The 144,179-nt window shown below is 45.2% G+C and overlaps 3 protein-coding genes across 3 annotated transcripts; 2 read left to right on the top strand and 1 right to left on the bottom strand.

Annotated features, from left to right (window-relative positions):
- Positions 1–69,794: 69,794 nt before the first annotated feature.
- On the top strand, positions 69,795–83,959 carry FAM180A (family with sequence similarity 180 member A). Its single transcript, XM_081243976.1, has 4 exons — positions 69,795–69,912; positions 70,017–70,092; positions 81,052–81,152; positions 82,697–83,959. The coding sequence occupies exons 2-4, from the start codon at positions 70,017–70,019 to the stop codon at positions 83,039–83,041; spliced, it is 522 nt and encodes a 173-aa protein (XP_081100102.1). The 5' UTR covers positions 69,795–69,912; the 3' UTR covers positions 83,042–83,959.
- A 4,805-nt stretch (positions 83,960–88,764) lies between these two features.
- Positions 88,765–133,530, top strand: SLC13A4 (solute carrier family 13 member 4; the record flags this gene model as incomplete). Its single annotated transcript, XM_081244455.1, has 16 exons — positions 88,765–88,863; positions 94,357–94,485; positions 107,250–107,386; positions 109,265–109,437; positions 109,883–109,937; positions 112,557–112,596; positions 113,369–113,446; positions 115,166–115,350; positions 117,149–117,268; positions 118,557–118,658; positions 119,000–119,101; positions 119,821–119,918; positions 120,126–120,250; positions 123,470–123,631; positions 124,897–125,034; positions 128,493–133,530. 16 exons carry the CDS (start codon positions 88,765–88,767, stop codon positions 128,628–128,630), a joined length of 1,881 nt encoding a protein of 626 aa, XP_081100581.1. The 3' UTR covers positions 128,631–133,530.
- On the bottom strand, positions 133,031–142,349 carry STMP1 (short transmembrane mitochondrial protein 1). Its single transcript, XM_081244456.1, is given in 4 exon segments — positions 133,031–133,497; positions 133,499–133,567; positions 134,501–134,554; positions 142,186–142,349. Coding segments are annotated over 4 exon segments (177 nt in total). The 5' UTR covers positions 142,201–142,349; the 3' UTR covers positions 133,031–133,458.
- Positions 142,350–144,179: the final 1,830 nt, after the last annotated feature.

Below are 144,179 nucleotides of genomic sequence, written 5' to 3'. Positions count from 1 at the left end.
ATACCACTCCTACATACATCTCGCTCAAAGAGCCATGATCTTCTGTGTTCTTTTATATGAAAATATGTCACCAGAATCTCTCAGCCCTTTCCCAGTCTACTCCCAGAAGCCGAGAGTGACAGAGAGATGAGGGAAGATGCAGCCCCATCACTCCCAGAATCTCCAGGCGAGAATACCTCTGATGATACTCACATTCCACGCCAGTACAGCTTTCTATTGCCACAGTGTTGTTGCATAAAAACAACCACAAAACCTCAGTGGAGGACAAAAACAGACTTTTCTTTTTGCTCCTGAGCCAATGGATTGCTGGGCCATCCTGCAGATCTGAGCAGGCTCACTCATGTCTGGCAAGTCGGCTGAGGGCCAGCTGGTTTAAGAGGGCCTCGGCTGGCATGACTCAGCTCCATAGCCTCTCATCCCCCAGGAGGCTAGTCCAGGTTTGCTCACAGAAGGTGGCAGGAGCTGAAGATGGAGAAGAAAGCAGACAAGTGTTCTGCAGGTCTGTACTTTCATCTAGTTTGTTCCCGTCCCATTGGCCACAGCAAGCTCTGTGTCCCAGAATCAGAGTGGGTTGAGACTGCACAGCTACACAGCAAAGGGCTTAGATACAGAGAGATCGCTCATGGGGGCTAGTAATGACATCAGTCTGTCCCAGTGCCCGAAAGGAAAAAGGCCCAAAGAGATTGGAATCAAGGGCAGACTGAGATCTGGATTGAGGAAGGCAATCTCCACAGTCATGTTAGGAAGGGAATGACAGGACTGGTCACCAGGGGACAGGAGCCTTTCATGTTAGGAAGGGAATGACAGGACTGGTCACCAGGGGACAGGAGCCTTTCATGTTAGGAAGGCTGATGATCCTCAGACTGGCCCCAGAGCTCATTCTTACCTTCTCTACACCTGTGAACCGTGAGAGCTTGGGTGAAGGATGGCTGTTTTGCTCTTCACTGCAGGCAATCGCAAATACTTTTGCTTTCCCTACCAACTGGCTCCTTCCCTTCAGCCTTCAGATATGATCTCTCCACCTTAAATAAACTCTCACTTGATTTCCTATGCCTCTCCAGCTACTGGCAGTCTTGAAATGGAAGGAATAGAAGGAATAGATGGGAAGCAAGGAATACTGACGACCTTACACGGTGGTTCCCTTCAAACCAGCACAGTGAGACTTGACTTGGGAATGGAAGGACTTCGTCATGACCAGGCAGGGAGAGGCAGGGTGAGATCTTGGTCTACCTACGTCATTGGCAAAGGCTGCAAGGGTTGAAATATGAGGCCGTTGTGTGTTTTTCACTCTTGACTCTGACATGTGGCATAATCCGACATGCACAGGGTGTCTGCAGCCTCCCCACAACTTAACATGGAGATGAGAGATTCATTTCATGAAATTCCCAAGACTCTGCTTCCGCAGGCTGATTCCTGCTGAACGGGCGATGCTGAGAGCAGAGCGTGACGTTTCGGAAGGCTCTTCGTCTCCGGGTGAGGCAGAGGAACAACCTGAGAGGAGCTGATCTGAAGCAAAGGGCTTGGGGAACAGGACAAGGCATGCCCAACGGGCAGACGGGAAAGTGGGAGCCAAGAGATGGACAAGGCCTCTGGGAAGGACGGCAGGAGCAGGGCTTGGCCCAGAGAAGCGAGGAAGAGACTGAGGGGCCATAGTCGGCAGACAGTGCTGGAGGTGACGGCCGGAGGGAACACAGCCAGGCCAGTGGGACAAGCGGCCTCCAGCAGAGCTGGTGCAGCCTGGGTCAGGGAGCGAGGGTGGGCGTCTGTGAGCAGAATGGGCCAAAGGTAAAAGCCTGGCCTCAGGCTGGGGGTTCAGGCACAGTGGGCTGCCAGAGAGAGGGGGAATTCCAGGGCCTGCAAGTTAGTTACAGCGAGGGAACCGCTGACGGGAGACCTCAAGTGGATGGGTCAGTGCCCGCATCTGCGCTGAGCTAGATCTGCACCATAATTTATCTCATCTGAGCAGCATTGCTTCCTGCGAATCCCTGCAACTTACAGCAGGATTTCATTGTGGCTGTGAATTGGTGATGTGCAAAGGGTGGGAGAATGGACAGCAGAGACCAGAGGAACAGGAGAGAACCATGAATTCAGAAGCACAGTCTACAGAGAGATGTCTGACACCTCTTTACCTTCCATTTGGAGACAGAGGAACCCTTTGGTTACTTATGGGAAGTTAAGGATCAGTTATAATTTCCTCTCCTTCGTCTATGAACATAATACTCACAAGCTACTGGGCCTGCAGTAGGGCTGGGGGTTTTCTACTTCCCTTCCCCCAGGAGCAGAAAGAATTAATGCTGACTCACATGATCACAGAGATGGATTTATAAGGCAGCAGGCCAGTGACTTTGACCTTAATGTTGCTCAGCTCAAGCCAATCGCCCTAATGTGATAGATGACAACGAGCAGACGAGCCCAATTCCCCCCGACTGGTCGGCAGTCAGCATTTTTCTGACAGTCCCCTTCTCCTAAGAAGAGAGCGCCATCTTGTGTAGAAACACTGAAGTTCAGGATGTGCCGACCCATTCTTTTCTTCTACTTCACTAACTTTCTACAAGGTCTGCGCCCTCCTGTTTCATTTCCAGAGTCCACTGAGAGCTCGCGTTATAAGAAATGAAAGGTGTCCCTGAGCATGTTAAGCTGTTTCCAGGTACAAAAGGCTAAACACTAAAACGCTAAAGATGTACCTGGTCCCCGGAGGGTACCTTTCAAGTGTAGTTTTCAAGTGAAGACCTGTTGTTACTTGTCTTCCTCAATTTGGAGCTTAATAGAAGTGGAAAATCTGCCTACCTGAAATTCTCCATTTAGCGCATGTCTGTGAATTAAAGGTTTCCTACGAACACCTCCATTCAAGTCTGGAACATTCTGTTGAGTTTTCTCCAGCCACAGTGTTGCTGTGAGCAAGCCAGTGGTGGGGCTGGTCCCGATTTATAGCACCTGCTGTTTTCCCTGCTGCGAATACTTCTGCAACGGCTGATCTCAAGGACCAGACTGACGTCACTGGTGCCCAGCTGGGAGGAGATGCAGACCATGGGCTCCAGCACACCACCGGCTCGCAGACCTGGGGCTTGTGCTCATCTATGGAGTCCCATTCACTGCTCAAATGTGATTAACTGTCAAAAGGACAGAAGGGCTGACGTAAAAAGACCAGGTTTGGGACCCAAAGATCTGCAAAAGCACCAGGCAAGGCCAGAAGGGGCTTGGGAAGCAAAGAAAAGTTTTTTCTCACCCTTTTACAAAGACACAGAATTCTGGGGACAGGGTCTGGGATGCTGTGTCCCAGAAGCATCGATTTTCACCAGAGCAATAATCCGTGGAGGTGCTTCAAAGAGTACCTAACATACGGGATGTGCTCAATACATTGTCGTGTCTTTTGTTAAGACTGCAACGTTCTGGAACGTCCCAAGAACCCTCATATCTTAATTTCTTATTTTCTTCAATTGAGCTCCAAGGGGAATAAGTGTATCTTTTTCAGCCTCCAACAGATATACCCCCAACATCTCTGGAAGGCACTATTTATTTTCACTTGAAAAGGGCCGGTAGTGAGGCTGGCAAACACTCCTTCAACCAGACAACCCTCCTGAGGAAATAGCATCTATTGAGCACCTAATACATGCCATCCGATTAATATCAGGTCTCATTTCTTTCTCGCAGCAACTCTGTAAAGGAGGTGCGATCATTTTCCTTTCACAAATAAGGAAACTGGAGTCTGACGTTACGAGAGGTGTCCAGGGCCATTTAATGAGGCGGTGACAGAAATGGGGTTATTCAAACTGGGATCTTTTGGGCTCAAAGCACATCACCCTCTCCATGCGTCCATACTGCCCATGAATGAGAGAAGGCAGAGCTCAGAAAGCATTTTCATAAGGTTGCAAACCCCATTTTGCATATCACATCACAGTCCGTATGAATGGGACCCTGGATTTGTGCAGTGCACAGCCTGTGCACCCTGATGTGGCTGTGTGTGTATTTCCCTTTCCTCCTCTTTTTTACTCGTACCACAGGGCCATTTTCTCTTCCCCAGGTTACACCAAAGTGGAAACAAAAGTCCAAAGAAAACGGACTTCCACTTAAGTGAAAGACAATGATTTCCTCCTCAGAGGCCTGAGGAAGGGGAGAGAATAGACGGTGGCCACTGAAAACAGGCGTGGAGAGTGGTCTGGACTCCAGAGGGATGAGGAGCACTCCAAAGGGGAGAAAGGAGGCCTTTCTGCGAGAGAGGTCCAGAGGGGAAGACGAGCTGCCCCAAGCAGAAGGACCCAGCTAAGCTCTCCTGGAATAACATCCTAGACATAGGTAAGTCCCCCGGATCTGCAGGCGGGGAACTGGGGTAAGGGACCCTTTCTGTGGGGTCAGAGAGGGACAACCAGCTCCCTGACCAAGGGCTCTCGGAACAGAATCAGTCGGGGCAATTCCCTGTGAGCAGGGGCAGCACAGAACCCCCAGCTACCTCCTGAAGGGCCACAGACCCCACCACTGTGGACAGGAGTTACACCACACAAACAGTATAATCGATGCTGGGGGTAAAGTTATCATCTTAAAGGCTGTCACCACATCTCGCTTCAAGCAGAAACTCCTTGTCTGGAAGAGTAAGCTGGGGAGGTCTAGGGCTGCAAGGTGAGCCCTTGAGGGTTGTGGTTACAGTGGGTACAAGGGCTTCCAAGGAGGGGAGCCGGGGCGTCTGCTGGGGAGGAGGCAGGCGGGGTGTGGGGATGGAGGGGAGGAGGGAGAGGTCAAAGGAAAGACAAGAAAGGAGACAGCGAGAGGTCAGAAGATGACGGACGGCTGCGTGGAGAGGGACGATGCCCCCTCTCTGCAAGCACCCGGCTCTAGGAAACATATTCAACTGGTCTGAATGGGCCTTTCTGGCCGCTAAAGCAGCAGCTGTTGTTACATCTGGGCAGCTGAGCACATCCAAAGAATTGGGGCCCTGGAGGCTGCAGTGAGCCCGGCTACATCAGCCTCTCTCCACCCTGGAATTTGAACAGGGGATTCCAGCCAAGTGTAGCTCTAGGGTGTGACACCGGGGGGGGGCAGCTGGCATCCGGCTTATAGAGGGTTCGGTGTTGGAAGGAAAAATGTAAATTCCACGTGGGAAGCTGCGAGGTTGTGTCCTGGAGCAAGCATTGACACAGCATTTGACCTTCGTTAGCCAAGAAGCCACTTCAGGACATATACTCAGAGACCCTTCTCCCCACCTCACCAGCTGGATGTCACCCTGTCCCATTCCTGTGGAGAAGGTCAGGTGCGAGAGGGAGAGAAAGGCAGGCTCCTCTCTGGTCCTTCAGAAAGTGTGGAAGAGCTCAGGGGGAAACATGGGGTGGACAGTTGAGAGAGATTGTCCCCCGCTCTAAAAGGAAGCCTGGCAGGGTATGTTTGCCCTTAATCAAATGACTTCTACATATGCAGAGGGCTAGAGGGCTGTTTATTTTACCATTTGCAAATAATTGGACATTTTCTTTATTTAAATTTTGAAGGCTCGGGAATTGAGAATGTACCCCCATGCTATTGGAAATCTAACGATTTTGGCAATGTCCACATGTAAGTGCTTTAAGACACCCCTCTGCCTAAGGCTAATAAAATCATTGTGGTATAACTAACACTGGATCCATTCATTCGGAAATGCAACTCCAACCAGTTGGCTGTGTGCAAGGATAGCACATGGTTGGCACACACCAAATATTTGTGGAAAGAAGGAGGGAGTCCCCATGAGCTGAGGTAGACAGCAATCATGAACTTGGAACCGTGAAAGAAAAGTCAAGGGTTTTGAATGCAGAGGTCACTGTACCCTAGGAGATGGAAGATGACACTTGAACAGAGAGCATCTCTACTTTGCTGAAACTGCCAAATCAGGACTAAAGGGCTCAGACCCAAGCCTTCCTAGGCAACCCAGATCTTCCCAGCCCGCACAATGGGTTTCTTTGGATCCCTTGTTTGCTTTCTTTTGATTCTGCTCTTCAAAGGAAATAGGATGTGTTGATGTTTTGGATAAAGAGTGTGCCTTCTGGGTGATCTAATTCATCTTGCAGAAGAATGAAAAGGAAACAAAAGGGCAGAAGGAGGCAAGACTCAAGGAATAGCTCAATAGAATGAAAACATTTTACTGAGATGAATGAATTTTTTATATACTGTGAACAAAGAACAGTTTATGTTCTGTGAACAGAGACAGGTCATGCTGCTGTGCTGTGTTCTCCATCTTTTACCCCTAAACCATGGACAACAAGATACAACTGGTGTGAAGACTAACTTTTACATGGGGTCGGGATGAGTGGTGGGCGCATGGGGAACTAACGTGCTTGACACAGAAAAGAACTATCTACACACCCTATCTCATTTAATCCTCACAACAGCCCAAAGGTAACTGGTATATAAGCAAATAAAAACAAAACATACCAAAACAGGCCCATGAAGAAAAGTCACACAACTGGGAAGTGTTAGGCTCAAGACTTGGGGATCAATTCGGTCTAATGCCAAAGTCCCTTCTCTTTCCACCGCCTCCCAAAGACAAGGAGGACTCTGAAAATTACAAAGAGCACTGCTGCGTGTGGAAGCCCCTTGTCTATTCCAAAAGTACTTACTCCTGGAAATCACCAGCGCAATAGAGGTCTCAGTTTTTTAGAAGATGCGGTATGGATGAGATATTTTCAGCTAGCTACTTCTATCAATCTATCAGGCTATATTCTTTCCAGTTTAGTGATGGACGGGGTGAGTCACGGGATTTTGTTTTTAAGAAGTTAAATTTCCACATCTAAGTAGCTGTGGTATGTCGGGATAAGGGAATTATTTTACCCTCTTAACGCCAGAGCTGAGAAAGCCGGTTACTGAGGCTGTGCAAGTCAGGACATGCCCCTGAGTCCAGAAGCTGGAAGCAGTGGCCAGAGAAGTGCGCCCGACAAGCAGGTGTTGGACTCTGCCCCGTTCCCCACCCACCCCATTCTCATTTCATTCAACTTGGATTGGTCTTTAGTCAGAGTCTGCATTGATACAAGAAATAAAGAGGGTCTGTACTCTACCAAGCCTAAAACAGCTTGAAGAAGTCAGCCAGTCCACTTTCTATCTGCAGATGCCGGTGGTCTCTGTATTTGCTGAGTTTTTCATCTTCGTCTAACTGTCTGCACCTCTGTATGTTTAATGCACACAGGTGCTAGTGTTCCCTTAGGGCCAAACATTTGGATTGTAAACCACTGAGGGCATACACACAGTTGGCTTTTCATTCAGATATTTGGCATCGTGGAAAGACAGTTAAGCGTGTTCCAGTCTTCTTAGTGTAAGAAGGGAACTGCTCCACTCAAAAGTGCTAGAAGTTTCCTCAAAAAGCTAAACATAGAATTACCATGTCACCCAGCAATTCCATACCTACGTATATACCCAAAAGAATTGAAAACTGGTATACAAACAAATACTTGTACACAAACGTCCATAGCAGCACTATTCACAACAGCCAAGTAGCCACTAGCAAAGGAATGCATAAAGAAAATATGGTGTCTCCACACAATGGAATATGATTCAGCCATAAAAAGGAATGAAGTGCTGATACGTGCTACAACATAGATGAGCTTTGAAAACAGGCTAAGCGACAGAAGCCAGACACAAAAGGCCATGTATTGTATGATCTGATTTATATGAGATGTCCAAAATAAGCAAACCTATAGAGACAGAAAGCAGATCAGTGGCTACCAGGGACTGGGGGGCCAGGGAAAGGGAAGTGATTGCTTAATAAATACAGGGTGTCCTTTGGGGGTGATGAAAATGTTCTGGGACTAAATAGAGGTGATGGTTGCACAACACTGTGAATATACCAAGTGCCACTGAATTGTACACATTAAAATGGTTATCTATTTATTTTTGGCTGAGTCGGGTCTTAGTTGCTGCACGTGGGATCTTTCGTTGTGGCGCACACGCTCCAGAGAGCGTGGGCTTTGTAGTTGTAGCACTCAGTCTCTCTAGTTGTGGCGTGCAGGCTTAGTAGTTGCAGCACATGGGTTTAGTTGCCCCGTGGCATGTGGGATCTTAGTTCCCCGACCAGGGGCCAAACCTGCGTCGCCTGCATTGGAAGGCGGATTCTTAACCACTAGACCACCAGTGGTGGTGGTGACGGGAAGTCCCGTCAAAATGGTTAATTTTATGTTATGTGCATTTTGCCTCAATTTTTCTTCGAAGTGCTGGGAGCATGGAGTAGGGAATAAAGAATAAATGGGCAGAAGGCATCTGAGGAAGCAGCACAGTGGTGAGAGGAGCAAGAGACCAAGATACAGAGGATGTAACTCTGCTACGAGCTCTGTGACAGCAGGTGAATCACCCACCCTCTCAGGGCCTCCGTTCTCTCCTCTGTGAGACGGAAGAGACTCAGAACAGCCAGCTGTGAGTACATATTGTGTCGATGTCAGCTGTGGTTGCAAATGTATTGTTGTTAATTTTATAGATACATACGTTCTTCTCTAACGACCTTCTCCTAGATGCATCCTGGTTTTTAAATCAGTTCACTAGTTCAATCTTCGCCAACTTCCAAGAGAAAACTCAGTATTCAGGAAGCCAGAAGAGCCTGCTGTTCTGATAAATATTCTGTGTTGAACAAGGGGAAGTGAAAGGCAGAGCAGAGCCTGCAAGTAGCGAGTTAAGGGAGCGGATGACATCATTGCTTCTGGCCAAGGTTGTCAAAGAAATATGCGTTTTCACTTCACCACCCTGCAAAGCTAATAAACAACCCACTGTGTGTGATTTAATATGACACTGTATGTAAACTCGAAGGCTGTCTATGCCAAGGGAAGATCTGATTTGTAACCAGGGGAGCATCACGGCTGAGCACATTGGCCGTCCGGTGCTCCACCCCTACTGGGTGCACCCAAGGTGACGGCCATGCTGGCCAGAAGGCTGTGGGGCTGTTTTCTCCATGGCTGCTGTTCAGACAAGAAGGGCTGCAGGCAGTGGGGGGCCCCACAGGACGCAGCCCCAGACACATCTGCAAGGCTGTAATCTCCAGGGCATCTAGAGCGGTGGCGTCACACCCTGCTCCACCTTCCAGAGAACAAAGCACCAGTCTCCCCTCCTGCTTCTCTGGACCACCCAGCAAGGAAGGACTCCAGCTGCCCTGAGCAACGCTGGCGTCAGCAATCCTTCAGGGTAGGGCAGACCATCACTGAATGCAAGGATTCCCTGCAATGACGGATTCTGCTCCAGGGTTTCACCCTCTCTTGCCTGCCAACAGCTGACTAGCTCTGGGACCTCTGTGCACAGGGAAGAGAAAGGCACAGATTCATCTAGGTGTATTCTCCTAGACGTGCTGCATTCTGATGCTGCCTACACAGGCTTTGCCTTGACCAAAAAACTCTCCTATAAGGAAAAAAACCCAAGCATTGTCGCCTGGGGTCCACAATGCATTCAGCCTTCTCAATATGCCAACTCCTATACTAACAAAAATGATCCACACATGTCTATTTCACACTCAAACACTTATTAGTATCAACTGTGTTAGCACACTTCTGCTTGGCACAGTGAGAGGTTCACAGTAAACAGAAGGCCTGTTCTCTGCCTTAGGGACTTAATTTGTTCATTCCTTGATTCATTCTGTTTTTGAGCCATCTATCATGTGCCAGACACTGATGCCAGCAGTTCAAAGTCAACAGGGAGGAAAAGTCCTCACACCTAAAACAGCTAGAGAATAATCTGAAACAGACATAGCATGGAGGAAAACCATGACAACTGCTGACACTATAAGTTTAGCCATTTGAATTTATCGTTATATATGTATTCAGGCACTTACGAGCTAGAAGGAGCCCAAGTCATCCCTGAGTCCAATGGAATGGTGCCTACCCAGGGACTGACTACAACAGGACCTCCTGGACAGCTTCTTAAGCATACAGAGTGTCACACCCATCAGGATTGGCAAGGATGTGGAGAATCTGGGACCCTAAGGCACTGTTGGTGGGAATGTAAAACACTGCAGCTGCTGGAGAAAACCATATGATGGTTCCTCAGAAAATTAAAATAAATTACACATGATCCAGCAATTTCACTTCTGAGTGTATGTCCAAAAGAACTGAAAGTAGGGTCTCAGAGATATGTGTACACCCATCTTCATAGCAGCACTATTCACAATAACCAAAAGGTAGAAGCAACCCAAGTACCCACCAACAGATGAATGAATAAACAAAATGTGTTCTATACACATAGAGGAATATTACTGAGCCTTAAAAAGGAAGGAAATTCTGATACCTGCTACAACATGGAAAAACCTTGAAGACATTATGCTAAGTGAAATAAGCCCATCACAAAATGACAAATACTGTATGATTCCAGTTATTATGAGAGTAGTCAAATTCACAGAGACAGGAAGCAGAATGGTGGTTGCCAGGCGCTGGGGGAGGAAAGAATGGGGAATTGTTGTTTAACAGATACAGAGTTTCAGTTTTGCAAGATGAAAAAGTTCTGGGGATTGGTTGCACAACAATATGAATATACTTAACATGACTGAACTGAGCTATTAAAAATAGTCAAGATGGTAAAATGTGTCGTGTGTATTTTACCACAATTTTTTTAACCTCTCTATTGGAGTATAATTGCTTTACAATGGTGTGTTAGTTTCTGCTGTATAACAAAGTGAATCAGCTATACATATACATATATCCCCATATCTCCTCCCTCTTGCGTCTCCCTCCCACCCTCCCTATCCCACCCCTCTAGGTGGTCACAAAGCACCGAGCTGATCTCCCTGTGCTATGTGGCTGCTTCCCACTAGCTATCTATTTTACATTTGGTAGTGTATATATATCCATGCCACTCTCTCACTTCATCCCAGCTTACCCTTCCTCCTCCCCGTGTCCTCAGGTTCATTCTCTATGTCTACGTCTTTATCCCTGTCCTGCCCTTAGGTTCTTCAGCACGATTTTTTTTTAGATTCCATGTATAAGTGTTAGCATACAGTCCTTGTTTTCCTCTTTCTGACTTACTTCACTCTGTATGACAGATTCTAGGTCCATCCACCTCACTACAAATAACTCAGTTTCATTTCTTTTTATGGCTGAGTAACGTTCCATTGTGTATATGTGCCACATCTTCTTTATCCATTCATCTGTTGATGGACACTTAGGTGGCTTCCATGTCCTGGCTATTGTAAATAGAGCTGCAATGGACATTATGGTACAGGACTCTTTTTGAATTATGGTTTTCTCAGGGTATATGCCCAGTAGTGGCATTGCTGGGTCGTATTGTAGTTCTACTTTTAGTTTTTTAAGGAACCTCCATACTGTTCTCCATAGTGGCTGTATCCATTTACATTCCCAACAACAGGGCAAGAGGGCTCCCTTTTCTCCACACCTTCTCCAGCATTTATTGTTTGTAGATTTTTTGATGATGGCCATCCTGACTGCTATGAGGTGATACCTCATTGTAGTTTTGATTTGCATTTCCCTAATGATTAGTGATGTTGAGCATTCTTTCATACGTTTGTTGGCAATCTGTATATCTTCTTTGGAGAGATGTCTGTTTAGATCTTCTGCCCATTTTTGGATTGGGTTGTTTGTTTTTTTGATATTGAGCTGCATGAGCTGCTTGTAAATTTTGGAGATTAATCCTTTGTCAGTTGCTTCATTTGCAAATATTTTCTCCCATTCTGAGGGTTGTCTTTTTGTCTTGTTTATGTTTTCCTTTGCTGTGCAAAAGCTTTTAAGTTTCAGTAGGTCCTATTTGTTTATTTTTGTTTTTATTTCCATTTCTCTAGGAGGTGGTTTAACACAATTTTTTAAAATACAGGTTCCTGGGCCCTGGTCCCAAAGATTCAGACTCAGTAGGTCTGGTGCAGGACTCTGGAATCTGTGTTTCTAAAGCTTCCTGGGAGTTGCTGATTTGCAGCCAGTTTGGACACTTCCAATCCAAGTACTTAGTTTAGAGAGAAGGAAACTGAAGTCCAGGGAAGTAAAGTGATTTGTCAAAGGTCACTCAGCTCCCTAGTGACTGCATTTGGACAAGCCTAGACTGGTGGTTTCTAACCCTGGCTGGACATCTGAGTCACTCACTGGGCCCTAACCCAGACCCACTGAATGAGGATTTCTGGGAGAAGAGGCCTGAGCAACTTGAATTTGTAAACACTCCTTGAACTCTTAGAAGTCTGATGTGTGGCCAGAATTGAAGACTCCTAACCAAGTCTTCTGGTTCTTTTCACTCTTAAATGCTGGATACCAGATTTTGGCTGGGAAGTAGGGATCATGTGTCTGCTGTTTGAGTGGGCTGTTACCAGCAGAGCTTCCAGCCAAATTTGGTGGTTTAGCAACAGTAGTTCCTTACTACTGCATATTTTGCATATTTCAGGGTCTAGTACACTGCCTCTGTTTCCTCAGTGCAAAGGAGAAAACAGCCCCCGGAGAAATGCACATTGAAGAAAGGGCACAATGTAACCACTATGCTCCACTTCACTAGCCAGGGATGCAAAAGAAAATCACATTTCTTTTTTTTTTTTTAAGGAAACAGTAAAATTGTATTTATTCTCAGAGAGTATAGAAAAGGAGCCAGGCAGTATATACTTTTTTTTTTAATAGATCCTTACTGGAGTATAATTGCTTCACAGTACTGTGTTAGTTTCTGTTGCACAACAAAGCGAATCAGCTATATGCATACACATGTCCCCATATCCCCTCCCTCTTGAGCCTCCCTCCCACCCTCCCTATCCCACCCCTCTAGGTCATCACAGAGCACGGAGCCGATCTCCCTGTGCTGTGCTGCTGCTTCCCACCAGCCAACTCTTGTACATCCGGTCGTGTATGTATGTCCAGGCCACTCTCACTTCGCCCCAGCTTCCCCCTCCCACCCCGTGTCCTCAAGTGCATTCTCTATGTCTACCTCTTTATTCCTGCCCTATAACTAGGTTCATCAGTACCATTTAAAATTTTTTTTAGATTCCATGTATATGCGTTAACATATGGTATTTGTTTTTCTCTTTCTGACTTACTTCACTCTGTATGACAGACTCTAGGTCCATCCACCTCACTACAAATAACTCAATTTCATTTCATTTTATGGCTGAGTAATATTCCACTGGGTATGTGCACCACATCTTCTTTATCCATTCATCTGTCGATAGACATTTAGGTTGCTTCCATGTCCTGGCTATTGTAAATAGAGCTGCAATTGAACACTGTGGTACATGTCTCTTTTTGAATTATGGCTTTTCTCAGGTACATGCCCAGTAGTGTGATTGCTGGGTCATATGGTAGTTCTATTTTTAGTTTTTTAAGGAAACTCCATACTGTTCTCCATAGTGGTTGTATCAATTTACATTCTCACCAACAGTACAGGAGGGTTCCCTTTTCACTACACCCTTTTCAGCATTTATTGTTTCTAGGTTTTTTGATAATGGCCATTCTGACCAGTGTGAGGTGATAATTCGTTGTAGTTTTGATTTGCATTTCTCTAATAATTAGTGATGTTGAGCATCTTTTCATGTGCCTCTTTGCCATTTGTATGTCTTCCTTGGTGAAATGTCTATTTAGATCTCCACCCATTTTTTAACTGGACTGTTTATTTTTTTGATATTGAGCTGCATGAGCTGTTTGTATATTTTGGAGATTAATCCTTTGTCTGTTGTTTCATTTGCAAATATTTTCTCCCATTCTGAGGGTTGTCTTTTTGTCTTTTTCATGATTTCCTTGGCTCTGCAAAAGCTTTTAAGTTTAATTAAGTCCCATTTGTTTATTTTTGTTTTTATTTTCGTTACTCTAGGAGGTGGGTCAAAAAAGATCTTGCTGTGGTTTATGTCAAAGAGTGTTTTTGCTATGTTTTCCTCTAAGAGTTTTATAGTGTCTGGTCTTACATTTAAATCTTTCATCCATTTTGAGTTTATTTTTGTGTATGGTGTTATGTAGTGTTCTAATTTCATTCTTTTACATGTAGCTGTCCAGTTTTCCCAGCACCACTTATTTAAGAGGCTGTCTTTTCTCTATTGTATTTTCTTGCCTCCTTTGTTGTAAATTAGGTGCCCATATGTGTGTGGGTTTATCTCTGGGCATTCTATCTTGTACCATTGATCTATATTTCTGTTTTTGTGCCAGTACCATACTGTCTTGATTACTGTAGCTTTGTGGTATAGTTTGAAGTCAGGGAGCCTGATTCCTCCAACTCCATTTTTCTTTCTTAAGATTGTTTTGGCTATTCGGGGTCTTCTGTGTTTCCATATGAATTGTATAATTTGGGGTTCTAATTCTGTGAAGAATGCCATTGGTAGTTTGATAGGGATTGCACTGAATCTGTAGATTGCTTTGGGTAGTATAGTCATTTTCACAATATTCATTCTTCCAATCCAAGAACATGGTATATTTCTCCATCTGTTTATGTCATCTTTGATTTCTTTCATCAGTGTTTTATAGTATTCTGAGTACAAGTCTTTCACCTCCTTAGGCAGGTTTATTCCTAGGCATTTTATTCTTTTTGTTGCAATGGTAAATGGGAGTGTTTCCTTAATTTCTCTTTGTGATTTTTTGTTGCTGGTGTATAGGAATGCCAGATATTTCTGTGCATTAATTTTGTATCCTGCAACCTTACCAAATTCATTGATTAGTTCTAGTAGTTTTCTGGTGGTGTCTTTAGGATTTTCTATGTATAGTATCATGTCATCTGCAACCAGTGACAGTTTTACTTCTTCTTTTCCAATTTGTATTCCTTTTATTTCTTTTTCTTCTCTGATTGCCATGGCTAGGACTTCCAAAACTATGTTGATAAGAGTGGTGAGAGTGGGCATCCTTGTCTTGTTCCTGATCTTAGTGGAAATGCTTTCAGATTTTCACCATTCAGTATGATGCTTTCTGTGGTTTTGTCATATATGACCTTTATTACATTGAGGTAGGTTCCCTCTTTGACCATTTTCTGGAGAGTTTTTATCATAAATGAGTGTTGAATTTTGCCAAAAGATTTTTCTGCATCTATTGAGATGATCATATGGTTTTTATTCCTTAATTTGTTAATGTGGTGTATCACATTGATTGATTTGCATGTATTGAAGAATTCTTCCATCCCTGGGATAAATCCCACTTGATCATGCTATATGATCCTTTTAATGTGCTGTTGGATTCCATTTGCTAGTATTTTGTTCAGGATTTTTGCATCTATGTTCATCAGTGATATTGGTCTATAATTTTCTTTGTGATATCTTTTTCTGGTTTTGGTATCAGGGTGATGGTGGCTTCATAGAACGAATTTGGGGGTGTTTCTCCCTCTGTAATTTTTTGGAAGAGTTTGAGAAGGATCAGTGTTAGCTCTTCTCTAAATGTTTGATAGAATTCACCTGTGAAGCCAGCTGGTCTTGGACTTTCGTTTGTTGGAAGACTTTTTATTATGGTTTCAATTTCATTATTTGTGATATGTCTGTTTATATTTTCTAATTCTTCACAGTTCAGTCTTGGAAAATTGTACCTTTCCAAGAATTTGTCCATTTCTTCATGGTTGTCCATGGTATTGGCATATAGTTGTTTGTAATAGTCTCTTATAACCCTTTGTATTTCTGCAGTATCTGTTGTGATTTCTCCTTTTTCATTTCTAATTTTATTGATTTGCGTCTTCTCACTTTTTTTCTTGATGAGTCTGGCTAAGGGTTTATCAATTTTGTTCATCTTCTCAAAGAGCCAGCTTTTAGTTTTATTGATCTTTGCTATTGTTTTCTTCATTTCTATTTCATTTATTTCTGCTCTGATCTTTATGATTTCTTTCCTTCTACTGACTTTGGGTTTTCTTTGTTCTTCTTTCTCTAGTTGTTTTAAGTGTAGGGTTAGATTTTTCATTTGAGATTTTTCTTGTTTCTTGAGGTAGGATTGTATTGCTATAAACTTCCCTCTTAGAACTGCTTTTGCTGTGTCTCATAAGTTTTGGATCATTGTTTTCATTGTCATTTGTTTTATGTATTTTTTAATTTCTTCTTTGAGTTCTTCAGTGATCTCTTGGTTATTTAGTAGCATACTGTTTAGCCTCCATGTATTTGTGTTTTTACAGTTTTTTCCTGTAATTGATTTCCAATCTCATAGCGTTGGGGTCAGAAAAGATGTTTGATACGATTTCAATTTTCTTAAATTTTCCAAGCCTTGACTTGTGACCCAAAATGTGATCTATCCTGGAAAATGTTCCATGTGCACTTGAGAAGAAAGCGTATTCTGCCACTTTTGGGTGGAATGTTCTATAAATATCAATTAGATCTATCTGGTCTATTTTGTTATTTAAAGCTTGTGTTTCCTTATTTATTTTCTGTTTGGATGATCTGTCCATTGGTGTAAGTGGGGTGTTAAAGTCCCTTATTATTATTGTGTTACTGTCAATTTCTCCTTTCATGGTTGTTAGCATTTGCCTTATGTTTTGAGTTGCTCCTATATTGGGTGCATAGACATTTATAATTGTTATATCTTCTTCTTGGATTGATCCTTTGATCATTATGTAGTATCCCACCTTATCTCTTGTAACAGCCTTTATTTTAAAGTCTATTTTATCTGATACGAGTATTGCTACTCCAGCTTTCTTTTGATTTCCATTTGCATGGAATATCTTTTTCCATGCCTTCACTTTCAGTCTGTACATGTCCCTAGGTCTGAAGTGGGTCTCTTATAGACAGCATATATATGGGTCTTGTTTTTGTATCCATTCAGCCAGTCTGTGTCTTTTGGTTGGGGCATTTAATCCATTTACATTCAAGTTATTATCGATATATATGTTCCTATTACCATTTTCTTAATTGTTTTGGGTTTGTTTTTGTGGGTCTTTTTCTTCTCTTGTGTTTCCCGCTTAGAGAAGTTTCCTTGGCATTTGTTGTAAAGCTGGTTTGGTGGTACTGAATTCTCTTAGCCTTTGCTTGCCTGAAAAGCTTTTGACTTCTCCGTTGAATCTGAATGAGATCCTTGCTGGGTAGAGTAATCTTGGTTGTAGGTTTTTCTCTTTCATCACTTTAAGTATAACCTGCCACTCCCTTCTGGCCTGCATTTTCTGCTGAAAAATCAGCTAATAATCTTATGGGGATTTCTTTGTATGTTATTTTTTTTCCCTTGCTGCTTTTAATATATTTTGTTTGAATATAATTTTTGTTAGTTTGATTAATATGTGTCTTGGTGTGTTCTTCCTAGGGTTTATCCTGTATGGGACTCTCTGTGCTTCCTGGACTTGGGTGGCTATTTCCTTTCCCATGTTAGGGAAGTTTTCAACTATAATATCTTCAAATATTTTCTCAGACCCTTTCTTTTTCTCTCCTTCTTCTGGGACCCCTATAATTCGAATGTTGGTGCATTTAGTGTTGTCCCAGAGGTCTCTGAGATTGTCTTCAATTCTTTTCATTCTTTTTTCTTAATTCTGCTCCTCGGCAGTTATTTTCACCATTTTGTCTTACAGCTCACTTACTCATTCTTCTGCCTCAGTTATTCTCTTATTGATTCCTTCCAGTGTATTTTTCATTTCAGTTATTGTGTTGTTCATCTCTGTTTGTTTGTTCTTTGGTTCTTCTAGATCTTTGTTAAACATTTCTTGTATTTTCTCAATCCGTGCCTCCATTCTAGTTCCGAGATTCTGGATCATCTTTACTATCATTACTCTGAATTGTTTTTCAGGTAGATTGCCTACTTCCTCTTCATTTATTTGGTCTTGTAGGTTTTTACCTTGCTCCTTCATCTGTGACATATTTTTCTGCCATCTCATTTTTTTCTTTTTTTTTTTTTAATGAATGGGATTGTGTTCCTGTCTTACTGGTTGTTTGGCCTGAGGCTTCTAACACTGGGGTTTGTAGGTTATTGGGTAGAGTTGGGTCTTGGTGCTGAGATAAGGAACTCCATGATACCTCACTCTGATGAATATTCCCTGGGGTCTGCCTGGGCTCGTGAACCAAGATCCTGTAAGCCACCTGGAGTGGCAAAAACAAAACAAAATACAACAATAACAAAGTAAAAAATAAAATTAGACTAGGAAACTAACAGATATGTTAGGAAGAATATAAAAATAAAAATATAGATGAATCAACAACCAGAAGGTACATCAGTATCACAATAGTAAAAAGAGGGGGAGGGAAAAGAAAAAACAAAGGGTGGGAAAAGGCCTTGGCTGTGGAGGGTGGGGCCTAAGCAAGGTTTGGGTGGTGGGTGGGGCCAATGCTTGGGACCCACAGGGCTGGAAAAGGCCCTGGAGGCTGTCGGGGGTGGAGCTTAGGCTCAAGGAACAGAAGGGGCCCAGGCGTCCCCCCCCACCCCTGGTCTCAGAGGGCAAGGGACCTCACCTGTGAGCCCAGCAGCCTTCCTGGACTCAAGTGGGTGGGGCAAATACCCTCCTGTCCTCTCCTGCTCCTCCAGTCTGGGAGGGCCCCTCCCAGGAGGACCCCTCCCGCCCCTCTCTCCTGATCTCCCAGCTTCCCTCCTATGCCCCCAAGGACCCATGTGGCCTGGAGGGGGCTTTGGAGGGCAGGGGACTGGCCTGGGAGCTCAGCAGGCTCCCCAGGCCCGAGTGGGCAAGGCAATCGCCCTCCACTCCTCTCCCGCTCCTCCTGGAGAGTCCCTCCCACCTGCCTCTCCTGATCTCCCCAGCCTCAGGGCCACTGATCCTGTCTGACCTCCACTTTTCCTGCCCCCTCAGCCCCCACTATGTCCTACTGGTTCACTTTGGGGTTCCTTCCGTCTCCTTGGGCATCAGAGTCCTCCACCAGCTGCTGGCAGATGCCCTAGTTGTGGGGAGATGCTAACTCTACACGGCCATCTTGACCCCCAACTCCCACATTTCTTATAAAGCCTCTAAGCCCCTAGCTGCCTAATTTAGTAAGAAATCAAGACATACTTCCAGAACTTCCTTCCAAAAACCATTCCAAAACATCCCAGGCTTGCCTATGCACACCAAAGGGCAGTCCCCCCTACTCTCAGCACATAGCAGCTAAGGACACAGCTTTCCTACTTAAAGCAGATCTGGTTCCAAAGGGTTATTAGTCTAAAGTTAAGAAGCCACCTCTGGATTCACTGCCATCAATAGGACTGTGATTCAACCACGTGAAGCTTTCACACCACTTGTGGATGATATGTGTCCTTTGGGGCAGTCTTCTCTAGAAGAAGCCAATGTGGTCATCATCAAAAAGACAAGAGGTAACAAGTGTTGGGGAGACTGTGGAGAAAAGGGAACCCTCGTGCACCTCTGGTAGGAATGTAAATGGTGCAGCCACCATGGAAAACAGTATGGAGTTTCCTCAAAAAATTAAAAATAGAACTACCATACAATCCAGCAATCTCACTTCTGGGTATATATCTAAAGGAAGTGAAAATAGGATCTCAAAGAGATCTGTACTCCTATGTTCACTACAGCATTATGTACAATAACCAATACATGAAATCCACCTAAATGTCCATCAGCAGATGAATAGATAAAGAAGATGTGGTACATATACATAATGGAATATTGTTAGGCCATGGAAACAAAGAAATCCTGCTGTATGCTACAACTTGGATGAAACTTGAGGGCATTATGCTAAGTGAAATAAGTCAGGCAGAGAAAGACAAATACTATATGATCTCACTTATCTGTAGAATCTAAAAAAGTTGAACTTAGAGAAACAGAAAGAGGAATGGTGGTTACCAGAGGTTGGGGTATTTGGGGGAAATGGGAAGGTATTGGTCAAAGAGCACAAACTTCCAGTTATATAAGTAACAAATTCTAGGGATCTAATGCACAGCACGGTGATTATACTAATACTGTAACATATATTGAATATTGCTGAGAGAGTAGATTTAACTTCTTCTTATTATTATTATTGGCTGCATTGGGTCTCCATTGCTGCACGAGGGCTTTCTCTAGTTGTGGCGAGCAGGGGCTACTCTTCATTGCGGTGCGCAGGCTTCTCATTGCAGTGGCTTCTCTTGTTGCAGAACACAGGCTCTAGGTGCGTGGGGTTCAGTAGTTGTGGCATGCGGGCTCAGTAGTTGTGGCTCACGGGCTCTAGAGCACAGGCTCAGTAGTTGTGGTGCACGGGCTTAGTTGCTCCGCAGCATGTGGGATCTTCCCAGACCAGGGCTTGAACCTGTGTCCCCTGCATTGGCAGGCAGATTCTTAACCACTGCGCCACCAGGTAAGCCCAAGAGTAGATTTAAATGTTCTCATCACTAAAAAGAAATATTAATTTTGTGGGATGGAAATGTTAGGTAATACTATCATGGTAATGATTTTGCAATATCTATGTATATCAAATGAATACGGTGTGCATTTTATTTTTTTAAACTTTGAAAGAAACAAAGTTTATCACTTACAGGTCCTGGAAATTACACGGCACACAGAGGGGCCACACAGCGAGGTTGCAGGTAGAGAGAGAAAGAGCCGTTGTGCGTGTTAAACTTACACAATGTTATATGTCAATTACATCTCAATAAATCTAGAAAATAAATAAATAAGTAGGCCAATATCACCTACGCTGAACACCTGTTGCGGCAGGTAATCCCTTCCCCCCCCCCGCCGCCCCTGGATGATCTCTGCAAGTATCCTAAGAAAGTCCTTAGTATCTGTGATCTCCAGGCCAGTATGTCTGCAGTCGGCCCCTCAAATTCACTCTTTGACGTGGAGCAGATTTGAACAGACCTTGAACCTTTGGGCCACGTGTGGCTTGTGATGGTTCAGGAGAAGCATTTTACCACCTATTGGCTTTAAGGTTCTGAACAAACTCCTAGCTCTCATCTGAACCAACATTAAGCCAAGACTTCCGACAATGGTGTTCGGCCTCTCATCACAGAGGCAAATGTCTCTGATCTCATCAGTTGCTCTTCTTGCTCTCCTGTGACTTGACAAATACCTCACGTGTTGCTTGATCTACGCTTTGCTCTTCTAACCATGCCTACTGTCTCGTAATAATTCACTATACATATGCAAAACACACTAAACTAAAAAACAGTATGGCTGCTATGAAAGGACATTGTGTGACCTCCCCTCCTGCCATCTGTTGGGGGCAGGCGGAGCTGGTGCACTTCAGCTCTGAAGCAGGGTTCTGCAGGTGGAGATTTGAAGGTGGAGAAGCTTCCGTGCTCTACTCAGTACCCCCAGAGTTCCATTCTCCATCCTTGATGCTTCTGCTCCTAAAACCTGATATCATCTCCAATACAAGAGGCCCAACAGCCCAGGACCAGCCCATTCACCTAAGGAGTCATGAGGGCAACGTAGCCGAGCCTGCAATCCACAGGGATAAAGCCGCCCCAAGGCACAGTGCTCCCTGCAACTGCAACCATGCAGGGGCTCCTCATCCCCCAGAATTGCACCCAGCATCCCATGGTGCCTCCTATGAAAGGGGGTGGGAACTTGGACTTCAAATGTTACAGGTCCAATAACCCACTCTTCCCATCTGTCCATGCAGGAAGACACACACATACACACACACACACACACACACACAGAGTTATTTTTTCCCTAAAATCATATTCATGGTTCCAAGAGAGTTGGATCTAGAGTAGTTCCTGAAAAGGCCAAATACTGTGGCCAAAATTAGCCCTCTCCGAGTCCTAGGCCAGACTCCCCAGCCCTCTGGTGAGCTTTCTCTCAGAGCCTTCTGTTAACCTTTCTTGCCATCTAACCTGCTGAGCAATTCAATTTACAACTTGTTATAACAACATTAAATTTCCTAAAGAGGGAATAAGGGTCTCAAACGATTCCCTCTCTGGAGACACCTGTGCTCCATATGTAACTATGCCCAAACTCTCTCCATTACAGTGAACTTGCTCTGCACATGTATCACTGAAGAACAATTCCATTAACTTTCCTAGCACAAGACAAAAGAAAGTAGTTAAAGATATTTAAAAAATTGGAAAGGAAGAAGTAAAACATCACTATTTACAGATTCTATGATGATACACCAGACAACCCAAAAAAATTGACAGAAAAACTATCTCAAACAATAAGAATATTTAGTAAGGTAGCAGGCTCCAGAACCAATAAACAAACAATAACCCTCTGAAGAAATAATGGGGAAAACAGGTGCCATTTACAAGAGGAACTAGAGAGAAAAAAGAGAAAATTAACCAAAAAAGTTCAAGGCCTATAGGAAAAAAGTTTGAAAACGGTTCTGAAAAGAAACAAAAAAGGATTTGAAGAAACAGAAAGGCATACTATGTCATGATATGTCAATATTTTATAAAGGAATTAATACATTTAATATATCAATATAAATACCAACAAAGTTTTTTTTTTCCTGGAGCTAGACAAGATGATGCTAAAATCCTCAGAGAAAAATAAAGTAGGAAAATTCTGAAAAGAACAATGAGAAGTATTCACATTAGTATTATTAATGATCACAGTAGTATTACCAAAATTTTAATTTAGTATTACTAGTGTATAAATAAGCAGACAGACTAATGTAACAGTAGAAAATCCAGAAATAGTCTCAAATACATGAAGGAATTTGGTATATAATAAATCTGGAAAATCTGTGAGGAAAACAAGGACTTTTCAATAAACGGTAGTATTACAACTAGTTAGGCCATCTGGAAATAGTTTGTAAGCCATACCTTATGCCATAAACGAAGAAAATTTTCAAATGGATCAAGAATTTAAATCTAATGATAAAAAAATCAGAAAACAGAGAATTCTTTTAAGGTTATAACCTTAGAATGGTTAAGACATTTCTAAAATGATTCAAAATCCAGATGTCATGAAAGAAAAGATTAAAATTTTTTACTTTATAAAAATTGAAACTTCTGCATGAATAAAAACAAATAGCCAAATGAACTATTAAAAGCAAAGTCCAATGACAAACAGAAAAATATTTGCAACTCACATTCCATAAATACAAAAGGCTCTCACAAAATGACAAGTAAAAAGATCAATGGCTTCAAGTCACATGGGTGAAGGATAACCCATAAAAAGGAAATACAAATGCTCTACCACACTCATAGTAAAAGATGTACATTAAAGCCACTGAGATACCATTTTCTTAATTAACAAATTGGCAAGAATCCAAATGTTTAATAAGGCAGAAGCCTGCAGAGGAAACAGGTCCGCTCACTTATGGCTGGTGGGAGTATAAATGGATACAATCCGTTTGGAAGCAATTTGGCAATATCTATTAAATCACAAAGGTATGTTCCCTTTGACCCAACAATTCCACCTTCAGGGATTCATCCCACAGTCGTTCTTTTACACATGCAAAATGACCTGTGTACAAAGTTACTCACTGAGGCACTGTATGCAATAGCAAAAGATTAGAATCAACTTAGATGTACATCAATAAGAACCTGATTAAATAAATTATGGCACAGCTTAGATAGGCTGGGACCTGGGGCCCTTTACTGGAATGCTTGCACTTGTGCCTGTCTCCATGGGCAACAGAATACAAAGAAACTATAGGAACTAAAAATACACACATGCGCAGTTGGGGCAATCATGAACAATAAGAGACAACAAGGCCACAAACCAATTGCCATTTAGGAGGTGCTGGGAGTAAAAGTAGGGTACTGCCCAAGATCCCTGCACACAGCACCACCAAGGCAGTGGGCAGACCACCTAAGCCGCCCCTCCAGCCTGACCCACCCCTACCCTCACCACATTTAAGGAACGAGGCTGCCCTCCTCCTCAGAGAGCGAGCAAGGGCACCTGTTACTTGTTTTAGCTCTTTTGTGCTAGAGCACGAGTCCCAATAAAGCTTTGCCTGAATTTCTCACTTTGCCTCTTATCAATTTCTACTAATTAAAGAGTCCAAGGACCCAAGTCAGTAACACAGCCACAAAATGGAATATTATGCAACTCTAACAAGGAATAGGAAAACCCTTAAGGAACTGATATGGAAAAGTCTCCAAGATAAGATGGTAAGAGGAAAAAGTGAGGTACAAAATGTAGGGAACACTGTTAATTGATTTTTAAAAGTTGGGAGAGGAAAGGCTGTATATTCATATTTGTTTGTACCTGCTTTAATAATACCTCTTAAAGGATGCCCCAAGAAACAAATAATATGGGATAGCTGCTGGAGGAAGAGAAGCTGGCAGGACAAGGGAGAGAACTGCAAAGGAGCCATTTTACCATATCTATTTATAGTTTTCATTTTTGAACTATGCAAATGTACCACCTATTTAAAAAAAGAAAATGGTAATTTTTTAAAGACTATGCTGAACAAGGGGGATTAAATGGTATTTCCTTTGATTAACACAGGTTGTTAAAGCCACTCTCACAAACATAAAATTAGGCTACTCTCTGCATATTGCCTAGGGGGCCGCTGTGCTGGTATTCCACTCCCAGCCCGTGGGTCTCAGCCCCCAAGGTGGGGACAATGAACTGTCTGCTCACATTCCCTGTTTTGGAGCCAAACCCTAACCATCCCTGGATTAGTGGGGGGAAAAAATGCAAAAATAGATAGCCTGGCCCAAGAAAATCTTTCTTTGAGAAACTAAAGCTTATTTCCCAAACCATACAGTAAATTTTTAATGAGTTTATGCAAACTCAATACTCATTATGGAGCTACAACTAAATAATCTGCAATTATATTTTAAGATAGAAATTGCTTTTAGGCAAGAACACAAAAGAATAAAAAGCCTAAATGCACCTGATACTTCCCACTGGTTCTCCATAATTGTACTTTTTTTTTGTGTGTGGTACGCGGGCCTCTCACTGTTGTGGCCTCTCCCGTTGCGGAGCACAGGCTCCGGACGCGCAGGCTCAGCGGCCATGGCTCACGGGCCCAGCCACTCCGCAGCATGTGGGATCTTCCCGGACCAGGGCACAAGCCCGTGTCCCCTGCATCGGCAGGCAGACTCTCAACCACTGCGCCACCAGGGAAGCCCTATAATTGTACTTTTATACATGACGGTGGTGGTCTACAATTCTCTCAGAAGCAACATTTCATGCTCCACTTGTGCACTTACTATTTGATGTGTTACGGTCAGTTCTTTTTTTTTTTCTTTTTAAAATTAATTAATTAATTAATTTTTGGCTGCATTGGGTCTTCGTTGCTGCGTGCGCGCTTTCTCTAGTTGTGGCGAGCGGGGGCTACTCTTTGTGGTGCGCGGGCTTCTCGTTGCAGTGGCTTCTCTTGCTACTGCTCTTCTTGCAACAAGAGAAGAGTAGCGCAGGCTTCTCATTGCTTCTCTTGTTGCGGAGCACAGGCTCTAGGCGCGTGGGCTTCAGTAGTTGTGGCACGCAGGCTCAGTAGTTATGGCTCACAGGCTCTAGAGCACAGGCTCAGTAGTTGTGGCACACAGGCTTAGTTACTCCATGGCACGTGGGATCTTCCTGGACCAGGGCTCGAACCCATGTGCCCTGCATTGGTAAGCGGATTCTTAACCACTGTGCCACCAGGGAAGTCTCAAAGGTCAGTTCTTATCTCTTAGATACCACAACATAGGCAGATTTTTGAATTATTTTCTTTCCATTAGAACTGTGGCTATTTAAGCAACAACGTCACTCTCTGAGTTAAAATGGGGGAAGTGGAGGCCCTTCATGACAGCCCACTGTTGACATATCTATTCCCTTGACTTGTGCGCAAAGCAAGAACATGTTCGGAAGTTCTCTGGGGCCAGAAGCTGTGCCTTCTTCTTCTGAATCCTCAAAGACTGAAGTGTATCACCTGGCACACAGTAGTGCTCAGCAAAGGTTTGATAAATGAATGATGAGGTCAGAGAGAGGTTAGGAGACAGCAGAATCCGATTTTTCTTCTACCATCAGACAGCAAATACAGGAGGATTATTTAGGAAGCCTGAGAACTGCCCAGGGACATGGGTGGTCCATACAATTCCATCTCTGGTGGCAAATCTTTAGGTGGATCATTAGCTTTCCATGGACAGTGGACATGACCAGTAGGAGAACAATGGTACCAGCATGTTTCCCCATAGAGCTCCTGAGTCATAGAAGCTGTACCCACAGGGGTTGAAGAAGCTCAGAAGACTGGGGAGGAAGGTGTTACTAATAGCAAAGGCCCCGATGGGAAGCTGAGTCTCAAAGAAAGGAAGTCCAAGACCTGGATTGTTGGAGAAGACGGGGAAAGGGTGGACAGAGGCAAACGGCAGGGTGGGTAGGACGGCCAGTCACAGAGGTGGACATGAGCCTCTCTTTCCCTGCCACCTTCCTTCTCTTTCCCCGCCACCTTCCTTCTCTTTCCCCGACTCCTCCCTTGAAAAGCTGGGCTATGACCTAGAGGGGGAACCTAAAGTTGAAGAATAAAGCCCACACAATGGGTAACCACAAAAAAATTAATTTGAACAGGTAGAGCAAGAGCCAGCCAAAGAAAAGCAGGTGGAGGTGGTAATCGGGAGCTTTTGTGAGTTCTTGGGTAAGGAGATGCAAAAGCAATGTGTTGATAAGATCCATCTGTCAGAGATGTGCAAGACCTATTGGGGAGTTGCTAGACTGAGCAAGGGCGCCCGGTGAAGTGCTGTTAGAATGATGGGAGTTGGAGTGAGAGTCAAGGCAACTATTTCATTTCTAAGGAAGAAAATAATTGCTGCCTGGAGGACCGATTAAGGACCAGGTGTGAAGTGCAGGGAAGTTATCATAGAAGATTCTGAGAAACAGACAATGAGTTCCCCTGGTAGGAACTGGGTAATTGGGAAAGGAAGCTGGGATTTGGGATGCGAGGATGATTAATGAGGGTGACTAACGAGATGAGTAAGATTGTGGGCAGTAGCCCATTGAGGTGATGGCAGAATCATCTGTACTAAATACCCTCATGTGGATCTTCATCTGGAGGAAAGACCCCGGCCTGTCCTTATGGTCCATGGTACTGGACTTTCCCACATCAGAACGTGTTTTCATATTTCAACTCAGGGACAACTATGATATATGATTTTTAAGTCCATTGCCTATAAGCTCAGAAAAGGCATAAAGGCTGTCATTTGGGGGCTCACTCTTTTTGCACTCAGTGTCATCAAGTTCAATGAACATCAGATTTACAAGTCCTGAATGGGCTGCTCTCAGGCGGCTCTGCTCACCAATCTGCTGATGGGCCCATTTTACATTTTGGCTTTCCCGTAATTACGTGTGTGTGTTTGCCTGGCTCACTTCACACCACTGACGGGACCCTAGCCTTTGATTGAGTTTGTGAGCTCAAACTTGGTAGAACTCACAAATCTTTTCCTACTGAATGTCTCATTGAAGATAAGTGTTTTCAGGGTGCCTTACTTGGAAGGAAAAAGCAGCTCAGAATAGAAATCTCCTTCTTGCAGAGAAATCTACTGCCCCCCCAAACGAAGTCAATATGGAGACGGAGTCCCTGGAAAGAGTAGGGCCCAGAGTGGGAGTGCGTGAGGCGGAGGCTATTTTTAGGCCCTGATGTCGCCGCCTGATGGCCACTGGCGTCAGTGGACAAAGGAGGTCCGGCCCATTGGACTGTGTTCCTTGGCCGACATTCCAGGAGCTGCTGGCTGAGGAAGGTTATTTTCTGCAAGGAAAAACACACTGTCCAGATGAATGGTGGGTCTGTCTGAGGACTTGCTGAAAGGTCTTGGTGTATTTCAAAAGCAATCCTGGCTTCAGTGAATCAAAACTGAAGAGCTTCACTTCCAGGCCCGCCTGGGCCTCCTCCCCCCACATTTCCCTCTCCTCCCTTCCTCCCTGTCCTCCTTTGCCTTCCATTGTCACCTGCCCTCCTCCCTTCCTCATCCCACCAGACAGCTGCCTTGGCAAGGACGGAAGTGGGGACAGAGGCAGGAGCCCTTCAACAGGAGTCAAGAGCAGCTGCAGCCCACAAGTCACAGCATCCCTGGCCGGACACGTGGCCGGAAACTGGGTCTTTCAGGACAGGCAGGACCAAGTTTACTGCCTTTCACGCTGCTTGAACCCAATGTGACCTGGTACACCTCTCAGATCACGTCCTAGTTTTTGGAATAAAAAGTAGTATGTTGGTATGATGTAGTTGCAAAATTACAAAAGAAACAAAACAAACCTGGAAACAGGGGGATTGATTTGAACAAGACTAAATTCATATCAAGCCATCTAACTGGAGATTTTGAAGTCCCACATTTCCTTGCCTCAAATAGGGTCTAGCTCAACTCCAGAGCCCAGCAGCGGACTGAGAATGGAGATGGGGCCTATCAACTGGCCCCCTCTGTTGGGATGGCAGCTCATTCGGGGCTTGTAAATCTGATGTTCATTGAACTTGATGACACTGAGTTCAAAGAGTGAGCAGAATTCGGATGGTCAGGAGTTCTTTGTGATGACTATCCAGGACGTGGGCAGGCCTGAGGATACCTGTGCTCCTGACTCAGGGTCCCCTCATCTCTCAGAAAAGCAGGTAAGAGTCCTCTTGCCAAAAATGGTAGGCAGCCAGGAGCCTAGGCTATAGAATGTGTCTATTGTGAGGCTCGCCTGCAAAATATCTCAGCACATAAATACATCCCTGAATGAGTGTTTGTTTGGTTTTCGCATTTTTGGAAACGTTATAGAAATGGAGTCATGTGTTCATTCATGAATGGTTCCTTTCACTCAACATTGTTGCTGAGATTTTTTCCCCAAGTTAATGCATGAGCTGTCTTGCATTCATTTTTCAGTGTATATAGCAAAATTTATGCATTCATTTTCTCCTGGGTGGATATTTGTGTTGTTTCCAGTTTTTTTCTTTTGTTTTTAACAACAGTTCTGTTACAAAGATTCTTGTGCTCCTCTCCTGGAGTTCATATGGAAGAATTTCTCTAAGGGGTACATAGTGGAATTTCTGGGCCATGTCGCATCTTGAGCTTTTCTAGATAAAGCCAATTTTTTCCCCAAAGTACTAATTTACACATCCGCCAGTAGTGTTTTGCTCACATCCATGGTATTGTCTGAGTTATTAATTTTTGCCAGTCTGGTGGCATAAAATAGTATTTCCTCCTTGTTCTAATTTACAGTCCATGTTTAATCATGAAATTGAGCATTTTTTCATATGTTGTTATCCGTGTTTCCTTTCCTATAATGTTCCTGCTCTCATATTTTCTCTATTTGTATAGTGTGGTTTACCTGTTTCTTAGTGATTTTTAGGAGTTATTTATATATTCTGGATAATAATCTCTTTTGTTTATATGTGTTACAAATACTTTCTCCCTGCTTGGAGCTTTTATTTTCACTCTTTTTATAGTCTTATAGCAGTTCTTAAGGTGGTAGAATTATCAGTCTTTTCCTCGCTGCCTTGCACTTTTGTGTAACATTTAAGAAATCCTTCCCTACCCTGAAGCCTTAAAGACGTTCTGTGTTTTTTCTAAAAGGGCTTAGAATTTTGTCTTTTACCTTTGAGCCCTTAATCATTCTGAATTGATTTTTGTACGTGGAGTGATACAGAGTTCCAATTTCATTTATTTTCCATATGAATAATTACTGAATAGTGTAGCACTTCCCCACTTTTCTGTAATGCCACTTTTTCCATTTATCACATTTCCAAATATGCTTAGGTCTGTGTCTAGGCTGTTTTGTGCCAGGGGTCTTTCTGTCTATCCCTGCGCTAATATCTCACTCTCTTTATTATTATTTTATAATGAGCCTTGATAGCTAAGAAGGCAAATCCCTCCTCTCTGTTCTTTTTTCTTGTAGACTGTGTTGGCTAGTCTCGTCTCGGACTTTTGCCCTGCCACATAAATATTAGAGCCAGCTTGCCAACTTCCATGAAAAACCATGTTGGTATTTTTACTGGAAATGCATTAAATCTCGAGCTCAAATTTGGAAAAATGGACATACTTTCCTTACATTTTTATTGCTATTGTAAATGATAACTTTATCAAATTAAATTTTCCAAATGTTACTGGTGTGTAAAAATGCAATTGCCTTGTTTAAAGCGTGTTTATAATTGGCAACCTTGCCAAACTCTTATTATTCTAGCAAATTGTCTATGACTCTATGCAAACAATCATATCATCTGTGAATAATGATAGTGTGGTGTGTTCCTTCTAATCCTTATACCTTATAAATCTTTCTCTTTTTCCTTACTGTACTGGCTAGGAAGTGGTAAAAGCAGGGATTCTTGTCTTGTTCCTGCTTGCTAAAGGATCTGCTTTCTCAATTTCATCATTAAGTGTGGCATTTGCTGTAAGTTTTCTTTGTACACTGATGTTCTTTATCCAGTTTAAAATATTCCATTCTATTCCTGATTTGTTAAGAGTCTTGATCATTAAGTTAATGTTGGATTTTATGAAACAGTTTTTCTGCCTTTACTGAGAGAATGCCATGTGAATTTTCTCACTGGATCTGTGAACATGGTAAGTTATATCAGTCCATTTCAAATGTTGAACCAGTCTTGGATTTCTGGGTTAAGCCCTTATTCCAATTTAGTCATGATTTGTTGTCACCTTATATATTGTTCATTCAGTTTGCTGATATTTTGTTTAGAATATTTGTATCTATATTCATTGAGTAAAATCAGCCTACAATTTTCCTTTCTCATATTGTCCTCATCTGCTTTGGGTATGAAGGATTTTTACTAGCGTCAAATAGAGTGTTCTTTCTTTTTCTATTCTAAGAGTTTGTGTAATATTTTAATAATCTGTTTCTTTAAGTCTAGTGAAAACTACTTATAGGGCTGGCATTTTCCTAATGGGGAGAGTCCCTATTAATAATTCAATTTATTTGATTCAATGATTATAGAACTATTTAATTTTTCTATTACTTTTAATCCAATTTCAATACTGACTTATAATACTGACTTCAATACTGAGTTATATTTTCCCACTAATTTGTCCATTTCACCTAAGTTCTCTTATTATGTTTAATCTCTGCTGTATCTGCTGCGTGGTCCCTTTTTTATTCCTCATATCTGTTTCTGTCTTCCTTCTTTGTCTCATCAATTTTTCTGGAAGTTTGTCAATTTAATTAGTCATATCAAAGAACAAAATCTTTGTATTGATCATCATTTTATTCTATATTTTACTCTATTTGTTTACTACTTCATTAATTTCTTCTCAAATATTTATTATTTTCTTTATTCTACTTTCTTCTAACTATTTTAATGTCCTTTTACTAACTTCTTAAATTGAATGCTCAATTCCTTGATTTTTAGCCACTCTTATTTCATAACGTATGCATTTAAAGCTATAAATTTCCCTCCAAATACCACCTTAGCTGCATCTCACAAATTTAGATATATAATATTTTCATTATTTACAAGTCAAAGTGTGTATTTTATTTTTCACAAAGAAGCATATAGTTCAATGATTTTTTACCAAATGAGCACTCAAGTAACCACCAACTAGGTCAAAAAATGGAATATTACATGTACCCCAGAAAACCCCTGAGCATCCCTTCCCATCTCTATACTATCCCCCCTCCCCAAAGCTAACCATTATCCTGACTTTTATGGTTATCTTTTCCTTTTTTCATAGTTTTAACTCCAAAGTGTTTGCCCCTAAATACAACAGTTTAGTTTTGCTTTTTTTTTTTTTTTTTTTTTTTTTTTGCAGTACACAGGCCTCTCACTGTTGTGGCCTCTCCCGTTGCAGAGCACAGGCTCTGGACGTGCAGGCTCAGCGGCCATGGCTCATGGGCCTAGCCGCTCTGCGGCATGTGGGATCTTCCCGGACTGGGGCACAAATCCATGTCCCCTGCATCGGCAGGCGGACTCTCAACCACTGCGCCACCAGGGAAGCCCTACCGCAGTTTAGTTTTGCCAAACTGTTTTGCTTTTCTGTTTGTTTTCTGTTTGTTTATAAATGGGTTCATACAGAGTACATTCTTTTGAATTTAGTTTCTTTCACTCAACATTAGGCTTGTGAAATGCATCCACATTACTGTTTATAACTAGAGTTTGTTATAATTGCTTATAATTCTCCATTGTATAAATATATCATGATTAATTATCATTCTACTCTTAATGGACATCTGAGTTAACGCCAGTTTGGGGCCATTATGAATAATGTTGCTATGAATAATCTTGTAAGTCTCTTAGTGAATATGTGCCTGTATTTCTGTTAATTATACACTTATCAGTAGAATTACTAGCTCAAAGGGTATGAGGAGCGTCAACATGAGTAAATAATGACAATTGTTTTCTAAAAGGGTTGTACCCAATCACACTCTACCAGCAGTGTAACTACTGCTCTACATTCTTATCAACATTTGGAACTGTTTTTCTTTTCAATTTTAGCCATTCTGATGAGACGGTAATAATTCCAATCTGCATTTTCCTGCTTATAATGCTGTTGAATACCTTTTCATGTGTTATTCTCAAGAAGAAGAGAATATTAGCCACTGTTAAAGAAAGAATTAGTAAACTGGAAGATAGATTTGGAGAAACTATCCAGACTACAGCACAGAATAGGGGGAAAAGATGATTAAATAGAAGTCAAATGACATGAAAGATAAGAATATTTACCTTAAGGTAAGAATATTTGACATATAATTACTTGGAATTCTGAAATAATATAAATAATGTGAATATCTCCTCAATATTTGAGGAGCTATTAACTGAATTTTTCAAAGAATTGATGAAAATCACAAATCCTTAGAGTCAGGAAGCTCTATGAATTTCAAGAGATGTAAAGTTTAAAAATCCACACTTTTTTTAGTCAAAGAATACCAAAGAAAAAAAGATCTTAAAAGCAACCAGAGAGAAAAGAAAAATTACCTATGATAGAATAACAATTAGATTTACTTCTGACTTCTGAAAGCAACAAATAAAGCCAGAAGGCAGTAGAATAATATTTTCAAAAACCTAAGAGAGAGTCTTAGAATGTTGACTTAGAATGTACATCCAATGATAGTTCCTTTTAGGAACAAGGATAAAATAAATATATTTCAGACCAGCAAAGAGTGAAAAAGTACACTAACAGCAGACTCTCACTAAAGCAAAAGACCAGATCATTGGCTAAATGTTGTGGAAGCCATTAAAAAACAGGAAATTCATAGGAACCAAAATAGAAGCTATAGTAGATAACTTTGAGGTATCAATTCAATCCTCCTCCCCTTTTTTTCTGAAAACTAAAAAAAAATAATGTTCAAAAAGTTAACAACATGCCTCTCATACAAATACAAAATAAACATATGTCAAGATTTGCCCACTTCATTTCTGAGGAAATCAGCAGGATAGTGAGCCTTGTTCAAAGGAGAAGTACAAGTTAAAAGAATATACAGTCATGAAAGAAAGAAAATGTTGGAATAAGATTGCTAGGTTAGGTACAAAACTAGTTAACATGCTTATGGGCAATAAAACCAAAAACTTTGGCTATATTTTCTACCAGATAGAAATCATTTGAATGTCTACTGGGCAAAATCTCTAAGTTATCATGTAATTTCAGAGCCTTGGCCTTTAATCAGTAGGAGAAAGTGAGTCATATAAAGATACATTCCTCTAGATAATTAAAGAACCCTAAGGTGGTTAAGCAACACTCCAGTATGACATTGAAAGGACAAGCTGTCTTTCTTTTGCCTTATTTCCAAATTTGAGATAATTTTTCTTAACAGAAGAAATCCCCACCTAATGAACTAAACAATGGCAGTAATGCTGGTATCACATGACTCACAGCCTAGGTCACAACTGACCCAACCTGCACTGCTCAGCTTCTCTACCAGGTGTTGGGAGTTGGAACACCATCCTCAAGACTCCCTTTTGAACTAGGGAGCAAAGTGTGCCATTCTGTGGCAGCCATGTTTATCCATGCTCATGCCAAAGAAGTAAAAGCTGGTCTACAGACAAAAAGAAGCATGGATCATCCTTGAGAAAGAAGCAAAGAGTCCAGTTGGCCCCAAGTGAGAGAGAGAAAAGTGAGAGTGAAATAACTACTAGGTTCTTGATGGCTTTCCACTCAGTTCCTAGTTCCAGGCTTTCATGAAGCTCAGGCTATAGTTCTTGGCCTTGATTCTTGAGATACTCCAGTATTCATCCAATAAATTCCCTTTTGTGCTTAAGGAGAGTTAAGTGACTTTAAAAACAAGAACAACAACAAAAGAGTAATCCATGATTTGAAAACCCAGAGAATCAGGACAGAGAGCAATGAGAGACTTTGTCCAGTCAATGCAGATCCACAGATCCTGGGGCAAGACCCCCTTCCTGTGTCAGAAGACATTGTTCTTATGTGTTTCCTGTTAACCCAAGGTAAGGGTTCTCTGCTATGCAGCTAAGTACCACATAGCAGACAATTAGCTAGGACTTATCATGAGCCAAGAGCTGCAATGGGCTAAGCCCATGAACTCATTTACATGACGTATGTGGCAGATCAAGGAAGACAGTCACACCTCTGTTCTTTCCAGCTCCTTACTGGCCATTCAGATAGCTTACAGCTGACATCTCACAGCATGTGGCATGTCCTGTCTCGCCAAATAGGTATAAAGAAAAGCATAAGAAAATCTCTGCAGCTCTTTAGTTTGATTTATCAGGGGGGGGTGCAATTATGAAATTAAAATACCGACATCTCCAGTGGAAATTCTCACTTTTATATTGAATTTTGTTTTTATATGTTCAAGCTTCCAAGCTAATACTAGACACTAGGCCCTCTCTAGAAAGACGCAAAGAAAAAGGAAAGAGAGCCATGGGGAGGAGGGAGGGAAGGACAGTGATGAATGCATGGGAAGGTAGCTGGAGCAGGACAGGACCCTGTGAGAGAGAGAAAATAGGGCCGAAATGACATAAATTAAATCTGATCATCTATGGCAAACATGGGAAAACCAGATATCACTAATTGTTTGCCCTGTATAAATCTTTTTAAATTTACCCCGGTGTGTGTGACAGGAAATAAGAAACTGGAAAAGGGATTTTATGAAAAAGCTTTTCAGAATATGTTAAATAACAAAAGGTCCAGCTCTTTTGTATAATCACATCAGATAGAAACTCAGCAGCCCATGGGCTACTGCTGCTTCTAATTAAGGCCTCAAGGTAAGGCAGCCCTTTAGGGGGTATCATCCCAGCAAAATATAAATTCCACCTCTGTCTCTAGCAGCAGAAGGCTGGCTGGGGCTCAGTATGCTGTGTTTGTTCTCAGCTTGCATTAAAAGTGGCAGGCCTCACCTGCCTTCCAGACACCCTGCAAGCAATTACTCTAACGCCGATGCTCTTGTTCAAAGGACTCAAAGCTGGGTAACAGATGTTAAATAGAGGAGGAATGAGAAGCAAAGCATTTTTCCTTTTTAATGTGTATTTTTGTGTGCCTGTGTGTGTGGAGGAGGGGTTTTATACGTGAAAGAATTACTACTGCTTTCCTTTGCAAAAAGATGCCGCATCTGTCACACAGGTGTCAGTGCTGAAATTGTAGGCTCCGGTAGAGGACCTTATTTCAGCCATGGGTCTCAAGGAGAGGGGTTCTCAAAGTTTAGTGATCATTAGAATCACCTGGACAGCTTGTCAGACAACAGATCACCGGCCTCACCCCCAGAGTTTTTGATTCAGTAGGTCTGAGGTGGTGTCCAAGAATTTGCATTTCTAACAGTTTACCAGGTAAGGCTGATGCTGCCAGTTCAGGAACACCACTTGGAGAATCACTGTCCTAGGAGAGCAAAGAGAAAGTGAAAAGGCGAAGAATCACCCACTGTGGAACCTCAGGCCCAGCCTGATTGATTTTTCGAGACACAGGTGGTAGACAAAGAAAAGACAGCTGTGTTTGGATCTGAGCAGGTATGTGAAAGGGCAAGCTGACAGCAGGCAGAAGAGAGGTTTTTAATGATTGCCAAGTGTGGAACAGTTTGCATGAGGAGGGGGAACTTAGCCAGAGGGTGAGTGGGATTTACGTTTACGGCAGGAGGGGGTGTGGGTCTTCTTAACCCCTGCCCCAGCTTCCTAGGCCTCTGTCAAGGCCTTGGGTGGGACCTAGCTCTTCATTTCTTCCCTCTCTTAGACACTGTGGGTGTCCGGGCCCCCCAGGCCCAGCCCTGCCCCAGTTATTGCCACGCCTCTTGCCTCTCACTGCCTGTGTCTCCCTTTGTAGGAAAACTGGGCTGGTGAGAAAGGCCCTTCCTCCCCTTGACTCCTCGTGAAGGAGGACTGAGAAAGCAGCTGGGTTTGGGCCTGAGCTGCAGGGCACTGTCTGCCTCCAGACTCATTCCCAGCCAAGCACCCCTCACACGCAGTCAGTCCTGCCCGGGGTGGATCATTTTGTCAGCTGTGGGCGCGGGGAAGGGGCTCTGTCTTACAGAGGGTGTTAAAGTAATCAAACAAGGAGGCCATTTGACAAGGCTCTAATGCCACGGCAGCCTGCTCAAACCAAAGTCTAATCCTGTAAATGCCTCAAAGTCACAAAATCAAGATGCTAAGGACAACCAATCACAAACACCCAGCCAGGCTTTACGCTATAGCCAATCCAATAATTTCCTTACTTTGCTTCCCCACTTTCTCGCTATGAGTCTCTCCCCAGCTCCTGCCTTTCAGAGAGCTCCTAACCATACTTCCAGTTTGGTGCTGCCTGATTCCAATCGATTTTTTTCTCAAATAAACTCTTAAAAATTTTAATATGCCTCAGTTTATCTTTTCATATGGGAAACAGGAATACAGCATTCATTTTTCCTCATGGTTTTCCCTTCCTCACTGACCACCCCTCCACCAGTTCTCAGTGAGATAGTACAGGCTGTACTAAGGAAACAGCCATGGCTCCTGATCTCAACCACAGGTGGTATGAGTCATGGCAGGACTACCTGCATAATTTTCATGGTCAGTGTAAAATGAAAGTGCAGAGCCCCTTTTTCAAAAGTATTAAGAATTTCAAGATGGCGCCCACAGAGCATTAAAGCAAGCTTGGGGCTCCTCTCTGTATTGGGCTCTGAGCAACCATGCTGGTCGCATGTCCATGGGACTGGACCTGGTCATGGATCATCTATGGAAGACTTAGCATTCAGGTAAGAAGCTCTAAGCTCTCCCTAAGTGTGGCTGCTGCCCACACTGAGCTGGAGGGAGCCTATCCTGTGGAAGGAATAGGAAGGAAGTCAGACAAACAGGAAATGGAGTCCCTGACCTCAGAGACTCTCTGGGGCCCTGGGAAGGCAGACACCAACTGCTGAAGAACAGATTCTTGGAACAACTTCCCATGGCCAAGATGATGTGGCTGACTCTACATATCTAACTCGGCTTGCTGGTGCTTTTCCAGCAAGTTTATCCAGGAAAGGTAAACACAGGAGACCCCTCACTTTCAAGGGCAGGAAAGGTGAAGCTGAAATTAGGAGGCTCAGGCACTTCTGTATGATCAAGGCATTTTGATGTCAGTTTCTGGAAGCCTCTGTCAGTATTCAGAATTCTCATGTGCACATCAGAGAGCTGAACTACCTGATCTCTAGTCTCTCCCAGCTCTATGACTACATGCCCAGCCTTCTTTAAAAAAAGTTCCAGATATCTATTATATACCAGACTGCCCCCAAACTTCGTGGCTTAAAACAACCACCATTTTACTATCTCACAATTTTGTGGGCTAGAAATTCAGAGAGGGCTCAGCCATTCAGTTTTTCCGTTCCACATGGTATCAGTGAAGGAGACCCAAGACAGCTGCACTCACACGTCTTGTGGCTTCATGGGGATGCCTGGAAAGCTGAGCCCAGCTGGGACTGTCCTCTGGAGCACCCATATGTGGCATTCCAAACCAGGGGAACTCAAGGTAGTGAATTCTTAGATGGCAGCTCCCATGAGCTTCCCAAAGCTCAGGGCTCCCAGAAGAGCATTCCAAGGAGCCCAGCAGGGAGTTTAAAGTCTAGACATGGAATTCCCAGAACGTCACTTCCACTGCATTCTGTAGGACAAGAAAATCACGAAGGTAAGCTCAAAACAAGTAGAGGAGTACTGGATTCCACCCCTCAATGGAAGGAGTAGCAAAGGATTTGGGGCCATTATTGATTCATTAAGAATGTTGTTTATATAAGAAAGAAAATAGAGAACTACAATCAGCATCCCCATGGTCAGAGAAAAAGCCTAGGCTGAATATCAAAATGTTAGGGAATGTACATTTTATGTTTTAAATTAAAATGCTTAAGATACATAGGTCCTATTTTTATATTGATTTGTCAACTTTTTTTTCTTTATTTTGACCAATTGTATGGAATAAGAATCTCTCTATTGTAAGGTTTTAAAAATTCAAGAACTTAGATCCATCAAAATTTCTTATTTGTCCTTAAGGATTGAAAGCACAAAGTACAGTGTGTGCTTGCTAATTCAGTGCAAAAACAAAAAAATGGGTGGCCACTGTTTTTTGCCCCAGAGCTTCCTGCTACAGCCTCCGTGGTTCATATTGTGAGGCTCCATTTCCTAGAGCTAAATTGCCTTTGTTGTCGGCCATCTGCACACCTTTCCACTTCATCTTGGCTGAACTTGCCATTTTCCAGAGCACATCTCAACCCCATTCCTCTCAAACGCATAGACTCTCTTCCTCTGACTGCTTCTAACTTAAGCTGGGTAACGCTCCTCCCTCTAGAATTCCAACGAAAACCAATGTTTTCCTAACTCCGATTTTGAAATACCCACCATCTACCAACCCCTCTCTGAAGTTACTGCTGCTCAGTTTCACTAACAATCCAACCCCAGGGGCCATCACATCCTCAGCTCCTACAGACCCAATCAATGGCCCATCAGACCCTGCACACCTCAGAGTCCTCTCATCCTTTTTTGCCCTCTCATCCTCTTAACGATCTCTGGGCTTCCCCGCACATTTCCCCACACCTAGGGTGCCTCCTACAATAGTCTCTGGCAAAACAGTACCTACACTTTCAGACTATCCTTCCCCATTAAGCCTTTTCCAGTTAACTTCACCCATGGCTGTCCTTGCCTCACTTTAAATCCCAACAACCCTTCGGCCTGTGCTCCACACCACCTCTCTCCCTGTGGCCTGTGCATCACATGCAGACTGCTTCTAGCTTGTGACACGTCTCTTGTCATTCCCTCCAAAATGCAAACACACTGAGAGCAGAGACTATGGTTTATGGGCGGGGGGTGGGTAGTAATTCCTGTTATTCAGTGTAGAGAACAGAGTTGGGTTTCACAATATATACTCTAAAGATGCATATTAAAATTAAATGTCTAAAAATGTACATATTTTATTTTTTACTGAAGTATCTGATTTATACAATATTGTGTTAGTTTCTGCTGTAGAGCAGTGATTCCGTTTATATATATTTTAAATGTATATAAATTGTGCCAGGCACTGGACTAAGCACTATACGTTATCTAATTCATACATTTAATTCTCATCCTATACCACTATTACTCCCTCTCAGGTCTAATTTTAACAAAATTCCACCAAAAGGAAAGAATTTGGATGCCCCACATAGTTCAGTAGAATGGGATTTGGCATCTGGGACAAGCACGGCTCAGGATGCCAGATAAGGGCATGATCATCATCAGCTGGGGTCAACGGCAGTGATTTCCTGGCAGGTAAGCTGCAGCTGCATTAGGAGAGACATGGCTCTGACTGCAGGCAGCGAAGGAAACAGAAAAGCCTGAGCCATAGGAAGCAAGCATTTGTGAGCAGCAGGTAAGAAGTGGGTTTACTGTTCTGGAAGACAGGAGTCATGGAGGAGTTGTGAAGAATGAAGTTGTGGAAGTGGTCAGTGGACCTCTAATCCCACACCCTCCAAAAAGTCAGATTTTGTTTTATTATATATTTTACCAAAATTGGAACCAGGGAGAAAAAGAACAAGCCACAGAAATTCATTCTTGGCTCTTCTCAGAAAATTGAGCCGCAAACTACAATCCTAAAGTCTGTTTGCTACTGAACATGCAATTCAAGGACCAAAAGGCACTGGCACATCTAGTGGGCTTGCTGGCTCAGTTGCCAAGTTGGACGGTTGGGGATATCTGTCAGCAGCCTGCTCTGGTACACTCTGTTCCTGCCCAAATCTACTGCAGTAATTAGCTTTACTCATTAGTTTCAAGTAAATAATCTCCTTGTCACAGCTGGGATCCTTTATCAGAACAGTGGACATTAGGGTTTGCCGAAGCAAATTACTTTTTTTCCCCCTGGAGTTCCCTGGAACACGAAGTCATGACCCAGAGATCTGAATGAGGCAAGGAAACTCCCAAAGGTGTCTAAAATTCTGAGGAATAGCTCTGCCTAAAAGGTGGAAGCATCAGATATTAAAAACAAATGAAAGACAACAACAACAAAAACCTTTGAAATGGATATTGATCTTTTCTTCAACTCAGTTTAGGTTCAGATCAACAAACATGCAGAAGAATCTACTACATGCCAGGAAACGTAGTCTGGTCCTCAAGGAGCCGAGGAGACTGATAAGGAAACTGGTAATAAATGCACTAATAGCGTTAATGCGCTAATGATGCACAATGATAGCAGGATGCACAGAGAGAGGGCGCCCTAACCCAGCCTGGGTCTTCAGGGGAGACTTCCTGGACGTGTGACTCCAGCACTGATTTCAGATGAGAAGTAGCAGCCAGGAGCACCTCTGCAAGACTTGCACAGGAGGGAGGCATGGGGTTGATTCTGAGCCTTTTAAAACAATTGGCAAAACACATGTTCTCAACATTTTATCCCTTGGTATCCCATCACTATGCTCATTTCAAAGGAGAAAGTGAAAAGAGAGACTTCAGCTCTGTCCTTGGATTGCCTGTGGTGTTGGGGTTAGGACAGTGCTGGCAGGACACCCGCCTGCTTCAGGTAGTGCCCCCTGGTGGCAGAATATCCTGTCCCTGAAACTTTAAGCCCTGCCCCCCCACCAAGCATTGCCAGGGGCCTCTGCAGCACCCTTAGTGCAAGGGGCATGGTCATTGCCAAAGAGGGGGCCAGACTGCTTATAGCTTCAAAGCCTGCCTGGGCCAGAGCTCAACACCAAAGGCCATTCTCCTTTCAGCAGAGGCTCACTGTGGAATTCAACCCAGAGCTGCCCAACAGAAGAAAGGAGACATGGGTAGTTAGAGGGCAAAAGAGATGTGTTTTCTCTTAGGTTGATTGGAAATCACAAGTTGGGGATAAAAGGCAAAGAGGTAAATAACTGCATGGTGGTTAAGAGATGGGCTTGGCAATCAGACAGTTCTGGGTTTAGGCCCCAGCCCTGCTACTTCCTAGCTGTATGGGTACATTCCCTGATCTCCCTGCACCTCAGTTTCCTCATCTGTAAAGTGGTACAGTAGTAGTTACCCCAGTGGGTTGATGTGAGAATTAAATGTGTACATGTAAATAATACATGTAAACACGTCATGCAGTGTCTGGCACATAGTAGCTACTCAATAAATATTAGCCATTGTTTCTTCTGTCCATTTGCATTCCCCATGTCCATGCACAGGATGCCTGGATCCACTAAGGTTTTTACTGGAATCATCTGGATGATTGCCTTCATTTAATCATTTTGGAGATAGCCAATGATTTTTTACACTAGTGTATTTTTTTGTAACCAGAAAATGAAAAAATACTTTCTAGTAGCAAAGAAGAGTTCCTGGGGAAGACCAGAGCTAGAACAAACAAGGGCGTCCATCAGGAAGAAGTTCTCATGTCCTTTCAGGCAGAAGGGATTCATTCAATGGTACTTTGCCTTACTGGTGGTCAGCCCTGGCTCACGGGCACATTTAGTGATGTGTGGTGTCTCAGAATGGACAATCCGTTTGAATCCACAGTGGTCCTAGTCCTGGGGTGAGATGAAACAGAGAAGAAAGGGCCTTTGACATTTGTTCATCTGAACTAATTCATGTCACTTTTACTTTGATTAGCAGCTACTTCATTCAAGGCACTGCTTTAGAAATCACTGTCTTGGTCAGAGACAATCAGGGGCCAAACAGACTGTCCCTTGATTATGAAATTAACACTCTCTATCCACAATTGTGATCACAGTCATCAAACTGTACTTACTTAAAGCTGTGTACTAGCTCAGCATTTGAAATTCACATTCATATTCATGACCTTCCCATGAGAGCAGCAATCCAGGATTTTTATCCCTATTTTACAGAGGAGGAAACAATATCTCTGAGAGCTGAAGTACTTGTACGGCTCCATTCAACTAGAGAGGGGAAGAAACCAGGGCTTCCCTCCTGACCTCCTGATTCCAAAGCTCTTATTGTCGCTAAATCAGGCAGCTTTTGCCACATGGAGAGGACATGCTACACATTCTTTATCCTTTGGAACCTAGAGGACACATTTCTAGGACAGCTGGCTCCAGTCAGAGTGCAGGCTATGCTCCTGGAACCACTAACCCCCATTTGTGTCATGATCTATCCATCCATGGAGAGAAGTTTGCAACCAGCTTCATCACACTCCAAATTCTGCTGTTGTCAGAATTAGAAATGGTATTCAGTCAGCTGGCCAAGACTGGGCAGAGGGCAACCTTGGGGACTTACAGACATTTTAGGGGGAGCAGAAAATTTCACTCTCAATGGAAAGTTGCAGGCATTGCTCCAGCTAGCCCACCTCTCTGACCTTCAAGTCATCCACTGTATCTTTTCTCAGGCTTTAGTCTTCAGGAAAAAAATGGTACTGAATTGACTGTGGCGAAAGAATTCTTTGGGTAGGGGAAGCAAGGGTTGTGACCACTGCTCTCCTGGAAAGTAGGTTTTGGATGGAAGGCTCAGGAAAAAGTAATCCTGTGTCCAGAGAGTCTACTGAGATCCAGGCACCAAACTGGACCCTGCAGTGTTCTTGGTACCCTGCCCAATAGAGGGGAAGACAGAAGTGGCACCTAGATGGGCTCAGATATCTGTGGAGGAAATGAAACATTCAACCACTTCAAGAGGAATGGTGCTGGAAAGCACAATGTCAGGATGGTGGACTTTTCTCCAGGTGGCAAAGAGAAAGGCCCAGAATGCCAGAGCTATCTTGAATATGTTCCAGTGATTTTCTTCTGGGCCACTGCAGCTTACTGAACACCAAGCCCCTTGACCTCCTCTACTGCAGGCTAACAGACATTGCCCATATCCCAGATGACACGCTCAAGCACTAAGTCAGCCCATACTGACTACTCTGGACTTGCTGTCACGTGAGGAAAAGAAACCCCATAAGGTTCAAGCCACTGGGTGTGAGTTTTCCCTTCCCTGCAGCCTAATACACTCCTCCCAGCTATAGCCAGGCAGAGCCTTCCTTCTCTGTGCTCTCATTTGTCTCCTGGCACTTGGGAGGAGAGTCAAGAAAACTAAGTGGAGCTGAGTGGCTCCCCGACTCACACAGAGGAGCAGGCCAGGAACTCAGTGCCCTGACCTCAGCAATGCCCAGCCCAAATTTGTCTGGAAAGTGGAGGATGCTTCTGTCCACAGAGCCCTGGCAGGGATGGTAGCAAATAAGGTAGGTAGTTTCACCCCCTCCCCTCCCCTCTGTCTCTCCTCTCCTCTTGTTCCTCCCCCTCTCCCCCTTCCCTTGTCCTCCTGAACTGCCCAGACCCTTAATTTCTAGGCTTTTGTCCTATTCTTCCTCTGTGGGTCAACCTCTCTATCTCTCTGTCCCCCAAAGAATTGTCTGGCCTAGGATCCAACAACCCTAAGACCCTGCTCTCAGCCAAATGTGCGGTTAGGAAGACTCTAAGGAACTAATTCAATGAGAAATAAGTTTCCATTGTTTATAAGTTTATTTTTTTTAAAAAAAGGAACCAATTCATTCCAAAAAGATAATCACTTAATATGTTTTGTTTCTCAGGGAAATATGCATTTTTTTAAGGTGATGGTCATTAACCTTAAGACTTATGGCAGACGTTTGGGCATTAAGACAGGCATTGGGGAAATATTTTGCAGCAGGGGCTGTATCACCACATGGGACTCCCTGGTGTGGTAAATCTCCACTCCCCCCCTGTCCAAAATGGCCAGCCCTAGGTCACCCAATTTCCTCTCAAATCAGAATCCCCTCATCCAGCTGCCGGGAAGAGAGAACAAAGCTGCCAAATGATTATTATTCAAGAACAAAGCAGACCATTTATTTTAGTAGGTTCAGAGCCATTATCTCCCCAGGACACATGCTCCAGTCAGTGTGTGCTAGCTTTATCCAGCCACGTTTCCTCCTGTCCCCAAATCCTTAAAGACCGAGTTGTTCCTCTTGCTAGAGCAAGACAAAAGGGAACTGGAGAAAGAAATTTGTGGTAGCAATGACCTACAAACGCTGTTCTATCCTTCCTTTACTGCCTGGACATCTACAAGGCAATAGGATTTCCCGTCTCTTCTAGAAACCCCAGGTGAATGAGAGAAGTTACGAGAGAAGAGGACTGGGGCAGCCATCTTCCATCTGATACAGGAGCAGCACGATGCCCTCAGCATCACTACCATTAACAAAGATCCAGACTTCTTTGCTGCTGAGGGTCCCAAGAAAGGATGCTAGATAAAACACAGGAAGCCTGGTTAGATTTGAATTTCAAATAAACAGAGAATAATTTTTTTAGTATGTAAGTATATCCCATGCAATACGGGGGACAAACTTATACCAAAAAAAAAAAAAAATCATTCATTCTTCATCTAAAATTCAAATTTAACTGGGCGTCCTGTATTTTTGTGTGCTAAATCTGGCAAACTGATCACATCATCCCTCCCCACCCCCATTTCCTGTAGCCTCCCCCACAGCTGGCTCTGGTCTCCACACAGTCCTGGACTGGTCACCACAGATGAGGATTTATGTGCGTACACACCAGAAGCATATAAAATGATATGCATGCAGGTTCAGCATTGAGGAGCATCGGAGGTAAATCTCACTGGGAGATGTTTCATGTCTGGCTGCTTCACACTTGCTTGCCTAAGGTCATCTAAAAAACCAATAAATATGTTCTATGCTCTCAGAGAAAACAGGGACCATTTCTCTAGAGGAAATGGTGAAATTTTTGAGGGAGGCCTCCTGCTTGCATATGTCAATCTCCCTGCGCCCAATCTAAAAATTGTGAGGGAGAGGGAGGAAGACGGCGGAGGAGCAAGACGCGGAGATCACCTTCCTCCCCACAGATACATCAGAAATTCATCTACACGTGGAACAACTCCTACAGAACACCTACTGGACGCTGACAGAAGACCTCAGACCCCCCAAAAGGCAAAAAACTCCCCACATACCTGGGTAGGGCAAAAGAAAAAAAGAATAAACAGAGACAATAGGATAGGGACGGGACCTGCACCAGTGGGAGGGAGCCGTGAAGGAGGGAAGGTTTCCACACACTACAAGCCCCTTTGCGGGCGGAGACTGCAGGTGGCGGAGGGGGAAAGCTTCGGAGTAGCGGAGGAGAGCACAGCAACAGGGGTGTGGAGGGCAAAGCGGAGAGATTCCGGCACAGAGGATCGGTGCCCTCAGGCACACACCAGCCCGAGAGGCTTGTCTGCTCGGCCGCCGTGGCCCGCCCGCCGCTGCCGCCGCTGCCCGCCGCCGCCCGCCACCGCGGGGCCTGTGTGCGAGCGCGGGTCACTGTCCGCCCCGCCTTCCGGGGGGCCTGTGCACCCCGCCACTGCCGGGGTCCCGAGACCCGGGGACGGCTTTCCCGGGAAAGCGCACGGAGCGCCACGGGCTGCTGCAACGTCACGCCGGCCTCTGCCGCCGCAGGCCCGCCCCACACTGCGCGCCCCTCCCTCCCCTCTGCCTGAGTGAGCCAGAGCCCCCGAATTAGCGGCTCCTTTAAACCCGTCCTGTCTGAGCGAAGAACGGACGCCCTCCGGCGACCTACGCGCAGAGGCGGGGCCAGGTCCAAGGCTGAGACCCGGGAGCTGTGAGAGCAGAGACAGGGAAATCTCTCTGTGCAGTCTCGGAGGCAGCGGATTAAAGCTCCACGGTCCATTTGATGTGCCCTGCGTCTGTGGAGTGCATGAATGGACAGCGAATCATCCCAAATTGAGGAAGTGGACTTTGAGGACAAGATTTAAGACTTTCCCCCCTTTTCCTCTTTTTACAACGAATTATTCCAAATTAAGGAGGTGGACTTAGAGAGCAAGATTTCAGACTTCTCGCCCCTTTCCTCTTTTTACAACGAATTATCCCAAATTGAGGAGGTGGACTTGGAGAGCAAGATTTTTGAATTTTCCCCCTGCTCTCTTTTTGTGAATGTGTATGTGTAATCTTCTGTGTAAGATTCTCTCTGTATAGCTTTGCTTCCACCATATGTCCCAGGGTTCTATCGGTCCGTTTTTTTTTTCTTTTTCAATAATTACTTTCTAATTTTAATAACGCTACTATATTTCATACTTTATTCTATTTTACTTTACCTGCTCTTTCTTTTTTTCCTACCTTCCCTTCCTCCCTCCCTCCCTCCGCTCCTCCTTTCCTTCTTTCTTTCCTCCCTCCCTCCCTCCCACCCTTCTTCTTTCCACTTTCTTTTTCTTTCCTTCCTCCCTCCCTCCTGTCTTTCTTTCTTTCTTTCCTTCCTCCCTCCCTCCCTCCCTTCTTCCATTCACTCTTCCTTTTGCTTTCATTCCTCCCTCCCTCCCTCCTTTCTTTCCTTCTTTCTTTCCATCCTTCCTCCCTCCCTCCCTCCTTTCTTTCTTCCTTCCTTCCTTTCTTTCCCTCTCTCTTTCTTTCTTCTACTAATTCTTTCTTTCTACTTTTTCTCCCTGTTATTCTGAGCCGGGTGGATGAAAGGCTCTTGGTGCTGCAGCCAGGAGCCAGTGCTGTGCCTCTGAAGTGGGAGAGCCAACTTCAGGACACGGGTCCACAAGAGACCTCCCAGCTCCACATAATATCAAGCAGCGAAAATCTCCCAGAGATCTCCATCCCAACACCAGCACCCAGCTTCAGTCAACGACCAGCAAGCTACAGTGCTGGTCACCCTATGCCAAGCAACTAGCAAGGCAGGAACACAACCCCACCCATTAGCAGAGAGGCTACCTAAAAACATAATAAGGCCATAGGCACCCCAAAACACACCACCAGACGTGGACCTGTCCACCAGAAAGACAAGATCGAGCCTCAACCACCAGAACACAGGCATTAGTCCCCCCCACCAGGAAGCCTACACAACCTACTGAAACAACCTTAGCCACTGGGGTCAGACACCAAAAACAACGGGAACTACGAATCTGCAGCCTGCAAAAAGGAGACCCCAAACACAGTAACATAAGCAAAATGAGAAGACAGAAAAACACACAGCAGGAGAAGGAGCAAGATAAAAACCCACCAGACCTAACAAATGAAGAGGTAATAGGCAGTCTACCTGAAAAAGAATTCAGAATAATGATGGTAAAGTTGATCCAAGATTCTATCTCCAAGATCCATAATCTTGGAAATAGAATAGACAAAAGGCAAGAAACAGTTAACAAGGACCTAGAAGAACTAAAGATGAACCAAGCATCGATTAAAAACACAATAAATGAAATAAAAAATACTCTAGATGGGATCAATAGCAGAATAACTGAGGCAGAATAATGGATAAGTGAGGTGGAAGATAAAATAGTGGAAATAACTGATGCAGAGCAAAATAAAGAAAAAAGAATGAAAAGAACAGAGGACAGTCTCAGAGACCTCTGGGACAACATTAAACGCACCAACATTCGAATTATAGGGGTTCCAGAAGAAGAAGAGAAAAAGAAAGGGACTGAGAAAATATTTGAAGAGATTATAGTTGAAAACTTCCCCAATATGGGAAAGGAAATAGTTAATCAAGTCCAGGAGCCACAGAGAGTCCCATACAGAATAAATCCAAGGAGAAATACACCAAGACACATATTAATCAAACTGTCAAAAATTAAACACAAAGAAATCATATCAAAAGCAGCAAGGGAAAAACAACAAATAACACACAAGGGAATCCCCATCAGGTTAACAGCTGATCTCTCAGCAGAAACTCTACAAGCCAGGAGGGAGTGGCAGGACATAATTAAAGTGATGAAGGAGAGAAACCTGCAACCAAGATTACTCTACCCAGCAAGGATCTCATTCAGATTTGATGGAGAAATTAAAACCTTTACAGACAAGCAAAAGCTGAGAGAGTTCAGCACCACCAAACCAGCTTTACAACAAATGCTAAAGGAACTTCTCTAGGCAAGAAGCACAACAGAAGGAACATACCTACAATAACGAACCCAAAGCAATTAAGGAAATGGGAATAGGAACATACATATCAATAATTACCTTAAATGTAAATGGACTAAATGCTCCCACCAAAAGACACAGAGTGGCTGAATGGATACAAAAACAAGACCCATATATATGCTGTCTACAAGAGACCCACTTCAGACCTAGAGACACATACAGATTGAAAGTAAGGGGATGGAAAAAGATATTCCATGCAAATGGAAATCAAAAGAAAGCTGGAGTAGCAATTCTTATATCAGACAAAATAGACTTTAAAATAAAGACTATTAGAAGAGACAAAGAAGGACACTACATAACGATAAAGGGATCGATCCAAGAAGAAGATATAACAATTGTAAATATTTATGCACCCAACATAGGAGCACCTCAATACATAAGGCAAATACTAACAGCCATAAAAGGGGAAATCGACAGTAACACAATCATAGTAGGGGACTTTAACACCCCACTTTCACCAATGGACAGATCATCCAAAATGAAAATAAATAAGGAAACACAAGCTTTAAATGATACATTAAACAAGATGGACTTAGTTGATATTTATAGGACATTCCATCCAAAAACAACAGAATACACATTTTTCTCAAGGGCTCATGGAACATTCTCCAGGATAGATCATATCTTGGGTCACAAATCAAGCCTTGGTAAATTTAAGAAAATTGAAATTGTATCAAGTATCTTTTCCGACCACAATACTATGAGACTAGACATCAATTACAGGAAAAGATCTGTAAAAAATACAAACACATGGAGGCTAAACAATACACTACTCAATAACGAAGTGATCACTGAAGAAATCAAAGAGGAAATTAAAAAATACCTAGAAACAAATGACAATGGAGACACGACGACCCAAAACCTATGGGACGCAGCAAAAGCAGTTCTAAGGGGGAAGTTTATAGCAATACAATCCCACCTTAAGAAACAGGAAACATTTCGAGTAAACAACCTGACCCTGCACCTAAAGCAATTAGAGAAAGAAGAACAAAAAACCCCCAAAGCTAGCAGAAGGAAAGAAATCATAAAGATCAGATCAGAAATAAATGAAAAAGAAATGAAGGAAACGATAGCAAAGATCAACCAAACTAAAAGCTGGCTCTTTGAGAAGATAAACAAAATTGATAAACCATTAGCCAGACTCATCAAGAACAGAAGGGAGAAGACTCAAATCAATAGAATTAGAAATGAAAAAGGAGAAGTAACAACTGACACTGCAGAAATACAAAAGATCATGAGAGATTACTATAAGCAACTCTATGCCAATAAAATGGACAACCTGGAAGAAATGGACAAATTCTTAGAAATGCACAACCTGCCAAGACTGACTCAGGAAGAAATAGAAAATATGAATAGACCAATCACAAGCACTGAAATTGAAACTGTGATTAAAAATCTTCCATCAAACAAAAGCCCAGGACCCGATGGCTTCACAGGTGAATTCTATCAAACATTTAGAGAAGAGCTAACACCCATCCTTCTCAAACTCTTCCAAACAATATCAGAGGAAGGAACACTCCCAAACTCATTCTATGAGGCCACCATCACCTTGATACCAAAACCAGGCAAGGATGTCACAAAGAAAGAAAACTACAGGCCAATATCACTGATGAACATAGATGCAAAAATCCTCAACAAAATACTAGCAAACAGAATCCAACAGCACATTAAAAGGATCATACACCATGATCAAGTGGGGTTTATTCCAGGAATGCAAGGATTCTTCAATATACGCAAATCAATCAATGTGATACACCATATTAACAAGTTGAAGGAGAAAAACCATATGATCATCTCAATAGATGCAGAGAAAGCTTTCGACAAAATTCAACACCCATTTATGATAAAAACCCTGCAGAAAGTAGGCACAGAGGGAACTTTCCTCAACATAATAAAGGCCATATATGACAAACCCACAGCCAAGATCGTCCTCAATGGTGAAAAACTGAAACCATTTCCACTAAGATCAGGAACAAGACAAGGCTGCCCACTCTCACCACTCTTATTCAACATAGTTTTGGAAGTTTTAGCCACAGCAATCAGAGAAGAAAAGGAAATAAAAGGAATCCAAATTGGAAAAGAAGAAGTAAAGCTGTCACTGTTTGCAGATAACATGATACTATACATAGAGAATCCTAAAGATGCTACCAGAAAACTACTAGAGCTAATCAGTGAATTTGGTAAAGTAGCAGGATACAAAATTAATGTACTGAAATCTCTGGCATTCCTGTACACTAATGATGAAAAATCTGAAAATGAAATCAAGAAAACACTCCCATTTACCATCGCAACAAAAAGAATAAAATATCTAGGAATAAACCTACCTAAGGAGACAAAAGACCTGTATGCAGAAAATTATAAGACACTGATGAAAGAAATTAAAGATGATACAAATAGATGGAGAGATATATCATGCTCCTGGATTGGAAGAATCAATATTGTGAAAATGACTCTACTACCCAAAGCAATCTACAGATTCAATGCAATCCCTATCAAACTACCACTGGCATTTTTCACAGAACTAGAACAAAAAATTTCAAAATTTGTTTGGAAAAACAAAAGGCCCCGAATAGCCAAAGCAATCTTGAGAACGAAAAACGGAGCTGGAGGAATCAGGCTCCCTGACTTCAGTCTATACTACAAAGCTACAGTAATCAAGACTGTGTTCTACTGGCACAAAAACAGAAAGATAGATCAGTGGATCAGGATAGAAAGCCCAGAGATAAACCCACGCACATATGGCCAACTTATCTTTGATAAAGGAGGCAGGAATGTACAGTGGAGAAAGGACAGCCTCTTCAATAAGTGGTGCTGGGAAAACTGGACAGGGACATGTAAAAGTTTGAGATTAGATCATTCCCTAACACCATACACAAAAATAAGCTCAAAATGGATTAAAGACTTAAATGTAAGGCCAGAAACTATCAAACTCTTAGAGGAAAACATAGGTAGAACACTCTATGACATAAATCACAGCAAGATCCTTTTGGACCCACCTCCTAGAGAAATGGAAATAAAAACACAGATAAACAAATGGGACCTAATGAAACTTCAAAGCTTTTGCACAGCAAAGGAAACCATAAACAAGACCAAAAGACAACCCTCAGAATGGGAGAAAATATTTGCAAATGAAGCAACTGACAAAGGATTAATCTCCAAAATTTATAAACAGCTCATGCAGCTCAATAGCATAAAAACAAACAACCCAATCCAAAAATGGGCAGAAGACTTAAATAGGCATTTCTCCAAAGAAGATATACAGACTGCCAACAAACACATGAAAGAATGCTCAACATCATTAATCATTAGAGAAATGCAAATCAAAACTACAATGAGATATCATCTCACACCAGACAGAATGGCCATCATCAAGAAATCTAGAAACAATAAATGCTGGAGAGGGTGTGGAAAAAAGGGAACACTCTTACACTGCTGGTGGGAATGTGAATTGGTACAGCCACTATGGAGAACAGTATGGAGGTTCCTTAAAAAACTACAAATAGAACTACCATATGACCCAGCAATCCCACTACTAGGCATATACCCTGAGAAAACCATAATTCAAAAAGAGACATGTACCAAAATGTTCATTGCAGCTCTATTCACAATAGCCCGGAGCTGGAAACAACCTAAGTGTCCATCATCGGATGAATGGATAAAGAAGATGTGGCACATATATACAATGGAATATTACTCAGCCATAAAAAGAAACGAAACTGAGCTATTTGTAATGAGGTGGATAGACCTAGAGTCTGTCATACAGAGTGAAGTAAGTCAGAAAGAGAAAGACAAATACCGTATGCTAACACATATATACGGAATTTAAAAAAAAATGTCATGAAGAACCTAGGGGTAAAACGGGAATAAAGACACAGACCTACTTGAGAATGGACTTGAGGATATGGGGAGGGGGAAGGGTAAGCTGTGACAAAGCGAAAGAGAGGCATGGACATATATACACTACCAAACGTAAGGTAGATAGATAGTGGGAAGCAGCCGCAGAGCACAGGGAGATCAGCTCGGTGCTTTGTGACCGCCTGGAGGGGTGGGATGGGGAGGGTGGGAGGGAGGGAGATGCATGAGGGAAGGGATGTGGGAACAGATGTATATGTATGACTGATTCACTTTGTTATAAAGCAGAAACTAATAAAAAAAAAAAAGAACACAATGTATTTTAATCTCTCTAGTAACAAAGCAAATGTCAAATTCATCTGGATTAAATGATAATGAATATGATAAGAACCTGGTATCATGAATGGAAAATATTAATAGATATCTCCATATATGACATTCCTATTCCCTTGTTGGAGATTAGACCCATTGTTTCTGCTGTGTAAGGCATTGGAAAATCATAATAAATCAACAAAAGCACACAGTAATGTAGGAAGCCTTTATTATCTGAGTTGACAAGTTTCTGATCAGTCACTAGCCTCAGGTGATGTCATTTATTCATCTGTGTTTTCTGGGCTAGAGTTTACCCTCAGACAAGAAATAATATTGCTGGTAGAAGGGGAGGTGAGAGGACCAAACATGGGCCTTGGTTCATCTTATCTAAGTCACTTCCTTAGCGGATCCAAGGAATTAATTGCAGTGTTAAAAAGGGTTTTAGATTTCCTATGCTCATTATTGTTTGCTTTTGAAAATAATATAAGAATAAAAATGCATTAAAAGGAAAAAAAATAATAATAAAAATTGTGAGGTTTCAGCTAGATTCCTAAGACTTTTCCAATTCGAAATTCTGTGAGTCCGTGCACCCCTGGTGGGCTGGAAAGCCCTGTCTCCCTCCCTGATGTGCTGCTCAGACCTGCTCAAGTCCCAGGACACCCAGGGGGCCAGCTCCTGCCCCAACTCCTCTCTCAATGGCAGTCCCAGAACAAATTGCTCCCCAGCTCTTCCTGAAACCTCTGACACTTCTCCACCTTCCCAACCTCTCCCTCCCATCTCAGTTATGGGTCCCATTCAGAGGTCCTCTTTTGAGTTGGGACCTCAAGCCTTCTGGCTCTCTCACAGGTCTATCTCACAGGTTTATCTCCTGCGTCCCCAAGAGCAACTGGTCAAAAATAAGCAACAGTCATTATCCCTTAAAGAAGATGTGGAACATATATACAATGGAATATTACTCAGCCATTAAAAAGAATGAAATAATGCCATTTGCAGCAACATGGATGGACCTAGAGATTATCATACTAAGCAAGTCAGAAAGAGAAAGACAAGTATCATATGATATCACTTATATGTGGAATCTAAAATATGACACAAATGATCATATCTACAAGACAAAAACAGACTCACAGACATAGATAACAGACTTGTAATTGCCAAGGGGGAGGCGGATGGGGGAGGGATGGATTGGAAATTTGGGATTAGCAGATGCAAACTATTGCATATAGGATGGATAAACAATAAGGTCCTACTGTATAGCACAGGGAACTCTATTCAATATCCTATGATAAACCATAATGGAAAAGAAATACATATATATATATAATATATATATATTATATATATAAAACTGAATCATTTTGCTCTACAGCAGAAATTAAACACAAGATTGTAAATCAACTATACTTCAATAAAATTTTTAAAAAACAGTCATTATCCCTGATAGTGACCTACTAAAATTTAGGCTGAAGAGCAATCATATAAATTCCAACGCTGTGAGGCCAGACATGAGGGCTCTATGATAGGGTCCTGGATGCACTTCAGCAGCTTAGCAAAACTCACCTATAAAATCACATTAGGCCAATAGTAGCCAATCATTCTTCCCTCTCACTGCCATTTCTTTATTCCCCTTTCTGTCCTTATTTCTGTTTGTGTCCTCTTTCACCATTTACATTCAAGTCAATTTGTCCATTTGAATTAATTGGCCAGTAAGGTCTTTGGAAAGGTCTGTCCATCTTTTTTTTTTAAATTAATTCCCCTATAAGATCCATGTAACCAACAGCTTATGTTTTCTCTCTGTTCCTTCCATTTTTATTCTGCCCAAAGTAAACCATAAAGTTCCAGTGAATTTCAAGAATCCAGAATCTTAAAATTCATTGGAACTTATATTTTATAACTTTACATATAAGGTCCTCGGAAATCTTTTTTTTCTTTTTTTGGGGGGTCTTACCAAAAAGAACTCTACCTTCTCATGCACTTAATTGTTTGGAAAACAGATACACAAGAGTCTAGTCACCTGCCCAAAGACAACATTTGTGAAAATATCTGGGATTAAGAAAAACAGTAAGATAGGATTTTGTGGTAGAAATGTTTCCTTTCATACTTTACGTATGACTTTTCCCAATGCCAAAATTTTATGACTCCATCACAAAAATCCTCCCATGGCTCTCATGGCTGCTAATGGCAGTATTTAGGGGCTTCTGGCTTCTAACTATGAGAATCTCGGGCTTAACATTCCAGAATGCTGGTTTAACCCCTGGTGAGAAAAATCTCTTTGGTGTAGTGTCTATTTCTATTGTTTTGCAAGAAGGAAAAGAAGCCACATAATTAAGCCTGGAGCACGAGGAAAGGAGCTCAAGGAGAAGATGCCTCTGTGGAGCCAGGACAGTGGATGACAAAGCAGGTGAAGAGGAGACCCCCCCCTCCCCTCTGATAGAAGGTCATGAAGGTCAGTCTCCTGCCCCTCCACCAGCCACTGCCCAGGTGATGTTTAATATAATACAGGTTTCCAGGGAGTGGAAGTTTAAATTTCAGTGTCTCCCAGGGAGTTGGTTCATTTGTTCATTCAAAACCCTTTATTGCATATCTCTCACCTGCCAGATACTTTGCAAGGCACAGGAAACATAAAGGGGAATCGGACCCTGTCGGTGCCCTCAAAAAACTCACAGACTAATACCTGAACAGCTCTACAAAGAGTAAGTGCATCACAGTGCATCTTTGCGTGTTGAACTGAAAGCACAGGCTCTGCACTGCAGTGGTTCTCAACCACGGACTGTTCCAGCCCCCAGGAGATATTTGGCAATGTCTGAGGGCATTTTTGGTTGTCACAACTGGGTTAAGGGGTGCTACTGGCATCGAGTGGGTAGAAGCCAGGAATGCTGCTAAACATCCTACAATGCATAGAACAGTGCCCCTCAACAAGGAAGTATCCAGCCCGAAATGTGAGTAGCGCTGAGGTTGAGAAGCCTGGTCTAGTGGGACAAATATGCTGTGGTCAATTCTATCCAGTTGGCTCAGGAATTTGAGTCCACACGGCCACTTGTGTTCTTTTCCTGGTTCAACCACTGATTGGCTTTTACCCCTAAGCAAGTTACTCCACGCTTGTTTCCTCATCTATTAAATGACACTGGAGTCTCTGACCTCCACATCCCTTCCTGCATAAGAATCTATGGTCTCACAGGGTCAGTATTTGTACTTTCACTGAACCCTGCTCCTGTGAGAAGCATGCCTTGGCCAAGGGCTGTTGACTCTGCTCCAAGTCAAGGAGCTAAGCTGGCTTCCTGTGTGGATCATGAATGTAAATCGGGGAGGGCAAGTGTGCCCTCTGCCCGAGGACTGCCATTAGGAGGTCTTTATCTCAGAGCCTAAGTTTCCCCATCAGCAAACAAGAGACACAACTTGTCTGCCTCCCTGTGTCCAGAAGAAAGGATGGAGTAAATGAAGCAAGATGGAAAACTACCCAGGTGCTGCTCTGGTGACCAGGTCCAGACCATACACCCCACTCTTCCCCCTTTTGGGGGGCTCTGAGGAAATGAAGTGGTAGGAGAGACCATGCTTAGAGCTAGCTCAGTGGCCTGGGCTGCTGAGGGCAGGAGAGGCATCAGGACCTCTTTACAGGTCTTTGGAACTGCCTGAAGGAGGACCTTTGTCATTCGTCTCCCTACAAGGTAGTTAGACTTGGATTCTTAGCCACATATTTTAGGCACTGGGGCTGGGTGTGAGTCAAGTGCCCTCAGATTCATTCTCTCCCTCTCTCCCTCCCTCCCTTCCTGGCTTCAAACTCATTCACCAAACAGAAAGAGCCTTTCAGGGCTGTTGGGCTGGAGGAGCCCAAGAGCAGCTCTGGAGCACAGGGGGAGCAAGCCCCTTGGAGGAAGGAGACAGGCTCGCATCTGGCCCTAAACACAGGCCTTTTCACAGCTCCCACAGTGCTGGCTGTAACCAGAAAGGCAGGAAAGGGAGACAGGGCAGGGCTGTCTTTGGCAGCTACTCTGATTTCTGTGTTACTGGGCTCCCTGTACTGGCAGAATACAATCAGGTCTGCAATTGGAGTCTTTGTGTCCTCCCCTTGCTAGACCAGTGCCATCTGACGTGGCAGGTTCTGTGTGCAAGGAACAAATGAAACCTTTTTTTTTTTTTTTTAATAAAAGAAAAACTAAAATTCAGAGATATTAAGGAACAGGCCCAAGTTACTTAAACTGCTAGGTCAGGGGACTTCTATTAGTGTTGCTCACTATTCAGTTTGCTTCCTTGAGCTTATTAACAGTAAATGTTCCTTAGTCAGTTAACCACATATTTCCCATTCTGTATTGTTCATTGTTTGGGTTTTGGTTTGTTTGTTTGTTTTTTTCTGGTATAATTTACATTCAGTAAAATGTACGAACCTTAAGTATACAGCTCAATGACACACACACATACACACACACACATGCAGCATGCATCTGGATAAAAATATAAAACCCTTCCATCATTCCAGAAAGTTCTTTCATGCCTGATTACAGTCAATAGCCACCATGACCCCAAGAAGTAAACGCCTTTTTTTTTTCTTCTGTCACCATAATATAGTTTGCCTATTCTTGAGCCTCTTATCAACCTCGTATTCTTTTGCTCAATATGGTAATGTTTTTTAGGTTCACCCATGATGTATCAGTAATTTGTTCTTTTTATTTCTGGATAGTATTCCATTGTATGAACATACCACATTTTGTTTATCCATTCTCCTATTGATGGATATTTGCACTGTTTTCAGTTTGGGGCTACTATGTTCATGTGATTTTTATTAATTAATTAGTCTCATGTGCCTATTTTAATTCTCTATTCAAATGAACTTTAACGAGAGTCACCCTCCATGGGTCACAGCATGATGAGAGAGGAAGAGGTACCAGCTGACCTTGACAGTCTTTTCAGCCCTGAGGTCCTCTAACTCAGCCTCTTCTCTAAGAGCTGCTATGGAGCACCTACCTTCACATGGGTTATGACAGTGTTTTCTCTGAATTGCAGAGCAGAGAGTGGTTGTTTCCTCATAAACAGAGATATGACTCCTGCACCTACGAGTTCACCAACAAAGACAACAGGTCTTATTCAAGTACAAGAAATACACCCATTTCTCTTCACCAGGTGACATCTATTCACAAAGGAAAGATACTCTCCTGTTCTACCCACTGGAGGCTAGTTGAGAGGGACCAGCTGCCATGGTGAGATGTAAGTAGGTGTCTACTTCAGCCAGCTCTCCTGTCCTCCACGGAAAACTACAGCAGTTTCTCCCTTGAGGTATGTGGGAAAGAGCAAGGCTCACAGCGGGAATGTGAACTGGGTCTCCAAGCATTTCTGGCGGTTGGAGCTGCTGGACCCTTCAGTGAATTCCCACCACTCATTCTTCTTCCTTCTGCTGTTTATTTTGTCTAACACTAGCTTTAAACATGTCCATACTACACCTTGTGAGTCTAACTGCAGTGCACACTGAAACTCCAGCACAAAGTCAGGCATCCATTTAACCACAGAAAGGGTCTTTCTTGCCCATACAAAGAAAAGATTGGGTGTGGGGGGATTTCTCTGGCAGTCCAGGGGTTAGGACTTGGTGCTCTCACTACCGTGGCCCTGGGGTTTAATCCCTGGTCGGGAACTAAGATCCCGCAAGCCACGTAGCGTGGGCAAAAAAAAAGAAAAAAAGAGAGAGAGAAAGAAAAGAAGATTGGGAACAATCATTTGGATGATACACATAAGAAATAATCACTTTGCCTTAAGGTTTATTCAACAAATATTGATTGAACCACAGAGACGAGAACTCCTAATGGTCTGAATCATTATTACTGTGCTAACATCCAGCATGGGTACTGACCAGTGAAGTCCTCCCCTCCTCACACATTCCTGGGACAGAACATACCACAGAAAGGGTGGTGGGAGGTGGTGGGGCGGGGTGGGGCAGGGGGAGGAGACACAAATTCCATCTCATTCCCTCTTGGGCTTCTCTCATCCCTCCTAGCTCAGCCCTTGATCTCTCCTTTCTTCCACACCTCTCTCCTCTTGCTAATTAGTTCCATTTCTCTACTGATCGCCACTCTTCAGGGGTTTACAAGAAAAGGGAAGAGGACAACCAGGTGTAGATGTCACAACTAAATAGCCTTTAGGCAAGCAAGCTTTCAGATCCCCCATCTCCCCTTTAAGCACTGCTTGTCCCTCAAATTACCCCACATGTACCTCAGGAATACTTCATCTGCACCAGCTGACCTAATACATCACTGTTTTCCCAGCTCCTTCAAATCAAGACACATACCTCTCACCTCCCACGTACTTTGCTTTTCTAAGATAGGAAGGAAAACAGTTCCCTGGGATCCTAATGATCAGGTCCAGGCCCCTGAGCTCACGTCTCTCATCCTCAAAACAGGCAGGGGTGGTGCTTGTCTGTTACTTGACTCCTCCTTCCTTTCCCTAGACTGGCCTCCCCCTTTTCTTAAAGTGACAATACTGTGTATAATCGGCTGCCGACAGCCTCATCCCACCCCAATCAGCCTTATCCTAGCCCCTGGCTGGCTCTAGCCCTGACGGCACCATCCAGAAACCAAGGTAGTTTTCTAACCTCTCCCCGCCCTCCACCTACCTCTTATTCTTTCAAGAACAAATTCTCCCCCCACCCCAGAATTTCCAAATAAAGAAGAAAAGATAAAAGAGTTTCTTCCATTTTGATAGCTGATGAAATAAACTAATTGTCAGGTTTTGTTGTTGTTGTTTTTATTTTTTTTACCAAAATCTGATTCAGAAATGAACCAGTCCTGAACTGGGTTTGGATTTTAAGGACAAACCTAAAAGAGCTTCTGAGGTATTTTTTGAAAATTCCCAAAAGTAGCCAGGAGGTGAATTTGCTAAGCTGTGGTTATTGGCATGAAGGACTTCGAAGGCAGGAAATTCCCTGCATAACTAGCCTCTCTTCCTGAAGCCTGCTGAGATCAGGAAACTAGACTCCTCCCTGGCTATTTCTCCTGGCTTCCTGGCCACCCACTGGCTCTGACGGGCTGGTCCGATGGGCCACTTACTGTAAGTTACAGCTTCATAATGTATTTTCACATCCACTTCATCAAATCCCTTCCAGGTGAGAGTTTAGGGGAGAAGATGGGATTTAACTTGCAGAGACACTGACCACTTCTTCCATAAAGTCTCAGCACTATCTTCTTCTGTGGAATCGAGTCAAAGAGCAGCCAAAATGCCCACCCCAGAGAACTTTCCATTCTGAGAAACTCCTTCTGGATCTCTGATGTCTATTCCCACCTCTCCACAACACACACACACACACACACACACACACACACACACACACACTACATTAGTCATGTTACAGTCTAGCTATAACATTCCCAACATCTCAGTGGATTAGCATACTAAGGCTTATTTGCCTCTCACATTTAATACCTGTTGTTCTTAGCAAATATTGCCTTAATTGTGAGTTTTTTTCTAAATTCTATGTCTTGCCTTCTAGGTCATAATTCTTGGAGGAATTGTGACTTATACATTTTTATGTAACTGAGATGTCCCTCTTCACAGTTTGTAGTACAAATAGCCTTAACCAGGTTCCAGAGTTGGTAGTAGCTAGAAATCCAGTCTGTATTTTTCAAAACCCCAACTCCTTTGCCTCTTTATATCCAAAGATATCTGACTTCTGATTAGTATGTAGGTAGGAGATAGAGGGAGAAAATGCAAAGGAACTGAGAAGCCTTGGGAAGGGGTCAAATCTTATTTAGTCTTCTCTAGCTGTGCCAACAGCAGTGGCAGGCTGGTGGCTGGAGAAAAGTTTTACTTCCCTGGGTGTAGAGTCAGGATAAGCAAAGTGCCCCTTGGAAGCCACCCTCTGGCCTATGCTCAGTCAAGAAACTACACCAGGGAGAGGGAGAGTTGGAGGAAGGTGGTCAGAAGATACAAAGTATCAGTTATAAAATAAGTACTAGGGATGGAATGTACAACATGACGACTATGGTTAACACTGCTGTATGATATATAGAAAAGTTGGTAAGAGAGTAGATCCTAAGCGTTCTCATCACAAGGAGAATTCTTTTTTTTATTGTATCTGTATGAGATGATGAATGTTAACTAAACCTACTGTGGTAATCATTTCACAATATATATAAGTCAAACAATCATGCTGTACACCTTAAACTTATACAGTGATATATGGCAATTATTTCTCAATAAAACTGTGGGAAAAAAGAAAACTACACCAAAAATCTGAGCTCCTCTCCCAAGGATTCCTTCAGCTGTTTCTCAGGGTGAGCCAAACCCTGGAGAACTGGGTCAGGATGGGTTCCAGCAAGCACCTCGTGGACCCAGAACCATTACCCCCTTCTCTCCAGCCTCACTCAGGTGGACCCATCAGATTTTTTTTTTTCTCTCTCTCTCTCTCTAACTTCCTGGTAACTTCATTTTGGGAATCCACTTGCCCATCTCTGCAACTGGCCATGATCAGAGCTGCCTGATGCCAACAATAATCGATCTCCCTAATTCTGCAGTCGCACGCTCTGCCCCTGAGCTATATCCCCATCTCCCTAATTATGAACCTCAGGAGGAAGGTGCAAATATATATGGCAGATTGTATTAATGTTCACCACATATTCCATTTTTCCATCCTATGGGAGAATTATACATCCCTGTCCTGCTGAACTCAGGAGTTGCCCCCTGACTTGTTTTAGCCATTTACTGATAAATGTGGGAGGAATTGAAATATGGGACATGTGTCACTTTGGAGCAGAAACTGTAAGAACCAGAGTGTGGTTTACATGAATCTTTTTCCCTCTGCTATGAAGACCAAACAGTGCTTCATATAGAAGCTGCTCCACTATCCAGGATCCCAGGACAAAGACAACATGGAGTAAAGCCATGGCCAACTCAGGATGCATATGTCGCATGAGTGAGAAACAAACCTGTATTATTGTTGTTGTGAGCCACTGAAAGTTTGGGGTTATCTGTTAAAGCAGCATAACCTTGCAAACCCTGACTAATAAAGTTAATATCCAGTCCTTCCCTCCCTGAATACCCTGGGACTCCTTGTACAAATTAGACCACCTTCTCCCCAGAGCATTTCACACCAAAAGAGGCTTCTCAAAGAACTCATTTTGCCTCTCCTCTCAAGGTCTCCTGCCTGCCTTATATCTGTTTAGTAAGTGAGGAGTCTCGACATCTGCCCTGAGGTGCCCTTCTGGTTCAGCTTCTACAGAAACTGTTTGGCAGTTCCATTTGCTAAAAAAGGAAAAAGTAGAAATCTCTCAGAGGGCAGAGCCACTGCTTATGTTTTCCCCAGAGTGGCTTGAACATGGTGGACACCAGTGAATGCTTGTCATCTGGGATAATTCTGAGAGGAATTCACAGCATTCTTAGCATAGTCAGAAAACCTGAGCAATGGATGGGAACACTGAGAATTTGTTCCATTCAAATCTCTACTCATGCCATGTTTCTGTTTTAGCAACCTCCCTCAAAAACAAACAAAAAAAACCCTAGAGGCAAAGGGTTATTTTTGGTTATTTTTAATCTGAGAAAGAAAAAGACCCTGGGCTGGGCAAGTCAAGCTACCTGATGGAGAATGGAGATGAGGCAGTCATCGGGTCTATACAAAGCCAAGTAGCTGACCTGATCACGCTGCAGATGTTTTAGTGACATGTAAACCTAGCTTCAGAGGCTGTGCCAGTACAGCCTGGTCTTGATGGTATTTCCACCAGAGGAGAGGTCTGGCCCATTTTGTTCAATTGGCCCATGAGTCGGTGGGCCACCTTGACTCCCCTGTATCACTGCTCCAGCTGGCAGAGCTGGCAGCACCTGGCTATTGAGGGCCCAGGTCAACACAGGAGCTGAATGACCCCAGTGTTCCTTTTGCTCGGTGCACGTTGCAGGGGGACAGCCTGGCCTGCCTGGCACAAGCCTGCATGTACGACTGAGCCACTCATGTTGGCAACCCTTGAGGGCCGACGACATTTCTGCTTCGGAGGCTGGCACTTCATAATTACAGCTGTGTTTCTGTTGTCGTACCAAATTACCTCACTTAAAGCCTTAAAATAGAATCCAGCCTAAAGGTGCTGACTGAACAAACAAAGAGGGAGGCTTCTCAAGACTCAAAACCTGGGTGCTAAGCCAGAGGGCAGGGCTGCAAGCTCAACCCCAAAAGTCCTAACTATGAAAATCCTATGACGCCTCTCTTCTCGCCTAGTGATGGAGACAGGGCAGTGCCACAAGGTCATCTGCTCCCGAACTAGAAATGCAGATTAACTTTCAGTTCTGTCTCCATCATGCTCCCACTCAGTCATTCACTCATTCATTCATTCATTCAATAGTTTATTTACTTCCTCTATGAGACCTACTCTCTCTGCCCTCCAGATCATTCTCCCCAGCCTCTCTGCTCTGTGTCTAGGACGCTGACTTCTACAGACCACATCATCAAGCTCCCTTTCCCTCTGGCTGCCAGATGGGTTTGGCTGACGGGAGCAAGACATGCAAATTAGAAAGTGGGAGAGGTGAGAAGTCAAGGCCTTTACTCCCCTGTTCCCTCCCTGCTTGGCCAGGGTTTGCAGTAGTTGCGTTCTTCTACCTGGGCCATAGCTCCTGGAAGGTGGCCCCTCTGCTACAGATCATTGCAAATGGTTCATTTCTTCCCCTTGTCCCTTCAGGCCCAGAAGTGGTGTATAAATTTTCTAGAGCTGCTGTAACAAAGTACCACAAACTAGGTGGCTGAAAACAACAGAAATGTATCGCTTCACAGTCCTGGAAGCTAGAAGTCTGAAATCAAGGTGTTAGCAAGCCCATGCTCCCTCTGAAACATGTAGGGGAAACTTCCTTGCCTCTTCTAGCTTCTGGTGATTGCCAACCATCTTTGGTGTTCCCTGGCTTATAGGTGCATCACTCCAATCTCTGTCTCCATCACCACACAGCTGTCTTTTCCCTGTGTGTCTCTGCCCATGTCTCCTCTTATAATGACACCAGTCAGATTGGATGAAGACCCACCCTAATGACCTCATCTTACCTTGAATACATCTGCAAAGACCCTATTTCCAAATAAGATCACATTCACAAAAACGGAGTTAGGGGCTTCCCTGGTGGCGCAGTGGTTGAGAGTCCGCCTGCCGATGCAGGGGACACGGGTTCGTGCCCCGGTCCGGGAAGATCCCACATGCCGCGGAGCGGCTGGGCCCGTGAGCCGTGGCCGCTGAGCCTGCGCGCCCGGAGCCTGTGCTCCGCAACGGGAGAGGCCACAACAGTGAGAGGCCCGCGTACCAAAAAAAAAAAAAAAACGGAGTTAGGACTTCAAAACATCTCCTTGGAGACTTCCCTGGTGGTCCAGTGGGTAAAACTCCATGCTGCCAATGCCAGGGGGCTCAGGTTCGATCTCTGGTTGGGGAACTAGATCCCACATGCTGCAACTAAGAAGCTCGCATGCTGCAACTAAAGATCCCACATGCCACAATGAAGATCCCATGTGCTGCGACGAAGACCCGGTGCAGCCTAAATTAATTAATTAATTAAGAAATATAGGGACTTCCCTGATGGTTCAGTGGTAAAGAATCCGTCTTCCAATGCAGGGACGTGGGTTCACTCCCTGGCCGGGGAGCTAAGATCCCACATGCCCCGGGGCAACTAAGCCCTCATGCCACAACTACTGAGCTCGCTTGCTTCAATGAGAGAGCCCACGTGCCACAAACTACAGAGCCCACGTGCCCTGGAGCCCGTGCACCACAACTAGAGAGAGAAAATCCCATACGTCACAACTAGAGAGAAGCCTGAGCACCACAACGAAGAGACCATGTGCTGCAAGAAAAGATCCCGCATGCCTCAACAATTCGACGCAACCAAAAAAAAAAAAAAATGAAATATATATATATCTCCTTGGAGGACATACTTCAATGCCTAACAAGTGGTAACAGCCTCCCACCATGGCTAGTCCCTGGACTGCTCCCTTAATCCTATCACTCCTTTATAAATAGTCCCTTCACTAGAGTCTTTTCAATTCCTTTTTAGAAAGTGCCACCTGTTTCCTGCCAGGACCTTGACTGAGACTCCTATGGCCTGGCTGCCCTAGAGCACCTTGTAAGTGCCAGAAGTTACTGGGAATACAATGGTGAGCAAACATTAGCACAGTTGGGCTTCCCTGGTGGCGCAGTGGTTGAGAGTCCGCCTGCCGATGCAGGGGACATGGGTTCGTGCCCCGGTCTGGGAGGATCCCACGTGCCGCGGAGCGGCTGGGCCTGTGAGCCATGGCCGCTGAGCCTGCGTGTCCAGAGCCTGTGCTCCGCAACGGGAGAGGCCACAACAGTGAGAGGCCCGCATAACGCAAAAAAAAAAAAAAAAAACATTAGCACAGTCCCTGCCTTCATAGGGCTTACCGTCTGCCATTTAATTGGCTGAATCAAAATATTACAAAGTAAAATTACAATTGGGATGCAATACAAAGGAGAGGTTCACAGAGCCCTGAACATGCTTAATCGGGGAGTCACTCTAGTCAGGGAGGGCTTCCCAGGGAGAGGACACCGGAGCCAGAATGTGGAGGATGAATGGAGTCAACCAGATAAAGAGGGGATCTTAAGGTACCCCCGCCTCCAGCTAAGGGAGAAGACCCAGAAGAAGGAAGCCAGTGTCCCTATTTCCCCCCAAAGGCAGATCTACCTTCATTCATATCCTAATCCATCCACCGGTGACTCTTCTCTCCAGGAAGAATTTACACTGTCTCCTGTCCTCACAGCTGCAGACCACAGCAGAGAACCCCAGTGCAGAAGAGAGCACCCAAATCAGAGAGCAAGAGGCCATCCCCAGGGCTACAGGCAAAGAGCAGCAGCACGTCACAGAGGGCATGGCAGGGAGCAAGCGCCCTGGAAACCCAGGAACAGAGACAGCCAGCGCACACGTGAGCCTCAACACACCCAACACCGAAATCACAGCGCCTGTGAAAGCAGCGCCTCCCGCTCTGTGTTCCCAGACTCACTGGGGACACCCCAGCATGTCTCACCTGCTCCCCCTCTCCCTCGCTCAGCTCCTCCTCTGAGAAATCATTGTGTGTTTCTGACTTTACCTCCTCAAGCTTTCTCCAACCCATGCCTTCCTCTCCTTCACCGCTGGCTCCTGTCCGGTTTCAGGTCCTTCCGTCTCTCCCTAGAACTTTGCATCCTCTCCTTCCCTGACTGGTCTCTACCCTGGCAAATCCACCCTCAACAGCACAGCCACAAGAAAGCCAACCACCTCACTCCCCTGCGGGCGACCCTGCCTGACCACCTACTCCCAGGAGGGTAGAGTCCAGGTGTGACCGGGCCCTGCCTTCCCGCCAGCCTGTCTCCCACTGCCCATCCCTGATCTTCCAGCAAAAGGCCAAATGCCTTAACTCCTCATACACATCAAGTCATCCCTCCCCTTCTGTGCCATTTTTCAGGTTGTCCCAGCTTTCACTGTACCCTCTCCCACAATCTAGTTAAATCCAGCTCATGCCTAAAATCTTGATTCAGGTGTCAACCCCTCCAAGAAGCTTTCCCTGACACCCCTCCTCTCTCATTTCCCACCATAGGATCCTTCATTAAATCTAATATCACGTGGTCTAAATCTCTGTGGAGCTATTTCCCACAGTAGAATGAAGATCCTTGATGGCAGGAACCATATCTTATTTGGTTTCCTATACCTATTGCTCCAAAAGCACATGAATGAATGAGTGGAATGACAATCAAATGGGGGTTGACTGGGCCACTTCTGTGCTAAAGACAGACGCCCTCAAAATGAACAGAATTCCCCCCCCCACTCACACACAACTATCCCTATTACATGGGTCCCCGCTCAGCTCTCCCTCTACTGATCATTCTTCCAACCTATAGAAGCTGCTTTATTGGTATTTGTTTCATCTCAGTCCCTAATAGGCAGTATATGGAAGTTTCTACCATACAGTAGTTGTGCGACCTTCGTTATTTATCCTTTCTAAGCTTCAGTTTTCTGTAAAATGGACTCTATTACAGCATCCACTGAACAGATTTGCTGTGAACATTGAATGAAATAAGGTGCATGGTCAGAACTCAGTAAACGGTAGATGTCACTAAGCTGGAAAATGGTGCTGACAAGAGATACACAGGTAGGCACAGTGGGAGTTCAGAGGTGAAAACGGACTTGACAACTGTTGCCTTAAGTAGAACATCCCTCCCCCCAAAAAAGTATTTTACACATAATCAGTAGCTGTGGGAAATGCCACTGTTGTGGGTTTACTGGGCTGTTACAAAAGGCAGTGCTTGCATTCACTTGCCAGTCTTAACCAGCATGCATGGAATTGCAGCAAGACCCAGAAAAACACAGAGAGAGAAAAAAAATCAGTGTGTTAGGCCAAGGTTTCCCAAGACTTCCATCAGGCTCCTAGAGAAACTGTACACGTTCGCCTCCTGCTGCTGGGGTGAAGTGGTGGGAGAGAGGGCCTGCCTTATCAAATGAAATGAGTAGCAAACACATTTGTTCCCAGCCCAGATCCAAAGCTAATCCACATCCTAGTTTAGTAATTAGTAGGTGACAGTTTGATGATTTGCATTTGAAGATGAGAAAGTCCAGGACTGGAGGCCAAGACTGTGCTTTCTGGTCCTGGTTTCCAGGACCAGTGGCCAGGCCAGTCATGTCCATCTTCCCTCCCCAGCAACCTCCTCGCTCATGGGAGTTCTCCTGGCAAGAGAACAGGGGGAGTGGAAGCCTTCTCAGCTTCAGCATCAATCAACAGATATTCAAGGGGCAACTGCAAAGCACCCAGTCCTGTGCCAGGTCCTTTGGGCAAGCTCTGCAGATTTAAAAAGGAAGTACACTGAAGAGCAAAGGAAACCATCAACAAAATGAAAAGGCAACCTACGGAATGGGAGAAGGTATTTGCAAATAATGTATCTGACAAGGGGTCAATATCCACAACATATAAAGAATCCATACAACTCAATAGCAAAAAACCAAACTGATTTTAAAATGGGCAGAGGAACCGAATAAATGTTTTTCCAAAGAAGTACAAATGACTAACAGATACATGAAAAGATGCTCAACATCACTAATCATGAGGGAAATGCAAATCAAAACCACGAGATATCACTTCACACCTGTCAACAATGGCCATCATCAAAGAGACAAGTGATAACAAGTATTGGTGAGGATGTCAAGAAAAGGGCAGCCTTAAGCGCTGTTAGTAAGAATACAAATTGGTGTAGCCGCTATGGAAAACAGCATGGAGGCTCCTCAAAAAATTAAAAATAGAACTTCCGTATGATCCAGCAATCCCACTTCTGGGGATATATCCAAAGAAATGAAATCACCATCTCAAAAAGATATCTGCATCCCCATGCTCATTGCAGCATTATTTACAATAACCAAAACCTGGAAACAACATAAGTGTCCATCAACAAATGGATAAAGAAAATGTGGTATGTAAAAATACAGTGGAATATTATTCACCCATAAAAAAGAAGGAAATTATGCCATTTGCAACAACATGGATGGACCTTGAGGGCATTATGCTAAGTGAAATAAGTCAAAGAAAGCCAAATACTATATGATCTCACTTATACATGGAATCTTTTTTTATTATTAATTAATTAATTTAATTATTTATTTTTGGCTGCATTGGGTCTTCGCTGCAGTGCACAGGCTCCTCATTGCGGTGGCTTCTCTTGTTGTGGAGCACGGGCTCTAGGCACACGGACTTCAGTAGTTGTGGCACGTGGGCTCAGTAGTTGTGGCTCGCAGGCTCTAGAGCACAGGCTCGGTAGTTGTGGCGCACGGGCTTAGTTGCTCCGTGGCATGTGGGATCTTCCCGGACCAGGGCTCGAACCCGTGTCCCCTGCATTGGCAGGTGGATTCTTAACCACTGTGCTACCAGGGAAGCCCCTATACATGGAATCTTAAAAAAACAAACTCACAGAAACAGAAAACACTTTGGTGGTTACCAGAGCTGGGGGAGGGGGGAGAAATGGGTGCAGGTGGTCAAAAGGTACAAACTTCCAGTTATAAGATAAATAAGTTCTGGGGGTGTAACATATATCATGGTAACTATAGTTAATAACATTGTATTGTATATTTGAAAGTTACTAAAAGAGTAGATCTTAAAAGTTCTCAACACAGGGGAAAAAATGTGTGACTATGTGAGGTGATGGACGTTAATTAAACCTACTGTGGTCCTCCGGCTGCAGAACCTGTCCTCTTACCTTCTAGCCCAGCGCTGCCCAATGCAGTAGCCACTGGCCACATGCGGCCATTACTTGAAATGCGGCTGGTCTGAATTGAAATGTGCTAAATGTGTGAAATACACATTGGATTTCAAAGACTTGGTATGAAAAAGGAATAAAAATATCTTCTCAAAGTTGTATTGATTACATGTAGAAATTATAATATTGTAGATATACTGGGTTAAATAAAATGTATTACTACAACTGATTTTCCTGTTCCTTTTTACTTTCTTGACATGGCTGCTAGAACATTTTGAATTATATTTGTTTCTCGAATTATATTTCCATTGGAGAGGGTTGTTCTATATTGACCTCATAGTTTGCTTCAAGCATTAAATCAATGAATACAATGAGAGCACCTAGCACAATTCCTGGAACAAAGTAAGCACCCAACAGCTATTCCTAATATTAGAAAGATCAGTGTTTTGCAAATGTTGTAGCCAAGTTTTCTTTTTCAAGCAACTTCCTCTAACAGATAAAAAAGCACATCTGATTGAAGCAAAGAGGTGTCCTTTCCAGCAGCTCATTCACCCTGGCACCACCTCCATAGCTTGGAAACCCACAGAGTGAAATCAACTTTAAATATCCTGCAAGCTTTAGCATTGCACGTCTATAATTTCAGAGAAGGCGAGGAAGTGGTATTGAACAAAATCAAGGTGTCTATGGCAGAACTTTAAAAATGGTCATGGATCGGGCTTCCCTGGTGGCGCAGTGGTTGAGAATCTGCCTGCTAATGCAAGGGGACACGGGTTCGAGCCCCGGTCTGGGAGGATCCCGCATGCCGCGGAGCAACTAGGCCCGTGAGCCACAACTACTGAGCCTGCGTGTCTGGAGCCTGTGCTCCACAACAAGAGAGGCCACGATAGTGAGAGGCCCGCGCACCGCGATGAAGAGTGGTCCCTGCTTGCCACAACTAGAGAAAGCCCTCGCACAGAAACGAAGACCCAACACAGCAAAAATAAATTAATTAATTAATAAACTCCTACCCCCAACCAAAAAAAAAAAATGGTCATGGATCTTAAAAGTTCTCACCACAAAAAAGAATAATTAAGTGATGCAATGAAGTAGGTTGCTCAAGCCATGGTGGTGATCATCTTGCAACAGAGAAGTATATCAAATCAACACGCTGTACACCTCAAACTTACACAATGTTATATGTCAAGTATATCTCAATAAAAATTAATTAATGCCAAAAGAATGATCTTGGAAAAACACTACCATTTTGCTTGAGAGGATCAAAGTGATTTGGTACCAGATCTAGACAGTCCAGAAATCGGGGTGTCACGAATGTGAATGGGGTCACCTGTGGGCCCCTGGATCATCACCTGCCTGCACAATACCCAGGCACCACGGCAGCTCTCTCCTGCTCCTCACTAGGGCTAGCTGCAGGGAAGGGAACAAGTGACACTCAGCCCAGACACCACAATGACTTTGCTGTCCTGAAGGCAACTCTGGGCTCAGTCAGCCCCCGCGTCTGCCAGGCAAGCCACCTAGCTCTTGCTGCAGCCCTCGCCCCTGGAGCTGTGTGTGTGTACGGGGACCGCGGCCAGGTCTTTGCCGGGCTCTCTAACAAGTTCCGCAAGTCTGTTTGTTAAAGAAAAATTCCAGTGGGTGCATCCAACACATGGAACTCAAGTACAGAAATTATATTTATCCACCCCACTGCCAAGGAGATCACATGCCCCGTGAGTCACTCCAGATGTGCTCAAAAACAGAGTCTCTCTGTGGAAGCCCAGTCCCCCAGTCCCAGAGAGAGTAGGATTAACAGAGGTCCCGCTCCTGTCCTCCCCAGGTGGCAGCCCTTGCCTCTACCCTTCTGAGGCAGGAGAGGGCACCCCTGCAGGTCTGAAAAGGAAGGGGAGGTAAGAACGATATTGTCATACTGGGAGGACCAGTACGGGCATACCTGTAGCTCCTGGGGTCCCAGTGAGTCTGAGGGTGACGTTTCACCTTTTCGGAGGAAAAGATGTGTTGGAAGACGTTGCTGCTTCTGCTGTTGTATTATGATGCTCAGGCCACTCTGTCGCACAGGTGGAGCAGGGGTGAGTTGCTTTTACTTTATTTGCTTGATGCTCATTCTTTCTTCAGTACAATTAGGAATTTGGGGGGAAGAATGGAGAGAGGAGAAAATTAGAAGCCCTGCACCCTCCTTTTATCTCATCCCTGCCAATTGCTTTATGCTTCTCGACATGCTAGAAGGTATTAGAAGGTGATGGGGGAAATGACACCAAAAAATCAAAGTCGCTGAGGGAACTGGGCCGAGGGGGAGAATGCAGAGAGCACCCCTTTCTGACAGGCCAGAGGGAAGTCATCTTTGCTTCCTAGAATGTGAACAGACTCCCTTGAGTTCCCCCCAGGCTGCTGCAGCTGGGCAGGGCATGCGGAGAGCAGGTGCTCGGGACTGATACTGACATGAAGGGACTGGGGGTGCTGACTGGCAAGAGGCCTGCTACCTGGAGGGAGTGGGGTGTCCACATGGAGGGCTCCACACTGCTTCCTGAGCAGGAGTGGACGCATCTTTCCAGCTGGAGAGAGCTGGTCCAGCAGCAGGAGAGGACGAGGAGCCCGTCAGCACCCTCATGTCTGCCTGGCTGCTACCGCCCTGGCCAGCCCCCTGGGAAAGGAAGGAGCCCAGCAAGGCTGCTCCCCATGGCCGACTTCCTTGCTCTTGGGACACAGCTTCTCAGAGCCGGCCTGGCATCTTTTATGGCTCCCGTGGGCAGACACTGGTGGCACCTCCAGTCAATGAGGGTCTATCACTTAGGAAGCAAGGGACCAATAGTGCTGACTGCTCCACACCGATCTGAACTGAGATCTCTCCACTGCCTAAAGTCAACTGAGGTCTCTCTCCTGGAAAGAACTGGAAAAAGAAGTCAGGCTCACTGGTGTTTCCAGAGATCCAAAATAGGGTGACGACTGCACAGCAGCAAGAGGATGAGCCCCCTGGTTCTCAATGCAAGTGTCAGGGAAGGAAAGGATGGCCAGCTGGGGGCGCAGAGCAGATGTGAAACGGGGGAAAGAAAAAGCCAATGCACTTATTAGGGTTTTTATTCCCTCACACACACATCTCCCTGCTCATCATGTGCACACACTCTGGGGGCAACACTCGGAAGCACAGAGCAAAGAGACCTTGGCGCTGTGTTCTGCCACTTACCCCTGTGTGACCCTGGGGGCCTTCCTTAACCTGCCTATTAAAAAAGGATGATAATATCCACTCTTTAACGCACAGGCTGTTAGAAAGCCAAATGAGATGATTTGATTTGTTACAAGGCTCGTAAACACAATAGCCACATGATGAGCTATCCTGCAAGGAACTCCAAGATTTAAGTTCTGCCTCTAATTGGTTGTGTGATGTCTGGGAAGACCTAACCTCTCTGAGCTTTAGTTCATGAACAGATAACATATTAACAGTAACAAAAACTGACCCTCACTGTGTTGTCATATTGAAAAATGTAAATAAAACGCTTTGTAAGTGATGAGGAGCTATATAAATGTCAGCTATTACCTACCACTTAAAAAATGAAAAAATTTCATTAAAGAAAATCTGAGGTTCTCAGCAGAAAACCTATCGGTTCTATAGCAATGTCCTGAGAGCAGCTGCTCTGGCTGCACCCCTCCTCACCGGGGTGGGTCTGCCCCCCAACAGTGATAACAATCTGTATAAAGACACAAGGCCAACACAGCTGAACTAGAGGCCATGGTGAGGCAGCTGATGTTAAGTGCTGGAATAACCGTTCATATCAGTGTTCAGGGCCAACAAATGATGCGGAGCCCTTCTAACCATCATCAGAAGTCTTCCACGTAGTTGATTTTTTTTTTCTGTTTTCAACATTTTTTTCTAATCATAAAAGGAATACACAATTGCCCTTTTTTTATGACGGACTGGGAGTCACACCCAGAGAAAAACCAATTTTTCCAAATGTATTAACTGTTCCTTTTGCCTGCATCCTTACCCCAACCCTGCCCCCCACCCCAGTGCTAGGCCTAATTTAGAAGAATTCCCTCTGGAAACAGTCAGAGGTCGACTTCTCCCTACAAAACCCTCCTCCTCCATCCCCCCCAACACCACCCCCTGCCTCCACGGGTAGAAGTGTGGAAATAAACCCAAAAGGAATACAGCCTGCCATCAGGACATCTTTTTTTCTTACCATTCTCCCAGCCTCTCCCTCGGACGCAGATGCGCTCTCTAGGATTCCGCCCTGGGAGGCAGCTCCCTGCGCCAGGATGGCTGCTCCAGCCCCACCTCCTTGATTAAGACAAAGGGACCCACCTGTGGTTATCGAGGCTGCTGGGAAGTGGACACACCTGGCCCAAGTCCCAGCCCCACCCAGGTCCTGCCGGCACACCGCCTGGGGGGCTTCAGGGAATTAGCCAGTCTTTAAAAACAAAAATACATGTATTAATTCCCATAAGTATCTGATTTTTATTAAATACATATGTTATTTCTTTGAAAAGCAGTTTCATAAGGAAGGGTGGCCCTGCAGTGGTGGAATGTATGTCATCTTCAGGTGTCCAGTTTAGTGCTGTGTGTGTTTTCAGTCGTGAATATTCCGTGAAGGGAAGGGCCCCGGGTGGGTGTTTTCAGTAAGTGCCAACTGACTCACTGGGCCAGGATGACTAAGCGGCCACCTCATTCACTCCATGGTCACTGCCTTAGGAGGCGTTATTCCGACCACTATCAGGTAAGAAAGCTGGAGGATGGGGGAGAACTTAGCATGCCCCAGATCCCTCAGCTGGAAGCTTAGAGCTGAATCTCACTCCCCCAACCCAGTCTGCAGAGGCAGAGTCTCAATGTCCTCACTCATGCTCCTGCATCCCTTCCAGTGCTCCCCTTGGGAGGTGGCACATTCTGGCCAAGGGGAGCCAACACACAGCAGCCCTTTCAGAAGCACTCCAGGGGACCCCAAGACACAGGGCCAAGGTCCTGTCTCCCTCAGAACATCACCGTGTTTCTGAAGGGCTGGCCCAGGAGCAAAAAAGTAAATGACATCAGTAGGATCTGGCAAAAGACTTTTTATAAATGAGAGCTTTTCCTTTCCACACCCACAGTCATTTCCATAGAGTTGCTTCAACTGATTCATTAAAAATATGGTTGTATTGGGGCTTCCCTGGTGGCGCAGTGGTTGAGAGTCCGCCTGCTGATGCAGGGGACGCGGGTTCATGCCCCGGTCCGGGAAGATCCCACATGCCGCGGAGCAGCTGGGCCCGTGAACCATGGCCACTGGGCCTGTGCGTCCGGAGCCTGTGCTCTGCAACGGGAGAGGCCACAACAGTGAGAGGCCCGTGTACCGCAAAAAAAAAAAAAAAAAAAAAAAAAAAAGTAAATGACATCAGTAGGATCTGGCAAAAGACTTTTTATAAATGAGAGCTTCTCCTTTCCACACCCACAGTCATTTCCATAGAGTTGCTTCAACTGATTCATTAAAAATATGGTTGCATTTTGGTATGATATGGTCTACAGTGTGAATCCTTTCCAATAAGCTCTTTGGTACAGATGCTGTGCACAGTTACATGGAAACCATGGTCAGCCTTAATATTGTTCTGTTTTTTTTAACCTATTTGGGAGATGGAGGGAAGAAGAGATTTTTATCCCAGGTTATAAAAAGTCAAAGAGAAGATCAGGCTCAAAGCAAAAATAGGCTCTTCCATTTAGGGAGGCTTCTGCCTATACGTCTGGGCAAGAAAGCTTGAAGGAGGTAAGGCTTGGGGAGCAAGACAGGTGCAGGTGCAAGCCTTGACTGAGATAATTAAAAGTAGCTTCTCTGGGTATGAAGGGAACCCTTCTTTACTGTTGATGGGAATGTAAACTGGTGCAGGCACTATGGAGAACAGTATGGAGGTTCCCTAAGGAACTAAAAATAGACTTACCGTATGATCCAGCAATCCCACTCCTGGGCATATATCGGAGGAAAACCATAATTTGAAAAGTTACATGCACTTCAATGTTCACAGCAGCACTATTCACAATAACCAAGACATGGAAGCAACCTAAATGTCCATTGACAGATGATGGATAAAGATGTGGTACATATATACACAACAGACTACTACTCAGCCATAAAAAAGAATGAAATAACACCATTTGCAGCAACATGGATGGACCTAGAGATTATCATACTAAGTGAAGTAAGTCAGAGAAAAACAAATATCATACGATATCATTTATACGTGGAATCTAAAATATGATACAGATGAACTTATTTACAAAACAGAAACAGACTCACAGACAGAGAAAACAAACTTATGGTTACCAAAGCGGGAAAGGGGTGGGAGAAAGATAAATTAGGAGTTTGGGATTAGCAGATACAAACTACCATATATAAACTAGATAAACAACAAGGACCTACTGTACAGCACAGGGAACTATATTCAGTACCTTGTAATAACCTATAATGGGAAAGAATATATATGTATAACTAAATATATATGTGTGTGTGTATATATATATACATATGTCTGGATCACTTTACTGTACACCAGAAACTAACATAACATTGTAAATCAACTATACTTCAATTAAAAAAAAATAATCAGTTTCTCCTAGACCCAAACAGGGGTTCCTCATAGATAAAGGGAGGGTGTGATGGAGACAGGAGACAACATCTACTTTCTGATAATTATCCAGGACCTGTAACTGCAAATAAGTTCCAGAATCACCCTGTTAAAAAGAGAAGGGCTTCCCTGGTGGCACAGTGGTTGAGAGTACGCCTGCCGATGCAGGGGACACGGGGTCGTGCCCCCATCCAGGAGGATCCCACATGCCGCAGAGCGGCTGGGCCCGTTAGCCATGGCCGCTGAGCCTGCGTGTCCCGAGCCTGTGCTCCACAATGGGAGAGGCCACAACAGTGAGAGGCCCGCATACCGCAAAAAAAAAAAAAAAAAAGAGAGAGAGAGAAGGATTTGGTGAGGCACTCTGAAAACAATGGAGTTGAGTAACAAGGAGAGTGAATGTGTTTCTATGGGATTGTTTATTCATTCAACAGTCATCGGCAGGACTTTCGGCGCTGGGAATACAGCAGTGAACAAAACAGACAAAATCCCACGCCCCTGTGAGCTGACGTCCTAGTGAAAGGAAACAGACAATAAGCACATATAGAAATAAAACATCTGATTCATTGGATGGCAATAAAGTTGGGACAGATTAGAGGGTATAAAGGACCACAAGTTTAAATAGGAGAGTCAGGGAGGGCCTCACTGAGGAGGTGACTTGAGACCTGAAGGAAACACAGGAGTGAGCTTTCCCAGTCTCCAGGGAAAGAGTATTCCAGGCAGATGGAACAGAAGTGCAAAGGCCCTGTGGCAGAGGCATGCTTGGTGAGCTCAAGCAACAGTGAGGAGGCCTGCAGCTAGAGGGGCATGAGCCAGAGGATAATAGCAGATGAGTGCAGAGAGGTAGTAAGAAGTCAAGTCACATAGTACCTGGTGGCCATCTGAAGATCTTTGGCTTCTACTCTGAGGGAGATGGAAAGCCATAGAAGTTTCTGGGCAGAGAATTGACATCATCCAACCTATGTTTTCACAGAATCGCTTTACTTGCTGTGTTAAGAATACAATGAGGTGGACTTCCCTGGCAGGTCCAGTGGTTAAGACTCTGCGCTTCCACTGCTAGGGGCACGGGTTCAACCCCTGGCAGGGGAACTAAGATCCCACATGCCACGTGGCGTGGTCAAAAAAAAAAAAAAAAAGAATACAATGAGGAGGATGAAGATGGCAGCCAAGGATGGAAACAGAGACACCATTAGGAAAAATGTTCAAGGTTTGGACCAGGAGGCTAGCTGGGATGTGGTAAGAAGTAGCCAGATTCCAGATATATTCTGAAGGTAGAGCCAACAAGATTTGCTGATTAGTGGGGTGTGAGATGTGAAAGAAAGAGAAAAGGCAAGGATGACTGACAACTCCCAGGTTTTGACCTGAGCAACTACGAGAGATGGGAAGACAGAAGACAAAGCAGGAGATGCGGAGCAGGTGTGATGGATGGTGGGGGTTGGGACTGGGATGGAGATCAGGAGAGACAACTATTACGAATCCAAAAGGAGACTCTCCCGCAGGCAGCTGCATATCTAGAAGTCGGGCCCGGAAATACACAGCAGAACATCCGTACAAAGTCAGTGTGGCTAGTGAGAGGGGAGAGACCCAGGCTGAGGCCAGGAGTCTGCATTGCGAAGAGACGGATGAGGAGGAAGAGCGGCCAGCAAGGGGGGATTTTCTTTTAAAGAAGCAGCAGCAACGTGCTTTCATGCTGGCTTGAAAGATCACTAGAGAGGGGGGAAATTAATGATGTGGGAGAGAAAGGTGGAAAGGTGAGCGACAACTTTATTGGAAACCTCATGCACGCGGGGAAAAGTTGGCTTGAGATAAGAGCAGGGACATAATAACAGAAGGGAAGTCAGAGGATCTGGGCAAGAGGTTTAAGGAGAAAGGAGGAGGTGTGAAATCATCATCCATTTCACGCTGAAATAGAGTGAGGGGAATCAGGAAATATGGGTAATGGTCAGGCAGCATTTCAGGCCCCTCCTGAGAATAACGATCACAAATTTCAAGTGAGACCACTTAACCCAGGTGCAGGTGTGGAACAGGTAAAGAGATGGGGTGTGTTTTTGCCTGGTGACTGCAAAGGAACTAAGAGGGAGCAAAGGAGTCGAGGATTGGTGCAAGAGAAAGATCCTAGGGCTGTAGAACTTTGACCTTGTACATCACATTATCAATCAAAGTCAGAGATTTGTTTAAATATGTGTGGTTCATTTAAGAGTGTGTTTTATACCATATGCATTCATTCATTCCTAATTAACTACATGCATCCTTCCCATGGTTACACACAACTGAAGAACGCCCAGGGGGCTTCCCTGGTGGCGCAGTGGTTGAGAGTCTGCCTGCCGATGCAGGGGACATGGGTTTATGCCCCGGTCCGGGAAGATCCCACATGCCGCAGAGCGGCTGGGCCCGTGAGCCATGGCTGCTGAGCCTGTGTGTCCGGAGCCTGTGCTCCGCAACGGGAGAGGCCACAACAGTGAGAGGCCTGCGTACCACAAAAAAAAAAAAAAAAAGAACGCCCAGTCTTGGGGCAGATGCACCTACAAAAAGATAGCGTACTTCACCCTATTGGTGAGATTGGGGGTTTTTTGTTTGTCGTCTGTTGTTTTGTTTTGTTTTTAATTTTTATTTTATATTGGAGTATAGTTGATTAACAATGTTGTGTTAGTTTCAGGTATACAGGAAAGTGATTCAGTTATACCTGTACGTGTATCTATCTTTTTCAAATTCTTTCCCCATTTAGGTTATTACAGAGTGTTGAGCAGAGTTCCCTGGGCTATACAGTAGGTCCTTGTTGGTTATCTATTTTAATTACAGCAGTTGGGTTTTGAAGCCCTTGAGACCTGGATTTTAATCTCAGTCTTATTACAAACAAGTTGGGTGGCCAAGGGCAAGTTTCTTAGCCTCCAAGTATCTTCATCTATAAAATGAGATGTGAATGTTTACCTCACAAGTTACATAAGGAAAGCACCAAGCATGCTGACTGACCCACAGTGAGCGCATAAGCTGTTAGGATGTCTGGGCTCCACATGTGAACAACTTTGGCCTGAGGTCCAAATGTGTCTCTCAATAGAAGACACGGACAGAACATGCTAAGACACACGAATCCCTGGATCCAGTTCCTGAACTAACTTAGTGCATGTGGCGTGAACTTTAGCAAGGAAATTTTTTGTTCCATGCGGGTTGGTCCAGTGTATCACAGATACTCAACGTCCCCTGAAGGCTCATGAGTCCGGGGGGTCGGGGAGGAGGGGCTGGCCCCCCTGCCCGAGGCTGGCCAGTGCAGCAGACCTTCATGCAAGGCCATGGGGGAGTCTCTGGAGTCCCCTGATCACACCGAGTGGTCCTTGTGGGCATATTCACAACCTGAAGAAATAGCCGGAGTGTGGGCTGGGTGTGGAGCGTTAAGTCAAAAAGGAAGAAACAAATCGGCCTAGTTTTACACCAGGCAGAAGACACACAAAGTCAGTGATCTTAACAGCACTGTCCCAGCAGCCTTCCTGCCCAAGGCTCCACACTCAGCTGGTGCCCAAGAGGGAGTGGGATCCTTCTGCCGGTCTCTGGCCTCCCCACCCCGTTCGCCTCTCTCCCTTCTCCCTCCGAGAGGGTGCAGCTGCTAACCGCCGTCCAGCGGGAGCATTCAGGCCTCAGAACTATCAGCCTCACAGAGACTGGGCTGCCCAAAGCCGCTTATAATCGCTCACAGTGAGGAGGGAGCCGAACTTAAAATGACCATAATTTTGGGAGATGGGGCCGAAGGGAAAGGAAGGAAAACCAGCAAAGCCTGAATTGGAGAGTCTCCAAGGATGTTCTGTTTTGTTGTTGTTGTTGTTGTTTTAATACCTAGTTTATTTTTAAAATCATTCCAAAATGTATATATTGAGACTGCACTCAGTATATATATTGAGCTCTATGCAGACACTGAGGTCAAGCAGAAGCATAAAATTCATTCCCTCCCAGGAGCCAGCAATAGACAGCAAGATGTGAAATGTGTAGAAAGGATACAAGAAGAAGATAAAAAGAGAATTAAGGCGATGGAGAAGGAACACAGCAGTGTATGGTGGGGTCCCAGGGAAAGGCTTCCTAGGGGCACAGGGCTGTTTTTCTAACGACGTGGGAGCCGGTCTGGTTTAAAGGTCTGCATGCCTACCTCTCGGAGTTGGTCAGCTCTTGGTCAGGCCATTTGCTTTCTGGCAGGGTCCTGGCCTCTGTCATTATGGACAAGGACATCTGGAGTGGTTAGTCGTTTAACTTCTTACCTGAATGTTTCAACGTGGGCCAGACACAGCTTATTTCTCGCCCAACACAGGCAGCATCTCCAGTGGAGATGAATTCAGGTCTCCAGACCTAGCCTCATGCACGGGAAGTAAGACACGAGCAGCTGCCGAGACGCCTGCCCCAGAGCTGGCTGCACGTCACAGCCCAGAGGGCCATAAAAGCCCCTGCCCCACACACACCATCAAAGCAGCCACAGCAATGAGAGGGGTACCCGTGGAAGATGGGAAGAAAGGGGAAGGGGTCCGTCTGTGAGACTCCGGTGCTCCCCACATATACTTTCTGAAGCAATAATCAGCCCTAGTCCAGAGGCTGAATTGTTTTCTAACAATCTTCCCCAAACTGAGTTATTATTTTAAAAATTATGAGAACAAGGCCTCTTGGAAGCAACGTTTCCATTTTTAAGCCCAGCTTTGCATCAGGAAGTATTTTCTTCCCAACTCTTGAGAACTAGGGATCCACCAGGGGTGTGCATGTTAAAGGAAGTGGCTGTTCGCAGAGAAGCAATTGAGTGGAGAGCGTGTAGGTCTGGCCTTGAATAACTTCCCAGGAGGCAGCAGAAGGGGCCCCGTGCCAGGACCTTGTCCCCTCTTATCCCCTTCACCTGCTGCAGTGTGAATGTTTTTAAAGGGAACAATACCTTTCATTTCACAATAACAGAGAAGACATAAAGGAGTTGCTCTCAGATCCTACCTTGAAAAGGGGTTTCATGGTAAGAAGGAATAGGCCATATCCTGGTCCAGGACCAGTTCTGGTCCTAGTGTCACCTGCCACCAAGGAGAAAGTAGGGTCAAAGCACACCCTTCCTGTGCCGCCACTCTCTTGTCTCCGAGAACATGAGGGCCTTGGTCTCTTCAGATGCCCCTGTAAATCCTCATCGGATGGGAGTGAGCTCTGAATTCTAGCCGGGCACCAGCTGCTTGGCAGTGGGTCCAGGGGTTATGGACACTGCCTGCCTGTTGTAACACCAGGGAGCTGTCAGAAGTCCCGATGCCTACATCCACCCCAGAGATGCCCATGAACTGGCCTGGGAGGCGGCCTTGGGCATGTAGGTTTATAAAGCTCCCAGGTGATTCTAATGCACAGTCAAGGCTGAGAAGCACTGGGCTAAATTGGGAGTGTCTACTCAGCAGGAACAGCTCCTTCTACACAGCCTTGGGTCAAGCACCTTCTGACTGTCAACCTAGGCTGCCGTTAGAAGTACCCAGGAAGCTTTCAGAAAGTTCACTGTCTCAATCACATCCTAGTCACTGAAATCAGAACTACTGGAGCTGGGACCCACACACCCTGGGTGACTCTAATGTATGGTCAAGGTTGTGAACCTGTAGAGTAGGAAGGAGATGCCTCGCCCTCCTGAGCTCCACCTGAGACCAGAGGCCGAGGCTGTGAGTGAGCAGAGGCTAAGGCCTTCTCAAGTCCTAAAATCTATGATTCTGTGGGAAATGGGCACTTTTCTGGCAAAGAGAACAAATCCTGCTAAAGTTCTGGGCCAGGAACTATTGCTCTGGAGTTTGTAGGCTCCATCCCCCAAGATGGTCTACAGAAGCAGGGCTATCCCTCTGCCCGTCAAGGCCCCCACCAATGCAGGGGTGCGGTCTGCCAACAACTGCACCTTGTGTGCACCCTGGAAACCTGCCAGGCTACGCTGCACAGGCATAAACATGAAAGCACATTGATCCAAGCCCCTGAGGAACTTGTGGGCTAGATAATAAATGGATTACAGAGAAAGCCATATTACAGCAACATTACAGCCAACCAGCTTTTCCAGGAGGTGGGGGATTCCTACCAGTGTCCTTTACGTTGAAGATGTTTCATTCTTATCACTTCTAATAGAAATCCTTGCCTATGCAGTTCCCTTCTTCAACACAGTACTCTGGACATCACTGGACACTATCTTGATGGCCCAAGGGCACCATTATCAAGAAGCAGAGCTGTCATGTATGGTCACGCAAATTGTGCTTTGCACAACTTCAGGGGCCCCTACTTACCTCGAGGCCTCACCAATTTTTACAGTTATTGCCCAGTTTTCTGGTAGATCACACCAAGTGTCTTGAAGAAGCTGCCCCTTTTTCTCGCAGCTCCACCACCACTTGGAGTCAGTCACTTTCAAGACTGGATGGCTAAGCTTGGGGTTCACCCACGGGAGAAGCCAGTGCATGCTGCAGCCCCGCGAACTCACTCTTTTTTTCTTTCAGCCGTGCTCTTCCCTGCCGCCCACCGGCCAAAGAGATCCTCATCGGTGCCCTTGAACCCCGTCCTGCAGAGCTCCCTGGAGGAAGTAGAGCTGCTCTATGAGGTAGGCAGAGGGGAGAGTGGGCCACTCAAGTAACTCAAAAGGCATTGCTCCTTCTCCATGTTTTTTGGAGAAGTGACCTGAGCCCCTGAAAATGAGTGATCTCTGCTGCCCGGGGGACTGGCCTAGACTTGTGTGTGGAGGTTGTGGAATCCTGCCCATCCCAAAGGAAAGTGTTCCTCGTACCCCCTTCTCCTTTCCCGCATGCCGTCCCAGGGAAGGATGGCATTAGGGGTTTAGTCGAGGCAAAATTAGAGATTTAGGCTTGGCCCAGAGGTGCCTCTACCTGCACCCAAGCAACAGAGCGGGGCAATATTCCCCAGCCAGAGCTTTAAGCCAGGACTCATCAGCAGTGCCCAGGCAACGCCAAACCTATTGTTTGAGTGGAGTTGTGTCTCAGTAACCTCTTACTGTGACAGCCCCATTTTTGAACCTGGGGCCGCCCCAAAGGCTCTCTCCCTCTGCCTCTCACACCTCTGGCACCAAGACCCCACTTCTCCTCCAAACCACAGGTAAATTTCCCAAGGCCGCTTGGTTTGGTTCAGTGATAAAATTCCAGGTTCGAGACCTGAGCTTTAGTTCTGGTTCTGCCGCCCCTCAGCTATGTAACCTTGCATAAGCCACCATTTCTCCCTGGGCCTGAATCTCCTCAGCTGTTAAATGAGGGACTCCAAAGATCGCCAAAGTTCCCCTCCTGTCTTGACGTCCTCTGACATCCTGCATGTACTAGAACTGTCTGACTAAGAAGGAGACAGCCTGCCATAGTCAAGCAGCTGAGCCAGGCAGAAGATTTCAAATCCTGCCTCGGGGAACAAACTGGAAAATGCATAGCCTCTGCCAGGTCATGAACATGGGAGTCAGAGCAAGAGACCTGTTTTAGGAAGATAACAGAGCGCAGCATGCAGGATGGATTAGAGCCGGGGGAAGCCGGAGACAGAGGGGAGAGTTAGGACTCAGTCTAAATTGTACTGATTAGGTTCCTGATATGAGCGTGGCACTGAGCGGGGGGTGCCTAGGACAGACCTCACCCCCACTCTTAAAGAACAGTCAAGAAATGAGGACAAATCTCTGTAGCACACTTAATTCCTAGCACAATTCTCCGCATCCTTCTAATTCCCAGCTTCTGATTTTAAATTATCCAAAATAGTCAGTTTGCGCTTTAGAAGATCTTTGGTGGGTGGGAGGGAGGAAGGAGAGAAGGGGGGGATTCGGGACACTAGAAACAACAAAGAGTCACTTAATAGTGGCTTTGTACCAGGCACAGTGATAGATGTCGCCCATATTTGTCCTATTTACTCCTCACAATATCCCAGTGAAGTATTGCTGTTATTAATCATTTCACAGAGGAAGAAAATGAGGCTGAGAGAAGTTAGGTGACTCATCCGAGGTTACACAGGTAGTGGGAAAGTCGGAACTGGGACCCAGGTCTCTTGATTCCAAAGCTCTTTGCAAGCCACCTCCCTACGCGAACGCACGTGATCATGAATCCAGTGATGTCCTCAACAACGAGTACCTCACGCTTTTCCACACCCCATGTTTCTCCCCAGTTCCTGCTGGCTGAACTTGAGATCGGCCCTGACCTGAAGATCTCCATCAAGGACGAGGAGCTCGCCTCCCTGCGGAAGGCCTCGGACTTCCGCGCCATCTGCAATGATGTGATCCCCAAGAGCATCCCAGACATCCGGCGGCTGAGCGCCAGCCTCTCCAGCCACCCAGGCATCCTCAAGAAAGAGGACTTCGAAAGGACAGCGCTGACCCTGGCCTACACAGCCTACCGCACAGCCTCGTCCCAAGGGCATCAGAAGGATATCTGGGCCCAGTCCCTCCTTAGCCTCTTCCATGCCTTGAGGCATGACTTGATGCGGTCCTCATGTCCCAGAGCATCTCCCTGAGAGACTGGCTGGCACCAGGACCACGGAGCAGGGACCAGCACACAGTAATCCAGAAATTCTTCATTCTCTACTCCATTTACAGAGACCAGCCACAAAACACATACCACCAACTCAGAGCAGCAAAGATAACATAAGAAACACCGATGCTCTTTGCCCCCTGTAACTTCTTGACAAGCATAAGATTGTGATTCGTATCATAATGTGACCTGGGCTGGAAAAAAGGGCTGGAATGGTAATTCAAGATGCCTCCAGAGGCTGAATGGTTTGCCTGGTGAATTGCAGGAGTCTAAGATATGCTTGAACATTGAGAGACTGTAACACAAACACCCAAGAGTGAGGACAGAGCCAGGAGAGACATAACAGAAGTTTGGGTGTGGCGGGAAAGTGGGGGACAGGTTTCTTTGGTCCTAAGAGATCAGGGTGCTGGACTGAATGAACACCTTTCCAAAGTTCTGTAGTAAGATATAAAGAAACTAGAGCTATAGCCAAATAAATACATTGTGAACCAAGGATATACTTCTCAACTTTTCCAAGAGTCCCCAAAAAGAATCAGTCAGAAAATCAGTTACGAGCTATATATCTAGACTCTTCTTTCCTGAAGGCTGGTCTAATGTAGAGGAGAAACATGAAGGGGGCCAACAGAAATGCTACTGTCATGCTTTGCCTTTTGAACAGAGAAACCAAGCTAATGCAGAGAGGGTCAACCTAACGAAAGAGGTGGCACCAGTGCCACGGCCTGCCTATCCTAATGCTAAAATTACTGAGCATCATCAGAGAATTAAGTGCTCCAAATAAGAATGATTTTCAGATGACAGAATTTTACCCTTTCAAATGCCAAAACTTTCATTTTAGCAGTATTGACTGGATATATATGAAAGCCAGTAAGGTTGAATTTAGTATCTTGGAAACATTCTAATGAAGGAGTTAGATGAGATCATCTCTAAGATGCCTCTACTTCTGAAATTTTCACAAGCATTTAACTAACTGTGAGATGTTACAGGGAGGACACCTGGACCTGAGATGTCTCTGCTGGCCTGTTTGTATCAACCCTGAAAGGTCCCAGGCTTTCTTAACTCTGAATCTGATGTGAGTTTTTCTGTTGCCTTCCTCACTGTCAGGTGATAAAAGTAGCACTTTTCTTTGCCACCAACATAACTTGCCCTTTGCAATTTGTCCTTTCTTACTGGGCATCGCCTGAAAAATAGGATAGCAAGTCTTGTTATAATTCCACATTAAATAAGAGTTAATAGATGAAGGTCCCTGCTAGGAGTAAAGCACCTGGGTCGTAATAAAGATTCCCCACGAGCTCAGAGATGTTTCCAGCTTCTCCGAGGTTTACAGCTGGGTTCTGGAGGCTAAAGCTGCAAGAAGTCTTATCTTTGAATAAACAAGGATTCACTGGGCTAAATTTTTTATTCTGAAATGGGTATTTAACCATTGTCATTGAATGAAGATGAAAGCTGGTCTGGACCTCTTTAGAATATCTGAATAAGTGAGCCTTGCCTAGCAGCGCAAGCTGCATGATCTTTTGAAGTAATACCAGGATGCAGGAACAAGCTGTTTATCATCCGAGAAAAATCCCACTTTGCATCCTGATGTTCTCAGGCTCAGAAGATTAATCAGTCTCTCTGGTTCTCATTCCCCGGTTATATTGCTTTTACCTCCCTCAAATACAGACTCTGATATATGCTTTTTTGTTCAATTTTTCTCTTTCTAAGATTGCATGTTCTCTTTCATGTAGTCACTCCACTTGCTTCTTTCTTTTCATTGTAGTTGGTGTCTCTGCTGTTCTGTCTTTGGGTCCAGTTCTGATTATCTTTATATCCATTCCTCGAGGCATCTCCCAGTTTCTTCTGCTTGACCTCTCGCTGCCTCTACTTGCCCGTACTCTGTTGCTCACTGTTTCCTTTGCGGATCACTGTCTGATTAAAACAAAGTGAAGACAGAGGTACAGACAAGTTTGGGATTGCCCAGAAAGCAGATTAGCCTCACGGCCTACCTTCAGTATTTGTGCTTTTCCTGGATGTGGGCTGGAGAGGGGGTCAGCAGGGCCTCAATCCTTAGACACTGGGCAATACTCTTAACAGTCAGAGTCTTGCATACACCCTGGCGCTCCACCCCTATCAGAATGGATCTGAGAGCTTTCTTCTAGTCACCAGGAGGAAAGACCTACCCTTGTCGTCCCTGCCTACCATGTTAGGATATACATGGCTGCTCCCAGGGGTAGGAGATCCGTGAATGGGAGGGTGGTTCCCAGGACCAGTGATAGCAATGGCAGTTCATCCACCCTGCCACAAAAAATTAAAGGCACTTTTGTACTGGTAAATTGGGTCCATACTTATGTGGCAAGCAACTGAAAAAAGAAAAGAAAGAAGAAGGGCACAACCTTTTTAAAGACAAATGAAAATTTCATTTTTAGTAACTAGATACTTCAACACTATTTTAGGCTGAATACAAATGAATTGTTTACCCACAAAAAGTTTTATGGCACGGACTTCATTTACAAGCAAAATCAAATATTCTCCTCACCACCACCACCCCAAAACCCGACTCTTTGCCCAGTGAACAGTGAGGGAGTAGCCTGGACAGCAACAGACTCTCCCATTTTGCCTCATTAATGCTGCACCATACACACCACCATCACAACCCAGTCACATTTTGTCATATTTACTCAAAGAATAATTCAGAGTGCAACATTAGTAGTGGAAGCTTGCCTGTGACTCAGTGGAACCCTTCTGCCATTTCTAGACTGCTGGGAAATTTTAGGACCTAAAAATTCTGGAAGTTTCCTCTATAGTTGGCATTCTCATGGCTACCTCTGGTGTCACTCAAGAGACATTGAAAAACATCTATATGCTGAAACCTTCATTGCTCTGTCATTTCACCTTGAATCTAACTAAAGGAGAATCACGTAAGTGGTAAATCACATAAGTGGTAAAGGCCAGAGCACTGGCCTAAAATTAAATGCTTGTTACATGACTTTACATGGTGCCCCTGACTTTCCTAACCCATTTTAATATCTTTCATTTTTTTATTGTGGTTAAAAAACACATCATATGAAATTTACCATCCGAACCATTTCTAAGTGTACGGTACAGTAATGTTAACTACATGTACATTGTTGTGTGACAGACCTCCAGAACTTTTTCATCTTGCAAAAACGATACCTATGAAACCACAACTCTGCTTTTCCCTCTCCCCCCAGCCCCTGGCAACTACCATTCGACTTTCTGTTTCTAAGTGTTTGACTACTTTTGATACCTCATATAGGTGGAATTTGTCTTACATTTCTTTTTTTTGCGGTATGCGGGCCGCTCACTGCCGTGGCTTCTCCCGTTGTGGAGCACAGCCTCCGGACGCGCAGGCTCAGCGGCCATGGCTCACGGGCCCAGCCGCTCTGCGGCATGTGGGATCTTCCCGGACCGGGGCACGAACCCGTGTCCCCTGCATCGGCAGGCGGACTCTCAACCATTGCGCCACCTCGGAAGCCCTGTCTTACATTTCTTAAGCAATGTATAAAATTTCCTTATCTAAAAAGTGGATAGAGTCCTGAAGGAGAACTACTGGTCTTACTATGTCACTCACATAATTTTATTTAACAAATACTCACTTATGGTGTAATAAAAATGTCATGATCGAGTTTCCAGGCTTAATGGAATCTGTATTATCTCATATTATCTCACCAAGGAATTTGAAGTGGCTCATGGGTTTAACAGAGAATGTTGACTTCCACAGCTGTTTATTTGTACCCAGTCTCTTTAATATTTGCCACCAAAACATCACACATGTGTTTTTGCTCATTCTGAGTTTCCAAATGAGGCCTGAATGCAGTAAATACAGTAGCCAGTCTTTAAAATGCATTTAAAGAGATGAGTCATTGTAGCGCATCCTACAATGGCAAGAAAATTTCAAACTGGGTCGTTCACAGTTGCTCCTGCTTTAGAGGTCAAGAAGAACTGGTTTTCTAGAGTCACCTTTCTGGAGTCACTCTGCCTTTAGCCTGGGGATTATTTCCAACTGGCATAGCTGCAGACCCTAGAATGCCATTCCTTGCATTCTGTGAATTCAAGCGAACGTGAATTTCATAACAGTTGACTCTGCTCAGCATCTCTCAGATCAAGGCAATGCTGCCAAGGACCACCAAATATAAAAGTTTGGGGGCTTTCTCTCTCTCCTCTCTCTTTGTTTTCTTTCTTCCTTGCCCCATATCCACATGACCTTTCAGAGAAAAGAGAATGCTTCTCCTAAACTGTAAGCAGCAGAAATTCCAGCGTCCAAGGGTTGCAAAGGCCCTATTCCTGAACCCATCAATTTTTTTCCTGCCCTCCCACCTCCTCCTTGCACACCAGCCAAAGGAAGCCTCCTGCTTCGTTTTTGGTAAAGAGCCTCAGAGAGGGACATTGGAACACCTACTCCAGCCAGAAAGACCACCGATGTCTGGGCTCCAAGGGCCTCTGAAATGAGACTGGCATCTAGATTTTTCCAGAGAGGCAGTACCCTTCCCATTCTCCCTGAAAGGGTCTGTGGTCTTTCTGACAGGCTAACATCCTCTGTTGACTCAGATGCTTTGTATTCACCCGGGTGCTGAAGCAAACAACTTTTGCCACCAGGGAAATCTAAAAGACTTAATATTCTATACTCTGGGGTAAATTTCTCCAGGATTAATATTTCATTTTCTCCCTGCCACCAGACATTTCATCTTCCTAAGGACTAGGTCAGCAAGTGGCCCTCCCTGAGAAAACTCAGGGTCCTATGCTTTGCAACGTTAAAGCAGTGCTTGAGGAAGTGGGATTATGTTTACGGTGATGGTCATCACTCCAGCCCCTAGGATGTTTGAGAAACAAAAATAAGCTTTGCAAATTGCTTAGGTTCTGCAGAATCAGCAGGCCCCTGCTGGGACCAATCATGAACTGCCTTTGGAAGAGATAATGACTCATTCTTTCCAACGTGCTGATTGGCTGTGAGGAATGGGCGTGGCTACTGCCTCTGTCCTGCGTCCCATAGGTGAAGGAAAGTTAAGGTGGGCCTCCAGCAAGAGTTTGTCCCGTGACAAAAAGGAATGTCTTGGGGACTTTTTTTTTCTGCTTTGGAGGCCCAGCCTCAAGGCAAATTATAATGGGAAACCAATTAGAAGGAAAGCAATTTGAACAGAGTTAAGGTGCCAGGTCCTGGGAGAAGAGACCAGCCCTATTTGAAGTCTCCATGGTCTGCTGACAAACTCGGGGGTTTGTTTTAAGGGAAGCGGGGGGGACTAGATTTTTTAAGGAAAGGGGGTACAGCCAGCACAGGTAGAAAGCGAAAGTGGTACTGCCCAAAACAGGCCATCAGAGAGAGGAAAAATGATGGAGGGCACAATAGACGGCAGCCAGACAGCTGCAGCAGAGGTGTAATCTTGATTAAGGGGGCTTTTGCTGAGCTTTGGAATGAAGTTACTCCATTACTGATCAAGCAAAGAGAGAGCCATTATGCCCCCGTTTATCATCCTTTCCCGCTTCCTTTTTGCTGGGCATAAAACTATGCTCACCAATCCCACCTAAAACCGAAGGCGAGGAGGCCGGCCTTTGTTGCAAACAGGGGCTCACCTGCCCTCCTGTTCTGCTCTTAAGACGAAAGAGGACTCTTGGAAGCCGAGGAAGGTGGAAGAAGTGTTTCTGGAGGGAGGCGAGCGTCGCCAGCAGCACAGGCACTCGGCGGGCGCGGGCTCCGAGGGGAGGAGGTCCAGGATGGGCTTGCTGAGGGGCCTCCTCCGAGCCAGGAAGCTGCTGCTCGTCATCTTCGTGCCGCTCCTCCTGCTGCCTCTGCCCATGCTCCACCCCAGCAGCGTGAGTACCACTCGGTCCCCTCCTTGGGCCAGGGGGTCAGATGGGAGGTCAGAGGGGAGGTCGGTGGAGGGAGTGGGGTGCTCGTGCAGCGCCTCAGCATTCTTCTGGTGTAAAGAAATGGAAATGCTTTCCTGGAGGAGGCTAACATACTTTCTGCCTAAAAACTGCCATGTTCATCCCTTCACCCCATTCCCAGTCCCCCAGCCCCATGGACCCCAGCCAGGACTGAGATAAGAGGAAGGGCGATGGCTGGAGTGGCTGATCTGTGTGACACAGAGCAGTGGGCCAGCCTGCTCGGCGGCAGGGGCCAGGCGGACACCCGATAAAGAGAAGGGTGCTCTGGAGAGCCGGTATTTGCCAGGAGTCAACATGTGACTGTCCATATGGGAGAGCAACTGGACATGCAGGAAGACCTCCCAGTAGAGGAGGGTCGGGGAGGGAGGGGACCGTGGACCCCGGCCTGAGGTGCACTGCGGTGGGGTCCCCGGCCGGGCTCTTGTGCATCTAGCCAGGGTCTGTGGGTGACCACGGTGGGCTCTGGTAACCAGGATTTGAAACTCTTAATCTCTCAAGTTCCTTCTGAACTTTAAGTTGAAAGCGCAGCTTGGCAGCCTGCCCTGGTCCCATGCATATGGCCCTTTGATTATTTGTATCCTCTGTGTTTTCTTCTCTGTGCTCTTGAAGGAGAGACAGCAAATGACTCGATAAAAAAGAATAAGAGACCCCAACTCTAGACTGCGGCCCAATTTTTTGTCCAGGTTCGTGTGAGCAGAAGAGCCTGAGCTCTGGCTCTGCTTCTGAGACCGTCCTTTGCCGTCCTTGCCTTCCTCCGGCTCCTTTTCTCCCTCCCCCCTCTCCTCTTCCTCCCAGTGGCTTTACCCCTTCCCCTAGCTGGCACTACCCTTGAGACTTTAGGAAAAATAAGCTAAGAAAGGTTAATCTTGTTTGTGGGAGGGGAAGGGTGTCTTCCACTCAGCTCCCAGAGTAACCTTGTAACCAAGATTAAGTTATACAGTTAAAGGGGATTAGAATGGTTTCTTAAAAACAAACTGGCTTAAATCTTTAGTAGAATAAAAACTCAGAGCACCAGGGAGCTGCTGATGAAAACCGGGCTGGGATTAGCAGACAGTGATTGGTGCTGAAAGCTTTCCCGGCGTAGACACTAGTCCATTTCCGGCTTTGTCCCAGTAGGCTGATTTTCTTTCCTTTTCATGTTTTTGTTTTGTTTTGTTTTACTCACTGTCAGATGGGTTAAGGGAATGCCAACCAAGTGGCACCTGCTCTTCTCACTAGCAGCATCAGGCACCCCCCGTGTCCCCTGAGTCAGCCCCATCTCTGGGGACCATGACTCCAGGGGGTAGTGCTGCCACTTAATTCTGGGAGCCTGTCTTGGAGCTTCTCAGTTACCAATGACTAGTGAGAAGTACTAACATGAAGAAGAAAACAAAATAACAAATTATTGAAGCAGACAAAAAAAATCTATAAATATGACAGAAGAAGGATGTTGTGGAAAAAAAAAAAGAGGAGAGACAAGGAAGGAAAGGTAAGCCTCTGCTCTGTTGGGGTCAATCAAAATTCTTGAATAGGTTTTTAAAGATGGACTCACTGAGGGCTTCCCTGGTGGCGCAGTGGTGGAGAGTCCGCCTGCCGATGCAGGGGACATGGGTTCGTGCCCCGGTCCGGGAAGATCCCACATGCCGCGGAGCGGCTGGGCCCATGAGCCATGGCTGCTGAGCCTGCGCGTCCGGAGCCTGTGCTCTGCGGCGCGAGAGGCCACAACAGTGAGAGGACCGCATACCGCCCCCCCCCAAAAAAAAAAGATGGACACACTGAGACCAAGAGACATTGCCCTTCCTTGACCTAGCCCCTTCTATCCAACTGAGTTTCACCTTAGGGCAGGGTTTCTCAACAGCCACACAGTTACATTTGGGGGTGGGGGGAGATAGTTTTCTGTCGTGAGGGGAGGGCCGTGCTGTGCTGTGCATTGTAGGATGTTTAGCAGCATCCCTGGTCTCTACCCATCAGGTGCCAGCAGCACACAGGCACCTCCTGCAATTGTGACAGACAAAAATGCTTCCAGATATTACCACATATTCCCTGGGGGGCAAAATTGGCTCCAGCTGAGAACCAGTGCCTTAAGAAAATAGAAATATGCTACCTCAGAGCTTCCCAGTCTGTGCTCATGGGTAGCCCTCAGGACAGCTAGATGGAGCCTGGGTGGCCAAAGCCCTCAGACCTGGATGCAGCCTGCTCACCACTCGCCCCAGTGTGCCCTGCAAAGATGATTCCTCCGTGTGTCACAGTGTCAGTAAGATGCTTCTTCTTCTTCCTCTGCAATGACGCAGAAGCACCTTGAGGTCACAGTAGGCACAAACCACCACGGGGACTGGCTCTCATCTATGCGGCCCCCTTGCATCACACTTAGATTCTGATATTTAATCCTTAAGATCCCTAAATAGCCTTGTTTGCTCTGGGCTGGAACAGAGAAGTGATCTGGGCAAGAGCTCCTGGCCTGCAGTTCTGATGGTTCTTCAAAGTGACAAGCTGCAGCTGCATTTTAGGAAGGATTAGTATGACCTCCCCTTTTTTCCTGCCCAGCTCTCTAAAGCCAGGGGCCCAGACTTGATTTCCCATATACAGAAGAGGAGGGGCAAGAGGGGGGCATCTGTAACTAAGCCCAGCTTCAGCATCCCGGTGGGATAAAAGTTACACTCAACTCCCAAGCTAAATTTTCAGAAGCCCTTCCAGTCATTTATGACACCAAATTACATGACCCCAAGCTCCTTCCAGTGGAACCTGAATGGTATTTCATCGGGGTGGTCAGACTGTAGGGAAAGAAGCAGATGCAAACATCAGTTAGTAGCAGGGTCAGGGAGCATCCGCTGTGGGCAAATGCCACTTTTGAACTCGCTCCTTTATTTGTCAACAGGAGCAGAAAAGAACTGAGGACACTATCCCTTAAAGGCACTGCCCGAGTATGCACCAATCCCTACATTCCTGCGGACCAGTGGCAGCGATAAGAGGCTGGCGGTTTCCAGAATATTTTCTCCAGTAGATAAGAGAGACCTGTTAGCCAGCAGAGGAGCCCAGTTCAGTTCACCAACATTGACTGAGCTACCTGCCCGACGCAGGGACACAGGATCCTGTAAACAAACTTCACAGAGTATTCTGGGTTATCTGAGTATACGCTTCCCTACTGAATTTTGAGACAGTTGAGAAGGGGCAAAAGGAAGTGTATGTAAATTCCAGGGGTGTACTGAGTGCGAAGCAGATGGAAAGGCCATCTGAAGGTGGTCTCTTGGCCATTTTTCTAATGAAAGTTAGAAAGCTCTAAGGAAAGTTCAGATAAAAATGATGGCAGTTTATCCGGTGTTTTTTTTGTTTGTTTGTTTGTTTTTGCGGTACGCGGGCCTCTCACTGTTGTGGCCTCTCCCGTTGCGGAGCACAGGCTCCGGATGCGCAGGCTCAGCGGCCATGGCTCACGGGCCCAGCCGTTCCGCGGCATGCGGGATCTTCCCGGACCCGGGCACGAACCCATGTCCCCTGCATCGGCAGGCGGACTGTCAACCACTGCGCCACCAGGGAAGCCCTATCCTGTTCTTAATACTGCTGGATGAAGGTGGCTTGGTGACTTCCTCCAGTAACTTATTCTAATTCCTAACAATAGTTACAATCAAAAAGTTTACCTTGGCTTACCCAAATTCTCCTAATTCAAACCAGAATGATGCATGGTAGAAAGAAATAGCTCTTGGTCTCTCTCCCTTCCTTTTCTCTCCTTCCTTTGCTCCTGGACCTGTAATGACCAAGCCAAGAAAGACTGAAGGTTCTTTGTAAGGAATAAGGGCTTCTCAGTGAGGGAAAGACATTCGATCTCCTTTTCTTCAACTAGAAACAACACTTGCCATTCTGTCTCTTTCCCAGGAAGGAGATGGGAATAAGTGAGCTCAAGTGGGCTGAAGGGCTTTGAACTCCTTTAGGTATTTTTATTTCTGCAGTAAAGGGAGCATTTCTCTAAATTGCATTCTTTTTCAGATGGAGCCCTTTTTCCCCCCAGTATTGGTTCTGTTGTCTTATCAGCACTTTCAAAAGCTTTAACTTCTCTCCGATCTTTTGGCCCCAGAGGAAATCTCAGTGGGAGCTACAGTCAACAATTGTTGCGCCCAGTTCCCATTCCTCAACCCCCAACCCCATAATCCATGCATATCAGGAGGGAACAAGGTTCCATCCAGCCAGGCTGGGTTAATCACTCCTGACGCCCCGCACTGATGGTGGCGACCTTTTGTAACTTTTGTGTAAGAGTTTGAGGACGCTTGTTCTGAACCCAGGGGAGAGATAAACAGAACAAGATTTGGCAGGTTCCTTGATCACCAGCCAGCCTCGGGGCAGGTCAGACCTGAGCCCAGTGGGTTTAGAGCTAGGTATAAACAGAGGAGTCCACAGCCAGCATGGATCTTCTATTCAGTGGCCCTCCGGAGTCCATTGTTAAAACCCTTGGACAGTGACCTCTCCCAAGAGTAAGCCAGTGACCTTTCTCACCACCATTAATCAGCACCATTCGGGGGCAACCAGGATTACTGGAGCTAAGGTTAAGGAGGACTGATTTTTTCTAAGAATGTTGTACTTATTTATTCTGCACACCCCACGGTTGTACAACCAGCAGAGGGAGTGGGCTGGGGAAAACCCTGGTAAATTTCCAGGCCTTCCCTTCCAGATAGACAGCACTCCTACTCTCTTTGTCAGAAGGAAGTTTCCATGTGCATCAGGAAGTGGAGTGTCCCAGACACTGGTTAGGGCACTGGTTCTCAACAAGGGATGATTCCCTCCACTCCCCCCTGCCGCCAAAGGACATTTGGCAATGTCTAGAGACATTTTTGGTTGTCACAGTTGGGAAGGTGCTACAGACATCTAGTGGGTAGAGGTCAGGGATGCTGCTAAACATTTTACAATACACAGGACAGCTCTCCCCACCAACCCAGCAAGGAGTGATCCAGCCCCAAACGGGCCAGTTTCAGAACTCACATGTGAATCAGTTACACAAATTAATCCCCACCTTCAGCTACCCCAAGAACCTCTAGTATCTGATCAATCTGACACCAAAATATCCTGCCTAGACCCAGTGAAAACTGTGAACTACACCTTTATAGTACATGATCTGGACCCCGCAGTTAATTTCAGTCCCTACCCTGCTCAGTTTCAGGAACCAACCGAGCTGTGATTAGCATAACAGTCCGGTGGCCACCCTGTTGCAAACCAGTGCAAACCACATGCCAGGCATCAGTCGCCCCAAGGAGCAGCCATAACTTCACCCACCAAAATACAATGGCATGTATCCACCAAACTTCTCTGCCAAGTCCACCTTTGCACCTCCCAGAACTGTGTTCCAGTGCCCACGTTTGAGTCCGTGTGCCTCCTGCCTCTGCCCTGGGTCCCTTTTGGATCCTCGGTGGCAGTGGCTGTCCCTGTGGCTAACCACCCACTTTCCTCCCCTTCCAGGAGGCTGCGTGTGCTTATGTGTTGATCGTGACTGCTGTGTACTGGGTGTCCGAGGCGATGCCTCTTGGAGCTGCAGCCCTGGTGCCTGCCTTCCTCTACCCGTTCTTCGGAGTCCTGCGATCCAGCGAGGTTAGACCATTAGTAGCCCCCTGCTCGGTCCCTGCTGGGCCAGTGAAAGAGGGCTCAAGGTGAAGGGAGACTCACAAAGCAGTTGAGGAGGGGGCTTCTTTCACCCTCTGGAACAACCCATTAGCACTAAGCCTTTGCACCTGCTGTTCTGGACCCTGAGCTCCTTTCCTTCAACCCATGACCTTCATCTCTGTCAAACTGCCTGTTTCAGGAAGCCTTTTTGGTTAATCACATCCAATTGTCCCTTCAGCCTGAAACCCTTTAGGAACTGTATGCTTGGCACATTCAACCAGACTGCTGTTACTCTTCCTCTGTCTTCTGATTGTCCATTAAACTCTAAGCACTCAAAGGCAGGAAATCAGGCCTCCCAGGTCCTTGGAATCTCATGATGAAGCTGAGCCCGTATGGAGTAGGTGCTCAATAAATGCTTGCTGACAGAGAGACTTACCGTGTTTCCCTGAGTCCTGACAATGTCTTCACTTTCTCTAAAAGACATTTCTGTCCCTTCTTCCCCAACTCAAGATTACTGCATATTCTTTCCTTGACTGCTGTCTACCTAGAATCTCTCCTCTGTTCACTCTCTCTCTCTATGGCATTCTTAAAATTCTAACAGAAATTGTCAACAGGAAGCCCAGGGTGGTGCCCATGCAAACAGTTAAGCCTACCACAAATAGGAAAGAAGAAAATCACAGCCAGAAACCTGGAGCAAGATGAAGAACGGTCTTCATTCATTAACACCTTGTTCCACTTGGATTATCTCCTTATAGCACCTGGCCTCCGCTTAGGGTTTCTGAAGGAGATTAAATGGTAGAGGTTAGTTAAGGACAGAGGCACAGAAGAAAGAGGAAAGGGAACTAATGTTTGAATTCCTACTAAGAATCAGGCACTGCACCAGAAGTGCTGTATTAGTTAATACTCCCGAGATGTCTACAAGGTAGACATTAATATTTCCATTCTTGGGGCTTCCCTGGTGGCGCAGTGGTTGAGAGTCCACCTGCTGATGCAGGGGACACGGGTTCGTGCCCCGGTCCGGGAAGATCCCACATGCCGCGGAGCGGCTGGGCCCATGAGCCATGGCCGCTGAGCCTGCGCATCCGGAGCCTGTGCTCCGCAACGGGAGAGGCCACAACAGTGAGAGGCCCGCGTACCACAAAAAAAAAAAAAAAAAAAATTCCATTCTACAGATGAGGAAAGAGTTTCAGAGTTAAGAAACTTACCCAAGATCACAAAGTAGGAAATAGCAGAATTGGATTCAAACTCATACCTGTCAGATTTCAAAGTCTATGCACTTGCTTACTGTACCATAAGAAAAACACTCCATAATGTATTATGTAGCTTCATGGTGAGTTAATACTAAGAACTGTACATCTCTTCACCTGTGTGATGTGAGGAAGGAATAATGAACCTGGGTCCATGGGATGCCTTAACCATGGATAACAGAATTTTTTTTTAAGTCCAGAGATAAAAATTAGGCTATCCCCTAATTGCTGTACTTCACTACAAATTCACAAGTTGTCCTTCTACTGCATGGACTCAACTGGCTGGTTTTTGTTTGTTTGTTTTGGTTTGGGGCAGTTTGGTTTGGAGGCTGTTGGTACATCAGTTCGTTTGTTGGCATTTAGTAATCATAATAGCCTCAGACTCTCCAAAAAGGATAGCATCCCCAAAACCCTCAGCAGTGCTTTGATTCCTGGAGATGGGCCCAACACCAGTATCCTGGGGACCCACATAAAAGCTAGCCTGGGACCTGAAGCACTAGGCAGTCACTCCAAATATCCCCCTTCCTTTGTGGAAAGAGAACAGGTAGTTTGGGTCTGTGTGCATGCCTAAAAGAACAAGCACCAATATTACTTTTCTTTTCTTTTTTTTTAACATCTTTATTGGAGTATAATTGCTTTACAATGGTGTGTTAGTTTCTGCTTTATAACAAAGTGAATCAGTTATACATATACATATGTTCCCATATCTCTTCCCTCTTGCATCTCCCTTCCTCCCACCCTCCCTATCCCACCCCTCTAGGTGGTCACAAACCACCGAGCTGATCTCCCTGTGCTATGCGGCTGCTCCCCACTAGCTAGCTATTTTACGTTTGGTAGTGTAATATTACTTTTCTTAAGAGAAACATAAATGAACTTGTCCTGCAGATTTCTCTTTAAAATTGTGAAAGCGAAAGCCAGTGAGTCCGGAGGTGAAAGCAGAGAGCAGAGGAAGAAGTGAAGTTATAGAAAGAATTGAAACTTTAGTAACATTTTTAAAGTGAGCTAACTATTCATTAAAAGACTGATATCTTTGTATTTCACTACAGGCAGCCCAAAAGCCAACAGTATGCCTTAGTCTTAAAGTAGATGATGTCTCTATTTCCCCAAGGGCCTCCTGCAGCGGAATCTTATAGACAGGTGGGCCAATCAGCCCCTCCACACACTAGGGATGTTGCTAGGCAACAGTTCATCCTAGGGCCTGCCCCTCTGCACAGCCAGGAAGGCTCAACCTATAAGGAGTCTAGGGAGGCAGTTGTTTTCAAAGGCAACAGGACTTTGTAAGGAGAAAAAGAAGACTTTCCAGGGAGAGATTGGGTGTGGCTATCGCTGGGGCTGGAAGTGGAAAACACCGGAGAAGCCAGGGGCCAATTTTATCATTTGAGGAGAAAAACCCTACCCCATCTGTCTGATAAAGTGGCTTTGGCTGGTGATATTTAACAGCTGAGCTCCAGAGAGCAGTTTAGGCCAAATATAATCTGTTTAGCTAGCCTTTTAAACTCAGATTAAAGGACATGCCGATCAGGTAGAGGACATGGGTTATAGCCCTTTGTGAGCCAGTTGACTTTGCAGACAGAAAATAGCTATTCCACAGCCACCGACTTCTCCCCTACAGCAGCATGTGCCATGGCTCCCTGGGAAAAAGCTAGGCCTGGGGTCTGCAGGAGCCCCCTACTCCAGACAAATCATCCACTTGTCACCCACCTTGTGCTTGCCCAGCCCCTTGCCGGGACTCAGGCCATTCTTCCACTTTGGAAAGTTCTCTCCAATTCCTTCAGCTTTTAAGATCCTACCCAATTACCCTGTTGGTTGAAGCCTTTCCAAAAACCTCAGCTAAAAGTGTTGTTCCCTTCCCTTGGAGCCCCCTGATACCTTTGTCCTTTTAACGGTACATGAGATACATCAGATATAAACTTGCTGTGGACACGTCCTCTCTCCATCCAGATTTCACGCCCTCTAGGATTTACGATATCTTATGCATTCGGGCCATTCTTGCACTAGCCCTTAGTTCACGTTTCTTTTTTTTTTTTTTTTTTTTGTGGTACACGGGCCTCTCACCTCCGTGGCCTCTCCCGCTACGGAGCACAGGCTCCGGATGCGCAGGCTCAGCGGCCATGGCTCACGGGCCCAGCCGCTCCGCGGCATGTGGGATCTTCTCAGACCGGGGCAAGAACCCGTGTCCCCTGCATCGGCAGGCGGACTCTCAACCACTGTGCCACCAGGGAAGCCCTAGTTCACGTTTCTTGATTGCAATGTTTCTTGATGGTGTGTCAGTAGTGTACTCTCCATATGAAGGAAGGCATGTGAATAGGATCAGTGTGACCCTGAATCTGTGGCTTTTGTCCCTCAGGTTATTCAGTCAACATTCAGAAAAATATTTTGAGTGCTGTACCTACCGTGCACGATACAATATGGACGATGTTACAGATACCTTGCTGGTGACAAAAATGAAAAAGAATATCATTTCTGGGACTTCCCTGGTGGTCCAGTGGTTAAGACTCTGTGCTCCAAATGCAGGGGGCACGGGTTCAATTCCTGGTCTGGGAACTAAGATCCCACATGCTGTGTGGTGCAGCCAAAAAAAGAAAAAAAAATTTTTTTTAATATATCATTTCTGCGCTCTTGAATCTCATAGCTAATGCTTTGGGTTCCCCCTAGGGCTGGATGTGTGCATATAAATGGTTAAATTTTACAGTGATGAATTGTCAGTCTGCAGGTATTAAGAGTTCAGTGTGTGCAAAGCTTAGACTGTCTTCTATCAGCCGAACTCAGGTGCTGAAAAGAGACAGAAAATGGTCAAAATGGCTCCTGACCTTGAGAAGTTTCTACTCTAGCAGAGAGAAAGTATAAACCACATGGAATAACACAGAAGACCCTATGCAGCAATGCCTCCTTTTCTGGCCTTGCAGACCCCAATTTACACAATTTCACGTGAGGGAATGTTCTATATACATGAAATTTACCCTGTCGAGTGCCCAAACTTTATATTGACCACTTTTTGACTGAGGTCTTTCCACAAGGCTTTATAATTTCCCTGGTCTTTGTTTTTTTTTTTTTTTTTTTTTCTTTGTGGTACGCGGGCCTCTCACTGTTGTGGCCTCTCCCCTTGCGGAGCACAGGCTCCGGACGCGCAGGCTCAGCGGCCATGGCTCACGGGCCCAGCCGCTCCGTGGCATGAGGGATCTTCCCGGACCGGGGCACGAACCCGTGTCCCCTGCATCGGCAGGCGGACTCTCTACCACTGCGCCGCCAGGGAAGTCCTCCCTGGTCTTTGAAACAAATGTTGCTGAGTATAAATTAACTTTTTTTTGGAGCCTTCGACATTTCCAGGGATAAGGATTTCTCAGTCAGAGAAATGCGGGCTGCATGATAGCACAGTTGAGTAACTTGAGTGCTGGTCGAATAGCTGAACCGGAAGAATCTGAGTAACACGTTGGCATCGCGCTGGAGAGAGAGCACAGATGAAAACAAGAAAGGCACGTTATCGGATTGCAGATGACTCAAAGCTAGATGCACGAGCTAATGTACAGTGACAGAATCAATGCTGCCAGGAAGAGACAATGGACTGGAAGGGAAGTCCAGGCAAAATGAAGCTTAATAAGGATAAATGTTAGCAGTGTGTGTGAAAAAGGTCTTTGGCTTTCAGCTGAGTATAGATAGACTCAGTGGGAGTCGGCTCTCTGTCCAGGGTGGCCGCCAGAATGCCAAGCCTTTACCACATGTCAGGCGCAGTGGGAGGCCCTTTACATGCACTGTATCTTTTAATTCTCTGTGAAGTGGCTATTATTTTTATCTTTGTTTTACAGAGGAGGAAACTGAAGTTCAGCGAGGTTAAGTAACTGACTCAAGGTGATACAGCTAGTAAGGAGTAGAGCCAGGACTTGAAGCCAGAATTGCCTGACTCCAGAACTTTCACCCTTAACTGCTAGCCAGTATGTACTGAAATCTGCTCAATTAATAAACGTATGTGTTCAGAGCAGGAAGTTCTGGATAAGGAGCTCATTCAGAGGTAGGCAGCCAAGATGTCTGAAATCTAGAAGCTAAGTCACATGAGGAATGAAGAAAAGCCTCAAGAGGGGCATGATTTCTGGCTTGTACAGCTCAACATACCAGGCTCAAAGGGTCAAACCAGAACCAGAGTCAAAGCACCATAAGGTAGATGCCCCCTCTGGGAGGGAAGACCCTGAAATGGGGGCCACACATGGTCCTGGTGTTCCTGTCCCCAGAAGCACAAGCCAGATGACCAGGTCAAGGACACTAGAGGTAGACTCTGTGCCTCCGGAGAGGGGCTGGGCTGTAAGGGCCCCTTGACTTTAGGATTCTATCGGCTTGTAAGCATCCAGCTTCTGCTCCCCTCTGCTGGTGTACAGAGCTCAGTCCTGTATTTCCGATTTGTTTTTAGGTCTGTTTTTTTGTTTTGCCTCCATTGTGACTCTCGTTACTGTCATCATATACGCCTTGAAAGTCCTCTAAGCCTTTCTACTGTGTTACCTGTGTCAATCAAGTGAGCTGAGATTCACTGTTTATAGGAGAATGGCATAGATGCGGGGACCAAGCGGCTCTCTGGGGAACTGAAGAGCATGGTTTGAACACTGGGACTTGTAAAGAGCCTCAGAGATGCCCAGGGTCAGGACCTACTTCTGGTAGTGATTACACCTGCTCTCTATCTACCCCCCAACACGTGCACCCACGCACACACGCGCATACAGACACGCTCCTTCTGGTGTCTCAGTGGCCCTGCACTGCAGGCTTCTAGCAAGTCTAATTCAGATTCTAGCTCCTGCCAAGGCAAGAGAGGCAGCAAGGCAGCTCCAGCTGGAGAAACAAAACAGCCTCTACAGCCAAGTGATACTTGAGTCTGATGTCATGAAATCTGCTTCCCTGTTTGCTCCTGATCTTTCTGACCCACTGGATTCCTGACCAGTGCTTAGACCCTGACTTGCTGTGTGTAAACCTGGGGGCATTTCGTATATCACTTTCCACTCTGCCTTTCTGGCCTCTACTCACTATGGAGGCTGACACCCCTACCTCCACCCCCCAGCCACACATACAGGCCTGTGAGGATACAGGCTGAGCATCTGTGCCCGGCTACCCACCCTCACCCACAGCCATCCAGACACAGCCCAGAGCTGAGCCCACACCCAGGCCATACGTGGGCCCGATACCAGGAACCCAAAGATCTTGCAGCCTTTTGAGGCCAAGTTGATGTTTCCATAGGAAGAGCTACAGGGGCAGATCATTCAGTCTTGAAGAAACTGGGGACACCTTATGAGTCAGCATTTCCAAGCTCTGCAGGAGCTGGGCCGACTTCGGGTCAGGTCAGCACCCATCTGGGTCTCTCTGCTTTAGACATCTCTAGGGTAGGGTTTACAAAGAATGTTTTTTAAGCAACAAAACCTTTCCTTTAAAGTAAATCTTAGGAAATTCAATACACGAAGCAGATGGAAGGGGAAGTCTTGCTCTGATTAGGCACGGGGGGCCCAGAGCCCTGGCTGCCTGGGCCCTTCCCTCCCAGTACCTCACGGCCACCCTGTTCCCGCAGCTGCCGCTGACGTTTCAGAGGCAGTGACTGGTTTGAAAACCTCTGTCCTCAGGGAAAACAGACAGGTGGTTAGGAGGGGGTCTGAGCCCGCAGAGACTTACCAGCAGAAACAGCATTCCTGCCCCCAGGGAAAGGCGGAGAGGCAGCCACGCTGGACTTGGCTGCATTGCCAGGGTGGTGGTTGGAATGGTGTAGTGAGGGGCTTCAGCTCTGATGGGGGTTTAGCTCAGCCCGGAGAGGGGCCAGCCCAGGCATCCCATCCTGGGGTCGCAGCAAAATTGTTCAGATGAACCAAAAGAGCCTCAAAAGAGGTCCGTTTCCAGAGACCACCACTGGTCTCCTGAGGGAATGCCACATTCCTGCCACGTGAAGAGGCACACCCACAGCAACTGGCAAGGAGAGCCTAGGTGTGTGCAGCCAGCAGCAGCGTGCTGACTGGTTGCATTTCTGACGGGGCCCATACAACGCCACCAATGCCTACGTCAGGACACATTCAGATCCACGCGTTCTGCCAGTCTCTGGCTGCCACCACTATAAGCAAGGACACTGGCAATGTGGAGAGGGTCAGGATCCAAGTTGGGAGTAGGGGAGAACTGAGTTTGAATCCAGTTTTCTCACTAACTAGTCTTGAGCAAGTTGTGCGTTGACTGAAATAAAAGTTGCAAGTTAAGTTTTATTTGGGGAACTTACTGAGGACCATGGCCTGGGTGACACCCTCTTAGGTAACTGAGGTACCGCTCCTAAGAGGTAAGGTAGGAGCCAGGAAATATATGAATTTTTTTTTCTGGAAAAACATGTAGTCAGATATCAAAAGACTACTGCTAATCACAACAGCCATCTCAAGTTAATGATTTTAGTGCTTTTCTATCTATGGGAAGAAGTAAGAATCTGGGGTCATTGAAATGATCCCTTAGATATGCAGCTTAACTATTTAGGGCCAGTACCCGAAGTACAGAATGCTTCCTGTTTTTCTCCATCCTGAATTCCCCTCAGGGTGCATGACTGCAGTGGCTAATGGCTTGATCCTTATAGAACTGGAATGGCAGGCAACATTCTTTTCTTTACATGTGTAACCTCTCTAAACTGCCATTTTACTCATCTGGAAAATAAGAATAATAGGCATACCCACCTCATGGGGAGTTGTGAGGATGTTAGACCGATCTGAGTGACAGAGTGCCCATCACAGCACGCAGCTTATCTGCACGAATGACTCATTGGTCCATCTGTCTTCCTCCCTGACGATGGCCCTGTTCTTAGTGAGAAAAGCACTGAACTGAGATCAACATCCAGATTTCCATTCTCCTCAAACTTCTAGGATTAAAGCCACAACTCCCCTCACCTTCCCATTAAAAAAAAAAACAACAACTTTGTAAAAACATTAAAACCTGACATATCCAGAGAGCAATAAATAATTCCATGATCAAAGAGAGTGATGTTTTTAAAAGCTCATCACTAACAGATGTCACCTGCAATTTACTAACAATGAACGAGTTCGTTAAAAGACTACATTGGTCAACACTTCTGTCCTTGTGCCTCAATCCAGGCTGGGTTAGAAAACTCTTGAGATGTACTCACCCTTCACTTAAGAAAGTTTGGGGGAATCTTTGTCTTTTAGGTCCACCTTGCTCCTTCTTACTTCATTTCTTTCTCTTATTCCCCCACGTGGTCATGCTGGCATACCTGATTCCTAACCCTCAATCTCATCTTGAAGCGTTTCATCTTTTCACTTCTTTAACAATAATAATGGACCATTACTGAGCACTTCCTATGTGTCAGGCCTGTCTTGCATCATCTTACTTAAGGCCCATACGGATTCAATGTGTTGTGTATTACTACGTAAAAGGTTGAAAGGATGGGGGAACAGGGGTTCAGTATTTGGTCCAAGAACATACAACTCACCTGTGGGGAGCAAGCATTTGAACCCAGGTTTTGAGTTCTTACTTGCTATCCTCTGCTCCACCTTTTCAGAGCGGCCTCCTTGAGCCCATCTCTTCTTAAACACAGTCCAGAAACATCTCTGCTCTCCAAACTTGGGGTTTCGGCACACTGAGAAAAACCACAGAGCAGAAAAGCAGTAAAGGCGATAACACTGCCAACACAAATGTCACAAAATCCATGCACTCTAGCCATGGGAGGAGCACTCGTTTTAGAATCTAATTTCTCTTTGCAAATAGTTGTAACAATTTTCATTATCTAGTTTCCCAACTCACAGACTATTAGTCTTGGAAATTAGATAGTGGGGAAAGGAATGCTCATGGCAAGTGTGAGGATACAATACATTTTAGAAAGTGATTAAAATAATCCTCAAGGATCCTGGAACTCCCAGAGGGGTTGTAAATAACCAAGGTTTTATTGTAAAGAAAAAAATCAGTGGGCTAGAAAACTAACCAACAACACCATTGGACAAAATTGTATTTATTGTGCCTGTGCCCTCTCTGTATGCAAATGGCCTCAGACCAGGTCAGCCTTTGTGTGGCCCACACAGTAACAGAAGAGCCACCAGGAACCCTGGCTGTCAACGTGGCGGGCCACGCTAGCTGGTTTGCATGTGTCATTTAATCGTCACAACAGCTTTACAGAAGATTGGGACTCATATAATCCTCATATATTTTTTTAGATGAGAGAAATGAAGCCCAGAGAGGTTGAGTAACTTGCCCAGCATACAGCCGAGTCACAAACTACACCCAGGCTACATCACCAAACACTTGGCATCGCTTACAAGGGGGCAGGAAGGACACATGAACAGACCTGAGCACACCAAACACCAAATAAGAAAACACCACAGGGCCAATATCCCACTAAACCTGGGCCTGGGGCTTTCATTGGACCGGGCCCAGGTATTTGGGGCCAGTGTCAGGACTGTGATTATGAATAACGATGAGGAATGTGGGCTGGCCCGTGCTGTCTGGGGTACCCAGAATTTCCCCTGGAGTTGAATTAGATGAGTGGTTTCTACTTGGCCACCCTGAGTGGCATGCCGAATAGTAGCTTTAGATCCAGATGGACCTGGATTGATATCCCAACTCCACCCCTCACACTGTGACCCTGGAAAACTTCCTTAACCTCTCTGAGTCTGCTTCCTCACCTTAAGTGAGAAAGTGAATGCAAAATACATTTCTGGCATGTAAAATGCACTCTACCACATGTTGGTTCCTTTCTCCTTGCCCTTGAGAGGAACCCTGAGAAAGTAGCCCCACCTCTTGTGCAGGCTCTGATCCCCCTAAAAGGCCATCACCAACTGGGGTCTATTAGGGTATGTGCCAAAGAGGCAGAAAACTAAAATGTTGTCAGTCAGTCCCCTGGGAAAGTAACCCTGGTAGCACTGAGTCTTTAAAAGCTTCACAGAGAGCCATGAGTCATGGGGCCAGTGGGGGACCATCACCCAGGAGGACAATGGTGTCTCAGGTCTTCTGTGGGTTCCTCTCCTTGGTAGAGGCACCACAAAGCTGCCTCTCAGCTGCCTAGGAACATGAGTGGGCAGTGAGGAAGGTCCCAGGCCCCCAGTTCAGCCAGCCCTCCCATCCCAGCAGTGCTTCCACCTCCCACTAGGGGGCCGCACCTCCACCCACCGTCAGGGCCCGAGGCCTGCCTTCCTGTCCCTCCCAGTGCGGACTCTGCCCCAGAGTCACAAGCCCAGCAGAGCTTCTCTGCCCTCCGGGAGCATTAGTGACAGTGTCCATGAGGACTGGGGTCGAGGACGAGGACTAGATTAACCAGAAGCAGAGGCCTCTTACCCCAGGAAATGGTCTCAGAGAGGAGAGATGATCCTTCTGTTGCACAGAACTCATCAACCAGACACAGGGAAATCTCTGTGGGGAAAAAGTGAGAAGGGAGAAATGGAGCAGGTTACCTTTTTGGGGTCTCTTATCTTACCAAAGTGTTCCGTGCAGAGTTTAAAACTCAAATAATACTGAAAAGGTCACAATGAAAAAAACAGCAGACTCCTTCCCCACCCCTCCCTCCACCAAATCCCACCTCCCCTGACCCAGAGTCAATAACTTAACTTCGTTAACTGCTTGTTCTGGTATTAAGCTCCACGGTCCTATATGATATTCTTATATTAATTCTTGAGTTATCACTTTTAGACATTATCAGTTGACTTCTGATTATAGCAGGTGAGGATTTTCTACTCTTACATCACCCAATTCTCCTCCCTCTACCTTCCCAGTACAGGCATATAATTCAATAATCAAAGTTTAACAGTATGATTATATAAATTCTGTCTACTTCCAACACCGCAGATTTGACTATATTTGTATTTCCTTCCCTGTTCAGTTTTTGTTTTTCTTGCAGTTAAAAATGTTCTTGTTTTCTCACTTTAAGAGGATTTCTAAGTTAGGAGTTAAACTTTTCTATATCTTTTCCTCCCAATTTATATCATGGTTGCATTGTTGGGAACAACTCTCTTGTATGTGACAAGTATTTATTGAGCATCGACTTTTCCATATTATCCTATTAGGTGCTAAGAAATACAGAAAGAAACATGGTCTTTGGCCTTTTGCAGCCTAGAATTCAGTTAAGAGACAAGAGAGATACACATAAAAAAATAAACAGTACAAGCATGAAGCAACAGTTCTAGCATTGCCCTATGTGCTCTGTGATGTGTAGAGTTAGTAGTACCCACAAGGAATGTTCTGAAGTCAGAGGCTAGAGTCACAAGGAAGGTTTTCTGGACGCCACCAGGCCTGAACTGGGCTTTGAAGTCTCCTCAAAGTGGAGATTAGGAGAGAATGTTCCAAGAGAGGGAATCAACAAAGAGCTGGTCCTGGAGCGCAAACATAGGAAACGTGTTTGAGCAGGACTAGGTCTCAATTTCCTCGTCATTAAAAAGCAAGAAGCAGCAGCTGGTAACTGGTGCTATGATTGTGTGAGAGAAAACCCCTAATCTTAGGAAATAAGCACTGAAGTATTTAGGGATAAAGGACCAAAATGTATATGACTTACCCTCAAGCGGTTCAGGAAAAAAAAGAAAAAACCTATACAGACAGTGGATGGCTATTTCTTGCACTATTATCATTTTGGAACCCTTTGGAACTCGAACTATTTGGAGTTAAAGAGTTATTCAAATATAAAGTTTTTTTTAAAGGTTTAAGGCAGGTTGTAAAGACACCTTCAAGAACTCTGTCCTAAGGAAATAATCACATTTATATAAGGTTAACGATTTAAGCTGAAAATTATTGTTTGCTCCATTTGCAGCAAAGAAAGAAAAAAAGAAATCAACTTAAATATTCAACAAAAGGAAAATGGCTAACTAAGTAAATTCTATGGTACTTCATGCTGCCATTAGCATGAATTTTTTCAATAAATTTAAGTCTCATAAGAAAATGATCAGGGTACAATGTCAAATGAAAAAAAGAAGCAGGATATTAACCAGTACATACTGTATAAATCCAATTATGTACCTATATAGACATTAAAAAATTGAAGAAAATATACCACAGTACTAACAGTAGTAGGATTAAGGGTAATTTTATCTTTAATTTTTCTATATTTTAAAGTTTTCCATAATGCACATGTATTAACTTTCCAATAAAAAAACGAACATAATTTTCTCAAAAGCTAAAGAAAATGAGATTAGTTGACAAACTCAGGGTTATTTTCATAATTTTTAAGAATTAAGATAAAATTGTAAATATGTTTATTCTTTGAAATCGTATTCATATCACAATTAGAATGGAGAAGAATATCTATCTACCCTATAGAGTTGCTGGCAGGATTAAATGAAATCTTTGTAAAGTGCTTAGCACAGCGCCTGCCCAAGGTAGTATGTATGTATGTACGTATGCATAAAGTTTTTAAAATTTAAAATTAGATATATATGTAATATACATATATACAACAACTGGCTATTTTAATAACCCTCATCTCCCTGCTTTTTGCTTGCTAGCCTCTGCTTGAGCTTGAGTTTAGTCGGGCGGGGGCTGGGCCCCGGGTCCGGTAGGGGTGACCCGAGCTGGCCTCTGCAGGTGGCGGCCGAGTACTTCAAGAACACCACGCTGCTGCTGGTGGGTGTCATCTGCGTGGCGGCGGCTGTGGAGAAGTGGAACCTGCACAAGCGCATCGCTCTGCGCATGGTCCTGATGGCTGGAGCCAAGCCGGGCATGTAAGTCACACTTAGTGCATCCCCTCAGCTCCCAGTGGGCCCCCTGGATGGTCAGAGGGACATCCACTTGAGGCTCTCTACCAGTGGGGGTGGGAGGACACCAGGGCCTCAGGGCTCCCATCTTCCCCTCCAGTGAGAGGGCCTGTGACTACGGAATGGAGACGTGAGTGGGTGACTTTTGTGTGTTCTAATAACCTGAGTAACCTAGACTGCCGGGGCAGCAGGTTACAAGATCTAAGGGGCTCATCTGGTAAAACAAAAGGGACCAGCATCAATTGTTTCCCACGCTTTTTCCCTTGTATCAGGGAACAGGCTGGATGAGGAAGTGGTGTCTTCTCCTCTGTCATTTAAGGAGGCATATGGAGGTTTCCTCCCATCCACCCTGAGTTCTTGTTGCCATTGGTTTAGACCAGAGGCCTGTCAAATGTGGCATCTGACCCGGCATCTGCAGGGCACTGCAGGCCCTCAGCTGCTTCCTCTTTTCTCTCTGCTGTCAAGAAGGCCACTCAGGAAGGTCAGGACTGACGGTTTTGTGTGAACTCATTCCTGCTCTGTTGGATAACCCTGCCCTTATCTTCCCTTTGGAATATCGTCCTCACCTCCTAGTTTACAACTTTCTTGCAACACTTTTTATGTAAGCTGCCCTTGTCTCCTGGGAGTCCAACAGAACATAAATAAATAATACGGTGTTAGTTTTCATCCCTAGTCATTAGATGAAGACATGTTATACTTAAAAAGATGTTCCTGTCTCCCACTCAACCACAGCCTAACTCAGAGCATAATCACTCAGTAATAACCTGAGGTGTTGTACTCCACACTCGACCTCCTAGACACACAATGGCATTTCCCCACATCAGGCTGAGGCTCTGCGGCTCTTTGAAACCCCTGGGTACTGTCATCAAGAATTTTTTTCCCATTGCGTTTCTACTCGTCTCTATTTACCGCACCCTCCAGCAAGTTTCCACCCACCACGGGGCCCTCTGTTTGCCGGTGCATGTCCAGGGCAGACAAACTCATGTCTCCATCAGCCTAAACAGAGACACCATCAGGGCTCTGGCACCTGCCCGGTCATGATCCACAGGACAGCTGTGCTGGCCCCAAACTGTGAAAGTCAATGATCCCACCTAAGGCGATCAACACGGGTAGTCTCTATGCTGGCTTCTCTTACGGAAATAAGAACTATATCTGTACAAACACACAGTGCATGTTTTCAAAGTCAAGGAGAACTTGAGAGTTATCTTTGTTAGTGTTTTCCTCCAAGTGTCAACTCATAGACACAGCCTTGAAAAAGTGCACACAGTGCAATGGGACACTGCTGAGCCGTTGGGGGCTATGCTTTCAACGTTTGGTAGTGGGACAAGAAGTGGGCGGAACCGTAAGCTCTGTCCGTTAGTCTCTACTTGGTCCCTAATAACTGCGGTGACTTGGCTGCAAAGCGAGGAATGGGATGGTACTCGTAGGACTGCTGGCTGCAAGGGCCGAAAAAAGAATTCCTTTATACACAAAAAACACACATCATCACCAAGCTAATGCCCACAGAGGAGAGCAATCAGGAAGTCCATGCCCTGTGACCCTCCCACCAAAGCTATTCTTTGCTTAAGCAAGGGCTTTTCTTTTTCTTTTTTTCTTTTTTTTTGGCTAAGGCCACTACCCCACGAAGTGTGATGCATTCATTCAACACATCTTTACTTAATGTTTACTCTGTACCAAGCCCTGGGAGTACAAAGCTGAATGTATGACCTAAAACCCCCATTTTCTGGATAAATGCCAGCACCAGCAGGCTCGTAGGAGGCCCCGAGGGAGCCGTGCGAGGTCGCAAGTGTCACCCGGGGAGGTGGGCGTGCTGTGATGCTCCCCCTGCGCCTCCCTGCCTTCCAGGCTGCTGCTCTGCTTCATGTGCTGCACCACGCTGCTGTCCATGTGGCTCTCCAACACGTCCACCACCGCCATGGTCATGCCCATCGTGGAGGCCGTGCTGCAGGAGCTGGTCAGGGCCGAGGAGGAGCCTCTCACGGCCGGCAGCTCCAGCGCCGAAGAGGCCGAGCCCATCAGTACAGTTTGCTGGAGTTCATCTCCCTGTTGCTTCTCCACCCGATTGACACTGCCCAGCTCTGCGCCCGCCCCCACCGACCCTCACCTGCGTCCCGCCTCTCCTCTGGCCTCTTCCCCTTCCTGGCCCCTTACCCCGTACCAGCCCTGTAACCTGAAGCTTCCCTGTGACCCCCATTCCCAGCTCTTCCTTCCTGCCCTACTTAGAGCAGCCACCGCTGCTCCTTTCCCCCAAACGCTCAAGGATTACGACAAGACCCCAGGCCTGTCTGTGTCCCTGAGTCCCACTCTGCCTGCCGGGCGGAGGGAAGGGGCGTCGTCAGGCAGCAGGCCCAGCAGGAGCCCTGATGCCTCTGTTTCCTTATCCAGCCCCAGCCCAGAGCCCCTGCCCTTCAGGGTCAGGTCCAGGCTCCACATCTCACTTCCTGCTTTCCTTTGCTACCGTAGATCTCGACGTGAACAGCCGCCAACCTTCCCTGGAACTCATCTTTGTCAATGAAGAGTGAGTATGACCTCCCTCCTCCCAGACGGAGCCTCTTTCAGCTGCACCGGCCAAGCTCACATTTTGCCACACCACCACCTCCCCCCATCCCGCTCTCCTCTCCATGCCAGGGAGCCACTTGCCAAGACCCTGAGGGCACCTCCCTTAACCACCGGGTATCGCAGGGCTGAGGGAAGAGGGGAAAAGACTACACTGAATCTGAGGGAGTATGTGGACTGTCTATACATCTACCAAGTAGCATTTCAGCTAAATTGATGTCCCTCTTGGGAGAATAATATATTTAATCTCTTAATGAAAAAAGGCTCACATTTTAGATGTCACTGGAGAGTCTTAGAGAATCACAAAGTATTTTTTAGATATTAGATGTGGTCTTATTGATCTTATTAGATATGGCAAAGAAAAACTAGGTGGCAGGGGATTCGAGGACCGTTGGTGAGACAGCCACGTGCTGATGAAAAAAGCAGCTTTTAGAAAAGGAGAAATATCGTCTCAAACACCCATTTGGTAGAGCCATTAACAGCTGATTTCTTTTGGAGACCTGATATCAAAATGTGGTCTTCAAGGAATACTGGGATGAACAGGACATTGTGAAAGTTGCATTTGTACTAGAGCTCAGTTTTGCAATTTGCTCTTTTCATTGAAAATGGAGAAGTCACACTGAGCGAGCCCAGCACGGTGTGCAGGGACAGAGGCAGAGGGTGCCATCAGCTTATCTTCCTCCCGCCACTGGCTCCAGTCATAATGCACTGGACTTTCCTCCCCAGCCTTGACCGTATCTCAGGCAAATCCTGTTAGCTCTTTTGGTTCCTTTCAGATATTAGCATGATCTCGTTTTTAGATATTCGGCAGTCTAGTCCAGACTCAGAGCAAAACTTCAATCCCTCCTCTGAAGCTTCTCCCCGCCTCCTCTCACGCTCTCACCCAACCCCCCTTCAGCCCAGGTGTGCAGGATAAGAGGTAGAAGTGAGCAGGTGAGACAATGGACTTTTCTCTTCCTCTTCCCCCCACCTCCTTCCTCTCCCCTCACCAACTCTCTGCGTCTGAATTCTCCAGGGTCAGGGCAGAGGCTGTAGCGAGCAGGAAAGATAAAGGGGCAAAGAGGGTCTTGGCTGGAGGTATTCCCGAGTGCGGCCAGTGCCCTGAGATTCAGGCCCCGACTCTTTAACACGTCGGGCACTTACCTTCAGGGTCTTCGGAGTGTCCCCTTGAGGCCACCTCCGCAGAGCCTGGGCCTCATGGCACGAGGTGCTCTTGGATGGCCGCCTGGGCTCCCTCGGTTCTGTGCTCTGGTGGCTTGCTCCCCAGCCTCTTTATTCTGGGGACGCCTCTGGCCTCTTGGGCAGGGCCTTTTCAAGGTGGCAATAGCCCAGCTACCTTCCCTGTGCCTCCCCCATTAAAGACGACTGGACGTTGAGGGCACAGCCTGCTCCCAGTGCAGTGGGCCTTTTCTCCTCACGCTGGCCTCTTGGGCAGCGCACACTGGCCTCTTGCCTTTGTTCTTTTCTGGATGAAAATACATGTCCCCAAACTCCAAAGCCAAAGCTCACGTTGTCCCGGACTTCCTCAGCAGCGTGCAGGGGGGATCCAGGGCTGTCACGGTGTGAGGATGGCGGTCTTCTTTCACGCCAGCACCTCCCATGCTGTCTGAGGGGTTCCATGCCAGCCCCCTCACCCGATTTGGCAAGGAAGGCTGGGAAACACCACAATACTCCTCCCAGCCTAATGACTCTCTCTGGTGAATGCTTCCTCTGAGCCCCATCAACGCCTTGTCCTTCCCTGATAGAGCCTGGAGGTGGGTGACAACCCCAGGACCCCATTTCCTGCACGTGTGTCCAGCCCCTCTCACTGGCCTTCCCAGCGGTTGAGCTCATAGCACCCACTGTCCTCAGGACTAGGACAGACCAGAAACATGCATTTAGTGCTCAGTGTAAGTCCGTAGTGCTGGCAGTTAAGTCCCCACCTTCCTCTCTCCTCAAGGCAAAGACTGGGGACCAGTAAGAGTGGGAGGGACTCAGCACACGCGTTGCCTGCCACCCTCTGAGGTGCAGCTGCTGATGAGAAATTCACCCCCACCTTCTTGCTCTCACACGCTTTTTACCATGTGTGGCCCTGGCCCTCCCTGCTCCTGTCGCCTTAGATAAGCATTTCATGTTTCTCCTTCTAGAAAGTGAGCCAGTGAGAACACGGTCAGGGGCCCAGGCTCTCCAGGCCGAGACAGAGACAGGTTCCTCTCTGGCACTGCCACTTAGCACCCGGTGCCCTCGGGAAGTTAGTAACCTCTCTCTGCCTAGTTTCCTACTCTGTAAATGTAGGTGGTGATACCCGCCCCTTAGATCTGTCGTGAGGATTAAAGTCCGTATTTGAGCGCTCAGCACCTAATAAGCATTCCATGTCAGCTATTATTAGGAGTCTCGGTTTCCCTCCAAAGGAAATGCCCTGCCCCTATTCCCACATATCCTTACCACATCTCTGGAAGGTGAGATTTGTCTTCTTCTAGGTGTAGCTTAGAACACCTGAGTCTAGCAGGGTCACTAATACCAAACACCAATGTGGGGAGAATTCCCATCTCATCAAGTCTGGGCCACTGTTGTTTTTCCCACTTCCTTTGCTTTCTTTCAGCACGTCGAATGCAGACTTCAGTTCTCTGATGCAGAACAAGGTATGGCCCTGGGTTTCTTCTGTGCTTTGAGATACCTGAAAGACCCTCAAGATAACTCAGGGCCAGAGAAGCCTGGCAGCTTGTCGAGTGGCCTTCTCTGATGTGAGGGCACAGAGGTGCTCCCCTGAGCCTGGATGCGTGAGGCTTTGGGCAGTTCTGAGCCCCAGCCCTGAGTACTGGGCTTAGCTTCACAAAGGACAGGTTAACGTTTCCTCGCGTAAACCCAGTATTCAGCCATCCAGATATTCAAGAGCCACGTATTCAGCCTCAGGATCCCCTTCAGGAGGGATTCGTTTACAAAAATCTTATTACAAAAAGGGGACACGTTTATAGGGGAAAGCCAAGTTTGCCTGCACACTCTATGCGGCCTCACCCCCTCGCCCAGGGCTGGTTTTACATCTCTTCTTACCTCAGTCCCAATGGATGGGCTTTGATCTGTCCAAACTGTGGACTTGGTTGTGCATGATTTTTTTTTCATGTTCTTTGTGTTAAAAGAAAAATGAAGGGTTCTTCGTTAGCTAATGAAGTTCTAGAAAGCCAAGCTCTCCTATAAGGACAGAGCCATGTTTTTCCAAGTTTCAAAAGCCTCTTCAAATGGGGAACCTGCGAGAAGGAGGCAGGCACAGTAGGGGTGGCTCCCTACCACCTGCTCGCCCTGCTTCTGGTCTCTGAGTCCCACAGGGAGGAGGCGTGGGTGCCCCCAGGGTGATCAGGTGGCTTCTCCAGGCCCCACAGTCTCCTCGTGATAGTGTGACGGTCTGTGTCCTGACAGAACCTGAATGGCGTGCCCACAATCACCAACTCCGCCAGAACAGCAAACCACCAGGACAAGAAGCAGCACCCATCTCAGGTAATGGAATTGCACCTCCTAATCCTGTTTCCTACATGAAGTGCCTTGAGCTTCCCAAGGGGCACTGCTCGTGAAGCTGTGAGGGTGTCAGGCTAGCGGGCTGTCACCAGGCACACTTCATCCATCTGTGTGTCTGGCCTGCGTGTGCCATGGAGATAAGACATCCCACTCACTGTTGACTTTGGCAAGTCATTCCACTGTCTGAGCCCCAGTTTCTTCAGCTATAAAAACTGAGACTTGATCTAGATCAGAGGTGTTCAAACCACTCCTCAAAGGTGCTTCAGGGGCACTGCAAATATTTTATTTGAGTATCCTGAGATTTTAAGGCAACTGCTTTTCTGTTCCCTGATTTTCCTGGTACTTTATCACTGAAACAAAATGCAGAAGTAAAATGGACGTCGAAGGTGGCGTAAAACTCCAACCATCACTTATAACCCTTGATTTCAAATTTTTGTGTTCATCAAAATCGTCTCAATTATGTAGCATCCGTATCATCATAAATAAATGCCATTGTTTATTAAATACCAAGCACTGGGCTGAGCATTTGCTCTCTAGTCTTGGCTCAGAGAGGTAGCAACTTTGAACTCCATTTTGACAGAGACGCAGAGAGAGGAAATCATGTACCCGAGGCCTCAGACCTAGTGAGAGGAGAACCTCGATTCAAATCCAAGTCTCCCTGACCCTATGTGTATACTTTCAGTTAAAAAATAGATGTTTGCCCATTAAATGCTACACTTGTTTTCTCTATTGGAGGTCCATGTAAATTTTCATTAGGAGAAAGGACTGTGGAAAACCACTGGACCAGAGAATCTCTGAGGTCTCCTCTAGCTCTTATAATCAATGAATCTTTCAGGAAAATGTGGCAGGATCCAGCCTTTTCCGGGCCCTCCGAGGCAGATGGGGCAGTGGTTACGGGCTTTGAGAAATGTGGCAGGGTGGCCTCTTCCCCTTGGTTTTCCTATGACCTGACCTGCTGACATTTGTACCAGGCTACTCCTAGTCTCACGATTTGGGGCCAGGCCTGGCAGGACAGAGGGGCACTTGCTTCTTTAGTCCACAGTTGAGACCAGAGGTCAGCAACCGCTGACCCTGAAAGGCCGTCACATGGACCACACAGGGCCTGAGAGGACCATGGCCAGGCTGAGGTTGATATGCAAGGGGGAGGGGAAAGTGGGAAGGAAAAGCCAATAGGCAAGAAGGGAAAAAGTGAGAAAGAAGGGAGGAGAGAATCACACACTTTGACTCTCCGCCCAGTGAAAGCTGGACTCTTTCTATAATGCAAAGCTTATTTTTTAGTCATCTCCCAACCAGGACTGTATTTTAATTCCACGTAGAATAACCACCTTCTATTTGGTATTTAGACAGAAAGTGGAGAGCAGTCAGTTTTACTGGAATTCAAGTAAAAAACAGAACATGCTGTTAAAACCCATAACAACAAAAATAATAATAGCTTACCATTTGTTAAATGCCAGGAAGTGTTCCAAGTGCTTTCCATGTACTTTTCAAAACAATCTGGCAGAGAAAATAGGATTTTCCTCATTTTACAGAAACTGCAGCTGGGATGGGGCTGCCCGAGTTGGTAAAAGGTAGAACTGGGACTGGGATTTGTTTTTCTGACACCCAAGCTTTCCACTGCACAATGGTGCCCCTGTTTTTCATGCTTTGTGTGCCAGACAGCCCAAGCTGGGTTGGAGAAATTCACTGATTTTCCTCTGGTAGGAAAAGCCACCAGTCCTGACCCCCAGCCCCAGGAACCAGGAACTCAAAAGAAAGTACAAGTCCCAGCATGACCAAATGATCTGCAAATGCCTCTCTCTGAGCATCTCTTACGCCGCCACCATCGGGGGCCTGACCACCATCATTGGCACCTCCACCAGCCTCATCTTCTTGGAACACTTCAATAAGTAAGTAATTCACTCGGTCAACAAATGTTTACTAACCACCCACTGTGTGTCAGGGACAGAACCAGGTGCTGAGTATACCACAAAAAAATCGAACCAGAGCAGTTTCTGTACCAAGAGGGAAAAAAGATGATCAAGTCATTACAGTTAAATGTGACAAGAAGGGTGGGATTCTGCTGGGGGAGCCCTGCTGAGGGACCCCCACCCAGTCTAGAGGGAGGAAATGACTCCCCAAAGAGGCGACGATGAAAGTGGAGACCTGTAGGCCCAGCTGCAGTTAACTAGATGAAGGGAGATCTTCCAGACAAAGAAAACAGTGTAGTAGGCTCAGAGGCAAGACAGCAGAACACCTAAAAGAGAATGAGAGGGCAAAAGGAGGCCAGGGGGGTGGACGCGCAGGTCACAGAGGGCCTCGCAGGGCCCACTAAGGAACTTGGACTTCATCCGCAAGGCCGTGAGAAGCCTTTGAAGAATGTTAGGCAGGGAGTGAGGTTATCATATTTACAGTTTTGAAAACTCATTCTGGATTTTTAAAATGGACAATGGTTTGGAACAGAAAAGGCAGGCAGCAGGAAGATAATCCAGGACACGGCTACAGATGCCCAGGAGAGAGCTGATGGTGGCCTGGGCAGCAGTGGGAGGAGAAATGGCCAGATCTGAGCGAGATTCAGAGGGAGGCTCGACCAGCCTGGGTAGGGTTAGGAAGAGCCTGAGAGAGGGAAAGCCCAAGTCTCATTGTCAGGCTTGGGGCTTCAGCAGCTGGGGAAACAGAGTTGCCCTTGACGTAAATGAGGGGAAAGATGAGGAAATGTTGATACAGTGGTTGAGATGTCCAGGTGGACACCTGGGCTGGGGCCACAGCTCTGCCCAATGATGAACAAGGAGTCCACCAGATAACCTCCTTGGCCCCCTAAGACCAAGGAGGCCCACTAAGCAGTGGATGCTGATAACAGATTTGGAGATTCCAAGCCATGGTTCTCCTGTGGGCAAAGTTCATGTCTAGAACCTTCACAAGGCTCTAGAGACCGAAGTTCTCCAGAATTGATGCCTTGTGTCCCCCAGTCAAAACACATTCCTTGGGGGCTTCCCTGGTGGCACAGTGGTGAAGAATCCACCTGCTGATGCAGGGGACACGGGTTTGAGCCCTGGTCCGAGAAGATCCCACATGCCACAGAGCAACTAAGCCAGTGCACCAAAACTACTGAGCCTGCACTCTAGAGCCCCTGAGCCACAACTACTGAGCCCGTGTGCCACAACTACTGAAGCCCACGTGCCTAGAACCCATGCTCCGCAACAAGAGAAGCCACCGCGATGAGAAGCCCGCGCACCACAACGATGTATAGCCCCCGCACGCCGCAACTAGAGAAAGCCCGTGTGCAGCAACGAAGACCTAACGCAGCCAAAAATAAATGAAAAAAAAAACATTCCTTCAGTGGCTTTATAAACAAAGTACATCAGATTGCCTCCTCTATTCTGTTGTCTTGAAAACCAGATCAGAATCTTTACATAAATTAAGAGCAAACAGATCCAGAGTGATTCTCCTGAGTGCAAAGTATATACACTTCAGTGGTATCAATTTTGGTTGCTTGGATGCTTTTTTAGCTTATTTCATAATTCTTGGCAGGGCTCAGTACAGTTGCAGCTGCCAGGTGAGTTCTAGATAATGTTTTACCATATTTTTATCATTATCTCTACCATTAGCTCTGCTCTGTCTTCTTAAGGACCATTTAGCTTATTACCCTGAAATACCAAATGGAAATCCACCCTTTTCTAATCACTGACCTGGTTCTTTCCCCTCCAGCCAGTATCCAGCAGCAGAAGTGGTCAACTTCGGCACCTGGTTCCTCTTCAGCTTCCCCATCTCCCTCATCATGCTGGTGGTCAGCTGGTTCTGGATGCACTGGCTGTTCCTGGGCTGCAAGTGAGTCCCAGGGCCCTGCCAGCAAGGCTCTCCTGTCCAGCCAGGGCCATGGCGCAAGCCCTGGAGGGTGCCACCCAACGGGGAGCTGCCAAGTAACCACAGAGGGTGCCTGGAGGAGGATGCAGTGGACTAGATGAGGAGTCGGGCATCACATCTTCTAGACACTCTAAACATACATGGACTCTGCACTTCACTATGAGCTCTGCAATGAAATGTTCTTAATTTCAACCAACTGGTCAGGGGAAGTGCTGGATTCATAAAGAGTCCGAATCGGAGAGTGTTTAATGTAGTTCCATACAGAGTAATTTGAACTAATTTCTAAATAAATGATGCCAAGTAGAAGTTCCCTTAGGCTTAATTTTATAGACATGACTGATTTATACTTAGCAGCTGTATGAAATATGCTCATATCCCTCAAAATAATATTAGACATTCCTCATGCAATGTTATTTCTAATATTAATTTGCTTAGCCAGCCTTTTACTCATTACGGATGCTTACTCCAAATTTGATCAGCTCCGAACACATAAAGGGAAGATGTATATGATGTTTTGCTATTAGTCCGGGGACCCAAACATTCCCATTGCTCAGGGAATGTTCTCTGAGTTGGCTTTTTTTTTTTTTAATAACTCAGAGACAATTGTCAAATCAAAGATAACTGTATACTTCTATGCCTCCAGTGTTGCTAATTGAAAAGTAACACCCACTTTCACCCCAGACAAACCTTGTCTCTAGACAGATACACATACACACACCTATGTGTGTGTGCAACACACAAATATATAAGCATCTATACACACATGCCGCATCACATTGATTCTCACTTATGTAAAGGACGAGTGTGTAGAGACTTCCCCAGTGGTCCAGTGGTTAAGACTCTGCACTTCCAATGCAGGGGGTGCGGGTTCCATCCCTGGTTGGGGAACTAGGATCCCACATGCTGCATGGAGTGGCCAAATTTAATTAATTAATTAATTAATTAATTAAAAAACCCAACTGGGCAAAAAAAATGTGTAGAAACAACCCCACATAAGTACACTTGCACAAGTCCATGAGACATGACTTTACATTTATATACCAGAGATATACCTGAAAGGCTGGGGAGAAGGCTGATGAGAGGCTGTGTAACTTGGCAGATCAAGAGATCAAGTCGCATGATAGGTGGGGCGAGTGGAGAGAAGCGCCATCACAGCCAGCCAGCCAGTAGTTTAGTATTTGCTTAAGACCTGTTCTCCTCTGGGCCTCAGAAGTGTGCTTCCTTTATTCTTTTGCTCATTCTCCCATCTCAGTTTTAAAGAGACCTGCTCTCTGAGTAAGAAGAAGAAGACCAAAAGGGAAGAGTTATCAGAGAAGAGGATCCAAGAGGAATATGAAAAGCTGGGAGCCATTACGTAAGAATCAGCCCTTCACCCTCTCTCCTTCCCCAGGAGAAAGCGTGGCAGGTAAAGTGTGCACAGAAGCAGCCTTGTTCTCAGCGGTCCCTTGAGCTGGGGGAATTCTCCTCAACTACGAATCTAGGTATTTAGAGGCGCTACTTAATGCCAAAGTCAAGCTGGCCCAGACTCTAAGGGCCACCCTTCCCCTCTGCTGTATTCCAAGTCCAAGTGGTTAAGCAGTAGCTGCGTTTTAGGTCTCCACTATTAGAGCTCTGCATACAGGAGCATCCCAAAGCAAAGTCTGAAAGCTAACAGAAACTTCCCAGTTCCTGGAGTGGGTCTGTTTTCTTTTATAGCTACCCGGAAATGGTGACTGCATTTTTCTTCATCCTGATGACGGTGCTGTGGTTTACCCGGGAGCCTGGCTTTGTTCCTGGTTGGGATTCCTTCTTTGAAAAGTAAAGGATATTGTCTCTGAGGACAACCCCCTAACCCAAACCCTTTAGGCAGTACCCACCGGTGTCCCCTCCTAGATTCTTCGGGATGGTCGTGAACCCAGGAAGCGCTTTGTTCCCTTGAAAGTCCCCCTTTTTTAGGGAAGCTTCAGTGTGGAGTCAGGAAGAAAATAGTCTTTGGAGTCTGAGTCCAGGCTTGGGATCAAGAGCTGCCACTTACCATCCACATGACCTTGGTCTTGTTACTTAAGCTCTTGGAACCTCAATTGTTATGAGAGTTAAAGAAGAATATGTCTGTAGAGTAAAACACCACCTGTAAAGACCATGGCCATCGTGGCCGAGGCCTGTCCCACCCCTACATATTCCCAAGGGCCAGGGCCACAGGCCACAAGCTCTCAGTGCCAGCTTGTGACCCTCCCAGGAAAGAGAACTCATCCTTTTCTAGTCTCCTTTATCTAAATAACTCCTGACCACTCCTTTTAAGAGGTCCATAAATTCACACTAAGACATCTACCCTAACCAGGCCCTGCCTCCAGACATTAACCGTTGCCCATTAAATCCACCACCAGACAGCATGGCAGCAACTGGCAGGGAGGAAGGTTGACATCCCCTCTAGACTAGGTCCTCAAGAGAGGCACTGTGTTCAGACAGGCTGTCCTGAGACACTGTGTTACCCCTGGGCTTCCTGACCCTCTCCCCAGCTCTCCTTGTCTCTTCGCCAGGAAGGGCTATCGCACCGACGCCACAGTCTCTGTCTTCCTTGGCTTCCTCCTCTTCCTGATTCCAGCGAAGAAGCCTTGCTTCGGGAAAAAGAACGATGGTGAGAGGAGTTCAAGAGAAGAAGTTGGGGCTGGCTCTAGTCAAATCATGGTCGAAGTCAGAAGTTTGGGAGGAGCCTTACCAAAGCCCTTCCAACTCCTCCCAGAATAGCAGAGTATCCTCTGGTTCATCAATTAGGCCCCTGTCTCCACAAATCGCACCCATTAGGGTTCATCTGGCTGTGCCTCGCTGTCTACCTGTGATCCAGGGGAGGACCAGGAGCCCTCGCTGGGGACGGAGCCCATCATCACGTGGAAGGACTTCCAGAAGACCATGCCCTGGGAGATTGTCATTCTGGTGGGAGGAGGCTATGCTCTGGCTTCTGGCAGCAAGGTAACCCTTGAATCTGTTCTTATTGGGTCCAATATTTTTCCAGCAGCTTTACCTAATGAGTCATTATGGTGCTGGGAAGGAAGATTCAGAGGCGCTGAGAGGTGAATGTTCACCCAAGTCACTGGGAAGGGAAGCGGTTCAGCCAGGAACGGACATCCTGTCCCACCTTCTAAGCTGGCACTACTGGGAACAGAGTTACAGAAAGCTGTGCCACAGTCACGGCACACAGGCATTCACACCTCACTTATGGGCCCACGCTGCTACAAGCAAAAGATGTATTGGACTTTGTAGGCAAGTCCTTCTGGAGTTTTGACAGTGGTGACAGGTGTAAGGTGTAAGGGCCCAGAGATGCTCCAGATTGACTCACAGCAAATTGTGAGTCCATATGCATATGGACTCCATATGCATATATTGAGACTCTTTGGAGAATGTATGCTAAAGCAGATGTAAACGCCCCCCACTTCCTGACTGGGAGGATTCGGGATGAGACTTTTTAAAGGGGGCTGGTGGGAAATAGTTGATTTTCCTAGATTGTTAGCCCTTCCTGAAATAAACAGCCCTAAGGATCAAGCAGGTTAGGGGTCTCCCTGTTTTCTTCCTCTACCTCGTCTATCTACATTCACCCATTCTAAACTTGGCTCACTTTTGACTGCCCATTCAGTGTGGGCCTAAATGCTCTCTGCATCAGTAACAAAGTCACAGAATCCTCCACTTGGAAGGAGCCATGGAGGACACTGAGTCCCATCTTCCCACCCAAACAGAGATTTCCCTCCAGGACACCTCCAGTGACAGGGCAAGCCCTGCACAGCCAACAAAGAAAATTGTTCTTTACTTTCAGTTCAGGTCTTCTGGATGTCTTCCACAATTTGTTCTGGCTTTCTTCTCAGGAACCCTCTCCTCTCCTGTAATAATTATTAAAACAACAAAGACAATCAGGTCCCTTGAGATCATTTTTTTCTTCCAACTAAAACTCCCTAGTTCCTTTAACCATTCCTCATAGTAGTGACCCCTTACCATGCTGGTCTTTCTCCTTGGGACCACTTTGCCTTTGCTCAAACACAGTCCAGGGGTGGTCAGTCTAGTGCAGAGTACAAGAGTTAATTACCCAAGCCCCATCCTGTATTTTTATGGAAGCTTTTATAAGGCTTCATTGTCATTCATGTCAATATTTATATTGAAACTGCAGTCAACTAAAACGCTTCATTCTTTTCATTGTTAGCCACTATTAAGCGTCAAGTCCTTCAACCAATCCTGTATACATGCTGTCAATAGTTTTGATTCCAAGTTCACAACATCATATTTATCTTTGTTGAATTTCAGTGGTTAGTTTTGGCCTCTGAGCCTAGCCTGGCAAGATTTTTTTTTTTTTTTTTTAACCAAAATTGTGCATGTATAGTTGGTATAACTGTAGAACCTACTGACTACTACTTTAATAATATAATTCAGGTACAATATGTGTGATTCCTACTGAATTTCAAATAATTTCAGTCTTAACATTAGTGAGGAAAATCCAGTAAAAAAACTTTTCATACCAAGGGTTTAAAAAATTAAGGTTTCCTTTGTTGTGTTTTTTTTTCCTAACTTTGCAGTCTAATTTACCAGTTTATTTCATTATAGTATCAACTAGTTGTTCTGAAAAAAAAAATTGCCATTATTTCACTTTACTTACGAGTACTATGTGGAAAACATGATAAGTAAAAATCCATTTCTTTATAAAACATACTGTTTCCACTCAGCTAACTGCTCTCCCTCCCCTCTCTTTGTCCAGAGAGCAAAGTTTAATGTGTCATAAGAGATAACAATTACAGAGTTCCTGTAGGTCTCGAGACTCTGCACCCACCATTAACTGAGGTAGTCCCCACATACTGGATTTATAGCTCTCGGTCAGTTGAGAAAAAAGAAAGGGAAGTGGTCCAAGGTAAAAATGGCTACATGAGAGAATTCTGAAGCCCTTTGGTCATCAGTCGTCCATGAGCATGTCATGAAGTGGCCAGGGTGCTGTGGAGATCAAATGAGGTTTTGATGAACTTGGAAAAGAGGAGAAAGGGTGGCCTGCTGACAGTGTAGTAAGGCAGTCTTTAACAGTAAAACATGAGTAGGGCTTACAGCTTGAGGAATCATAAAATGTCTCACCTTGCTTTCTGCCCTGCTGCCCATTTCTTTATTGCATTTGCAATCTAGAGGGTAAACAGGAAAAGTCAGAGCTTGTCAACCATAGAAGGGAGAGGAGGGAGGGTGGGGAGAGCTGGAGAATGCATATGGCAACCTGGGGTTTTTTAAGAACATAAACTCAATTGTGCCCTTCATTTTTAGGGGAGGGGGAGAGCCCTCATCATTGGCAGATGAACATCTTCCAACCTAATGAATTATTCCAAATGGGAATATGCATTGATTTGAGTAGATGTGTACAGGTGTTGCTAATGGAAAATGTTCAAGCGTGGCAATATGCCTTTATATCGTGTTGCCAAAAAGCATGGGCAGATGGTAGATCCTGATGTCAGCCACGATGAGATTTGAACCTGACACAGGTTGAGACTGAATGACTGTTTCTAGGCCAGTGACGTGGCACCTTCCCCACTACATGGAGATAGACCTGTAATCCCTCTCTCCTTCATTACTCATGTAAAACTTCTCATGTTCAGTCTTGCCCATTCAAGGCCCCCCAAACCAGAGGAAAGGTTACTATCCAAACATGTTGATAATTTTTCCCATTTCACGGGTGATAAAATAAGAGAGATAGATTTCAAAAGCAGGATTAAGGATTACACTTGGCAATCTGTGTAAAGGGCATTATTGATTGAATGCACAGCATGAGACTGTCAGAGGCCGGAGAAAGAGTAACAAGTTTGAAGTTGCGGGGCTGATCACCCCAAAGATCTCCAATCCCTGCCAAGTCACATCAGGGCTAAGGAGGATCTCAGCAAGTAGAGGCTCTCCGTGCCCTGTGACAATGACTGACCAGGAGGCCCTAAATAGACTGAATGGTGTATAATCATTAAAAAAAAAAAAAAAGAATTTGCTGGGCTACATAGTGATCTAACCATAAAAAATCAGGAATGCCTGTGGGTCCAGTCTGCCTGAAAACAGGGAAGCAAATTAGATGGCTCCTGGTGGGGTCCCTTTCAGCCCCTCACCATCCCTGACCTTCTGGAGGCTAAGAATTCCACTGGGAGTGGCCTTCCCCGCTTTCTTCTCACTGCATCACCTTGTCTCCTGCAGAGCTCCGGCCTTTCCACGTGGATTGGGCACCAGATGTTGTCTCTGAGTAGCCTCCCACCGTGGGCTGTCACCCTGCTGGCGTGCATCCTGGTGTCCATTGTCACAGAGTTTGTGAGCAACCCGGCCACCATCACCATCTTCCTGCCCATCCTGTGCACGCTGGTGAGTAGAGCAGGGTTCCCAGATATCCAGACCAGCTACCACAGGAACAGACAGGGGCACGCCCGGGCCCAGGGGCAGTTCCCCGGCTGGGCTCTCTCTTCTGGTCATTGCCACAGGCTTCACTGATTGGTGTTCAAGCCATAGTCTGATAAATGAAGTCTATTTCAAATAGTAACTGATAAGTAAATAGATAATTAACAACAGCAAGAGTTCTAGAAACCCTTTTCCAAAGGACTAGGCTTAGTTTAGGGGCAGCCCTGAATGGAAACAAGAGTGGACAAGATAACCTTAAAACCCTAGGATTCTAATTCCCCACAATCATCATCAACCTGTCTCTCCTAAGAGGAGACCTAACAGGAGGGCAGGAGAAATAGCTACAGAAAATGGAGGCAAAATGCTCCCAGAAGTACTCTCGGCTGCAGAGACCAAAACCACAGCTCTGTCATCAGTGCCTCCACCCAGCTTCTCTGTCCAGGAGATTCTGAGAATTATGAGCAATGCCAGCCTCATTCCACGGTCTCAGAACAATTTGTTATTAATGGAATAGGGGAGGGAGCAACGGCCAGATCTCAGCCTGGCTAAGCAGCCCCAAAGGTAATGCACCAAACAAAATGCTGCCTCTGTCCCATTCTGTGAGGTGGAACCCATAAAATGAAGGCTCCTCCTCACTGCCAACAAAATATCCTCCTGCTCTTTCTAACCCCAAACTCCTCCCAGCCACTCTTTGCTCATTGCTCAGATGACTCCCTCCACTTCTCCCTTCCATCATCCTGCCTGTGTGAGCATGGGAATGCACTTAGTTAAAACTTGGCAACATTGAGGGTAAGACCACGACGGGTTCAAGTCCCATGTAAGGCACTTATTTTACCTAGGAAAAAAACCCTTAATTCTGCACCCCAAGAGTGAGAGATGCCTACTCCAGTCAAAGCAGCTTATTCATGAGATTTGTGTTTGAAGAATTTCTCAGCTAAAGAATAAAATTGTAAAACCACTTCCTTAGACCAGCACCAAGAAATGAAACATCCCTTCTGGGAAGTAACTTGGAGCCCATGTTTCCATGGGAAGTGAGTGAGCAGCGGGAACCCGTCCAAGTAGCCCAGCACTACATGCTTTTGAGGGTGTGATTTAACTGCCCCCAGCACATGGTGTCCAGCCAAGGTTAGCCAACACCGAGCCATCATTTAAAGCACATTCATGAGAGTAAGCACAGGAAATGCAAGTCTAATCTCAAGGCTAATGCTTCTGTGAATTCTCTCTTCTCCTAGTCCGAAACGCTGCACATAAATCCACTCTACACCCTGATCCCAGTCACCATGTGCATCTCCTTTGCAGTGATGCTGCCAGTGGGCAACCCCCCTAACGCCATCGTCTTCAGCTATGGGCACTGCCAGATTAAAGATATGGTGAGTCGTGGGTGTCCTCTTCCTGCCAGGCCCACCTGCCATGAGGACAGGGATGACCCGCCCCACCGCCTTCTCCTCAAGTTTATTATTTTGTAAGCGGTGCCCTTGACCTGTCATAGCTCAGTCTGCTGTGGCAGAAAGAATAGTCCTGGTAAAAGGTTTCTGTATGGTCCATGTGCACCAAGAATAGCAAAAATGTGCTCTTCCCAAAATCCTAATCTGGGAGGAAGTGGGAATGTGGACAGAAAAAGCTGGGACAGACACAGGATGTGACTCAGTTCCAGAAGGTAAGAGCTTGTTCTAGTCTTTGCCTCAGTTTCTTCATTGGACTGTGGGGATATTCACTTAAAGAGTTGCTGGCTTATTCATAGAAGGTTAAGTCTGAGACATTGCATGAACCTAGGGTGATAAGAACAGGATCCTTCTATTCAACTCTCTCCCCCAAGCAAGGAACCCCCAAAGCAACAACTATAAAACGAAGCACAGCTCATTTCTTAGTTTTCAGAGAGGCTCACGAAAGACAGCTCTGAAGGTACATTTTGCCGCTGATTTTAGCGTGCAGCACATCCACTCTCCACCCCTCAACCTATGCTCACTGCTATGCTTTTTAATACCCAGGGTTGACGGGGTTGGGAAAGGAGGAAAAAGCTAATACAGATGACTGGGCCAGGCTGACTGAAACCCGGCCCCTTCACCCTTGCTGAAGGCCTACTGACTTTTCACTCAAATCCAAACTTGATCTCAGCAGCCCTGTAAACATCAAATGGAGAAAAGGAAGAGCTTCAGGCTGGGAGCAGATATCCAGATCCTTTCTACTTTCAAACTGCTCAGCTGAGTCATCTGAATTACTTCAGGGAAGAGAGGTCACAGCCACCCCTCTGCCCCCCTCAGGTCTTACTACACAACCCTGTCTGCCCCTACTGAGCTCTGCCCCAACTCCCCTGTCCCCACGAACCACCCCCACCGCTTCTCCCCCTCCCGCTCTCTCTGCCATGTGCTTCCCCTGCTCACCCCTGCCTTCTACCCTGGAATCAAGTGATCAGAGACAGTCTTTTGTTTTTTTTTAACATCTTTATTGGAGTATAATTGCTTTACAATGGTGTGTTAGTTTCTGCTTTGTAACAAAGTGAATCAGTTATACATATACACATGTTCCCATCTCTCTTTCCTCTTGCGTCTCCCTCCCTCCCACCCTCCCTGTCCCACCCCTCTAGGTGGTCACAAACCACCTAGCTGATCTCCCTGTGCTATGTGGCTGCTTCCCACTAGCTGTTTTACATTTGGTAGTGTATATATGTCCATGACACTCTCTTACTTCGTCCCAGCTTACCCTTCTCCTCCCCATGTCCTCAAGCCCGTTCTCTACCGTCTGCGTCTTTATTTCTGTCCTGCACCTAGGTTAAGGACCTTTTTTTTTTTTTGATTCCATATATATGTTAGCATACAGTATTTGTTTTTCTCTTTCTGACTTACTTCACTCTGTATGACAGACTCTAGACCCATCCACCTCACTACAAATAACTCAATTTCGTTTCTTTTTATGGCTGAGTAATATTCCATTGTATATATGTGCCACATCTTTATCCATTCATCTGTTAATGGACACTTAGGTTGCTTCCATGTCCTGGCTATTGTAAATAGAGCTTCAGTGAACATTGTGGTACAAGTCTCTTTTTGAATTACGGTTTTCTCAGGGTATATGCCCAGTAGTGGAATTGCTGGGTCATATAGTTCTATTTTTAATAAGGAACCTCCATCCTGTTCCCCATAGCGGCTGTATCAATTTACCTTCCCACTAACAGTGCAAGAGGGTTCCCTTTTCTCCACACCCTCTCCAGCATTTATTGTAGATTTTCTGATGATGGCCATTCTGACTGCTGTGAGGTGATACCTCATTGTAGTTTTGATTTGCATTTCTCTAATGATTAGTGATGTTGAGCATCCTTTCATGTGTTTGTTGCAATCTGTATATCTTCTTTGGAGAAATGTCTATTTAGGTCTTCTGCCCATTTTTGGATTGGGTTGTTTTTTTGATATTGAGCTGCATGAGCTGCTTGTATATTTTGGAGATTAATCCTTTGTCAGCTGCTTCATTTGCAAATATTTTCTCCCATTCTGAGGGTTGTCTTTTTGTCTTGTTTATGGTTTCCTTTGCTGTGCAAAAGCTTTTAAGTTTCAGTAGGTCCCATCTGTTTATGTTTGTTTTTATTTCCATTTCTCTAGGAGGTGGGTCAAAAAGGATCTTGCTGTAATTTATGTCATAGAGTGTTCTGCCTATGTTTTCCTCTAAGAAGAAAGACTCATTTTTAAAGGCACTGGATGACGAGCAGTGAGCCGGTCCTGGGTTCTATTCCCAGCCTGGGCACCGACTCAAGACTTCAGTTTCCTCACCTGCTAAGTGAGGAGGTTCAAACTAGATGCTCTACGTGGTCCCTTTCAGCTCTAAAAGAGCCTTAATTTAGCTCCTTTAGAACCTGCCTCCTCTCATCTGCTAGGAAACGTGGGCAGTTCTCCAGGCCAAAAGGCCCAGGAGACCAGGGTGATTAATAAGTCCAGGGCTTGGGCCAGAAGGCAGAAAGACACATCTAGTCATTTGCTTAGAACAATTTCCTAGCATTCATTTTTCCCTTGCAACGTTCCCAACTTAGTCCCAGCTGGTGGACTTGTGGTGACACGCTGTATACTTGCTCATCACCTGGTAGGATGCCAGCCATCCTTACTGTACACTTTTCCAAATGGCCCTGGCTCTGCCATCCCTCACGTCCCCCTTCCGTCTGATAGTGTCAACGCCATGACAGAAATGGAAGGGGTCAGAGCTGTGGAGGTGACATTCCCTCAGGAGAAAGCAGCAAAGGCCCCATGCCAGCCAGGGTGCCTGTGTCACCTTCCTGTGGGAGGGCTGGTGGGGAGGCAGCTGACCTGTTGCCCCAGGTGAACCTAAGGTACACTACTTCCATGAGCTGCTCCTTGGGGGAAAAAAGGTAAGAGTCATAGGATACAGGCTCTCCTACGAGTCCTATGTGTCAGCACATTAAAGGCTCTGAGAGGTTCCTGCTTTACAAGCTCTGTTTAATCGTGATGAACACATTCCCTATTATGTAGCTACAGAACCCTTTTTAGGCGTAACTTAGCATCCCAAGATCTGGTGTTCCAGGTACATAGCTTCTAGGCCTCCATGTAATAGTGAGAGTGCTGCAAACAGAGAAGTTTCTAATGGCCGTCTCCCAGCCCCAAGTCCTCCCTGCTCTCCTGTCCTCAACAGTCCTGTGCCCCCTACAAGGCACCACTAGGGCACCCCAGGCAGTGACTGGAACAAATCAGGGCCAAGCAGGTGGGCTGTGATCACATCGGGGGTGGGGCTCAGGCAGGGGACACAGGTGGGGAGCGTCTGGGGATCTGCGCTGCTGCCTGTTCACGGTGACTAGAGTCTGTGTGCCCTGCTGCTTTGTGTCCTGCAGGTGAAAGCTGGTCTGGGGGTCAATGTCATTGGCCTGGTGATAGTGATGGTGGCCATCAATACATGGGGAATTAGCCTCTTCCACCTGGACACTTTTCCCGCCTGGGCTACGGTCAGTAACATCACTGATCAGGCCTAACACAAGTGGGCAAACGGCCCAACCAAAGGAGCTGCCAGCACCCGGCAGAAGTCCGACCAACAGGCCAAGCAAACCACCGGGAGTGCAAAACCCCCAGCAGAGGATGCCGCCAGCTACCACCTCGAGTGAAGCGCACGGAGCCTCCACCAACCAAATGCACAGGCCCGGATGTTAGTGCCTTCTGCTCTGCCCTCCTTCCTTAGCACCACAGCTCAAGGAACCCTAAAACCGTTCTCACCTCCTTGTATCTAGTCTCTCCAATCGGCTCTTTCTGAAGACAGGAAGAGACAAAAGCCTGTCTTTGTCGCCCCTCAGAGGCTAAGCCTCACAAACTGACTAGTCTCGCTGGGTTTGACGTTATTCTTAATTTCCCAATCCCTTTTAGGAGTAGAAGGAGAAATCCAAATCATCCTACCTATACACAGAGAGTGACACCAGTGATTTCTCCTCTTTGGGGGAAAATCTCACCTAGAACTTGAGACCTAACGTTGGCTCCTTCCTCTCAAGTGTTTCTATCGTAAGTTCTCTCCACAAAAAGGCAGTTCTTAGTAAGTCCTCTTTGTGGCAATCAGTACTCTTTTATCACTACTCTGATTCCTTTCTAAGCGTCTCTCTTCAATGGCGTCTCTGTATCTTGGCACCAAATTCCTGTAAAGAAATAGTGTCCCCTTCAGGAAGAGGCGGGTGCTGTTCTCTCTGTCAAAGGAAAAGGAAGTAGAGAAAGAAGACACATTGACATTAGTGTCTCTCTCTTCACTCATCACTAACCACCAATACCACCGTGCTGGTTAAGTGTCGGGAGGGAGAAAAAACGTTCATACTTGTCTTATTAAGGAGGCCGACACTGGGATTAAGACCATAGCACTATTAATGATATTTGACGGACTTTCTTCTGGAGGTAATGAGTAGTTCGTCCCTGAGAAGACAAGCACAGAAAGGTCCAAACACATCAGTCACTTTCTACAAGTTAATGAGCCTCTTGAGGGGAGGGGAGATGTCTTACGTCTCCTAAAGTCCCCAACAACTTATACAATATACTAAACTGTACCTGCTCAATAAATGTTTCCTTTGAGAAAAATCACTTTGGAAATCCAGGCCTCCTCCTTCCTCCTGTACTATACACCCTTTCCCCCAAGACAGAGGTCCTTGCTATAGGACTGGATGAAGCTCCCAGGCCCTCCGGTCTTCAGGCATTATACATTTCTGATTTCTACCATCAGTTACTTGCTAAATACACCTTATGGGAAAAGGAGGACCCCACAGCTGCTGCACTTCTTGAACTGATTTTAAGTTACTATTGATAGCACGTGCAGTTTTCCCACAATAATTAACCAATAAGTCACTCCCTTAGTTTATCAAGTATCTGTGAGTTATAAAATTCTTTTGTGACAAACTTGCACCAGGTTTAATCAGGAATATTACTGCTTCTGCCAATTAGCTTAAGCCAAATTATCTGGCCACTTATAAAAGTGAAGGAGCCCATATGAAATACCAGTATTAGGTACACTACGTCTGGTTTGACGAAGCCAGATCACTACAGTCACGTTGCTTTAAACTGTTCAGGGGCTTCCCTGGTGGCACAGTGGTTAAGAATCCGCCTGCCAATGCAGGGCACACAGGTTCGAGCCCTAGTCTGGGAAGATTTCACATGCCATGGAGCAACTAAGCCCATGTGCCACAACTACTGAGCCCATGAGCCACAACTACTGAGCCCATGTGCCACAACTACTGAAGTCCATGCGCCCTAGAGCCCGTGCTCCGCAACAGGAGTAGCCACTGCAATGAGAAGCCCACGCACCACAACGAAGGGTAGCCCCCACTTGCCGCAACTAGAGAAAGCCCGCGCAGCAATGAAGACCCAATGCAGCCATAAATTTTTTTTTAAAGTTCACTATGAGTTAGAAAGAAGGAAATAAAATTGTCTCTTTAAATAAAAACTGCTTAACTGTATAAAACACTAAATCAGAAGAGACATCTAAAGACATCAACTGGTAACTTCAACTCATAAAATACAGCACCTTTTAACAACTGTAAGGTTCTTTTGTTTTTTTCTCTCCCTTTGGTTTTTTTGTTTGGGAGGGTTACAGTTTAAGAATAAGCTTTCCAGTTCAATGTATTTTTTAGGTTCCCAACATAAACCCTGAAGTCTTATTTTTCACACGTGAGTAACCTTCAGTAGACTTTTATGTAACCCTCTTAAGGTCAGGTGTAGCAAAAAGTTTCCTTAAGTCTCATCAGCAGTTTTCAAACTTTTTTAAAAGAAAAAAAGGCATGTCTTGCAGTGGTTCTTCCCATCCCTCCGCTGCTTTGTAAGGCAAGGGCCTCTACAAAACACCCAGGGAATGTACCTTTCAGTGCCACAATCACAATCACCACACCCCTTAAAAGCTATCATGGTTCTGGGTTCCTCCAACAATATATCTCAGTGAAGATAATCCTGCCTGAGAACTCCGAGCTCCTTTTCACTCCTGCAAGAACCTAAAACTAGGAGAGGGGCTCTGAATGGTGACCAGGAAGTCGGCCTGCGTTCACTGTGTAGCAGTTTACACGGTGAAGGTGATTTGCTGGGTGGTTCCCACTGGCAGAGATGATCCTGTCGTCAAGGTAAGTGTCACTCCTGAGGGAAGCTCCAAGTCCAAACGAGCTTTGTTTACAATATATAATTATAGAGACCTAATTTTCCAACGTCCAAGTGACCCTCAAAGAAGCCACTCTGGGAGAACACACGCACAGATAACAATGCTCCATGACTGATAACAAGGGATCCCTCTTTGGAAACAGTTTTCCAAGCTTGTGGCATTTTGAATACCCTCAAGGATGGTAAACCTCTAGCGTTTGAGGATTTGGTCATTCAAGATCAAACCTTGTAAGCCAGGTGGTATGATCAAGGTGCATACTATAGATTTTCATCAACAAAGAGTGACCATAGAATAATGACAAATTTTGCACAGTTCATAAACTGGCTCCAAAAGTGAGTGCAGAGAAACAAAAAGTATTCTGACCAAAAGCAACATGTTTGGACTAGTATCTACTATCTATTGGACAATTTGCAAAGCACTGTGCTACACATCACATACATTATTTCTACTGTTTCTCATGGAAGCCCTATGAGGTAGGTATTGTATCCACATCTTACAGAGAACACAACAGTTTCAGAAAACTAAGCTGCTTGCCCCTGACCACACTGCAAGGGAGAAGCCAACCATAATATGATCCTAACCTGTCTCACGCACCAGTACAACCTGCAGGGACAAAACTTATCTCCATGTATGAAAGATCCATGTTTCCAAAGAGAAGTAGAATCACTTCATTTTATAATCACATTTAGTATCAGTGGCATCCACTGGCTGAAAAAAAAGGTCTCTAAACCATTCTTCCAGTTTACTAATTCTGCTAAAATGTCTTCAGAAATGGCATCATCAGTGAAGCTACCCAACAAGCCCTCTGGAACAAAACACCCAGTGAAATGGGCCTTTATTTATATTTAGTGCAAAATACACTTCCAGGACTTTAGCTTGGAGCTATCCCCCTGCACAGATATGTATAATAACATTAGATTCAAGATTATCACTGTTAATAGCAACAGATAGGAAACAACCTAAATGTTCCTCAGGACCAGATTAAATAAATTATGGTATATTCATTCAGTAGAACCTTATGTAGCCAAAAAAAGGAAAGAGGTTCTTTGTTCCTTACCTACTGATATGGAATGACCTCCACTGGGGAAAACACTGTATATAGTTTGTTATCATTTGTATAATGTGTATAATTTGTATAATGTACATGTGTTTGTTCAGGCACAAAATCTTTCGCAAAAGGATACAGGAAACTAGGCAGTGCCTGACTCCAGGGAGAGGAACTAGGAGCTGAGGGACAACGCAAATCACTTTGTACTGACCCAGGGGAAAAGTTAGGTATTTAAACATTTTTCTCAATTAAAAAAAAATTATGGACTGATTATACACTTGAAAAATTACAAGAGTAATTTATGGTTGCAGAAAGAAAAACACAAAAAGTCTTCTTATGAGAATCACTATAAAGTTATAACTTAAATACATTTTTTAAATGTAAAAAGGCATAAAATTTCCTTTATAGACAACTTCTCATTTATCTACCATGTAATGTCAAATGTGCCCGTAATCCCATAAAATAAGTATGATTCTTATGAGAGAAGAGAGCCAGATCAAATGCATCATTAGGAAAACACATGCATGCTAGACTATGAATTCTACTGAGGACAAAGGCCATTACTTTAAATACTTTTCAATTCCCCAGTTCCTGATAGGGTTCTCAGAACAGAGTTTCTTGGTTAATGAATAGCAAATTGATTTATTGGTTAAATTAGCAACTATGGAGCTTCCTGACAACAACATAAAATTAGTGGATAACTCACCAGAAACTGGCTTCTAGGTTTTCATTTTAATTACTACTTTGAAACAACATAATTTAGTACCAAAGGTTTAAACACCCAATATAATTGCTAGACTGTGAAATCAGCATTATTTATATCTCATCAGCTATACAAAACTCATCAATTTTTCTTCTGAAAACGGTAGTAGAAATCCCAAAGAATAAGGGAGAGACTACTAATTAAAGGTCATGTTTACTAATCTAGCACCAAAATTCCATTCTCAGGACCTCCCAAGTGGCTGGAAGGAGGAAGGGAAGAAGTGAGGATGTTGGAAAAGTAAGGGCTGTTCTTAACTTGTGGCCCCATTTGTGCTGTAAGACAATGCAGGGTCTAGCAAAGAAGAAAACTGCTGAGGCTGGAGATGAAAACAAAAGTTTTTGGTTCAGATGGTAAAGGAGGCCCTCAAGAACAGCAGAATCAGTTTATCCAGGAGGCAGTGCTGGAGTCAGCCTCATGAACTAGGGGGTTTCTTCTTGGCATCCACGTCCTTTTTAATTTCTTCAAGTTTTTTAGCCAGGTTTGGTATCTTTAAAGAGAAAAGAAATTATTATCATTTCCCATCTACCTAATCAATATTTTTTCATTTCTCTTCCTCTAAAGATAAATGGATTTTTTACTTTTCCTCTAAAAGAAACCTGCTCAACAGTGGTCTTTCTTAGCCTCATAACTGCCTAAGAAGGATACCAAAAGATGTAAGTTAAAGTAGGCTCCCTCCCCAAAAGCCAGAACCTGACTTCTACTTTTATATACCCACTTAGCCCCTCAATCCAGTGCCAAGTAAAAGTTGTACATATAAACAATAAATGTGACATAAATTAACAAGCACATGACTAGAAAACCACATGACTCAAGTGAAGGTTGACAAAGGGAATTCCCTTTATCACACTAAAAGCTTCACTATAAAACAAATCAAAAGTTAGTATCATGTTTCCCTTCCTTATCTCTTTAAAATAAGCATTACCTTTTAGGATCCCCATTCATGGGCATTTGTGTCACCTGATTTTCAACTTCCCCATCTGTAAAGTGAAGCTAATACAACTCCCTACTTCACAAACCGCTGTTCTCCTTAAATGTGTTGCACTATATGAATCCACCTCCAAATTACTCAGTCATCTCTACTACTGGGTAGGGTGCTGAAAAGATTATCCAATTACAGTATCACTTCACATGATTTTCCATAGAACTGTAAGAATCTAACAGTGTTACTCTATGCTAACAAACTCAGCTCAGGATCACCATGAGACCACCTAAACTGATGGGATTTTGCACCCCTGTGGTGACAGGTTCTTCTGTGAGTGCTGTTATTTTTTCAAACAATGGAAAATCTTTCTACAAATTCAGGACTTTTTCCTCAGACCTATGGACCTTGTTTGCTGGAAGGCATACCTTACTTCAGCAAACACAAGTCACTATGTATTAGTTACCTGAAATCAAGGAAGACGTGAATATGGTCACTTACGTCATAGTTCTGAGCCAGATACATTCCCACCACGTTGCCAAGAGTAAATCCAAGCTGTAAGGATAGAACAGGAAGAGTCACACCGGAGACGGAGCTCTGTGCCATCCGATACCACACAAGACTACATGATAATATTCTCCTAAGGAGCGCAGGACAGTTATAAGACCCTGGTGTCCAGGCTAGGGCCGTGCATAGCATGAAATTCACATCTTTCTTCTATAAAATAAACACAGAAATATCCTCCCAAAAGGTCAAAGAGTATACGAAAGAATATACGGTAGCACTGAACACATCGACCTTATAAATATATGGCTGTAAGTTCTAGAAACTCAAGCCAAAATTCCGATTTTTGTTGTTAAAAGCCAGTTTATTTTTATTTTTTTGGTTTTGAGATTTGTTATTTCTTGCTACATCAAGTAAAAAGTATTCAATTTTAAAAAGCATTCAGCTAAATCGTAGGATCTTAGAAAATGAAGGGACCTTCACAGTTCAATCTCTTCATATTTCAAGAGGCACCTGAGGCCTAGGACAGGGCCATTCATAACAGGAGCACAGGACAACCTAAATTAGATTCACACTCAAACACTAAAATATACAGTGACATAAAGCAGGAAGCTGACATGCAACTGAGACAGCACATGGGTTAGCACTGTGCCCTGGGAGGAGTCTAAGGGGCAGGGCACTTAAGACCTGCAGAGAACACAGGTCCCCTACCATCTTTTAATCAGTGACAAGACAGACGGGCACGATTTTTAGAGAACTGTAAATGTTTATCCCACTGGGTGACTTTTCCTGAACAAAAACTGTTTCATGAAAATTTAAAGCACTCCCTTCACACCAAAAGAGTTTCAGAGTTCCTTAAGGTTGGAGTTTTAACGATGATCTATTATTTCCTGGTTTTTATCCCCAATAATTAAAAATCTCCAACTGAACGCCTAACTTCTAATTTTATAAATTTGAACTGGCATCTGATTTTTTAATCATTTTTTTAATCAGTGTCGCTCCTATTCAATACACAGCAGAGGTTAAAAGAGAAAAACAAAGCGCAGCACTTAACACTAATGGTCATACGTGGTGTGGTCGAATCGTCTTCAAGTTGGAGAACAGAGAACAAGTTGGAGAACTTCAGAATACAGCTGGATCCTTAATAAGTTTTAAGCTTACTAAGCTTTAAACACCAAAAGCATAATTTAAATAGGTTTGTTGTAAGTTAAGAAGCATAAAAGAGGCTATCAAGTCTAATCATAGACCATTTTCTGATCATTTGATTAATCAAACATATCTTGTGAATATTTTTGCCAATGTGCACCAAGAAGCAAAATGATTTTTTTCACTCCTATGGGTTGAAACCAGGCAGTCAGAGGTTTTCCAAATCCAGAAAGAGTATTAAATTTGCTTAAAAGAAGAGGGGAAAAAAATCATCTAAGAATGTTAGCTCTAACACCAAACAGAAAGAACAGAGGGTTGAAAAATTTCAAGAAAAATAAATTAGAGTTCTGGTTCTACCACTGTCTAGCTGTGTACCCTTAGGCATGACACTTAACCTCCTTGGCGCTTTGCCGATCTGAGTTTCCTGATTTATAAAACATTATACTAACAATGCTCCTTCTAGCTCCAACATTCTAGGGTTCTTGGTTCTTACCACATGTGTCTCAAAATAAATATGGCATATCTAATGTGTCTTCATTTTGGCAATTTCACGAGGCATCAGGGCACATGAAAAAAATAGCAGTTATTTTAAAACACAAAACAAAAACCATGGGTCTCTAGACAAGTCATATCCAATTCCAGTTTCAGAATATTGCTAGGTCTACCAATGGGATATTGCAAAATTACATAAACAACATGAGAGAAATGGACACATGAAGAGAAATGTGAGGAAAATGCATGACACCAGAAAAGCATTTATATGTTGTTCATGGGATACTCAATAGACAAGTTTAGACAGGTAAAAAATTTTAATCTGGATAAATAAAGGATCTCAAAAAATAAAATCTAAATCTGAGGAACAGGGACTCAGTCTGAGAAGTCAGACTGGAGCCAGAGTACAAAACGTCTCGAATGAGTCTGAAGCCTCTCTGCAGGCCAAGAATGCTTAACCTCCTCCAGGCCAAGACCTGGAAGCCTCCTCAGTGGTCCATCCGGATGGCTGGATGCTATCACCATGGTCTTCCTCCACATCACATGGTCCCCCCAGAGTACTCCCTGCAGAGAAGATAGCGCAGAAGGAAGGGAAATGCCTTCTTCCCAAGTTCAACACTAAATACATCACTATTATGTCCTCTCTGCCGTCATTTTGAGACTTTAGGAATACGTAGCTTCTTCTCACCAACATATTGGGGACAATAAATGGTAAAACACCAGAAGTTTGGGAACTGAGGAGTGACATGAGCGAAGTAATGTAGAAGACAAACAGGTGAGAAGAAATCTGAAAAAAACCCTCCCAAATACATCTGGCCTCCAAAGATTTTGATTAAGGATTACAGTCCCTTATATCCTGAAAATCAGTTTCATATCCAGCCCTGTGAAAAGATTATAAAACGGTCTCTATCTTAAAGAATTTATATGATGTATAGAAAGAAAAGCTACATGTAAGTAAAATAGTTATATAACAACAGAAAGCAGCACCCAGCACAGGACGTTGAATGTAATAAATGCATGAAAAACCAGAACTGAGTCATGCATTAAGTAACAAAAAGAGTGATACAGAAGTGATTCTTTTAAGAAACCACACCTGAAAGAGATCGGTGTACCTCAGCTTGTTATTAAAGGCTCTAAAGATGCTGAGGAAGTGTTAAAATTTAAACTGGAAAGGGACGTGACTGTGGAGAATCAAGGTACAAGATAGGAATGACAATGTGATGACCTGAATAAAAGAAATAGGCCCAATTAGAAAAGTGGATTTGAACTAAAAAATGGAGAGAAATACTCGTACAGAGAGCTGGGTAGGGTTAGCTGATGGACTTCAAAAACCAAGCAATGGAGTTTAGTTCATTTACAAAACGGTGGGGAGCCAATGACTGCTCTTTACCAGCAGCAACAGGATGAAAGCACTGCTTTGTAAGCATTCACCTGACAGCTGTTCCCAAAAAAGGCTGAAAAAATACAGATTAGAGAAGGCACACGGGATAGCAAGTAAACACGAATGAATTGTTTTTCTTCTTTAAAATCAATGAAGATCAATGGAATAGAATAAAGGGTCCAGGAATAAACCCTTACATTTATGGTCATGTGATTTTCAACAAGGGTGCTAAGACATCCAATGGGGAAAGAATGCTGGGACAACTGGATATCCACATGCAAAAGAATGAAGTTGGACCCCTACTTTACATCATAAACAAAACTTAACTCAAAATGGATCAAAGACCTAAATGTAAGACTTAAAACTGTAAATCTCTTAGGAGAAAACATACAAGTAAATCTTCATGATCTTGGGGTAGGCGATGGTTTCTTAGATATGACACCAAAAGCACAAGTAATAAAAGAAAAAAATAGATAAATTTGATTTTATCAAAATTTAAAACATTTGTGTTTCAAAGAATACCAACAAGAGGGCTTCCCTGGTGGCGCAGTGGTTGAGAGTCCGCCTGCCGATGCAGGGGACACGGGTTCGTGCCCCAGTCCGGGAAGATCCCACATACCGCGGAGCGGCTAGGCCCGTGAGTCATGGCCGCTGGGCCTGCGCGTCCGGAGCCTGTGCTCCGCAATGGGAGAGGCCACAACAGTGAGAGAGGCCCGTGTACCGCAAAAAAAAAAAAAAAAAAAAAAAAGAATACCAACAAGAAAGTGAAGAGAACCCACAGAATGAAATAAATATGTGCAAATCATATATCTGATAAGGGACTTGTACCTAGAATACATAAGGAATTCTTATGACTGAATGATAAAAAGACAACCCAATTTTAAAACAAGCAAATGATTTGAATAGACACTTCTCCAAAGAAGATATACAAATAAACAGCCAACAAACACATGAAAACATCATTAGTCATTAAGGAAATGCAGATCAAAACCACAATGAGGTGTCTCATCGCACCCACTAGGACGACTTAAATCCAAAAGATGTATAAGTGTTGGCAAGGATATGGAGAACCTTCATACATTGCTGGTGGGAATGTAAAACGATGTAGCCACTTTGGAAAAGTCTTGCAAATCCTCAAAAAGCTGAGCACAGAATTACCATCTGACGCAGCAATTCCACTTTAGGGTATATACCAAGAAAACTGAAACATGTACCTACACAAAAACTACATGAATGTTCATAGCAAGATTATTTATAATAGCCAAAAGGTGGAAACAACCCAAATGTCCATCAACTGGTGAATGAATTAACAAAATGTGGCATATTCACACAATGTAATAATAATCAACCATAAAAAGGAATGAAGTCCTGATTCATGCTACAACATGGATAAACCTTGAAAACATTACGCCAAGTGAGAGGCAGTCAGAAAAGACCACATATTGTATGATTTAACTTAAAGGAAATGTCCAGAATAGGCAAATCCAGAGAGACACAAAATAAATTAGTGGTTGTCCAGGGTTAGGTGTGAGAGGAATGAGAAATGAATGCTAATGGTATGGAGTTTCTTTGTGGGGGGCAATAAAATATTAGATATAAAAATTAGATAGTGGTGATGCTTGCACAACTCTGTGAACATATTAAAAAACCACTAAACCCTACACTTTAAATGGGTGAATTGTATGATATGTGAACTAACTGTATCTCAAGACTATTAAAAAAAAAAAACAGTAAGATTTGGGACTTCCAGGGCTTCCCTGGTGGCGCAGCGGTTTAGAATCTGCCTGCCAATACAGGGGACACGGGTTCGAGCCTTGGTCTGCGAAGATCCCACATGCTGCAGAGCAACTAAGCCCGTGCACCACAACTACTGAGCCTGTGCTCTAAAGCCTGCGAGCCACAACTCCTGAGCCCACGTGCCACATCTACTGAGCCCACGTGCCACAACTACTGAAGTCCGTGTGCCTAGAGCCCGTGCTCCGCAAGAAAAGCCACTGCAATGAGAAGCCCACGCACAACGAAGTGTAGCCCCCACTCATTGCAACTAGAGAAAGCCCGCACACAGCAACAAAGACCCAAGACAGCCAAAAATAAAATTATAAATTTATTTTTTTAAAAAAGTCCATGTGTGTTACAATGTGTAAGAATATTGGAAAGCACTGAGATGCAGTATCCAAAAGCCGAGGGAGGAGGGATTAAAGAGGTGATTAAGAGTACCAGGTGCTGCTGCTCTGAGAGAGAAGAAAAGCAATGCATTACCCCAGTAACAGTACAACAGGCAGTGTACACAAGCCACGAGCAGTGCCCATCATATCAGGTTTCCCTTTAAAAGCTTCAAAAGTTTCCTTACACCAAACTGGCTAAACCATGCTGCAATTAAGGAAGCTACTGCAGTGCAAGCAAGGGGAAAGACGCAGCAGGACCACAGGAGCAAGTTTCGTTACAGGGATGACGGGCAAATATTTTAATCCAAGGAGAAATGAACAACGAAAAGAAGATACAAGTAACACAACCAGGTGCAGTGGTTTTCAAATACTGTTCCAGGAAATGACAACTGCAGAAAACGTCTTGGAGGGTTCCAAAATGGGTGATGACAGCGCACCCTCCAAGATATTTAACTTGTGACTATCCCGTCACTTCCAAAACCTGTTCCATCACTACCCTTCTGAGGAAAACTGATCCCCATTCCTGAGAAGAAACTCAGAGTACAACTGATACCTTGCCAAAGAGAGACTGAACAATATCTGAGTCCTTACTGTCATTGTTTCAAGTACTTTAATGTATTAACTCATTTTTAATCCTCACAATAAAACCATGAAGTAGGCTCCCATTTTCAGATGTGGAAACTGAAGCATAAAGAATTTAAATAACTTGCCCAAGTTCCCACTGCTTAAAAATGATGATTCAAAGGCAGGAGTCTGATTCTGGAATCTGACCTCTCAAGCACTAGGACATGATGGCTGGTCACAGGTTAAAAGCTCGAGGAGATCTTAGGGATCATCTACATCAACCCCATTGTTTTCGTTTTTTTTTTTTTGTTTTGCGGTATGCTGGCCTCTCACTGTTGCGGCCTCTCCCGTCGCGGAGCACAGGCTCCGGACGCGCAGGCTCAGCGGCCATGGCTCACGGGCCCAGCCGCTCCGCGGCATGTGGGATCCTCCCGGACCGGGGCACGAACCGGCCTCCCCTGCATCGGCAGGCGGACTCCCAACCACTGCGCCACCAGGGAAGCCCAACCCCATTGTTTTATAGATGAAATGGCTGAAAGCAAGGAGAAAGATTCGCCCAAGTTCAAATGAGCTGGTGAATCATTTGACAGAGTTAGAATAATCAAGGTAAAGTAATGCTATCACTACTCATTGAGGAGGTGGGAGAACATCCATGTTACTTCTGAGCTAGGAATTTAATGAATGCCTTCGGCATCTCTCCTTAAATGCTGAGAATTCTGAATTTGCATATCAGTCACATCCATATTCATACACAGCAAAAAGTTTATTTCAAAACCAAATAAAGTCACTCTGCAAAGGTACTTAGAAAGTTAAGTGTAAATGAATCCATGTGCTTCCTCCCAGTTATCATGAGCTACGGCTGTACAGGAGACTCAATTACATCATCTCACACTTTGGGGCTGACACTGTTTTTAACCTGAGTGTTTCCTACAACCATATGGCAGTAATTATTTCTATTGACTCCTAAGCTAATACCCAGCTAGGACACTGGAGAAACTTCCAGAAGCAGAGGTGTAGCCATGTCTTGTTTAGGCAGTTTACGTCCAGGATACTCTCTTTCCGGCCTAGAGATTGAAAAATTAATTACCATCTCAAAAAGGACAGAGGGGCACTTTTTCTTCTTTAATCTCTTTCATAAAGAACGTAACGTTTGGGAAAGTATCTTATCCCAAGAGCACTCAATTTCCATCGGCCACCTGGAAGGTATTAGAATACCTGCCTCTTATCAGAATCAGAATTTAAATATCCAGTTTTGAAGGCACGAAAACCTGGAAGAAAGACTTTCACCTGGAAGTTTGGCAAGTCCTCCTGAAACCTTCAACCAGGCAATCTTTGAAACACACTGGGGCCTTGCCAGAAAACCCGCTTTTAACTGTAGTAAAGACGCATGAAAAATAATTTGTTTACTCATGGTAACAGTCGTTTTACCCAAGAGTGAGCATTTTGGAAAAATTATTTGTACACCAGGGCCTGACTCAGGCCAGCAACCGGCCATCCTCCGTCTGGAAGCTATAATAGGTCTGATGAGGGCTCCCCAGGCCTCTAATTCTGGCGGTTTACTCCTTTAGAGTTTATTCCTGGCCCTCCTAGGTTTTCAAAGACGCCAACCAGCAGGGCTCTAAGTCGACGGGGTATGCGTCTACGTCAGGGGTGGCAGGGCAGAAAAAGCCATTAAGGACCCCGGGAGCCTTAACTCGAGGAGTACACAAAGCACACGGGCACGTCACAGAAGAGCTGTGAAAACGCACGCTCTGACCCCTCAAAAGTTTTAGGGACTTGAAGGGCGGCAGAAAAATGCCGGCCAACGGAATTGGGTGAGGCAGAAACAAAACCCCGCAGCCCACCCCGGCAGGCGACTAGCAGGCGCGGGGGCAGTGGGACCCGAGGGACCCTCGCTCCGGGCTCCCAGCTCGCTCCTCGGCAGCTCCACTCACCAGGAACTGGAGCATAGTGTCGGCAAGGAGGACGTGTAGGTCAGCTGCACCTCCGTGGGCCGTCCGAGAGTGCCTCCCCCGGCGCGACGGGCGGAGCCCGCGGCCGACTTCCGGTTCACGCCCCGCTCCGCCCCTTTGGCGCCTTCCGCCTCGCCTCACCCGGAAGTGGCTCCTGGCGCCCCCTGGCGGAGCTCCTCGGGATCACCTCCTGAACTGACCGCCCGGCGCGAGCGTGCGGGGTCGGGTAGGATCAAGTCCCAAGCCCCAAGCCGGGCTTGAATTAGCTTTGAACATTCAGATTCCAGGGCCCAGTCCTCAAATCCCACTTCTGTAAAGCTGGGTCGGGGCCCAGGAATCTATATTATTAACCGGCATCGCCACACTTATGATGCACAGCCAGTCTTAGAACTCCCTGACCTAGAAGGATCACAGGAGGCGGTGGTTCCCATCCCCACGTGCAAAGTGAATCACCTGTGGAGCTTTTGCGATATACTCCACTGGGGCCCCACGCAGAGTTGTATTTTTCAAAAGCTCCACATATATGCTGTGTAACCTTCGTTGAGGATCTGTGATAGAGGTTAAGTAGTAAGATGGAGGCCTTTGGAGTCTGGCACAGCTGGGTGCAATTCATGACTGCCGTGCACTTCCTGGGGCAGCCAGAAACGAGTTACTTAACCTCCCTGAAGTTTGCTTTTCTTCAGTGTAAATGGGGCTAGCACCAGCTCCCTTGCTGAATTGTAGGGGGATCAAATGAGACAAGGTAAGGGATCCATAAATGCTTGTCATGTGTCGACTGTGGACAGTGAGCTCTGGAAGACCTCTTCCTGGCCTCTCTGCACACAGAGCTGCCACCTCCTACTCCTGGTCTTCGAATCCCTCTACAACCTCCATCAACACACACACTTACAAAGTAAGACCACCGTCTTCCCTTTGCTCTCAGCCTTTTGAATTCACCCTTATCTGCTATATTAAGTAGAACTCTGGTTTCAAATAATAAAATCATATTAGCTTAAACCAAATGAGAGTGTATTATACAGTAGACAACAAGGAGGAATAGGAAAGCTATTAGGAATTAAGCAGCATTTTCTCTCCATTTCTGCCCTTCTCCATACATCTGTCTCATTGTTCTCTTTCTTTGCTTTACGTTTCTCTTCTGCTTTCCAGAATATGGCCACTGTTACTTAAATTTACTCATTAAATGGTCCATCCAATAGAAAGACTGGATCACTCTTTCATTACTATTTTCAAATACCTGGGAAAGGAACAATGATTGGTGTCAGTTGCTTTCCAATCAACTGTAACTAGAAGGGACAGGGTCTCTTTGAACTAAAGTGGCTGCCAAGAGGAAGGAGATGCTGGTAGATGGCTGTAACACACTCTACTTTCCAATATGTCTAGGTTAAAACTTGAGTCAGTCAAATCTTGACCAGGGCTTCTCAAAATTAATGTGCACTCAGATAACCTGGGGATCTTGTTAAACTGCAGATTCTAATTCAACATATCTGAGTTGGGTCCTGAGAGTCAGTATTTCTACTAAGCTCCTAAGAGATGCTGCTACTAGTGGTCTGTGAACCATGCTTTGAGTTACAAGACACCAGACTATAAGCTACATCAGGGTGAGGACTTTATTTGGTTCACAACTCCATTCCTAGTGCCCAGAAAGTGAACACAATATTTATTGAAATTCCTTGTATAAAACCTTGTCCCCGGGTGGGGCTTCCCTGGTGGCACAGTGGTTGAGAATCTGCCTGCCAATGCAGGGGACACGGGTTCGAGCCCTGGTCTGGGAGGATCCCATATGCCACGGAGCAATTAGGCCCGTGAGCCACAACTACTGAGCCTGCGCGACTGGAGCTTGTGCTCCGCAGCGAGAGGCCGCGATAGTGAGAGGCCTGTGCACCGCGATGAAGAGTGGCCCCCGCTTGCCACAACTAGAGAAAGCCCTCGCACAGAAACGAAGACCCAACACAGCAAAAATAAATAAAATTAATAAA

Source organism: Mesoplodon bidens (genome assembly GCF_964165515.1).
Source record: "Mesoplodon bidens genome assembly, chromosome: 9".
In the NCBI taxonomy this organism is placed as follows: Eukaryota; Metazoa; Chordata; class Mammalia; order Artiodactyla; family Ziphiidae; genus Mesoplodon; species Mesoplodon bidens.
This window is presented reverse-complemented; position numbering and strand designations above follow the sequence as displayed.

Bases quoted from the DNA above. Each gene is read 5' to 3' on its own strand.
- FAM180A (XM_081243976.1), top strand. From the start codon at position 70,017: ATGTGTTGGAAGACGTTGCTGCTTCTGCTGTTGTATTATGATGCTCAG. The intron at 70,093-81,051 runs GTGAGTTGCTTT...TTTTTCTTTCAG, and splicing joins GTCGCACAGGTGGAGCAGGG to CCGTGCTCTTCCCTGCCGCC. The intron at 81,153-82,696 runs GTAGGCAGAGGG...GTTTCTCCCCAG, and splicing joins AAGTAGAGCTGCTCTATGAG to TTCCTGCTGGCTGAACTTGA.